The 144179-nt window shown below is 43.7% G+C and overlaps 1 non-coding gene and 1 pseudogene across 1 annotated transcript; one reads left to right on the top strand and one right to left on the bottom strand.

Moving 5' to 3' along the window:
- Positions 1-46479: 46479 nt before the first annotated feature.
- Positions 46480-118862, bottom strand: LOC120053180 (annotated as a pseudogene).
- trnaa-agc lies at positions 69396-69468 on the top strand. The gene has a single exon. It is a non-coding gene; the product is annotated as a tRNA-Ala (tRNA).
- Positions 118863-144179: the final 25317 nt, after the last annotated feature.

The raw sequence follows: 144179 nt of genomic DNA, 5'->3' as shown, positions 1-144179 counted from the left end.
TGGGAAGTGAAAAAGAGCTCTTATAGGACCAGGGCACAAATAATAATATAATAATAATCTATAATGTTGCTCTTTATTTAAACATCTTACATATAAAACCTTATTTGTTCTTCAAAAATTGGGAATAACTCACCAAATCAAATGTATTTATATAGCCCTTCTTACATCAGCTGATATCTCAAAGTGCTGTACAGAAACCCAGCCTAAAACCCCAAACAGCAAGCAATGCAGGTGTAGAAGCACGGTGGCTAGGAAAAACTCCCTAGAAAGGGCGAAACCTAGGAAGAAACCTAGAGAGGAACCAGGCTGAGGGGTGGCCAGTCCTCTTCTGGATGTGCCGGCTGGAGATTATAACAGAACATGGCCAAGATGTTCAAATGTTCATAAGTGACCAGCATGGTCAAATAATAATAATCACAGTAGTTGTCGAGGGTGCAACAAGTCAGCACCTCAGGAGTAAATGTCTGTTGGCTTTTCATAGCCGATCATTAAGAGTATCTCTACCGCTCCTGCTGTCTCTAGAGAGTTGAAAACAGGAGGTCTGGGACAGGTAGCACGTCCGGTGAACAGGTCAGGGTTCCTGTCACGAGAATTATGTTCTCAGTGTTCATAAACCCAATTGAATTGATTACTCAGCCTGAAACACAGAATTTGTAGGAAACTGGTTGGAATGAATCAGACGGAGGCCCAGCTACAAAGTCATGAATGTTTATTTAGAGAGCTCTGCCAATCATTACATGTACATTGGTTTATATACCTCTCATTTCGTCATAAATGTCCCTCCTACTCTTAGACAATGACAATATAGTTTACAAGTCTTCTCCTATGCATACATTGCTTATCACATCCTGCAACATGTTACACAATATACTACAAGCCCAAGGTTTCTCCCCTCCCTGAGTGGGGAGACTTCCTTCCCTGTTATCAGTTTCACAGTGGTCACAAGTTGTCTGCCACAGTTCCTTGCCTACTAACAGTCCCTCTTTCTTATGGACAAACATTATTTATCAGACAGGATATAATTCTGTTAGTTATAGTTCTACGTTAAATGTATACATCATTTAGTCATTATTCATAAAAATCCCATAACAATCCACCCTATGACTAAATATTATACACACAATCCCACATCTATTTTTACTTGAAATATCAATTATACCCAAAAAATCAACCACACAAAAACCAATATATGTATTTACAATGACTGTTCTAGGCCTACATCAGAATCATAACTCTTCTTATCAGGATTTTCGTTATAATCTTCATCAAAAAACAGTCTAAACCACAGCACAAGAGGAAACCTAAACCTTAATAATGGTCTCATGTAACATAGGCTCCTCATAAGTGAAGGAGCCGGGTCCATCTACTAGATCTGGGGTCATGTATTCATCATTCCACTGGTCAGAGCTCGGAATCAGTCCATATCTCACCATCTGTTGCATCATCGATTTCTCCAGAGTCCTGGAAATGAGAACCTTTCACACAACATCCGCACAAAACTAACACAGTCACACAGGTGAAGGTTGCCCACTACACAGTGATCATGACATTTTTCCATTTCCCAAACACACTATCAAACCAATTTGATAGAGCATTATCTACCCCAGAGTTCTCTGCCAGGGCCTTGGTCACTGATCCGTCTGGAGCTGTGTTATCAGGGATGAAAACCTCATACACCCCCCAACCTTTTCAGCCAGCCAAGGCTATTCTATTCTGACATCCCATCAACCTAGTTGCAGCTGTTATCACCAGAAGATGCTTGGTTCCAATCCAGAACTCATCAGGTAACGCCCTTGGAACTCCAATGCTATCAATGTAAACTCTATTGTCCAAAGATCCTGACGGAGCACTCCTTCTTCTACCTGGCTCTAGGTAAGGGTGAAGGGCATGCCTAACTGCACTAGTGCACAACTACCGGTCCAATTGGTGGACAGGTTAGGCCACAGCTTCATACCTCCACGCTCTAGGCCTTTTCATCTGCCAGTCAGGTCCCTCATTGTCTTGTCGGTTGTAACATTCTCTGTCCTATGGCTGTTCTATGTTCTTACTTCCCCTACGTCCCATCCGTGTGTTATGTATCGAGCCATGCAATAATAATGTCCTCCTGTAACTGTGAAAGGGGGAAATCTGGATGTAATGGGCACATGGGAATACAGATCATGCAGATCAATGCAACTGTCATTGTCAGGCTTCCCTGCCCTCATGAACAGCTTTACCATACAGGCCACTCCCCTGGGTGCATCAATTCCATCAAATGTAAAGGGAATGGTTGTCCAATGAGGTTTTGCTGTGGCGCAGGCATAACATTCTTATTTCGCTACTCATCTGGCTGTATACTGAAACCATTCTACCCATAGGTTAGAATCCCCATAACCCGTTTCCACCTCAATCACTTCCTTAAGATCTTTCGTCTGCACTATCCGCACCGGCCCTTGGCTCTGGACGACTCTGCTGTCAGTATCTGTTTTGTCAGGGGCTCTGCTTGTATTCTGGCTGACTATAGAGCTATCACCTGCCCTCACTTCTTCTACCCGAAATGGCACTAGGGTGTCAACCGAAACTTGGTCAAAACCAACATATCATAACCCTAGATCCTCCTTCTTTACGTTTTTAACGGTAATTCGTACCTTTATGCAATACTTCTCTCGCTCCGGATTGCAGTCAAAAACTCCTCACCTTCACTTATACTCCACCTCCTTCCATATGGATTCATATAGCCCTCTCTCTCTATGTGAGCTAGGACCTGTGTCCATGAACTACACGGGGACCTGCACAGATATATTCCATAATGACTCATAGTCCTAGACTGCCAAGGAGTCAGAGACCCCATTTGGTCTACATAGAACTCCACTGAGACATCCTTCCCAATCTCCACTCTCACTTCCTGTTTATCCAGATCAAGTGAACTCTTATGCTTGGTTAATGCAAAATCCTCATCGTCTAAGCTATGGGTCAAGTTACCACCTTCTGCATTCTCGGGATGGGTCATGGTGTATTTAGGAATATTGCTCCCACAATAAGACAGCTCAGACCAATCAGCACTCCTGTAAAGCCCCACCCTTTCCCGGAGAACATATCCTCAGCTAGAGGCCAGCCCACACTTTCACTTCTATGAATGCACACAGGGAGGATAGGGCTGGGTCAGGGAATCTTCGTTAGAGAGGAAACCCCCGAACCCTATTGGTTTCGGTTCTTCTCCTAACTCTGTGATTGTTCGACAGTGTCAGTGTGTCTTACCCTCTTGCAATGTGTGATATGAACCCAGGTAGCTCTTTCAGCTATTCTCACCGCGAAGGCTTTCACCAGGAGTACTTGGTATGGCCCCTCCCAACGGGGCTGCTTCCCGTCTATTCTCCTTAGGGACTGGATTGAGTGAATCACCTTCTCCTGTAATTCACCTGTAAAGCATAAAATCTTGGACATACGGGTTTGGTTAACAAACAGTCTTCTCGTGTGTTCTGTCTGATTAGCTAGAATGTCATCCATTATTTAAAGAACTAGATCCTAGTAAGCCACCTCTAGGGATAATATCTTGACCCAATATTTCATTTACCATAATCGTGTCCGCCAAGTAAGTTGGGAACGCTATAAAAAAAAAATATATATATTATTATTATTATCCAATAGGCCACAAAGTGTCCTATCCCATCCCCCCTGTGATACATGGCTCCGCCCTTGTATCAAATCTAAACAATTCTCTGTCAAGTGTCTTATCTACTTTAAGAGTTATGTGTGCTGCTTTGTAACCAGTAACCTTTCTCTCCTTTCTTATTTCACAGGCACTAGTCAATGCCACTATTTCGGCCTGTTGTGCCGAATAATTTCTGGGCAATGTTTCCATGTTTAACCCCTTATTTCCAGAAACCAACTAAGCTTTCATTCCCTTTTGTCTCCACTCAGTAACCGTGACCCATTCTGTGTCACTCCTATCTTGCTGATTTCCTGGCCCCCCTTCCCCACCTTCTCCTCTCTGCTCCCAAACCTTCAAGGTCTCAGCAGTGCGGGGAGGGCTCCTCCGTCTGCCCTTTCTCCTATCTGTCTGTCGCTCTTTTTCATAATAGTCAGTGTCTCACTGTCTGAACTCATAGATTTTGGAATAATTACCTGTCTATGGTGGCCATCTCTAAAGGAATTACATAGGTTGATTAAGGTTATCTCGATGTTCTCTATAATTCTGAATCACCACAGATGTCATATATCCCTGTCCTGTTGGTCTGGATTAGGTTCTAAATACTTAACCTAAGTTCACCATTAATCCAAGGCTATGCCTTTTCTTTCTTCTCATTGGTTCAAATTACAACTATGTCAAATAACTATAAACTCATTCATAATTATCAATTACTCAATTTACCTTAAAATCAGTATCACAAATGACCTCAAATTCATTATCCAAATGGCCCTCCCATGAGGCTGATCAGACCACAAGGGAAAGCCATGATAGAGGTCAAGAGTCATACCACCCTTTTACAGTCGTGTTACTCAATTTATATTATACAAATTAAAGAAAACCCCTCCAACATTTTCTACATGTTGTATCCCAGATTCCCAGAACATTCCCTTATCAAAATAATTCACGTGTTTAACCTGTCTGGCTCTGGCGTTCCGCTAGCGGAACTCCTCCCACATTCCACTGAAAAGGCAGAGCGCGAAATTCAAAAGATATTTTTTAGAAATATTTAACTTTCACACATTAACAAGTCCAATACAGCAAATGAAAGATACACATCTTGTGAATCCAGTCAACATGTCCGATTTTTAAAATGTTTTACAGCGAAAACACCACATATATTTATGTTAGCTCACCACCAAATACAAAAAAGGAGAGACATTTTTCACAGCACAGATAGCATGCACAAAGCCAACCTAACTAACCAAGAACCAACCAAACTAACCAAGAAACAACTTCATCAGATGACAGTCTTATAACATGTTATACAATAAATCTATGTTTTGTTCGAAAAATGTGCACATTTGAGGTATAAATCAGTTTTACATTGCAGCTACCATCACAGCTACCGTCACAAATAGGACCGAAGCAGCCAGAGTAATTACAGACACCAACGTCAAATACCTAAATACTCATCATAAAACATTTCTGAAAAATCGATGGTGTACAGCAAATTAAAGACAAACATCTTGTGAATCCAGCCAATATTTCAGATTTTTTAAGTGTTTTACAGCGAAAACACAATATAGCATTATATTAGCTTACTACAATAGCCTACCACACTACCGCATTCATTCATCAAGGCACGTTAGCGATAGCAATAGGCACGTTAGCGATAGCGAATAAACCAGCAAGATATATAATTTTTGACTAACCTTGATAAGCTTCATCAGATGACAGTCCTATAACATCAGGTTATACATACACTTATGTTTTGTTCGAAAATGTGCATATTTAGAGCTGAAATCAGTGGTTATACATTGTGCTAACGTAGCATCTTTTTCCCACAACGTCCGGATATTTTTCTGACACTTTTCTGACACACATATTCTGACCAAATAACTATTCATAAACATAACTAAAAAATACATGTTGTATAGGAAATGATAGATACACTAGTTCTTAATGCAATCGCCGTGTTAGAATTCTAAAAAATAACTTCATTACGATATGCAGTTTACGTTATGGTGAGAGCGTGCCCAAAACCTGGCCGCAAACTACTAGTTCACATGTATGACAGATATATGAAATAACATCATAAAATGGGTCCTACTTTTTCTGATCTTCCATCAGAATGTTGTACAAGGGGTCCTTTGTCCAGAACAATCGTTGTTTGGTTTTAGAACGGCACGACAGATATATGAAATAGCATCATAAAATGTTTCTTACTTTTGCTGATCTTTCATCAGAATGTTGGACAAGGGGTCCTTTGTCCAGAACAGTCGTTGTTTGGATTTAGAACGTCCACTTTCCCTCTCGATTTAGCAAGCACACTTGCCAAGTGGCGCGAATCTCTCCATCGTCAACAAACTCAGAGAACGGAACACGGCAAAACTCCCGAAAAAATTTCAATAATCTGATTAAACTATATTGAAAAAACATACTTTACGATGATATTGTCACATGTATCAAATAAAATCAAAGCCGGAGATATTAGTCGTCCATAACGACAGCTTATCAGAAGGCAAATCCAGGTCCCTTCACGCGCTCTCCAGAAAACAGGAAACTGGTGACACGTCATGCCGAGAGCTATTATTCGACACCAGATCAAGTTACACACTCCATTTCTTCTCTCACTGCCTGTCGACATCTAGTGGAAGACGTATGAAGTGCATCTAAACTAATAAATATCAAGGACTTTAATAGGCAGGCCCTAGAACAGTGCATCGATTTCAGATTTTCCACTTCCTGTCAGGAAGTTTGCTGCAAAAGGAGTTCTGTTTTACTCACAGATATAATTCAAACGGTTTTAGAAACTAGAGTGTTTTCTATCCAATAGTAATAATAATATGCATATTGTACGAGCAAGAATTGAGTACGAGGCCGTTTAAATTGGGCACGATTTTCCCCCAAGTGAAAACAGCGCCCTCTGTCCTCAACAGGTTAATTAAGACTCAGAAAATAAAACTTCTGATATTCCACATGTGTGTACCCCTTTAACTTCTTATGGCTGCAGCCCGACGTCGGTACACTTATGACAACAGCCAGCTCAAGTGCAGGGCGCGAAATTCAAAATATATATTTTTAAAATATTTAACTTAAACACATTAACAAGTCCAATACAGCATATGAAAGGTACACATCTTGTGAATCCAGCCAACATGTCCGATTTTTAAAATGTTTTACAGCGAAAACACCACGTATATTTATGTTAGCTCACCACCAAATACAAAAAAGGACAGACATTTTTCACAGCACAGGTAGCATGCACAAAGCCAACCTAACTAACCAAGAACCAACCAAACTAACCAACAAACAACTTCATCAGATGACAGTCTTATAACATGTTATTCAATAAATCTATGTTTTGTTCGAAAAATGTGCATATTTCAGGTATAAATCATAGTTTACATTGCAGCTACAATCAGAAATTGCACCGAAAGCAGACAGAATAATTACAGACACCCAACGCCAAATAACTAAATACTCATCATAAAACATTTCTGAAAAATACATAGTGTACAGCCAATGAAAGACAGGCATCTTGTGATTCCAGACAATATTTCCGATTTATCAAGTGTTTTACAGCGAAAACACAATATAGCGTTATATTAGCTTACCACAATAGCCAAAAACACAAGCAATTTCCCAGTAGCAAAAGTTAGCGATCGTAACAAACAAGCAAAAGATATATAATTTTTGACTAACCTTGATTTTCTTCATCAGATGACAGTCCTATAACATCAGGTTATACATACACTTATGTTTTGTTCGAAAATGTGCATATTTAGAGCTGAAATCAATGGTTATACATTCTGCTAACTTAGCTACGTTTTCCCACAACGCCCGGATTTTTTTCGGACACTTTTTCTGACACACATATTCTGACCAAATAGCTATTCATAAACATAACTAAAGCATACATGTTGTATAGGACATGATAGATCCATTAGTTCTTAATGAAATCGCAGTGTTAGAATTCTAAAAAATAACTTCATTACGACATCCAGCTTCGGTATAGCTGAGTACCCCAAAGTTGGGCGCCGGCGACTAGTTCACATGCACGACAGATATATGAAATAGCATCATAAAATGTTTCTTACTTTTGCTGATCTTTCATCAGAATGTTGGACAAGGGGTCCTTTGTCCAGAACAGTCGTTGTTTGGATTTAGAACGTCCACTTTCCCTCTTGATTTAGCAAGCGCACTAGCCAAGTGGCGCGAATCTCTCCATCGTAAACAAAGTCAGAGAACGGAACACGGCAAAACTCCCGAAAAAATTTCAATAATCTGATTAAACTATATTGAAAAAACATACTTTACGATGATATGGTCACATGTATCAAATAAAATCAAAGCCGGAGATAGTAGTCGCCTATAACGGCAGCTAAACAGAAGGCAAATCCAGGTACCGCCTCGCGCTCTCCAGAAAACCGGAAATGAGGAACACGTCATACAAAGAGCTTGTATTCCACTTCAGACCAAGATAAACACTAAATGTCTTCTCTCACAGCCTCTTGACATCCAGGGGAAGGTCTATGAAGTGCACGTATACTCTTACGTATCATGCCCATTTATAGGCAGGAAGAAGAACAGAGCCTCGATTTCAGACTTTCCACTTCCTGGTCAGGAAGTTTGTGCCAAATGAGTTCTGTTTGACTCACAGATATAATTCAAACGGTTTTAGAAACTAGAGAGTGTTTTCTATCCAATAGTAATAATAATATGCATATTGTACGAGCAAGAATTGAGTACGAGGCCGTTTGAAATGGGCACCTTTTATCTGGCTACTCAATACTCCCCCTGCAGCCCAAACAGGTTAAGATATCGTGTCTCTAGGAAAATGGAAATCTCCTCAAACCCAAAGGCTAAAAACAAACATATCCAGGCCTTTGCAATTTTGGTAGAAACATGCCTCTGTCTCACTCGCTCCCTTCAAGACAACAGCCCCAGAAAACATTTCCAAAGAAAGACAATGAAGCATTCCTTTTCCCAGACCTGAATCGCTTAAGAGCCAAATATAGCCCAGTGCGCCACAACCAACCAGTGATGCCCACCTAGCCATTTTGTTGCTAGATTTAGCATATTTTCCGACTACCCTGACAAATGTAGCTACTTTTTAAAATTGTATTTGGAACTTTTAGCAACTTTTGAAAAGTGACTCAAAGCTATAATGCACGCATTTTCCCCTCTGAATGACACAAACAATTTTCTCTGTCACACCCTCAGTCACAACATCATTGCCTGGCTGCAAAAGTGCATTGTGAGGGACGTCAGCAGCAGGCGCTCAGCCCGTGCCCAGGCAGCAGCAATTTCAGCGAATTGCAAATCATTGTTGGCTGACTGCAGCAGTAGTACGGGTTCGACAACCCAAACCCAATGAATATAGTTGGTCACAAATGTTTGATCTTGAACAGAACTTACAACATCAATCAACCTCTCTCAATCAAAATTGTACTGCCAGAAGTACAGAAAAGAATGGGAATCTGTACCTGAACAACTGTCAAATCAATTTGAGTAATGCTATTGTGTATTCTACGTAATGACGCAGTTTTACGTTATCACGCAATGATATCAATCAATCAATCAATCAATTTTATTTTATATAGCCCTTCGTACATCAGCTAATATCTCGAAGTGCTGTACAGAAACCCAGCCTAAAACCCCAAACAGCTAGTAATGCAGGTGTAGAAGCACGGTGGCTAGGAAAAACTCCCTAGAAAGGCCAAAACCTAGGAAGAAACCTAGAGAGGAACCAGGCTATGAGGGGTGGCCAGTCCTCTTCTGGCTGTGCCGGGTGGAGATTATAACAGAACTATGCCAAGATGTTCAAAAATGTTCATAAGTGACAAGCATGGTCAAATAATAATCATGAATAATTTTCAGTTGGCTTTTCATAGCTGATCATTAAGAGTTGAAAAACAACAGGTCTGGGACAGGTGGCGGTTCCATAACCGCAGGCAGAACAGCTGAAACTGGAATAGCAGCAAGGCCAGGCGGACTGGGGACAGCAAGGAGTCACCACGGGCGGCAGTCCCGACGCATGGTCCTAGGGCCCAGGTCCTCCGAGAGAAAGAAAGAGAGAAGGAGAAAATTAGAGAGAGCCAAGATTTTCAAAATGTTCATAAATGACAAGCATGGTCAAATAATAATCAGGAATAAATCTCAGTTGGCTTTTCATAGCCGATCATTAAGAGTTGAAAACAGCAGGTCTGGGACAGGTAGGGGTTCCATAACCGCAGGCAGAACAGTTGAAACTGGAATAGCAGCAAGGCCAGGCTGACTGGGGACAGCAAGGAGTCACCACGGCCGGTAGTCCCGACGTATGGTCCTAGGGCTCAGGTCCTCCGAGAGAAAGAAAGAGAGAAGGAGAAAATTAGAGAGAGCCAAGATTTTCAAAATGTTCATAAATGACAAGCATGGTCAAATAATAATCAGGAATAAATCTGTTGGCTTTTCATAGCCGATCATTAAGAGTTGAAAACAGCAGGTCTGGGACAGGTAGGGGTTTCGTAACCGCAGGCAGAACAGTTGAAACTGGAATAGCAGCAAGGCCAGGCGGACTGGGGACAGCAAGGTGTCAGCATGCCCGGTAGTCCTGACGTATGGTCCTAGGGCTCAGGTTCTCAGAGAGAAAGAGAGAACGAGAGAATTAGAGAGAGCATACTTAAATTCACACAGGACACTGGATAAGACAGGAGAAGTACTCCAGGTATAACCAACTGACCCTAGCCCCCCGACACATAAACTACTGCAGCATAAATACTGGAGGCTGAGACAGGAGCGGTCAGGAGACACTGTGGCCCCATCCGAAGAAACCCCCGGACAGGGCCAAACAGGAAGGATATAACCCCACATCACAACGTCATTTAGCAATAAATCAACCTGCCTCCAGCAATTTACCCTGAAAATTAGTAGGCAACACTGCAACCAACTCACTTATTCCTGCCACTAGGCAAAAATATACCCCCTACTCAAACTGGTTACTGCTTTAATTCTATCGTAAGAGTAAATCCAAACTTTCACAAAACTTTATTTTCTCCAAAATTTGAAAGTACCATGTACTTCGCTAAATTTATAACGTATGTCAGTCAATCCATAAGAATAAAACCATTTCGATGGGCACAACTCTATCGTAATTGTCTCTCCGTTATTATTTAGAATTCATTAGATTTAGGTAACTGTCTCTTCTATGATTCAGCATTTTAAATACGACTCCATTCCCAATACGTTATTCCAGCAAGACAACGTATTCCATCGAAATCGACTCGCTATTATTTAGAATTAATTAGTCTTTCCATTTAACCTAAAAAGGCTATTAAAACATTCAGTTTATAACCTAAACAAACACTAACTAACCGTATCTCTCCCGGCAAAACTTACCAGTATTTGAATTACAACCAGAATGACTTTTAGTCTATCGGTGCATAGGCTGAGATACGAACCCGAGTCTCTCGCGTTGTAGGCAAGAGTTCCACACCTCGACCACCATCACTATTGGAATGACGGAGCCTCCCCACCAACAACCCTATTATTATAATTGTCTGTAGTCGCAAACTCCGGCACCGAGACAATTCCCAGAAAATAGCCCTAATTTAAAGGTCCAAGCTTTTTCCCCAGCGAGGATTCTCCTTACTCTCTCTCTCTCTCGTTTTCTCTGTATGTCCTCTTACCTTCTTTTCCGGGATTCAGACAGCCCGGTATTTAACCCTCGACCTGCTGTTTCCCTTGACTATCTACCCCTTTCTTTTGACTGTGTCTATCCACTTTTCTCAATAAGTTTGCTAAATCCTGTCCTAGTTCGGTTAAATCTTTCCTGACTTTCCCTAGGGCAGCCAGCCCTATCCTTTCCTCCTCCTGCTTGCTACTTACATATTCCTTATGTATCTGTTTTATAAGCGATTCTAGCTTTTCTACATCTAGACGCCCATCAAATTCATACTTCTTTCTCCATTTTGGACCGAAATCAATGTTTCTTTTACCTTTTAGCTCCATATAGCGCTCATCTCCCGTTAATTCAGGGACCTCCTTTGAGGATTTACTACCCATTGTTTGTAATACTTTATCTCTAGGTGGCTCACAATTAATGTGTATGTCGCTACTCCTTATGTATGTGTGTCTATATTATGCTCACAGTCTATGTATATCTCTTCTTAAAACTCTGGTCTCTTTTCACACACTATGTGTATGTACTGTCCTATATGTGTTTCTTCTTTCTGGAAACTTTATCTATAGAGGTGTCTTTCGATTGGACATTAGATCTCACCCGTTTACAAGTATAAGCTATTTTCCAGGGGTTGTAAGCTCTAGTTAACGGCCTATTTGTTCTATTAACTTTTGACGTTAATATCTCGTATCTCACACCGCTATATTAGGTTTCTATCACAGAACCGCCAATATACCCTGAATCAGGTTTCGAATATTAGCTAGTTTACTCTGGTACTGCAGATACCCTAAGTCGTTTCGGACCTAAGTTGCTGAGGACTTCTTCTCTCCTAGGTGGCTCTACACCCAATTCCTATCTTCCAATTGTATAGATACTTCATTCCCTTTAAAACTTTTCTCTACACAAAATTCTAAAGATAGGTCACCAGGTAAGAATGCCTACAGAATTCCAAAGATCAATATCCAAACCATACAAGAATCATAATAATATTTATCTAAATGCAGTCTGAATGTCAATTCCCCAAAATCCGTAAATAAAGATTACTGACCTTCTCTTGAAGACTGGGAAAAGCAATGTAGGTTGGATCTCGTCACCACCTCTGTCGTGTACCAGTTCGCCACTGGCCTGAAATAAACCCTCAACTCAGAGGTCAGGTCTTTGTCTTACGGATCTTAGATCCGCCCGTGCACGGTTTTCAGCAGTTCCTTGGGACGACAGAGGCAGGTATTGATCCGTCTCGTCTTGTCACGAGAATTATTTTCTCAGTGTTCATAAACCCAATTGAATTGATTACTCAGCCTGAAACACAGAATTTGTAGGAAACTGGTTGGAATGAATCAGACGGAGGCCCAGCTACAAAGTCATGAATGTTTATTTAGAGAGCTCTGCCAATCATTACATGTACATTGGTTTATATACCTCTCATTTCATCATAAATGTCCCTCCTCCTCTCAGACAATGACAATATAGTTTACAAGTCTTCTCCTATGCATACATTGCTTATCACATCCTGCAACATGTTACACAATCTACTGCAAGCCCAAGGTTTCTCCCCTCCCTAGGTGGGGAGACTTCCTTCCCTGTTATCAGTTTCACAGTGGTCACAAGTTGTCTGCCACAGTTCCTTGCCTGCTAACAGTCCCTCTTTCTTATGGACAAACATTCTTCATCAGACAGGATATAATTATGTTAGTTATAGTTCTACGTTACATGTATACATCATTTAGTCATTATTCATAAAAATCCTATAACAGTTCCATAGCCGCAGGCAGAACAGTTGAAACTGGAGCAGCAGCACGGCCAGGTGGACTGAGGACAGCAAGGAGTCATCATGCCAGGTAGTCCTGAGGCAGGACTCAGGTCCTCCGAGAGAGAGAAAGAAAGAGAGAAAGAGAGAATTAGAGAGAGCATGCTTAAATTCACACAGGACACCGGATAAGACAGAAGTACTCCAGATATAACAGACTGACCCTAGCCCCCCGACACATAAACTACTGCAGCATAAATACTGGAGGCTGAGACAGGAGGGGTCAGGAGACACTGTGGCCCCATCCGATGATATCCCCGGACAGGGCCAAACAGGCAGGATATAACCCCACCCACTTTGCCAAAGCACAGCCCCCACACCATTAGAGGGATAGAGGGGGGGCGCCAACCCACCACAGGTTAATGCAACCGCTGTGTCAGATTTCAAAAAAACTTAACGGAAAAAGCAAATCATGCAATAATCTGAGACGGAGCTCAGAACAATAGCCAAACTAGCCGCCATGTTGGGGTCAACAGAAACCAGAAAATACATGATAAATGTTTCCTTACCATTGATGAACTTCATCAGAATGCAGTCCTAGGAATCCCAGGTCCACAATAAATGCTTGATTTGTTCGATAATGTCTGTTATTTATGTCCAATTAGCTACTTTGGTTAGCGCCTTTGGTAAACAATTCCAAAGTCACAAAGCGCCTCCACTATAACGTGACGAAATGTCCAAAAGTTCCGTAACAGTCAGTAGAAAGATGTCAAACGATGTACTGAATCAATCTTTAGAATGTTGTTAACATACAGCTTGAATAACGTTCCAACTGGAGAATTAGATTGACTTCAGAAGAGCGGTGGAACGGACGTCCTCCTCATGTGAAGGCGCATGGTGAATGCGTGATCAGCTCATGGAAGTGATTACTCATTCCTGTCTCCTTCGGCCCCCCTTCACATTAGAGTCATCAGACAAAGTTCTGTTGACTGTTGACATCTAGTGGAAGCCGTAGGAAGTGAAAACTCATCCATATCTCGCTGTAAGTTCATTGAGAGCTTGGTTGAAAATCTGCCACCTCAGAAAAAATTCCAACAGGAAGTGGAACTTCTCAGGTTTTTGCCTGCCATATGAGTTCTGTTATACTCACAGACATAATTCAAACAGTTTTAGAAACTTCAGCGTGTTTTCTATCCAATATGAATAATAATATGCATATATTAGCAACTGGGACTGAGGAGCAGGCCGTTTAATATGGGCACCTCTGTGCACCTTTCATCCAAGCTACTCAGTACTGCCCCTGCAGCCATAAGAAGTTAATGAGAATGGTGTGCTTGAAAGAATGCACATAACTCTGCAATGTTGGGTTGTTTTGGAGAGAGTCTCAGTCTTAAATCCTTTTCCACACATAGTCTGTGCCTGTGTTTAGTTTTCATGCTAGTGAGGGCAGAGAATCCACTCTCACATATGTACGTGGTTGCAAAGGGCATCAGTGTCTTAACAATGCAATTTGCCAAGGCAGGATACTCTGAGCGCAGCCCAATACAGAAATATGGCAGTGGCTTCTGATTAAATACAATTTTCACAGAACCGCTTGTTGCAATTTCGATGAGGCTCTCTTGGTAAGTGGACTGGAGGCAGGGCATGAAAGGGATAACAAATCCAGTTGTTTGTGTCATCCGTTTCGGGAAAGTACCTGCGTAATTGCGCGCCCAACTCACTAAGGTGCTTCGCTATATCACATTTGACATTGTCCGTAAGCTTGAGTTCATTTGCACACAAAAAATCATACAATGATGGAAAGACCTGTGTGTTGTCCTTGTTAATGCAGACAGAGAAGAGCTCCAACTTCTTAATCATAGCCTCAATTTTGTCTCGAACATTGAATATAATTGCGGAGAGTCCCTGTAATCCTAGAATCAGATCATTCAGGCGAATAAAAAACATCACCCAGATACGCCAGTCGTGTAAGAAACTCGTTATCATGCAAGCAGTCAGACACGTGAAAATTATGGTCAGTTAAGAAAACTTTGAGCTCGTTTCTCAATTCAAAAACACGTGTCAATACCTTGCTCCTTGATAACCAGTGCACTTCTGTATGTTGTAAAAGCGTTACATGGTCACTGCCCATATCATTGCATAGTGCAGAAAATACACGAGAGTTCAGGGGCCTTGCTTTAACAAAGATTAACCATTTTCAATGTAGTGTCCAAAACGTCTTTCAAGCTGTCAGGCATTCCCTTGGCAGCAAGAGCCTTTTGGTGGATGCTGCAGTGTACCCAAGTGGTGTCGGGAGCAACTGCTTGCACGCGTGTTACCACTCCACTATGTCTCCTTGTCATGGCTTTTGCGCCATCAGTACAGATACCAACACATCTTGACCACCAAAGTCCATTTGATGTCACTAAGCTGTCCTGTACTTTAAAAATATGCGTGCCAGGCCCGCCACGTCTGTTGACTCATCCAGCTGTAATGCATAGAATTCACAGGCTTGTATGCGAAGCAGTAATTGTTTCACAACATCTCCTGCCATGTCAGTGATGCGTCGTGAAACAGTGTTGTTTGATGAAGACATTGTCTATATAGTTTTTTTGGCCGACTGTAGCTTATTTTTCAAATTGGCATGTTTTGTTTTCTAAATGTCTGCGCAAGGGTGAAGGTTTCATTGAGTTGTGAGAGAGTACTTTTCCACATATAACACACTGTGGCTGAGGAAAGGCACTACTCCCAATATAAGTGAATCCCAAATCAATGTAGTTCTCATCATATTTGCACCTCTTCGATGGTCCAACGTCCATGTTGTTCGGTGCTTTCCCGGGTAAGGGGGCAGTAGCTCTTCGGCTGCATCAGATTCACAACTGTCAGTGTCCATGCTAGCTGGGCTAACAACAAATGTAGAATTACTGATGCTAGCATTGGATCTGCTCGCGGAAGCAGAACAGCTTGTGTCATCGACGGGTGCAGGTGTGGTACTGCTGGCAGTAGCAGTACTACCAGTAGAGCTGGTATGTGTCTCTATGGACGCAGGCCTTACTTATTTTAACCATTTATCAATTTTCGAGCAAACGGAATGAGCAGCAGCTACATTTGGCTACATACGGACCGTTAGTGGAATTCCCCCGAGAGAGTAACGGTTAACACACGGAGATGCATACAAAACTCTCCCTTATCCTCCATTTGTCAAATCTGACCATAATTCTATGCTCCTGATTCCTGCTTACAAGCAAAAAATTAAGCAGGAAGCACCAGTGACTCGGTCTATAAAAAAGTGGTCAGATGAAGCAGATGCTAAACTACAGGACTGTTTTGCTAGCACAGACTGGAATATGTTCCCGGGATTCTTCCGATGGTATTGAGGAGGACACCACATCAGTCACTGGCTTTATCAATAAGTGCATCGAGGACGTCGTCCCCACAGTGACTGTACGTACATACCCCAACCAGAAGCCATGGATTACAGGCAACATTCGCACTGAGCTAAAGTTTAGAGCTGCCGCCTTCAAGGTGCGGGACTCTAACCCGGAAGCTTATAAGAAATCCTGCTATGCACTCCGACGAACATCAAACAGGCAAAGCGCCAATGCAGGACTAAGATTGAATCATACTACACCGGCTCCAACGATCGTCGGATGTGGCAAGGCTTGCAAACTATTACAGACTACAAAGGGAAGCACAGCCTTGCGCTGCCCAGTGACACGAGCCTACCAGATGAGCTAAATCACTTCTATGCTCGCTTAGAGGCCAGCAACACTGAGTCATGCATGAGAGCATCAGCTGTTCCAGACGACTGTGTGATCACGCTCTCCGTAGCCGACGTGAGTAAGACCTTTTAACAGGTCAGCATTCACAAGGCCTCTGGGCCAGACTGATTACCAGGACGTGTGCCCCGGGCATGTGCTGACCAACTGGCAGGTGTCTTCACTGACATTTTCAACATGTCCCTGATTGAGTCCGTAGCCATGAAGTGCTTTGAAAGGCTGGTAATGGCTCACATTAACATCATTATCCCAGAAACCTCATCACCGACAACGACAAGACAGCCTACAAGGAGGAGGTTAGAGACCTGACCTTGTGGTGCCAGAATAACAACCTATCCCTCAACGTGATCAAGACAAAGGAGATGATGGTGGACCACAGGAAAAGGAGGACCAAGCACGTCCCCATTCTCATCGACGGGGCTGTCTTTGGTGTCCACATCAACAACAAACTAGAATGGTCCAAAAGACAGTCGTGAAGAGGGCACAACAAAACCAATTCCCCCTCAGGAAACTAAAAACATTTGGCATGGGTCATCAGATCCTCAAAAGGTTCTACAGCTGCAACATCGAGAGCATCCTGACTGGTTGCATCACTGCCTGGTATGGCAACTGCTCGGCTTCCGACCGCAAGGCACTACAGAGGGTAGTGCGTACTGCCCAGTACATCACTGGGGCTAAGCTGCCTACCATCCAGGACTTCTACACCAGGCAGTGTCAGAGGAAGGGCCTAAAAATTATCTAAGACCCCAGCCACCCCAGTCATAGACTGTTCTCCCTACTACCGCATGGCAAGCGGTACCAGAGCGCCAAGTGTAGGACCAAAAGGCTTCTCAACAGCTTTTACCCCCAAGCTGTAAGACTCCTAAACAGGTAATCAAGTGGACTATTTTCATTGTGTGTCCCCCCCCCCCCCCCCCCAACCCCTCTTTTACGCTGCTGCTACTCTCAGTTTGTCATCTTTGCATAGTCACTTTAACTATACATTCATGTACATATTACCTCAATTAGCCCGACTAACCGGTGACCCCGCACATTGACTCTGTACTGGTGCCACCTGTATATAGCCTCACTACTGTTATTTTCACTGTCATTTTACTGTTTTCTTATTACGTTGTTATTTCCCTGAACACTAGATGGTTTCATTTTATTTTTGGCGAGAAAAAAACCTCACCCAAATGTATAGCCCCATTGGAAAATATAAATGGACTGTTTGAAAATGTGAAGGAAAAAAATGCTAATAATCATATTATTGAAAAAGAAACATTTTATGTGAATCACATTTTTATTTGGCGTACCCGCAGTTTGGGAATACCTGGTGTAGACTAACCCCTCTCTCTCTCTCTCTTTGTCTTTCTCTCTTTCTCAATTCAATTTCAATTAAATTCAAGGGTCTTTATTGGCATGGGAAACATGTTTACATTCTCTCTCTCTATCTCTTTATCTCTCTCTCGCTCTTGCTCTCTCGCTCTTTGTGCAGACACAGAGGGCTGTGAACACATGTGGAAGAAGTTCCATGGCCACTGCTACAGGTACTTCAGCCGCAGACACACCTGGGAGGACGCAGAGAAGGACTGCAGGGAGCACAGCGGACACCTGGCCAGCATACACACACTCCACGAGCAGGACTTCATCAACGGTGGGTGTCTTTCAATCATTACGACCTTACATAATTTATAATGAAGTGTAGTCTCATGTTTTGGCACTGATCCAGAAGCCATCCCAGTTGGAGTTAGAAGAGGAGAGGGAGAGAGGGATGGAGGGAGAGAGGGATGGAGGAAGAGACAGAGGAATAGAGGGATGAGAGAGAGAGTGATGGAGGGAGAAACATAGGAAGGAAGGGATGGAGAGAGAGTGATGAAGGGAGAGACAGAGGAATAGAGGGATGGAGAGAGAGAGTGATGGAGGGAGAGACAGAGGAAGGGAGGGATGGAGAGAGAGAGTGATGAAGGGAGAGACAGAGGAATCGAGGGATGGAGGGAGAGAGTGATGGACGAAGAGACAGAGGAAGAGAGAGATGGAGAGAGAGAGTGATGGAGGGAGAGACAGAGGAAGAGTGGGCTGGAGGGAGAGAGTGATGGAGGGAGAGACAGAGGAATAGAGGGATGGAGGGAGAGACAGAGGAATAGAGAGATGGAGAGAGAGAGTGATGGAGGGAGAGACAGAGGAATAGAGGGATGGAGGGAGAGACAGAGGAATAGAGTGATGGAGGGAGAGACAGAGGAAGGGAGGGATGGAGAGAGAGAGTGATGAAGGGAGAAATAGAGGGATGGAGGGAGAGACAGAGGGATGGAGGGAGAGAGTGATGGAGGGAGAGAGTGATGGAGGGAGAGACAGAGGAATAGAGGGATGGAGGGAGAGAGTGATGGAGGGAGAGACAGAGGGATGGAAGGAGAGAGTGATGGAGGGAGAGACAGAGGGAGAGAGTGAAGGAGGAGGAGACAGAGGAATAGAGGGATGGAGGGGGAGAGGGATGGAGGAGGAGACAGAGGAAGAGAGGAATGGAGTAAGAGACAGAGGAAGAGAGGGATGTAGGGAGAGAGGGATGGAGGAAGAGACAGAGGAAGAGAGGGATGGAGGGAGAGAGGGATGGAGGAAGAGACAGAGGAAGAGAGGGATGGAGGGAGAGAGGGATGGAGGAAGAGACAGAGGAAGAGAGGGATGGAGGGAGAGAGGGATGGAGGAAGAGACAGAGGAAGAGAGGGATGGAGGGAGAGAGAAATGGATGATTGGAGCATGGGAGCCCCTCCCAGTCCCAGAACGGACAGAGCTATCCTTTCCCCACTCGTCCTCCCTCATCCTCTCCTCCACAGCCACATTTACCAAAAAGTGTGTTTAATTGCCTCGAAAATGGACGTCTCTACCTCGGTAATAAAGGGAGCACAGCCATTAGGAAGATTAATGGGCCCCATAATGAACACCATGATTGAAATTCCATTACACCCAGATCTCATCAATGCTGCACCGTCCACAAAGATCTGGCTGCTTCTGCCTGCTGCTATGGAGGGATGAAATTGTGATCAGATCAGAGCTGAACCTCCCTGAGGGAATGGCTGGTGGTGCCTTGGAGACAGAATGCATGTAGAATAGGAGAATATGCATAACTATTCTGCAGTAAATACTGCTGGTTGTCTTTTTAAACGACGGGTGTTGTGTGGGTGTGTTTTTCCCTGTCGCTGTTCAGATCTGAGCCATGACAACACCTGGATCGGCCTGAACGACAGAACAGTAGAGGAGGATTTCCAGTGGACTGACAACATGGACCTGGTGAGAGAGAGAGAGGATTACTCGTTTATCCTCGTGTCGTAGCGAGGAGGTGGATGTCAGCTTAAGGTCAGGGGGGAAATTGATAGAGTGAACGTGTCATTACATGTGTACATGTACACCCTCGCTCGCTGAATCACTTTTCATCCTGCACTACTTACCACTTCTATCTCCCTAGAGGCAGCTCCTATGTGCCTGGTGTTATTTCAGAGCTGTCATTACTCTTTGTCGGTCTATACCTCTGGAGAAAGACCATAAGTGTCGTTCAATAAAAGAATGAAACAGTCTGTTTTATACTGCATGGATAATGATGCTATCTACCACTTTTCTTTTTGTTCTGTCTGTGTTGTGTGACTGTGTCTGTGACTGTATATGTGTCTGTGACTGTATATGTGTCTGTGACTGTATCTGTGTCTGTGACTGGATCTGTGTCTGTGACTGCATCTGTGTTTGTGACTATGTCTGTGACTGGGCCATGTGACTGTATCTATATCTGTGTCTGTGACTGTATCTGTGTCTGTGACTGTACCTGTGTTTCTGACTGTGTCTGTGACTGTGACTGTGTCTGTGACTGTGACTGTATCTGTGTCTGTGACTGTGCCTGTGTTTCTGACTGTGTCTGTGACTGTGACTGTGTCTGTGACTGTATCTGTGTCTGTGACTGTACCTGTGTTTCTGACTGTGACTGTGACTGTGATACAGCAATATGAGAACTGGCGGGAAAAGCAGCCGGATAACTTCTTTGCGGGGGGAGAGGACTGTGTGGTGATGATCGCCCACGAGAACGGCAAGTGGAACGATGTGCCCTGCAATTACAACCTGCCCTACGTCTGCAAGAAGGGAACAGGTGAGACAGAGAAAGAGGAAGGGAGGGAAGGGGAGAGAGACTGAGAATGTGAAAGAGGGAAGAATCAAGAGGGGATGAAGAAAGAGAGGGGGCGAAAGGGACTGAGAGTTGAAGAGGAGGTGTTATCATGTTTCTGCTGTGCTTTAAATACATTAAAGAATACTTTAAAGTGTCCTGGATGTTAGCGAGAAACATCCAAACCCAGTCACCTCACCTCCAAACACAGTCAGCTCACCTCCAAACCCAGTCACCTCACCTCCAAGCCCAGTCACCTCACCTCCAAACCCAGTCAGCTCACCTCCAAGCCCAGTCACCTCACCTCCAAGCCCAGTCACCTCACCTCCAAACCCAGTCACCTCACCTCCAAACCCAGTCAGCTCACCTCCAAACACAGTCACCTCACCTCCAAACCCAGTCAGCTCACCTCCAAGCCCAGTCAGCTCACCTCCAAACCCAGTCAGCTCACCTCCAAACCCAGTCACCTCACCTCCAAACCCAGTCAGCTCACCTCCAAACCCAGTCACCTCACCTCCAAACCCAGTCAGCTCACCTCCAAACCCAGTCAGCTCACCTCCAAACCCAGTCAGCTCACCTCCAAGCCCAGTCAGCTCACCTCCAAACCCAGTCACCTCACCTCCAAACCCAGTCAGCTCACCTCCAAACCCAGTCAGCTCACCTCCAAACCCAGTCACCTCAACTCCAAACCCAGTCAGCTCACCTCCAAGCCCAGTCAGCTCACCTCCAAACCCAGTCACCTCACCTCCAAACCCAGTCACCTCACCTCCAAGCCCAGTCAGCTCACCTCCAAGCCCAGTCAGCTCACCTCCAAGCCCAGTCAGCTCACCTCCAAACCCAGTCAGCTCACCTCCAAACCCAGTCAGCTCACCTCCAAACCCAGTCAGCTCACCTCCAAACCCAGTCAGCTCACCTCCAAACCCAGTCAGCTCACCTCCAAGCCCAGTCAGCTCACCTCCAAGCCCAGTCAGCTCACCTCCAAGCCCAGTCAGCTCACCTCCAAGCCCAGTCAGCTCACCTCCAAGCCCAGTCAGCTCACCTCCAAACCCAGTCAGCGCACCTCCAAACCCAGTCAGCGCACCTCCAAACCCAGTCAGCTCACCTCCAAACCCAGTCAGCTCACCTCCAAGCCCAGTCAGCTCACCTCCAAACCCAGTCACCTCACCTCTAAACCCAGTCAGCTCACCTCCAAACCCAGTCAGCTCACCTCCAAACCCAGTCAGCTCACCTCCAAACCCAGTCAGCTCACCTCCAAACCCAGTCAGCTCACCTCCAAACCCAGTCAGCTCACCTCCAAGCCCAGTCAGCTCACCTCCAAGCCCAGTCAGCTCACCTCCAAACCCAGTCAGCTCACCTCCAAGCCCAGTCAGCTCACCTCCAAGCCCAGTCAGCTCACCTCCAAGCCCAGTCAGCTCACCTCCAAACCCAGTCAGCTCACCTCCAAACCCAGTCAGCTCACCTCCAAACCCAGTCAGCTCACCTCCAAACCCAGTCAGCTCACCTCCAAACCCAGTCAGCTCACCTCCAAACCCAGTCAGCTCACCTCCAAGCCCAGTCAGCTCACCTCCAAGCCCAGTCAGCTCACCTCCAAGCCCAGTCAGCTCACCTCCAAGCCCAGTCAGCTCACCTCCAAGCCCAGTCAGCTCACCTCCAAACCCAGTCAGCTCACCTCCAAACCCAGTCAGCGCACCTCCAAACCCAGTCAGCGCACCTCCAAACCCAGTCAGCTCACCTCCAAGCCCAGTCAGCTCACCTCCAAGCCCAGTCAGCTCACCTCCAAGCCCAGTCAGCTCACCTCCAAGCCCAGTCAGCTCACCTCCAAGCCCAGTCAGCTCAGCTCCAAGCGCAGTCAGCTCACCTCCAAACCCAGTCAGCTCACCTCCAAACCGTCAGCTCACCTCCAAACCCAGTCAGCTCACCTCCAAACCCAGTCAGCTCACCTCCAAGCCCAGTCAGCTCACCTCCAAGCCCAGTCAGCTCACCTCCAAGCCCAGTCAGCTCACCTCCAAGCCCAGTCAGCTCACCTCCAAGCCCAGTCAGCTCACCTCCAAGCCCAGTCAGCTCACCTCCAAGCCCAGTCAGCTCACCTCCAAGCCCAGTCAGCTCACCTCCAAACCCAGTCAGCTCACCTCCAAACCCAGTCAGCTCACCTCCAAACCCAGTCAGCTCACCTCCAAACCCAGTCAGCTCACCTCCAAACCCAGTCAGCTCACCTCCAAACCCAGTCAGCTCACCTCCAAACCCAGTCAGCTCACCTCCAAACACAGTCAGCTCACCTGTAGCTGAGCTTCCCACTTCAGACAGCTCCTTTAAACCACTACTACTGAGGGTTTTACTGTCAACCCAGGGGCTGAGGATTCTCAGAACATTTAATCCACAACAAAATTATCCTCCTTTGTGTGAAGCATTGTTGGAAGACTTTCACACAAAGTTTTGGGGTTGTCTGGTAATGTTCCGGTGTCACATGATCAGGCCTATGTGTATCTGCGCTGTCATGGTGCTGTGAGGAGTGTGAGACGCCAAAGAAGCCAGTGCCTATTAGAGCTGATGGTCCCTGATTTGCATTTGGGGCAGACAGAGAGACAGGGTATTAATAGTCAGCCAGGTAGGGGTTTCTAGGTAGGTTGAGACGGCTGGCCAGAATCCAGAACTGGGTTTAAGGAAATGGAAGATCAGGAGACTCTGGACTCACTCGTCGGTCACTGCTAGATCATTTTGGCTGCTGATTTAAAACTGGCCTCAGACTAGAAACAGTATTTACTTCATCTGAATGGTCACCAATTAGTTAGAAAACTTAAGATAAGTCACTCATGCCACACAAAAGTTTGGGGACCACTGCCCTAGAGTCAGATCAACTTTCCACTGTGGATGTGAAGGTATTTACTCTTTATGTTACATATAGTATTTACAGCATGTTATTTCTCTCATTATACAGAGGTTTAACCCATAGCTGATGACACACTGTCACAGGTCTTACTTAATGGCTCCAACTGGAAAGCTGACTTTCAGTCAATCCGTCAGTGGCAGCATTCAATCTTCAGCCCAACTACACTCCTTCTTTACAGCAGAGCATAATCTGTCTTGATTCCTACTGTTTAGTGGTGTTGTTCTGGGGTCTGCTGCTCATCAGTGGCCGTATGATGTGATTGGCTGATGACTGGCGTGTGGCTGACACTCAGGCCTGTTCCTCTTGAGAGAGAGCCAGGAGGCAGTATCCAATCAGAGATGCACGTCATCTGGGTAATTAGTGTTACCCATAATGCCGTGGGGCAGACCACAGAGCAGGCTGGCATGAGTCACCCTGATCAGGAGGATGGGCTGTGGTGAAGGCATCTGTCTGTCACAGACACACACACATGAATATGCACACAGAGAGTATTATCAAATACTCAAATTCTCATTCATATACAGTTCAAAGTATTCTCTTACACATACACACCTCAAGTCCAAGCCAGAGCACCCTGGTCCTTTGGAGCAGTTGGGCCAGAAGTCCCCTGGAACACCTGGAACACCTGCCACTGCCTCTGCCTCTACATGCCTGTTACCAACTACGCCTGGAACACCTGGAACACCTGGAACACCTGGAACACCTGCCTCTGTCTCTGGCTCCACATGCCTGTTACCAACTACACCTGGAACACCTGGAACACCTGCCTCTACATGCCTGTTACCAACTACACCTGGAACAACTGCCACTGTCTCTGTCTCTACATGCCTTTTACCAACTACACCTTCTCTCCTGCACCTTTCCTCTGGTGACAGAGAAGCAGCTCACCCTGACACCCCCATGGACCTATTCATGAGGATAGTGTGTACGGCCCAGTACATCACCGCGGCCCTCCTTTTGTAGGCCCGCGGACAAAATGGTAACCTGTACAAAAGTGTGGCTGCGGTGATGTACTGGGCCGTACACCACCCCTCTGTAAAGCCTTGTGGTCGGACGAGCAGTTGCCATACCAAGCGGTGATGTACTGGGCCGTACACCACCCCTCTGTAAAGCCTTGTGGTCGGACGAGCAGTTGCCATACCAAGCGGTGATGTACTGGGGCGTACACGCCCCCCTCTCTAACACCTTGCGGTCGGACGCCAAGCAGTTGCCAAGCGATGATGCAGCCAGTCGAGATGCTCTCAATGGTGCCGCTGTATAACGTTTTGAGGCTCTGAGGGCCCATGCCAAATCTTTTAACTCAGTCAGGGTCTCAACTTACTGTTGAGCGTTAGAATAATAGAATAGACAAGATGCAATTTTGACATTACGTAGTGCATCAGCAGTCACTTAATTAGCTCATGTCAGCAAAAAAAATTTGACTGTTAAATTAGTCTAGCGCCAGCTATCTAAACTCGTAGTAAGCATGGTTGAATTACCAACCGGGGTGGGGCCCATTGATTATCAGTTATCTTATAAAAAATTGCTAAATCTTATCTCCACCCCATGGCAAAATGTGTAGAATTGCAACAAACCTGCTTTAAAACAAGCCACCGTGGCCCCTCATGATAATTTTTTGGTGGGTCTAAGTCTTTTGACACATCACATGCACTGCTGCTACTGTTTATTACAGTATCTATCCTGTTGCCTAGTCACTTTATCCCTACAGTACATATCTACCTCAATTACCTCGTACCCCTGCACTTCGACTCAGTACTGGTGCCCCGTGTATATTGCCAAGTTATCTTTACTCATTGTGAATTTATTCCTCGTGTTATTATTTTGATATTATTTCTCTTATTTCTCTCTACATTGTTGGGAGGTCCCCGTAAGTAAACATTTCACTGTTAGTCTACACCTGTTGTTTAAGAAGCATGTGACAAATAACATTTGATTTCATTAAACTTTACTCACAGTTCACCTTAACTCAGCTGCCTGCCGTGACAGCTGCAGGGCACGGCATTGGCTGCGAATGAAGCGTGCGTGTGTGTTTGTGAGTGAGAGAGAGAGTGTGTGTGTGTGCGTGCATGTGTGTGTTGAAAATATGCTTGCGTGTTGTTTGTGTAAACATACCCACCTCACCCCAATCTAATCTGCTGAGACATGATAGCCTCTAGGAGTAGCTTCAGCCCAGAGGGCTCGGAAAGTGCTGGATGAATTCAGGCTCTAACTGTCTTCAGCTTTCAAAAGAACACTACATCAGCCTGACACACACACACTCCTGCTCGCCTGCCAGCCATCCCCAACCTAGACCCAGTCAGTAGGGGCATATCTGGGTTGTGTTGTGGAGTGTCTGGTCCTGTGTCTATTGATCTGTTGACACCGCGCGCTAGTGTTAGTAATGTCCCTCCTAGTCTCTGCTACTGCACACTGAACACAGTGAGTAATAAACTGGGGTTTTCTGGTTGGCTGAATTTAAGGTGTGAGCCACAGCAGCAATCCAGCAATCCCCTCCCACTGGGCCGGCACTGCAGTCACAGACCAGACCTCCCACTGGGCCCATACTGCAGTCACAGACCCGACCTCCCAATGGGCCCATACTGCAGTCACAGACCAGACCTCCCCCTGGGCGTGTACTGCAGACACAGACCAGACCTCCCCTTGGGGGTGTACTGCAGTCACAGACCAGACCTCCCACTGGGGCCTTACTGCAGTCACAGACCAGACCTCCCACTGGGGCCGTACTGTAGTCACATACCAGTCCTCCCACTGGGCGTGTACTGCAGTCACAGACCAGTCCTCCCACTGGGGCAGTACTGCAGTCACAGACCAGACCTCCCACTGGGGCCTTACTGCAGTCACAGACCAGACCTCCCACTGGAGCAGTACTGTAGTCACAGACCAGACCTCCCACTGGGGCCGTACTGCAGTCACAGACCAGACCTCCCGCTGGGGCCGTACTGCAGTCACAGACCAGACCTCCCACTGGGGCCGTACTGCAGTCACAGACCAGACCAGACCTCCCACTGGGGCTGTACTGCAGTCACAGACCAGACCTCCCACTGGGGCAGTACTGGAGTCACAGACCAGACCTCCCACTGGGGCAGTACTGCAGTTACAATGCCGGGATACCTGGAAAATACATGTTTCCTCCCCTTCTTCCCTCGTTTCCTCTACTCCTTGGAGTTATTACTGATCTGATAGTTCCACATTAATGTATTAGGAATGTCATACGGACCTCTCATTTTCACCACGTTCAACCATGTTTCAAATGAGCTATCAGCGATTACTTCAAGGAAGCGAATGAAGGATTTACTGTAGTCTGCAGATGGGTTGTTGAATGGTAACTGTCTGGGGGTTAGTAAATGTACTGAGGGCTTTAGGTTTCAACTGCAGGGCTGCCATCTAGGGAATGACAGAGGAACTGCACCTTCACCCCCAGTCAACCCTCCTCATCATTCGTCTCTCATTCGTCCCCCTTCTAATCCGGCCAATGAGAAGCAAGCGTGGGTGCATTCCTAACACCTGTCACACACTGTGGCCCCTAAGGCCCCTGTCTTCTCTAAGATAGTTTGTGTATGATGAAATTGCCACTACACACTGATCTAAGGTCAATTTTGTGTTTTCCTCCTGGATAGTGAATGCTAGATTTGATGGAGGGTAAACTGATCCTAGATCTGGTCCTATGGGGAACTTCTAGCCAGAGCTGAAAGGTCAGTGAGTCAGTGTGAGGTCTCATGGGGGACAAGGGCATAAAAGGGACATGCACCCAGGCAAAGAATGACTGTGTGGATGTACACCACTGTGAATGCTGGTAATAGACATCATATTATGACCTCATGTCCCACTCATCCATTGCTGTGCTTCTATCTCTCCTTCTCTCTCTCTCTCCATTGGCAGTGCTGTGTGGGAACCCACCCAACGTGGAGAACGCCTTTCTGATTGGCCGTAAGCGGTCCCACTATGACATTCATTCATTGGTGCGTTACCAGTGTGCCAATGGGTTCCTCCAACGTCACGTCCCCACGGCCAAGTGTCGTGCCAACGGCAAGTGGGACCGGCCCAAGATCATCTGCACAAAGTGTGAGTGACCAAGACCATTAAAGGGTTACGTTTTATGTCTATGGGGTTAATGCTCAAACAACAGGAGAGGAATGGACACGACAATTAGATCAGATTCAGTAGGAATACAAGACTCTCCATAGAAGTTGTAGTATGCACTCTATTTTGCAGCTTTTCAGCTTTTCATCAGATAGAGGTTGTGAGATGACGGTAATGTCCTTTTAATGTAGATAAAACTTAAATTATAGCTCTTTTTCTGTGAGATTGACAGCCAGAGGTTTGGAGGACTGCCAGAAACACCAATAAGAAACATTTTATTTTACCATCCTCCCATCGAGTAATAAAAGTCACTCTGCAGAACAACATCCATCTTTCTTTATGACAGCAGGATCTTTCATATTGTAGGATGATAGATTTTATGAAGTCATTAGAAACCTTATTCTCCTTTCACCTTTCAAACGGTGATATTTACTCGGCTCGTACTGATGTAATGGATTGCTGCTCTTTAAAGTGAAAATATGGAGCCTTGTTATTTGTTTTATTCCGTGCATTTTGAGTGCAATGTTGTTTTCCTGCCATCGTCGTTTGTTAGTCATCATTATCCTGGCAAGGTAGACTTTTTGTTGGCAAACCCAAACCAGGACCAACGGATCCAATTTGGCAGCACAACATAGGAAGGAAGTGGCTTACTCAGGCCGTGAGTGGGAGAACAGTCCTATGCTAATACATGTAGAGAGCTCGGCGCCCACACTATTCAATGTAAAGTAGAGTAGACACTCAGAGCTGAGTGGCTGATGTTGAGAGCTGTATATCTGTGGTGTTGACTTTTCGTCCCCCCCTCCCTTCTCTCATATACCTCTCTCACTCTATCTCATCCTTGACTCTCCCCCGTTGCTTCCGCTCTACCTGTCACACACCCCTCTACTCCCTCTCATCCGGTCTCGCCTCTCTCTTAAACCCTCACTCCTCCCCTTTCACCCCCTTTCACACCCTTCTCTCCCTCTCTAGCCCGGCGAGCCCACCGCTACAGACGGCACCATGATCACAGCAGGCGATGGGAGCGTAAAAAGCACAATAAACACAGCCATGGACACAGTGAGGGAGGCCACCACGGAGGAGACCAGGGCCACAGGCACGGCCATGGACACGGAGGCCACCCCGGAGGGGACCAGGGCCACAGGCACGGGCATGTGCACGCTCATGCTCACATCTGAACCAAAAGCCTCCACTGCCCAAACTTCACCTCACTGCCCAGCCTCCCTCCTCTACTGCTCTCTACCCCCTGTCTACCCCCTCTCCTGCCCTTTTCCTGACCCCACAGCCTGGCTCCCCGAGCCAGCATGTATCATACTCAACTCTGAGGCCTGACAGCCGACTGCTAGGCCTCACTGAGACAATAACAATCCCTTTGTACTATTTTCTTTACCTTCAACACTTTCCTTTTCTTTCATTTATCCCTCCCCCTTCACAACCTACTGTCATCGAGTCAGTGAGGACCCAAGATACGGGGCTTTGCTCACCTAATAAAGCTTTTTTTTTTTACATAAACAATTGTGGAGGAGGTTTAGTACAAGCTGTAAATAGTGACAACATCATTGGAATCAGAAGTCGAGGAATAGATAGATACATATATCCATGTTTTCCATTAGTCTTCATTCTAACACCTTTATTTTTAAGAGACTTGTTGTCTGAGTGTATTTCCCAACTTTGCTGTTTTTGGTTAGCTCTTTGTAAGACATTTGACTTAATAACCTACAACAGTTATTCTGAACAGATTGACATGCTTTGCTTTGACACTGGTGCTTGTACCGATTGAGTAGCGTTGTGTTTCATCATTGTAAGACAGACACTTTGGACTGTGTGTACTAGGTGCACAGAGGAAAAGAGAGACAACTCACACTTAGCTTGTATCTGAGTCAACCTCACACCACTGAGGTCAAATCAAATCAAGCATCCACAGCAGTCCTTTTTAAAGCTGAACTGGAAATGTTACTTTAATGGTTTCTTCTAACAATATCATCCTACTGTATGTGTTGCCTTTCTAAGTCATTCTGTGTTCCTGCTTAAGTACTAGAGGAGATTGCTAGTTGGTAGTCGAGAAACCCAACCCAGACAAATTGTTACCTTTGGAACTGGCCAGATTGTGATTGAGTCTGGTTTTCCAGCTAGCTAATAGGCAATGATCCTTCATTAGAATCCTCTCATGCCTATCACCACACTCTCCTATTCCATCTGTGTCTCTAAATTGAAGGTCTGTTCATCGTCTATCTTAGAGCTCTACTTCTCTGGCCAGCTGAGGAGAAATTGTTCTGTCAGACTGTCAGAGAGAAAGAGAGACGGACATGTGGAGAAATAGAGAGAGAAAAAGAGAGAGGAGCAAGGAATCCGGACTCTTAATTACAGTTGGCCCCGTTCTCCAGCACATCAAACAGAGGGATGACAGGGCTCTCTGTGCAGCCGTCGGGTACAGAGCTGGGGCCATAATTAGCTTCAGAAAGTACTGCTAATAGGACATGGGTCCATAAAGTCGGGATGACTACCAGAAGAGACCTGGGCTGGGGGGGCAAAGAACCAGAGCTGTTGGAGAAGGCAGAGGTGGCTGGGTTCAGAGCCCAGTCTCAGTGAGGGTTGTGTGGGGTTAACAGTGGGGCGACAGGACCCACAGAAGATGCTTGAAAAATTATAGATGGTTAGAAGCGATAAAGCACTTTTGTATTTCTGGACATGGAGGCAATTGGCTGTTGTTCACATTGTTTCACAATAGTACTCACTCCAGGTGTGTGTCCTGGTTTTAAGCAGGTCTACTGCAGCCTGCAGCCCGGTCCGGCTGGGATAAGACCCGGGCCACCTCCTCTCTGCTGCCGCTAGAAAATGAGACACGTTTTTTTTTTCACTGCAGGGTCCGACTGATTCTCTAAAGCTCCTTTATCACCTTATGTAATTCCTCTGAGCTTAAATCCCCCTCTTTCTCTTTCTTTCTCTCCTCTCTCTTTTTGCTCTGTTTCTCTCTCTCTCCCTCCCTCGCTCCTCCAGTTCTTCCCTTGTCTTTCATCCTCAGCCCTTTATCCACCTTGTCAATGACACAGATGGGGAAGAGAAAGAAGAGAGAGGCTCCATATCAGTACAATTCATCTCCCTTAAAGCATGCTTAATTAATGAAGAGGTTATCATCTTGACCTTTGTCCCTGGCTGTGATGACAGTGGCTATGCTCTGACGGATAGGGAGCCACAGGCCTTTCACAGCACTCAAGCTCTGACGTCTTTAACATGTCAGTCTAATACCTGCTTTTTTCTATCCGTCTACTATTCCAGATATTTCAGACAATGGATTGACTATGGGTGGGTGGGTGGGTGCTCCTTAGGCATTTAAAACAGCTGAGATTCTCATAGAGAAAGCGTGATGACTATGATTAATATGGACTTAAGCAGGACAATGTGTGTCTGTCTCTCACAGTAATACGAGGGACAGAGTGGAGTGTGTGACAGGAAGAACAAATATGAACAGAGGTGATTGGATCTCTCTCGTGCGTAACAGAACTATAAAACTATAACAAACAGAGACTCTGCTGAGAGAGAGACTGGGCTTGAATGAGGTGTGAGGTTCCAATCAGATGTTGGATATGATTAGGGAGTAGAGATGGAGTCCTGGTTGTTTTATAGGACAGTGGAGGCTGACCAACATGTCTTGCTTGGCTGGTAGTCATCCTCTAGTCTAGGAGGATGTTGTTATCTCCCCACCAGACCAGCTGGTTATTGCAGGTCTCCTGGAGCAATGGGTCAACTCAGCTCAATGTGCTCCGTGGATGGTGTCGGCCTGCTCTGATGCACACAGATATACCCTCAATCTCTGACACTCACAGACACATACTCTCTCTCTCTATCATAGTGACACATTCTCTCTCTCTATCACAGAGACACATTATGCCGACGATGGGATCGCTGCTTCATTGTGATGAACCTTAATTCTGAAGACGAGTCACTAAACAACTGAGGTCGCCCACAGCTGTCTGCTGCCACGGCATGGTCGCCCACAGCTGTCTGCTGCCACGGCATGGTCGCCCACAGCTGTCTGCTGCCACGGCATGGTCGCCCACAGCTGTCTGCTGCCACGGCATGGTCGCCCACAGCTGTCTGCTGCCACGGCATGGTCGCCCACAGCTGTCTGCTGCCACGGCATGGTCGCCCACAGCTGTCTCCTGCCACGGCATGGTCGCCCACAGCTGTCTGCTGCCACGGCATGGTCGCCCACAGCTGTCTGCTGCCACGGCATGGTCGCCCACAGCTGTCTGCTGCCACGGCACGGCATGGTCGCCCACAGCTGTCTGCTGCCACGGCATGGTCGCCCACAGCTGTCTGCTGCCACGGAATGGTCACTCCCACAGGTGTCTGCTGCCACGGCATGGTCGCCCACAGCTGTCTGCTGCCACGGAACGGCATGGTCGCCCACAGCTGACTGCTGGCACGGAACGGCATGGTCGCCCACAGCTGACTGCTGCCACGGCACGGCATGGTCGCCCACAGATGTCTGCTGCCACGGCACGGCATGGTCGCCCACAGCTGTCTGCTGCCACGGCATGGTCGCCCACAGCTGTCTGCTGCCACGGCACGGCATGGTCGCCCACAGCTGTCTGCTGCCACGGCATGGTCGCCCACAGCTGTCTGCTGCCACGGCATGGTCGCCCACAGCTGTCTGCTGCCACGGCATGGTCGCCCACAGCTGTCTGCTGCCACGGCATGGTCGCCCACAGCTGTCTGCTGGCACGGCACGGCACGGCACGGCACGGCACGGCGAGAGAGAGAGAGAGAGAGAGAGAGAGAGAGAGAGAGAGAGAGAGAGAGAGAGAGAGAGAGAGAGAGAGAGAGAGAGAGAGAGAGAGAGAGAGAGAGAGAGAGAGAGAGAGAGAGAGAGAGAGAGAGAGAGAGAGAGAGAGAGAGAGAGAGAGAGAGAGAGAGAGAGAGAGAGAGAGAGAGAGAGAGAGAGAGAGAGAGAGAGAGAGAGAGAGAGAGAGAGATCTATTTCACTTGCTTTGGCAATGTAAACATATGAGCGGGAGTGGGAGAGTAGTGGGATACTGCTTAATTAGAACTGCATCAGTGTGGTGTCTGTCTCTGCACGGTTGGCAAACTGGGAGTGTGTGGATGAGTAGATGCGCAGTCAGGTAGCGTGTGATTGGATCAGAGGGTGGAATAATATGAGCAGAGGAGAAGTTCACTTTCTGTCGTCTGTCTCAGGTAGCAACAGACAAGCAGCCTGAGAGGAAGAAAACTCTGTTAGCATTCTGAAGCACAAGCTGTAATGAGACGTTAACCTTGCCCTTTTGTATTTACGTTGTTCTGGGAGTGAGAGGAGGAGGACAGGAGCGAGGCAGGAGCGGAGAGGAGAAGGGAGAGAGCACTGCCCTCTATTTAATCTGGGCCCTGCGTTAGCTGGAAACATCCATCAATGACTACATACACTGCTTTAGTATGATCAACGTGTGTATCTCATCTCCATCTCCTCTCCTTCTCTCCTGTCCTCATTTCACTCCTCCTGTCCTCTCTCCTCCTCCCCTCCCCTCCCCTCAGTGCTGGTGCCCAGCAGCCCATTGAGGGCAGTTAATCCTGACACTAAACCCCAACACCACACGACTCTCTACTGTAGCTCACCGTCACCGTTCTACCATGCTGATGGTGAATCAGATGACAGCTCTGTAGCAGCAGAGGCATTAAAGCCACCGCTGTGTCAGTTCTGTCTCCAGCTCCTCCAGCAAAAGAAGACTCAGCGTAGCAGCAGTCCCGTGCTGAGGACACCTGCTTTCTGACTGCTAGAGAGTAGCATCACATATTATGGTATTAACCCTAGGAGAGGAGAATGACATTCACTCTATTAGCCTGAGAAGCTGTGGTAGATATGATTGTTTTTATGAGATAATTTTTGCTAGATACCACCCATATCAGATGTTAAACTTCGTGCATCGACAAGCTGATCAGCCTGGGGAATAACTATTGAATCTGTTGGCACTGCAGACAGACAGCTCATTAATTTCATGGTTAGTCTGTCTGAGGTACTGTTAGAGTGTCTGTGAGACTGGCAGCATGAATTGATAGGCATACTGTATATTGCTGACTGGTACCTAACCTACCGATCCTCAGTGTCTTTGCAAGCGGACTTTTTGAACTTGTTCATTTCCATGGTTCATTTGTTTTTGAGTTGCCAGACACTATTCTCTGTCCCTCCCTGTGTGTTTTAATCTACTCCAAAGCATCATTGTGTGTGCTTGTGTGACTCTTTTGACCCCAAGATCAATTCCTTCTGTTTTACATGATATTCCCATAGCAGAGAAATGGTAACCCATAGCTACCAAGCACTGGGTATTCATTAGTTATGTGAACTAACTATGTTGGCATCCTAATTGATGTACAATCCCCTTACTAGACCAGAATTTGTTTTATCTGGAGTGTTGAAATTATTTCTAAGAATTAGCTGTGAAGAGCTTATTTACCCCTTTTTGTATGTGGTTACATGCAGTACAGCGTTACATACTGTTAACTGAGTTAACATTTTGTCACTGTCAAGAAACCAGCACTTGCTCCGAGGAAGGAAGCTACAAACTGAGAGAATGGGAAACGAGGGGTCCAGACGCGTAGCAGCCAAGACCACAAATCACTCCTCTTCTCCTCTCGTCCTTTCCTCCTCTCTGTGATGTAAATACTCTGTGGGATTTTTTTTATCCTTTTGAACTCTGGGTGTGTTTGTTGCTTAGACTCGCTGGACCATATTCATACAGTTTCAGTACCCAACGCTCCATTCACCAGACAGATGGGAGAGACACAACACTGTTTTTATGCCGCTGCTGCCACATCATTAAAATGAGATGATCAACACTTCCTTTGGTGAGCCTAAAGTGACACATTACAGTTCTGACACCACACCGCCTCCCCCAGTATGCAGCAGCACTACAAGGACTACAGTACAAGCACAGATAGGTTGTGTGATGATCTTGATGATGAGACAGACTGTGTGAATCTGGTCCTCAAGTATTCATCCGTATTTATTGATGTTCTTATAAATTCCAGTCCTATCATATTGTATGATATTCTTTACAAGACAAATGATCATTAAAAAACTTTGATTGGATCCGTTATATGGCTGTGTGTGTGGTTATATAGATTTTGGGATGTTGGTCTGATACTGCACACCACAGTCAATGATGCACTTTGTGGCCGTGGTGATCAGATCCATGGTAAGATATGAGTCTTTTCATCAAATGTTGGCATGCAGGTTTTTTGAAAGATACAAAATCAGAAATTCTGTCAGAGAATTGACTTTTCCAAATACTGTATTGTAAAACCAACACTGACAAAAATGTTCATTGAAATATGTCTCCTTCATTCCTTCATAAATATATATATTTTTTGACAATAAACAAAACATGCATAGACAAAAACAATAGACAACTTAACATCTACACACATACGTCTCAACAAATATTAATGACATAACACTTGCTCAGACCCATACAGTTCCCACCGTATCCACACCAATGCTTGTAAGACTCTGCCCCATATGACTTCATATTGTGTTATGTTGTTTCTGTTTGTAGCCAGATTTGATCAATATTTAAATAAAGCATTTGATTCTTCCATTCTCTTAACGTTGGAGTATCATTTGACTTCCAGTATTTAAGTAATAGCTTCCTCAATATAAGTGATGAAAATAATATTGTCCACCTAGCCACCAAGCTAGAATTCGTAACATATCATACATTTTGGTAATGAAACATATAGTATGTTTTTCAAATCATGACATGTACATTTTGCAAATTTGTAACATATAATACGAATTGTAATTTGTAAGATATCATAAGAAATGGGTGATGGAAATCCACAAATTAAAACATAACATACGAAACGTAACGTATCATACTAAATGAAGTCTTGGATTTGCGCACATAATAATACAAAATGCTCTGAGACCAGGTTGAAATTCTATTCATTAGTTTATAATGGATTAAGCATACATTTTCTCTTTAACTGTAATTTAGTTTGTTATGTTGCAACACTTCCTCCATGCCAATTACAGTTATTTTTAAGTCTTGATTCTAATAGTTGATATTTTTTTCGAAGAGATTGTCAGTTGGATAGGCTCTCTGCAAGGTTTTGTCGAGCTTACCTATCATATTATATATTTTTCTGACTCAAATTCCCTCATGTCCAAAAGCTTTCATTATCGAAATTTCGTGATATAACATTTTTAAGTTGCATATATTTGAAAATGTCTACATTGGTCAGCCCAAAGTTGCTTTTTAATTCAGAGCAATATCTGCTTCCTTTGTGGTGCTTGTAAGGGTTTTAGAGAAAGACCAAGGACAGCTTTGCATATGAAGTACAAAGCAAAACTAAACCGGCTTCGGGGCAAATTTATACTATATATACAAAAGTATGTAGACACACCTTGAAAATATATATTATGTGGGCACAATGACTAAGGGGTAAACATGTCTGTGTAAATATTTGTCTCTTTGTGTTTTAGTCTTACTATTAATCCATGAAATTGCCTGAACCTCCCCCAAGGTAAATGTGTGTAATAGTACATGCAAAGTAAGTCATTTGTGTTGTTCAAGCCTAGAGCAACCCATTTTCTCTAATTATGTGAGAATCAAGGTTGGGAATATTTAACATGCTACTACAGTGTTGTTTGCTATTGTTTTTTGGTCCTGCATAGATAACAACCTGTATCTTTGCAAAGAGTAAAGAGTGTTTTTTTCAAAGGAATACATATCTCCAATGCAGAGCTAAAACTGATCAAACTAGTGAAGGTTGTTGTGAAACTCCCTCCAGACTTCTGGTGAAAGTAGAGAAAAGGGGGGAGGGAGAGAGAGCTAGAAAGAGACTGTCCCACTGGGCACACTGGTTGAATCAACGTTGTTTTCCCGTCATTTCAATTAAATTTCATTGAACCGACATGGAATAGACGTTGAATTGACGTCTGTGCCCAGTGTGTGTGGGTGTGTGGGTGTGTGGTGTTGTGGGTATCTGTGTTTGTGTTTCATAAAGCACAATTGTTGTCTTATCTCCTTTGACAGATATCACAAGTTTTCTGAAACATCCGCAAAATGGCAAACAGAAGATACCCACTAACAAGCACATCCAACAATGCATAGGAAAAAGCTGATGTGTTCCAAGAACAATTGCCTCTCCTGTCTTTGTACTGCTTGACACTTCTCTCTCTCCCTATCTAGTTTTGGCCTCCTCTGTGCTGCATCAAGGCTTACCATTGGTGCCTCAACAATGTACCTATCTACAGCCCATACTGCCTCTGTGTTTTGAATGGATAATTATTTAATGTTTTTTTTCAGGGATTTCTGAAAGATTCTAAAGCGTGTGTGATGTTTGGTGGGCTGTTTGAGTTCCAAGGACAAGCAGAACTCATTAGGATGACTACTGAAGAGTTTACATAATGAAGTATCAAACGTGACCTTCAGTTCTCCATCCACACAATAACAGCTCTGGTTTGTGTTCGTATTTTCCTCTGAACAGGAACAGGATCCCCATTAGCTGCTGCCTTCCTGGAGTCCAAACAAATTAAGGCAAAAACGATTTTTTTTAAAAACAGTACATATAGCATTATTATACCACTAAATATCTACAATACAAGTGTTACAATACCACCATACATACAGTACCAGTCCAAAGTTTGGACACACCTACTCATTCAAGGGTTTTTCTTTATTTTTACTATTTCCAAGAATAATAGTGAAGACATCAACACTATGAAATAACAGGTACGGAATCATATAGTAACCAAAAAAGTGTTAAACAAGTCAAAATATATTTTATATTTGAAATTCTTAAAAGTAGTACCCTTTACCTTGATGACAGCTTTGCAAACTCTTGGCATTCTCTCAACCAGCTTCATGAAGTAGTTACCTGGTGTCACGCCCTGACCATAGAGAGCTCTTCAAATAAGCAAAGAGAAATGACAGTCCATCATTACTTTAAGACATGAAGGTAAGTCAATACGGAATATTTCAAGAACTTTGATAGTTTCTCATGATGACCGCCACAGGAAAGGAAGACCCAGAGTTACCTCTGCTGCAGAGGATAAGTTCATTAGAGTAACCAGCATCAGAAATTGCTGCTCAAATATATGCTTCACAGACTTCAAGTAACAGACACATCTCAACATCAACTGTCCAGAGGAGACTGTGTGAATCAGGCCTTCATGGTTGAAATTGCTGCAAGGAAACCACTACTAAAGGACACCAATAAGAAGAGACTTGTTTGGGCCAAGAAACCAGAGCAATAGACAGGGGAAATCTGTCTTTGGTCTGATGAGTCCAAATTTGAGTTTTTTGGTTCCAACTGCCGTGTCTTTGTGAGACGCAGAGTAGGTGAGCTGATGATCTCTGCATGTGTGGTTCCCACCATGACGCATGGAGGAGGAGGTTTGATGGTGTGGGGTTGCTTTGCTGGTGACACTGTCTGTGATATACTAAACATACTAAACCAGCATGGCTACCACGGCATTCTGCAGTGATACGCCATCCCATCGGGTTTGCGCTCAGTGGGACTGTCGTTTGTTTTTCAACAGAACAATGACCCAACCCACCTCCAGGCTGTGTAAGGGCTATTTGACCAAGAAGGAGAGTGATGGAGTGCTGTATCAGATAACCTGGCCTCCACAATCACACGAACTCAACCCAATTGAGATGGTTTTGGATGAGTTAGACTGTGGAGTGAAGGAAAAGCAGCAAACAAGTGCTGAACATGAATCATGTAGTGTAGCTGTTGGGGCCTGTGGAACATACAGTATACCTCTGTGGTCCAGATGGTACAGTTGAAGTTGGAAGTTTACATACACCTTTACCAAATACATTTAAACTCAGTTTTTCACAATTCCTGACATTTAATCCTAGTAAAAATCCCTGTCTTAGGTCAGTTAGGATCACCACTTTATTTTAAGAATGTGAAATGTCAGAATAATTGTAGAGAGAATGATTTATTTCAGCTTTTATTTATTTCATCACATTCCCAGTGGGTCAGAAGTTTACATACACTCAATTAGTATTTGGTAGCATTGCCTTTAAATTGTTTAACTTGGGTCAAACGTTTTGGGTAGCCTTCCACAAGCTTCCAACAATAAGTTGGGAGAATTTTGGCCCATTCCTCCTGACAGAGCTGGTGTAACTGAGTCAGGGTTTTAGGCCTCCTTGCTCGCACACACTTTTTCAGTTCTGCCCACAAATTTTCTATAGGATTGAGGTCAGGGCTTTGTGATGGCCACTCCAATACCTTGACTTTGTTGTCCTTAAGCCATTTTTCCACAACTTTGGAAGTATGCTTGGGGTCATTGTCCATTTGGAAGACCCATTTGCGACCAAGCTTTAACTTCCTGACTGATGACGTGAGATGTTGCTTCAATATATCCACATAATTGTCCTCCGTCATGATGCCACCTATTTTGTGAAGTGCACCAGTCCCTCCTGCAGCAAAGCACCCCCACAACATGATACTGCCACCCCCATGCTTCACGGTTGGGATGGTGTTCTTCAGCTTGCAAGCCTCCCACTTTTTCCTCCAAACATAACGATGGTCATTATGGCCAAACAGTTGTATTTTTGTTTCATCAGACCAGAGGACATTTCTCCAAAAAGTACGATATTTGTCCCCATGTGCAGCTGCAAACCGTAGTCTGGCTTGTTTATGGCGGTTTTGGAGCAGTTTCCATCAGCATCTTCACAAGGTCCTTTGTTGTTGTTCTGGGATTGATTTGCACTTTTCGCACCAAAGTACGTTCATCTCTAGGAGACAGAACGCGTCTCCTTCCTGAGCGGTATGACGGCGGCGTGGTCCCATGGTGTTTATACTTGCGTACTATTGTTTGTACAGATGAACGTGGTACCTTCAGGCGTTTGGATGAACCAGAGAAGGATGAACCAGACTTGTGGAGGTCTACAATTTATTTTCTGAGGTCTTGGCTGATTTCTTTTGATTCTCCCATGATGTCAAGCAAAGAGGCACTGAGTTTGAAGGTAGGCCTTGAAATACATCCACAGGTACACCTCCAATTGCCTCAAATGATGTCAATTAGCCTATCAGAAGCTTCTAAAGCCATTACATTATTTTTTGGAATTTTCCAAGCTGTTTAAAGGCACAGTCAACTTAGTGTATGTTAACTTCTGACCCACTGGAATTGTGATACAGTGAATTATAAGTGAAATATTCTGTCTGTAAACAATTGTTGGAAGAATGACTTGTGTCATGCACACAGTAGATGTCCTAACCGACTTGCCAAAACTATAGTTTGTTAACAAGAAATTTGTGGGTGGTTGAAAAATGAGTTTTAATGACTCCAACCTAAGTGTATGTAAACCTCCGACTTTAACTGTATGTTTGCATACCTGAAGCATTGATACTAAGGCAGCTTATATTGTGGTTTTCCTGTGAATGGTTTCCCTTGTTCCCATTTATGTTTGTTTTACTGAAGGTGGGTTTGAACAGGATGTTCTACATACACCATCCACAACCTAACCCTACAGAAATGGTATGTAGATTCGTGTTTAGTTCTAACTCACTGCTTGTGAACTTTGAAATGACTTGGCACTGAGATCAGTGTATAACAAAGAGCATCCTCTAATCACGCTAATCTTGTTTTAGTGTCTGTACATTGGCCATTTGGCAACCATGGACAATCAACAGGGACCTTTAACATCATCCCCCAGTATCTAACTAATACCCCCAAAGTTTAGCAATACAAACAATATACAAAGACATTTACTCTTCTCTCACTACGATGGAGTCAGCTCCAATAGATTCTCCCAACAACAGGTGAGCCCTACAGCTTAGCCGAATTAAAAGGTTAAATCCATCTTAAGTCCATTTATCTTCCCCACAGCTACTTTGATGAATAGGCCAGTCCTCTAAGCTTCACCAGTGCAACTGCATTTACAACGATAATGATGTCTGTGCAGATGACGAAGCATCAGCCGCTAATAGCTTTTCGAGCCGTGTGAGACGCAAAGCCAGCAAAACGTCATCCTGAGCCGGCCTTCATTGGCCCGGGCTTGCGCTCTCAGGCGGCTGCTCTCTCAGTTGTATTGTTATGTGTCTACAACTGATGATCTGGAAATCGGACTGTATTAAGCAGCTTAACGCAACGCTCTACAAAAGGATTTGGGAAAGATTAATCCAGGCATTGGGCATACACCACTGTTTCTTTTATGGTGTACATTAGATTTATGCATTTATTTTAGCTCATAGGCCCACTTCTTGACTAGTATCCTGCTGTTCCATAGATGCGGGTTAGATGTGCGTTTGTTAATAGCAGACCTCTGGTGCTGGCAGGGCATAACATGATATATAAGATCAAGCAGGAGAACATCAAGCCATCACACTGTGAAACACTAGACAGACAGGCTATATGGTTGTAGGTTATCAGTAGAGCAGTACAATGATATGCCCAGATCAGAGCTAGCGTCATAATCCCAGTTCATTATCATCTCAGTAACTCTATATATTCATGTTTTTATTTATGTAATGTTTTATGCACACTCACAGGACCCTACACACACACACACACACACTGACACCAACACACACACACACAAACACTTACTGCATCACTTGCTCACACACACATAATATGCACATACAGTGCCTTTGGAAAGTGTTCAGACCCCTTGACTTCTTCCACATTTTGTTTCGTTACAGCCTTATTCTAAAATTGATTAAATCGTGTTTTTCCCTCATCAGTCTACACACAATACCCCATAATGACAAAGCAAAAACAGGTTTTTATAAATTGTTGCTAATTTATTCAACATAAAAAAACGGAAATATAACATTTACATAAGTATTCAGACCCTTTACGAAGCACCTTTGCCTTCGATTACAGCATCGAGTCTGCTTATGTATGTCGCTATAGGCGTGGCACACCTGTATTTGGGGAATTTATCCCATTCTTCTCTGCAGATCCTCTCAAGCTCTGTCAGGTTGGATGGGGAGCATTGCTGCCCAGCTATTTTCAGGTCTTTCCAGAGATGTTTAATCTGGATCAAGTCCGGGCTCTGGCTGGGCCACTCAAGGACATTCAGAGACTTGTCCCGAAGCCACTCTTGCGTTGTCTTTGGCTGTGTGCTTAGGGTTGTTGTTCCGTTGGAAGGTGAACCTTCACCCCAGTCTGAAGTCCTGTGCGCTCTGGAGCAGGTCTTCATCAAGGATCTCTCTGTACTTTGCTCCGTTCATCTTTCCCTCGATCCTGACTAGTATCCCAGTCCCTGCCGCTGAAAAATATCCCCACAGCATGATGCTGCCACCACCATGCTTCACCGTAGGGATGGTGTTCGGTTTCCCCCAGACGTGATGCTTGGCATTCAGGCCAAAGAGTTCAATCTTGGTTTCATCAGACTAGAGAATCTTGAGTCTTTAGGTTTCTTTTTGGCAAACTCCAAGTGGGCTGTCATGTGCCTTTTACTGGGGAGTGGCATCCGTCTGGCCACTCTACCATAAAGGCCTGATTGGTGGAGTGCTGTAGATAGAGTTGTCCAGCTGGAAGGTTCTCCCATCTCTAGAGCTCTGTCAGAGTGACCATCAGGTTCTTGGTCACCTCCCTGACCAAGGCCCTTCTCCCCCGATTGCTCAGTTTGGCCGGTTGGCCAGCTCTAGGAAGAGTCAACATCTTCCATTTAAGAACGATGGAGGCAATTGTGATCTTTGGGACTTTCAATTCAGCAAAAATGTTTTGGTACCCTTCCCCAGATCTGTGCCTCAACCACCCAATCCTGTCTCGGAGCTCTACGGACAATTCCTTCGACCTCATGGCTTGGTTTTTGCTCTGACATGTACTGCCAACTGTGGGAGCTCAGACAGGTGTGTGCCTTTCCAAATCATGTCCAGTCAATTGAATTTACCACAGGTGCACTCCAATCAAATGGTAGAAACAAGTCAAGGATGATTAATGGAAACAGGATTCACCTGAGCTCAATTTTGAGTCTCATTGCAAAGGGTCTGAATACTAATGTAAATAAAGTATTTATGTTTTTTATGTTTAATACTTTAATATTTGCAAACATTTCTAAAAACCTGTTTTCGCTTTGTCATTATGGGGTATTATGTGTAGATTGCTGAGGAAAATGTTTTATTTAACCCATTTTAGAATAGGGCTGTAGCGTAACAAAATGTGGAAGAAGTCAAGGGGTCAGATTACTTTCAGAAGGCACAGTACATTTATACTCAACACACACACACAATCATTCTATACGCTGCTGCTACTCTGTTTACCATATATCCTGATGCCTAGTCACCTTACTCCTACATATATATATCTACCTCTATCACTCCAGTATCCCTGCAACATTGTATTGCATGAACCCAGCCTGCCACAAAGATTCTCTAGAGCACGGACAAGGACATCCCGGATGACGCTGGGCCAATTGTTTCCAGCGTTATGCGTCTCCAGGACGCGGCCAGGTGCGACACAGCCTGGGATCGAACCAGGGTCTGTAGTGACACCTCTAGCTCTGCGATGCAGTGCCTTAGACCACTGCGCCACTCGGGAGTCCCCCCTATATAGCATGCTTACTTACCTTCTTGTGTTTTTCTTATTTCTTATTTTTATTTATTGTGTGTTTTTGTTCTACCTTATGTTATTTTTAGTATTACATTGTTACTGATTACTGCATTGTTAGGTTTTGAGTTTGCAAGAAAGGCTTTTATTTCACTGTACTTGTGGATGTGACATTAAAACTTGAAACTTGTTCAACTTCAAGCTGGCACGGCTGTAGGTGTGGTGATTTTGGAGCAGATGAGATGGGGTCAGTGGTATACACCTCTGGGGTTACAGGTACTTAATTCCCTATTTTACAATCGGAACACAATAGCTTTCACAGCAGACAATTTTCCCTCCCTATTCCTGTGGAAGACCTGCTAGCCTCGAGTCAGTCTACGTTCCCCCTCCTTCTACATCACTCCCCCTCTCTCTTTCTCTTTCCCATTCTCTCTCACTGCTCACACACTCTCTTTCTCTCTCTCTCCTATTCTCTCTCACCCATTCTCTCACCCCCTCACTCTCTTTTTCTCACCCTTTCTCTCTGTATTTCTCTTTCCCATTGCCTCTGTTGAGGTTGAGGTTGTCTCTTCCCCCTCTTCTCAACATGTGCCCCCCAAACACACACACACACACACACACACACACACACACACACACACACACACACACACACACACACACACACACACACACACACACACACACACACACACACACACATACAGCACACAACACACACAGCGCCTCATTCTTGCAGAAGAAAAGGTTTGAATTGTTTCATTAACCTCCTGCTACTCTTTGCCGACCCAATCTGGGATTCTCGAAACAGTCCAGCGTGCTCTTGATCTGTGTGTGTGACAGCTTCCAATCACAACAAACAGCAGGACTCACACGGCCGGCTTAGGGGGGAAGCTAAGCAAACAGAATCAGCATTCTTTCATCTGGAGGCCTATAATATGATGAGGCCCATGTGAATTCAAATTCATTATCCACATTATATGGTTAACACTTTCAATTGACTTAGCATAGCTGCATATTTAAATGCCAACGCTCCGGGGGAACTTGTTAGCTTATTTAGCCAATTAGTCATCTCCACTAACCAACTGTTTCTAATGCGTAATGTGTCCCAGAATATTCTTGACAAATTACACAGGGCAGCAGAATATGCGTAAAGCATAAGGGAAGTCGTTGGGGAAAATGGGGTGTAATTTAGATGCCATCTTCATTGAGTCAATATTATCCATGTCTGTCTGTGTTTGTAGAGTCAATCATAACAAGCCATGGGCTTGAAACATAAAAGGACATGCCATACGTCTCCCTCGTTATAATGCACAAGGTGTACACCATTATAGAAAACAGTTCTACTGAAAGCTGGGATTTCATACAAGTGTGCCGATGGGTGAAGTCTGTGTATTACAGTGAAATAGCACAACAACAAGGAAGTGCTTCATGATCACTTCTCACTGAAAGCCATGGTGATGTTCCATACAAGTGTTTCAGTGAATGCACTAGGTGATGCCCTTCAGTCTACATACCCTAACCCTGGGAGAGCTGATCTGATGGTATCTACCTCTCTCCTCTCCCCCTGGCTCGTACCATGTCTGAGTGGAGGGGGGTACCCAGGTCTTCCGCTGTCCTTCACCACGGCTCCTCTCTCAGCTCAGTCTAGTGTTGTGAAGGCCTGACCCTTGTCACAGGCTGATGAATGGAAGCCTGTGCTGTCTGATTCTCCTCTGGGGGGCAGTTCCATTGTTACAGGGTCACCTCATTTCATTTTAAGCCAGGAAAGAAAGGAGGTTGATGAAATGAAGATTGCGCTTTTCATCCGTTCGAGGCCAAAAGTGTCAAAGTTCGCTCTCTCGCTCTCCTCTCTCCGCAGTTCCCATTCGGAGAGTAAATGGGAGCAGAGACTAACCCAGTCCACCCCACAGTGTTCCTGTTCACATTTGGTAGAGGCTGGAATCTCCCTGGTTTAGACTGTATTCTCACTATGGGAGATTTCTAGAGGTTTCGAGAAAATACCCTCGGCTAGACCTTTTACTGTAATGTAAACATGTGAACTGGTCACGTCTGCCACGACACCTCCTTGAAGATATCATCTTCAAACAAGTATTCCTTCCTATTGAGCTCTCATTCCAAACCTACCATCTTGATTCTCCACACAATTGTGTTACCATTTAATTTAGGTAGATACTGAAGTCTTTCTGGTTAATCTCTGCATAATGTTCGCTCCAAACCCCTGAATTATAAATGTCAAGATGACTCTCGGCTTAGCCTTTGTTATAATTCATGGCAGAGATTGATATGACAGAGAAACCCTGCTCTAACAATGTTGGAATAAATATGTCTTCATGGCATTTGAATGTGTCTTTAACAAATGTCTCAACATACTTTAAGTTTGTGCTTCTGAGGACGTAGCTACAGGTAACTCATAATCATTCCAATTTGCTTTGCTCAAATTCATCACTAATAGAATGATTGTTTTATGTTGTTAGTTTGCCTCAAACTTGATATGGGCTTGTTAAGACTGTTGCTATGGAAATTACATGTTCACTTCTGTTGTGTTGGCAGTGCACCAAGTGTTTTCCCACTAAAGCCTGCACTCACAGTGCTACTCAGAAACAAACACTTAAAGACCAGATACAGTAGAGATGACGAAAATGCAAAAACATAATCTCACAGAATCAGTTTTAATGAACAACATTGTCAATATCTAATGTATTACTTTTGTATCACAGCTTCAGCATATATCCCTCACTATAGATACAATTCATACATCAAGATAATGACTGATACAGTTCAATTGTGGTTTTCACAATTGAACAAATAGTGCAATCAATGGCCATGGCTGCATAGAAACATGAGGTAATCAAGCAGCTATTAAAGCAGCTATAACATAGTTCAGTTAGATCAGCCTCAGTTACTAAAATTAGCTCCAGGTAAAACATGCTTGCTATAGACTAACCATTTCGTCATAAAATATATCTAATTAAAAGTGCAACATTCACTATGTTTATTGAGCTCTGGTACGGTTGCCAGTACTTAGTTAGTTACTGAGGAGAAACATTTCAGATGGCTCTACCCAAACATGGCAACCGGATAGAGGCGGACGACTGGGGGCGCAGTAGAACTCAAAGGGCACCTCTAAGCAGTGCTCTGCCATGCCAGGCAAAGCTTGGGCATCATGCTGGCACCTGGCAACATTTGCAGATAGATTAGGCATGATAGTAGTCTGCTTTAAAGCTCATCATCAGTATCTGCTTATCAGGGGCTCGCTTAATGCGCTGCATTCATTACAGTCAGACAGACATAGTATATTATCTGTCTCTGTCTCCACAGCCCGCTAATTAATGTGACTCTCTGCGGCTGGCACTGCTTAAAGTCGAGTGCTTTTAGCAAAGGACCTTTTCCTCCAGAAATGAAGCCACATGGAGAACAGAACACACTGTGAAGTCTGAGCCCCCATCATGCCTGTGGTCTCTCGCCATGTCTCTAATAGACACATAGTAAACAATGGCGTTCATTTTTCTAATCCTGATGTGCCTGAGAAATGATGATCTGCTGCATTTACTAGCTAAGCCTCTCTGAGACAATGGTGGGCGCACAAACCAACCTCAACATGACTGCCACCTCATTTAAAACAAGAGAAATCACGGAGATAAAGATTCCGCCCCTAACTGAACCACGCTGTTACCTTCTCTTTCTGGTGAATCCTGCTGCAAATTAGCATATCTTGTCAGTAATGTTCAGCAACATTGTTTAGTTAAAGCAATGGATGGAGCTATGTTGTAGCAAGAGTGATCCTAATAAACCCTCCTCTCAGTCTCTCTCTAGATGTTTCTGGTGGTAGTGGTGTTCATGGGGATGTCCTTACTGCTCTTCCCTGGGTGCTGTGTCAGCTTAACTACATCAACATTAACATTCTCTTGGTTCTTGCGGAAGCAGTAAACCCCGTAGAGGCGGAACTTCAAGTCGGGGAAGCCCAGGTGGCGGACCCCCGGTTGGGGCCCTCCGCAGCGGGTGCGTGGGTTGACGATGGGGTAGCGGATACTTGCGTCCTCCAGCCAGCCGGCCTCACAGCGATCCAGCAGCTGGATCTTCCAGGCAGCATAGAGCTGACCCACCTTGGCCACCACCGAGCTGTCACGCAGGCACGCCTTCACTGCCTCAGCATAGTTAACCTTCTTAAATCGCTTCAGGAAATACACCTTACCTGGAGGAGAGAGGAGGGGTGGGGGGGAGAGAGAGAGAGAAACAGACAGAGGGAGCCAGAATAAACAAGGAAATAAATTGCCAGGGGTGTGAGACAGAGAAAGAAAGACAGAGAACCACATGAGACAGCAGCAGATTCCCTGAGGGGAGAGATCCTGAGTTCTTATGGCCTAGACCAGTCTGATACCTCGCCTGCAGAATGTGTTCCCAATCTCTAATCAACCAAACATCCGTCTGGGCAGCTGCTCAAAATCGAAAAGCAATACAGCATCGGTGGACAGTAAAATACTTCAATTTCTACTTTCATCTTGCACTGGGAAGACTTCTCGCCTACCAGAATTTACAGAATTGGAATCATGATTGCAGAAAGTATTTGAGCAAAAATGAAGCTGAGTTAAGTTTTTACAGAGAGAAATAAAAAAGCAACCCTAGAAAACACAGGGTAGTTTTCTACCACAGAACGGCTGCCAGCAGCCTTACACTTGGCTATCGATTTTGCGTTTGTTTATGTGGCTGATGCCTGTTAGGGAGGAATATTGTCTCATATTTCCCCAAAGGCTACTGTGTTAATATCTTCCAGCTGGTCAGTGCAACAGTATCCCCTACCATTACTCCTGAAGATAGCCCACATCTCAGGCCAGATGTCTGTTGACTGTAATTAACTCACTGCAATGAAAAGACTGCTAGGTCTCCACTATGAAGTAGCAGGTTAATGTTCGACTATGGCTACTGTGTACTTTATTTTCTCTAGTTCAGATTTGTTTTAATTTTATTTAACTAGGCAGATGCTCAGATATTGTTGACAAAATGACTTTTACTTTAATGTTCACAGGAAGAAAATCATTACTTTTATTCAGTCTCGGGAGAAGAAAAAGATTGAAAATCTATTTTGTTTCCGAATGCATCCAATGTTGTTATTTCTTTGCCGACTGAGTCACAATCTTACCGTAGCACTCAACGGCTGTACCCATAAATCAAGATTCTCAAAATTGAATGTTTCAATTCCCTGGTAGCAGATGGATAATTCTGTCATGACGAGTTCTTGTACAGTAGAGCAGCAGTGTAGCAGCAGTGCTCCCAAATGTGTTTTGAGCCCTAGAACCAGGCTAGGCTTCTCCCCCTGCCACGGCTGTGTGGAAGTGTTGATGGAAATCAAAGGAGAGGAGATAAAAGCACAGCTAGAAAACCCTGTGGCCCTTTTAAGAGGGTGGGGGATCACACACAAGGTTAGGGGATCACAGGCAGAGATCAGAGACAGGCTGCGATCGCTGCTGTGGACTCTGGCTGCATCTCAATACACCTTGCCTCATCTCCTTCCCTTCGTCTGCACAGATCTGAAAACACTGTATAGTCAGAGCAGAGGCAATACGGTGGAAAGATATCTGGGGAATCTACCCGTCACCAATCAATGTTCATATATCTCATCTGCTCAAGAAAAGTAAGCATTGAAAGGACCCCACACACACCACACACTCACCATTGAGGTTGGAGGTGAAACAGAAGGCATCGTAGCGCTCATCCTCTTTGTGTCTGTAGCCGTAGTTGCGTACCCCTGCGGCGGTGTCCTTGCGGCCACACTGGTCCCGGGGGTGGGAGATGGGGTACTGGACGGAGCCGTCCTCCAGCCAGCCTGCGTTGCACCAGTCCAGGCCCTCTAGCCAGGCCTTGTGGAGCTGGGCATGGGAGGCCAGGATGGCATCCTGCTCCTTACACACATCCTCAGCCTGGTGGTAGTTGAGCTTGTAGCGCCCCACCCGTGGGTAGTAGGGGAACACCACACCTGGAGGAAAGAGCGAGAGAGAGATACTGAACTATGAGGACAAGTTACTAATGTTGTGAAAGCTGAGAAACACTAACTCCATTCTGCCTGTTACATTTTCAAATACATTTTGACTGAGGTCTTACACCACACATAACCCTTCTAACCACTACAGAGGGCAGTGAGTACAGCCCAATACATCACTGGGGACGAGCTCCCTGCCATCCAGGACCTCTATATCAGGCGATGTCAGAGGAAGGCCCTACAAAATTGTGAAAGACTCCAGCCACCCAAGGCATAGACTGTTCTCTCTGCTACCGCATGGCAAGCGATATCGATGCACCAAGTCTGGAACCAACAGGACCCTGAACAAATACATTTTTATTTGTCACATGCACTGAATACAACAGGTACAACCTTACAGTGAAATGCTTACATACAAGCCCTTAACCAACAATGCTTTAAGAAGTTATGAAGAAAAAAAAGTTCAGTAAATTTTTTAAAATAAAAATAACAAATAATTAAACAGAAGCAGTAAAATAACAAGAGAGGCTATATACAGGGGGTAACGGTACTGAGTCAATGTGTGGGGGCACCAGTTAGTTGAGTTAATTGAGGTAATATGTACATGTAGGTAGAGTTAAAGTGACTATGCATAGATTATAAACAGAGAGTAGCAGCAGTGTAAAAGGGGGGTCTGGGTAGCCCTTTGATTAGCTGTTCAGGAGTCTTATGGCTTGGGGGTAGAAGCGGTTTAGAAGCATCTTGCACCTAGACTTGGCGCTCCAGTACCGCTTACCGTGCGGTAGTAGGGAGAACAGTCTATGACTAGGGTGGCTGGAGTCTTTGACAATTTCTAGGGCCTTCCTCTGACATCGCCTGATCTAGAGGTCCTGGATGGCAGGAAGCTTGGCCCCAGTGATGTACTGGGCCGTACGCACTACCCTCTGTAGTGCCTTGCGGTCAGAGGCAGAGCAGTTGCCATACCAGGCAGTGATGCAACCAGTCAGAATGCTCTCGATGGTGCAGCTGTTGAACCTTTTGAAGATCTGAGGACAAATGCCAAATCTTTTCAGTCTCCTGAGGGGGAATAGACTTTGTCGTGCCCTCTTCACGACTATCTTGGATTGTTTGGACCATGATAGTTTGTTGGTGATGTGGACACCAAGGAACTTGAAGCTCTCAACCTGTTCCACTACAGCCCTGTCGATGAGAATGGGGGCGTGCTCAGTCCTCCTTCTCCTGTAGTCCACAATCATCTCCTTTGTCTTGATCACGGTGAGGGAGAGGTTGTTGTCCTGGCACCACCACCGGCAAGGTCTCTGACCTCCTCCTTATAGGCTGTCTCATCGTTGTCGGTGATCAGCCCTACCACTGTTGTGTCATCGGCAAACTTGATGATGGTGTTGGAGTCATGCCTGGCAGTGCAATCATGAGTGAACAGGGAGTACAGGAGGGGACTGAGCACGCACCACTAAGGGGCCCCTGTGTTGAGGATCAGCGTGGCGGCTGTGTTGTTCCCTACCCTTACCACCTGGGGGCGGCCCGTCAGGAAGTCCAGGATCCAGTTGCAGAGGGAGGTGTTTAGTCCCAGGGTCCTTAGCTTAGTGATGAGCTTTGAGGGCACTATGGTGTTGAACGCTGAGCTGAAGTCAATGAATGGCATTCTCACATAGGTGTTCCTTTTGTCCAGGTGGGAAAGGGCAGTGTTGAGTGCAATAGAGATTGCATCATCTGTGGATCTGTTTGGGCATTATTCAAATTGGAGTGGGTCTAGGGTTTCCGGGATAATGGTGATGATGTGAGCCATGACCAGCCTTTCAAAGCATTTCATGGCTACAGACGTGAGTGCTACGGGTCGGTAGTCATTTAGGCAGGTTACCTTAGTGTTCTTGGGCACATGGACTATGGTGGTCTGCTTGAAACATGTTGGTATTACAGACTCGGTCAGGGACAGGTTGTCAGTGAAGAGACTTGCCAGTTGGTCAGCGCCTGCTCGGAGTACACATCCTGGTTATGCGTCTGGCCCTGCGGCCTTGCGAATGTTGACCTGTTTAAAGGTCTTACTCACATCGGCTATGGAGAGCGTGATCACACAGTCGTCCGGAGCGGCTGGTGCTCTCATGCATGTTTCAGTGTTACTTGCCTCGAAGCGAGCATTGAAGTAATTTAGCTCGTCTGGTAGGTTCATGTCACTGGGCAGGTTGTGCCTGTGCTTCCCTTTGTAGTCTGTAATAGTTTGCAAGCCCTGCCACATCCGACGAGTGTCAGAGCCGGTGTAGTACGATTCAAACTTAGTCTTGTATTGACACTTTGCCTGTTTGATGGTTCGTCGGAGGGCATAGCGGGATTTCCTATAGGCTTCCGGGTTAGAGTCCCGCTCCTTGAAAGCGGCAGCTCTACCCTTTAGCTCAGTGCGGATGTTGCCTGGTTTGGGTATGTACGTACGGTCACTGTGGGGACGGCGTCATCGATGCACTTATTGATGAAGTCAGTGACTGATGTGGTGTACTCCTCAATGTCATCAGAAGAATCCCGGAACATATTCCAGTCTGTGCTAGCAAAATAGTCCTGTAGCTTAGCATCTGCTTCATCTGACCACTTTCTTATTGACCGAGTCACTGGTGCTTCCTGCTTTAGTTTTTGCTTGTAATCAGGAATCAGGAGGATAGAATTATGGTCAGATTTGCCAAATAGAGGGTGAGGGAGAGCTTTGTATGCGTCTCTGTGTGTGGAGTAAAGGTGGTCTATAGTTTTTTTCCCCTCTGATTGCATATTTAACATGCTGATAGAAATGAGGTAAAACTGATTTGAGTTTCCCTGCATTAAAGTCCCCGGCCACTAGGAGCCCCGCCTCTGGATGAGCATTTTCCTGTTTGCTTATGGCTGTATACAGCTCATTGAGTGCGGTTTTAGTGCCAGCATCGGTCTGCAGTGGTAAACAGACAGCTATGAAAAATATAGATGTAAACTCTCTTGGTAAATTGTGTGGTCTACAGCTTATCATGAGATTCTCTACCTCAGATGAGCAAAACCTCAAGACTTCCTTAGATTTCGTGCACCAGCTGTTGTTTACAAATATGCATAGGCCGCCTCCCATTGTCTTACCAGAGGCTGCTATTCTATCCTGCCGGAAAAGCTTAAAACCCGCCAGCTCTATGTTAATCATGTTTTCGTTCAGCCACGACTCGGTGAAACATAATACATTACAGTTTTTAATGTCCCGTTGGTAGGATATATACATGCTCATAGTTTGTCTATTTTATTATCGATTATGAAGGTAGATTACCCTCTCGGCGACGGATCCTTACAAGGCACCCGGACCGTCGTCCATGATATACCTCCGTCTTTTCCTTCTGCCAATGACGGGGATGAGGGCCTTGTCGGGTGTCTGGAGTAAATCCTTCCCATCCGACTTGTTGAAGAAGAAGAATTCCTCAGGAACAGGGTGAGTAATCGCTGCCCTGATATCAAGAAGCTCTTTTCGATCATAAGACACGGTGGCAGAAACATTATGTACAAAATAACGCAAAAAACATACTCAATAGCACAATTGGTTACGGGATCGTAAAATGGCGGCCATCTCCTTCGGCGCCCTTGTAGGTAACAGCTTCTACCCCCAGGACCCTGAACAACTTCTACCCCCAAGCCATAAGACTGCTAGTTAAATAGTTAACCAACATCTATCCGGACTATCTGCATTGACCCTTTTGCACTAACTCTTTTGACTCATCACATATGCTGCTGCTACCATTTATTATTTATCCTGTTGCCTAGTCCCTTTATCCCTACCTATATGTACATGTCGACCTCAATTACCTCGTACCCCTGCACATCAACTCGGTACTGGTACACCGTGTATATAGCCAAGTTATCATTACTCGTTGTGTAATGAAACAGTCAGAGGTCACCAAGTCCAAGATAGCTTCAGCGTGTAAATCAGCTAGAAAGATGTGTTGGCATCGAGTAATTGTCTCTGGCCTCCACCCAGTTAGGGGGAGTGATGAGCTCTACAGCAGAGTCTCACAACTCAATCGCTGGTTGAAAACTGTTTTCCGCCCCTCCCAAAAGATAGAATTTGTAGATAATTGGCCCTCTTTCTGGGACTCACCCACAAACAGGACCAAGCCTGGCCTGTTGAGGAGTGACGGACTCCATCCTAGCTGGAGGGGTGCTCTCATCTTATCTACGAACATAGACAGGGCTCCAACTCCCCTAGCTCCACAATGAAATAGTGTATAGTGTGGCTGTTATCCAGCCTGCCAGCATAGTGGAGTCTGCCACTAGCACAGTCAGTGTAGTCAGCTCAGCTATCCCCATTGAGACCGTGTCTGTACCTCGACCTAGGTTGGGCAAAACTAAACATGGCGGTGTTCGCCTTAGCAATCTCACTAGAATAAAGACCTCCTCCATTCCTGCCATTATTGAAAGAGATCGTGATACCTCACATCTCAAAATAGGGCTACTTAATGTTAGATCCCTCACTTCCAAGGCAGTTATAGTCAATGAACTAATCCCTGATCATAATCTTGATGTGATTGGCCTGACTGAAACATGGCTTAAGCCTGATGAATGTACTGTGTTAAATGAGGCCTCACCTCCTGGTTACACTAGTGACCATATACCCCGCAAAGGCGGAGGTGTTGCTAACATTTACGATAGCAAATTTCAATTTACAAAAAAAAATGAAGTTTGTCTTTTGAGCTTCTAGTCATGAAATCTATGCAGCCTACTCAATCACTTTTTATAGCTACTGTTTACAGGCCTCCTGGGCCATATACAGCGTTCCTCACTGAGTTCCTATCGGACCTTGTAGTCATAGCAGATAATATTCTAATTTTTGGTGACTTTAATATTCACATGGAAATGTCCACAGACCCACTCCAAAAGGCTTTCGGAGCCATCATCGACTCAGTGGGTTTTGTCCAACATGTCTCCGGACCTACTCACTGCCACAGTCCTACTCTGGACCTAGTTTTGTCCCATGGAATAAATGCTGTGGATCTTAATGTTTTTCCTCATAATCCTGGACTATCGGACCACCATTTTATTACATTTGCAATCACAACAAATAATCTGCTCAGACCCCAACCAAGGAGCATCAAAAGTCGTGCTATAAATTCTCAGACAACCCAAAGATTCCTTGATGCCCTTCCAGACTCCCTCTGCCTACCCAAGGACGTCAGAGGACAAAAATCAGTTAAACACCTAATTGAGGAACTCAATTTAACCTTGCGCAATACCCTAGATGCAGTTGCACCCCTAAAAACTAAAAACATTTGTCATAAGAAACTAGCTGTCTGGTATACAGAAAATAACCGAGCTCTGAAGCAAGCTTCCAGAAAATTGGAAACGGAAATGGCGCCACACCAAACTGGAAGTCTTCTGACTAGCTTGGAAAGACAGTACCGTGCAGTATCGAAGAGCCCTCACTGCTGCTCGATCATCCTATTTCTCCAACTTAATTGACGAAAATAAGAACAATCCAAAATGTATTTTTGATACTGTCGCAAAGCTAACAAAAAAGCAGCATTCCCCAAGAGAGGATGGCTTTCACTTCAGCAGTAATAAATTCATTAACTTCTTTGAGGAAAAGATCATGATCATTAGAGAGCAAATTAAGGACTCAGACTTTAAATCTGCATATTCCTCCAAAGCTCAGTTGTCCTGAGTCTGCACAACTCTGCCAGGACCTAGGATCAAGGGAGACACTCAAGTGTTTTAGTACTATATCTCTTGACACAATGATGAAAATAATCATGGCCTCTAAACCTTCAATCTGCATACTGGACCCTATAACTAAACTACTGAAAGAGCTGGTTCCTGTGCTTGGCCCTCCTATGTTGAACATAATAAACGGCTCTCTATCCACCGGATGTGTACCAAACTCACTAAAAGTGGCAGTAATAAAGCCTCTCTTGAAAAAGCCAAACCTTGACTTAGAAAATATAAAAAACTATTGGCCTATATCGAATCTTCCATTCCTCTCAAAAAAAATTGAAAAAGCTGTTGCGCGGCAACTCACTGCCTTCCTGAAGACAAACAATGTATACGAAATGCTTCAGTCTAGTTTTAGACCCCCTCATAGCACTGAGACTGCACTTGTGAAGGTGGTAAATTACCTTTTAATGGCGTCAGACCGAGGCTCTGCATCTGTCCTCGTGCTCCTAGACCTTAGTGCAGCCTTTGATAGCATCGATCACCACATTCTTTTGGAGAGATTGGAAACCCAAATTGGTCTACACGGACAAGTTCTGGCATGGTTTAGATCTTATCTGTCGGAAAGATATCAGTTTGTCTCTGTGAATGGTTTGTCCTCTGACAAATCAACGGTAAATTTCGGTGTTCCTCAAGGTTCCGTTTTAGGACCACTATTGTTTTCACTATATATTTTACCTCTTGGGGATGTCATTCGAAAACATAATGTTAACTTTCACTGCTATGCGGATGACACATTTCAATGAAACATGGTGAAGCCCCAAAATTGCCCTCGCTAGAAGCCTGTGTTTCAGACATAAGGAAGTGGATGGCTGCAAACTTTCTACTTTTAAACTCGGACAAAACAAAGATGCTTGTTCTAGGTCCCAAGGAACAAAGAGATCTTCTGTTGAATCTGACAATTAATCTTGATGGTTGTACAGTCGTCGCAAATAAAACCTGTGAAGGACCTCGGCGTTATTCTGGACACTGATCTCTCTTTTGATGAACATATCAAGACTGTTTCAAGGACAGCTTTTTTCCATCTACGTAACATTGCAAAAATCAGAAACTTTCTGTCCAAAAATGATGCAGACAAATTAATCCATGCTTTTGTTACTTCTAGGTTAGACTACTGCAATGCTCTACTTTCCGGCTACCCGGATAAAGCACAAAATAAACTTCAGTTAGTGCTAAATACGGCTGCTAGAATCCTGACTAGAACCAAAACATTTTATCATATTACTCCAGTGCTAGCCTCCCTACACTGGCTTCCTGTTAAGACAAGGGCTGATTTCAAGGTTTTACTGCTAACCTACAAAGCATTACATGGGCTTGCTCCTACCTATCTTTCCGATTTGGTCCTGCCGTACATACCTACACGTACGCTATGGTCACAAGACGCAGGCCTCCTAATTGTTCCTAGAATTTCTAGGCAAACAGCTGAAGGCAGGGCTTTCTCCTACCGAGCTCCATTTTTATGGAATGGTCTGCCTGCCCATGTGAGAGATGCAGACTCGGTCTCAACCTTTACGTCTTTACTGAAGACTCATCTCTTCAGTAGGTCATATGATTGAGTGTAGTCTGGCCCAGGAGTGTGAAGGTGAACGGAAAGGCTCTGGAGCAACGAACCGCCCTTGCTGTCTCTGCCTGGCCGGTTCCCCTCTCTCCACTGGAATTCTCTGCCTCTAACCCTATTACAGGGGCTGAGTCACTGGCTTACTGGTGCTCTTCCATGCCGTCCCTAGGAGGGGTGCTTCACTTGAGTGGGTTGAGTCACCTACGTGATCTTCCTGTCTGGGTTGGCGCTCCCCCTTGGGTTGTGCCGTGGCGGAGATATTTGTGGGCTATACTCGGCCTTGTCTCAGGATGGTAAGTTGGTGGTTGAAGATATCCCTCTAGTGGTGTGGGGGCTGTGCTTTGGCAAAGTGGGTGGGGTTATATCCTCCCTGTTTGGCCCTGTCCGGGGGTATCATCGGATTGGGCCACAGTGTGTCCTGACCCCTCCTGTCTCAGCCTCCAGTATTTATGCTGCAGTAGTTTATGTGTCGGGGGGCTAGGGTCAGTCTGTTATATCTGGAGTACTTCTCCTGTCTTATCCGGTGTCCTGTGTGAATTTAAGTATGCTCTCTCTAATTCTCTCTTTCTCTCTTTCTTTCTTTCTCTCTCTCAGAGGACCTGAGCCCTAGGACCATGCCTCAGGACTACCTGGAATGATGACTCCTCGTTGTCCCCAGTCCACCTGGCCGTGCTGCTGCTCCAGTTTCAACTGTTCTGCCTGCGGCTATGGAACCCTGATGTAACGCTCGTCGGAAGAAGTGGACCAAGGTGCAGCGTGGTACGTGTTCATGATTCTTTATTTAACTTCTCTGCACTACGGATCCCTTTTACGGGATCATTTTCCTAAACAACCCCTGAATTGCAGAGCGCAAAATATTACTAAAAATATTTATAATCATGCAATCACAAGTGAAATATACCAAAACACAGCTTAGCTTGTTGTTAATCCACCTATCGTGTCAGATTTTGAAAATATGCTTTACAGAGAAAGAAATCCAAGCTTTTGTGAGTGTATCAATCAATGCTAGAACAGCTAGTCCCAAATTAGCATGGTCACGAAAGTCAGAAAAGCAATACAATTTATCGCTTACCTTTGATAATCTTCGGATGTTTGCACTCACGAGACTCCCAGTTACACAATAAATGTTATTTTTGTTCGATAAATATTACTTTTATAAATATACAAATATTTATAATATTTGCTGCCTAAGTATGATTCCCAATCAGAGACAACGATAGACAGCTGTCCCTGATTGAGAACCATACCCGGCCAAAACATAGAAACACAACACATAGAATGCCCACCCCACATCACACCCTGACCTAACCAAATAGAGAAATAAAACGTCTCTCTAAGGTCAGGGCGTGACACCTGACCTGTTCACTGTGATTACTATTATTTGACCATGCTGGTCAGTTATGAACATTTGAACATCTTGACCATGTTCTGTTATAATCTCCACCCGGCACAGCCAGAAGAGGACTGGCCACCCCTCATAGCCTGGTTCCTCTCTAGGTTTCTTCCTAGGTTTTGGCCTTTCTAGGGAGTTTTTCCCTAGCCACCGTGCTTTTACAACTGCATTGCTTGCTGTTTGGGGTTTTAGGCTGGGTTTCTGTACAGCACTTTGATATATCAGCTGATGTAAGAAGGGCTATATAAATACATTTGATTTGATTTGATTTGTGTAATTATTCCTTATGTTATAATTATTTTTCTCTGCATTGTTGGGAAGGGCCCATATGTAAGCATTTCACTGTTAGTCTACATCTGTTGTTTACGAAGCATATGACAAATAAAATGTGATTTGATTTGAACCCTTCAACCTTAACCCCTGACCTTCAAGATCCAGGTTGACAAATCCCGTATCGTCCTCCATGTCGTTGGTGACCTCGCACTCGTAGCGTCCGTAGTCCTCCAAAGTGACGTTGTGGATGATGACAGATGCGTCCCCCGGTCCGTTCTGCTCTAGGGACACACGACCCCGGTATGACCCGAACACCCTCTGCTGGAGGCCCAACGCCACAAACACGTCCTCAAACACCAGTGCATCCGTCACCTTGGTCCACTTGATGCGGATGCGGTTGGGGTCAGAGCTCTCGGGTTCGTGGTGGTAGCGGCAGGGCAGGGTGATGGAGCCTCCCCGGTGGGTGATCACTTTACCAGGGGCGGTTTGAACGATCACTGCCCCAGTGTCATCCTCTGGACACAAAGAGGGAGAGTAAAGGAAGAAGAATGGTCAGGAGAGGTAAGGTTGGGAGGACTTATGTTTTTCAATGATCTGGTCCCGCAAGGGGGTCCAGTCCGGCCTGCAGGTGGTTTGAGTAAAACATTATCATAATAATTATTTAATTTTTTGTATTCTTTGGCAGGGAAAAAAACTCAATATACTTTAAAATGACTAAAACCAAATTGAAACTCTGTAGAAATTATAATGGACCTACATTCACATCGTTTTTTGACTGTGTCCAGCTCGCTAATAATCACATAAATGAAAGCTAGTCAGGGAGCATTGACAATTCCATTAAAGATGGATAGAGGACAATTTTTTGCACATTTTAATGGCAAGGGGGGAAAAAATTCGGTGCGCCCCTCCAGACCTTATTGAAGACCGAATTTGACACCCTTGAGCTGACCTGTACCTGTACTTTACCTACAGTGCATTCGGAAAATATTCAGACCCCTTGACTTTTTCCAGATTTTGTTATGTTACAGCCTTATTCTAAAATGGATTAAATACCTTTTCCCCCTCATCAATCTACACACAATACTCCATAACGACAAAACCAAAACAGATTTTTTCAAAATGAAAAAATTTATAAAAATGAAAAAATTAAATACCTTATTTACAAAAGTATTCCGACCCTTTGCTATGAGACTCGAAATTGAGCTCAGCTGCATCCTGTTTCCATTGATCATCCTTGAGATGTTACTACAACTTGATTGGAGTCCACCTGTGAAAAATTCAATTGATTGGACATGATTTAGAAAGGCACACATCTGTCTATATAAGTGCATGTCAGAGCAAAAACCAAGCCATGAGGTCGAAGAAATTGTCCGCAGAGCTCCGAGACAGGATTGTGTTGAGGCACAGATCTGGGGTAGGGAACCAAAAAATGTCTGCAGCATTGAAGGTCCCCAAGAACAAAGTGGCCTCCATCATTCTTAAATGGAAGAAGTTTGGAACCACCAAGACTCTTCCTAGAGCTGGCCGCCCGGCCAAAATTAGCAATCGGAGAAGAAGGGCCTTGGTCAGGGAGGTGACCAAGAATCCAATGGTCACTCTGTCAGAGCTCCAGAGTTCCTCTGCAGCACTCCACCAATCAGGCCTATATGGTAGAGAGGCCAGACGGAAGCTACACCTCAGTAAATGACACATGACAGCCCGCTTGGAGTTTGCCAAAAGGCACCTAAAGAACTCTCAGACTATGAGAAACAAGATTCTCTGGTCTGATGAAACCAAAATTGAACTCTTTGGCCTGAATGCCAAGCGTCACATCTGGAGTAAACCTGGCACCATCCCTACGGTGAATGATGCTGTGGGGATGTTTTTCAGTGGCAGGGACTGGGAGACTAGTCAGGATCGAGGGAAAGATGAACGGAGCAAAGTACAGAGAGATCCTTGATGAAGACCTGCTCCAGAGCGCTCAGGACCTCAGACTGGGGCAAAGGTTCACCTTCCAACAAGACAAAGATCCTAAGCACACAGCCAAAGACAACACAGGAGTGGCTTCGGGACAAGTCTCTGAATGTCCTTGAGTGTCCCAGCCAGAGCCCAGACTTGAACCCGATCATACATCTCTGGAGAGACCTGAAAATAGCTGTGCAGTGACGCTCCCCATCCAACCTGACAGAGCTTGAGAGGATCTGCAGAGAAGAATGGGAGAAGATCCCCAAATACACGTGTGCCAAGCTTGTAGCATCATACCCAAGAAGACTCAATGCTGTAATCGCTGCCAAAGGTACTTCAACAAAGTACTGAGTAAAGGGTCTGAATACTTCCATTTTTTTTATTTGTAATACATTTGCAAACATTTCTAAAAACCTGTTTTTGCTTTGTCATTATGGGGTATTGTGTGTGGAGTGATAAAGGGGGGAAAATGATTTAATCCATTTTAGAATAAGGCTGTAACGTAACAAAATCTGGAAAAAGTCAAATGGTCGGAATACTTTCCAAATACACTGTATATAGGGACTACTGCTACAGTTATTGGAACCACCCAAACTTTAGTTAAAATATCAGGATAGTGAAAGTGTATAATTAGATAGTATGTGAGCAAGGAAGATCCACAAAGCCTATCTTCTTCTCTCTACAAAGCCTATTGTTTCCCCTGTGAATCCAAAGGGGTGAGGAGACGTGTCACCTGAGAGATGTGTGTTTCATCATCAAGACCAGACCCCAGCAAGCCTTGTTCTGTGTCCCTGGCACTGCATCATTGAAGAAAGAACTTCTGAGCTGTGTTCGAATACCCGTACTAACATACTGTATACTACATACTTAATGAGTATATACTACATACTATATACTATTAGTTCATTTTATTATACTGTAACCGAACGGTATCCTTTCAGTTGAATGTACTAGCTCTTTGCCTGTCTACCAGAAGTTGATGCTGTTGCTATGCAACCTCTTGCTAGCTAGTTAGCCTAAAAAATTACTAGTTAGACATTTTACGACTTTGGGTGTGTTCTTAAATTCAATCTGGAGTGCACTCATAAATTCAGAGCATTGTCAGATTGTCCGTTTGTAAACTCCTCGGGCCGAGGAGTAGGGTTGATTTGAACGTTCTGGCTGGGCAGTCATGTACCAAAGCTGACGTTGGCTACCTTGCTATCTACTACCAGAAACAAATGAAACCACACTGACCATTTTACTCGCCTTAGCAGAGTTGGTTAGGCAGTTTTCATGTTATCCAGAGCGTTGGTGACTGTAACTGTGCTGCTGGAAACAATTTAATTATGCTTTTTTGCAGATGTTTACTGACACCGGCCATATTCAACCGGTGTTGAGCGCTCGTAAATTCATTCTGCGCTCTGGTACACTCAGACGAGAGTGCTCTGAAATCAGAGTAGATAGCCAGAGCAAATTTACAAAAGCACCCGAATGTCCATTGAGAACGCACAATGACTATACCATTTAGCTAAGCTAAGAATGACGGGAATAATCAAGTAAATAAAAGTTGGGTAGTTAGTTAGATATCCTATTGTTAATATACTGGCAAGTTTGATTTATAAATAGCCAACTAATGTTAGGTAGCTAGCTAACATACCAGTACATACTGGTGTAATGATATGCTATGTGGTTTGTAAGGACAGCATATCTAACAAATCGCCAGCCAACCAGAATGCGGTGATGGACAGAGTCGAAAGCCTTGGCCAGGTCGATGAAGACGGTTGCACTGTACTGTCTTTTATCGATGGCGGTTATGAAGTCATTTAGGACCTTGAGCGTGGCTGAGGTGCACCCATGACCAGCTCGGAAACAAGACTGCATAGTGGAGAAGGTACGGTGGGATTCGAAATGGTCGGTGATCTGTTTATTAACTTGGCTTTTCGAAGATTTTAGAAAGGCAGGGCAGGATGGATATAGGTCTATAACAGTTTGGGTCTAGAGTGTCTCCCCTTTAGAGAGAGGGATGAACGCAGCAGCTTTCCAATCTTTGGGGATCTCAGACGATACGAAAGAGGTTGAATAGGCAGGTAATGCTGTTGCAACAATTTTGGCGATTTATTTTAGAAAGAGAGGGTCCAGATTGTCTCGCCCAGCTGATTTGTAGGGATCCAGATTTTGCAGCTCTGTCAGGATTTGAGTGAAGGAGAAGCGGGGGGGGGGGGGGCTTGGGCAAGTTGCTGCAGGGGGTGCTGAGATGTTGGCCGGGGTAGGGGTAGGCAGGTGGAAAGCATGTAAAACAAAAGTCGTGGAAAAATGCTTATTCTCCATGGACTTTAGTGTCCCAAAACTTTTTGGGAATTAGTGATACAGGATGCAAATTTCTGTTTGAAAAAGCTAGCCTTAGCTTTCCTAACTGACTGAGTATATTGGTTCCTGACATCCCTGAAAAGTTGCATATCGCGGGGGCTATTCGATGCTAATGCAGAACGCCACAGGATGTTTTTGTGCTGGTCAAGAGCAGTCAAGTCTGGAGTGAACAAAGCAACCTATATCTGTTCTTAGTTCTACATTTTTTGAATGGGGCATGCTTATTTAAGATGGAGAGGAAAGCACCTTTGAAGAGCAACCAGGCATCCTCTACTGACGGGATGAGGTCAATATCCTTCCAGGATAACCAGGCCAGGTCGATTAGAAAGGCCTGCTCGCTGAAGTGTTTTAGAGAGCGTTTGACAGTGATGAGGGGTGGTCGTTTGACCGCGGACCCATTACGCATGCAGGCAATGATGCAGTGATCGCTGAGATCCTGTTTGAAGACAGCAGAGGTGTATTTAGAGAGCAAGTTGGTCAGGATGGTGCCCATGGTTATGGATTTAGGGTTGTACGTGTTAGGTTCCTTGATAATTTTTGTGAGATTGAGAGCATCTATCTTAGATTGAAAGACTGCTAGGGTGTTAGGCATGTCCCAGTTTAGGTCACCTAACAGTACGAACTCTGAATATAGATGGGGTGCGATCAATTCACATATGGTGTCCAGGGTATAGCTGGGGGCTGAAGGGGGTCTGTAACAAGCGGCAACGGTGAGAGACTTGTTTCTGGAAAGATGGATTGTTATAGCCTATGTACCTCGGAATGTAGTGAAGCAATATGTGTAGGATGGGGATAGAGACAAAGTCAGATCTTACCGAGTACATGAACAACTTTCCTCCTTCCCTTCTCAGCATCAGCAGGGAGGGAGGTCACAGAGAGGACAAAGTTTAGAACCAAGCAGGTCACTGTCCCCAGGAACAGGGGCTGTGAGGAGAGCTGCAAGGGAGGCAGGGAGAGAGGGACACGTTTGAGTTATGGTGGTGCCCAATGGTGCTGCTTGGCATTCCTAAGGCCTGAAATGGCTAGCCTATATAACATGGAGGATGGACCAACTCCTATCTTGTTTAGGACATGACTAATGAGCAATTCTGCAACTGAACATCATGTGCTATATTATGCAGTGGTAAGAGAGTGCATTGCACCATGTGATATAGCAAGGTACAATGCAGAATAGGGCTTATAATGTCACCGGACTTGGCACTAAGTTATAACCCCAGGAGAAAGAGCGAGGTGATGAAGCTGCTCAATTAAGTAATTCAGAAATGGTATTACACAATTAGTTCGACCAATTGGTTTGACCAAGGGGGCATTTAAGTCTGTGTATGTAGGTTAAGGTTGGAATATGGTGAAGTATTAGTTCAACTTCATTGTACAGTAGAACGCATACAGTACCAGTCAAAAGTTTGGACACCTACTCATTCAAGGGTTTTTCTTTATTTTTACTATTTTCTACATTGTAGAATAATAGTAAAGACATCAAAACTATGAAATATTGGAATTATGTAGAAACCAAAAAAGTGTTAAACAACTCAAAATATGTTTTATATTTAGATTCTTCAAAGTAGTCACCCTTTGCCTTGATGACAGTTTTGCACACTCTTGGCATTCTCTCAACCAGTTTCACCTGGAATGCTTTCCCAACTGTCTTGAGATCCCACATATACTGAGCACTTGTTGGCTGCTTTTCCTTCACTCTGCCGGTCCAACTCAGCCCAAACCATCTCAATTGGGTTGAGGTCAGGTGATTGTGGAGGCCAGGTCATCTGATGCAGCACTCCATCACTCTCCTTCTTGGTCAAATTGCCCTTACACAGCCTGGAGGTGTGTTGGGTCATTGTTCTGTTGAAAAACAAATTATTATCCCACTAAGTGCATACCAGATGGGATGGCGTATCGCTGCAGAATGCTGTGGTAGCCATGCTGGTTAAGTGTGCCTTGAATTCTAAATAAATCACTGACAGTGTCACCAGCAAAGCACCCCCACACCATCACACCTCTTCCTCCATGCTTCACGGTGGGAACCACACATGCGGAGATCATCCATTCACCTACTCTGCGTCTCACAAATTTGAACTCATCATACCAAAGGACAGATTTCCACCAGTCTAATGTCCATTGCTTATGTTTCTTGACCCAGGCAAGTCTCTTCTTATTATTGGTGTTCTTTAGTAGTGGTTCTTTGCAGCAATTCAACCACGAAGGCCTGATTCATGCAGTCTCCTCTGAACAGCAGAAATGCCTTCTGGAATGTGAACTTTCATGTGCCTTAATAACAGACTTGTATGTCATCTGTAAATACAAATAAAATTGTTAAATTACGAGCCTAGTTGGTTTAGCCACATAAAAAAAGAGCAACCTCCCCACTAGCCATGATTGGCTGCGACAATGAGTAGGCTGGACATGCCGAGAGATGAGTTCGGATTGGAATTCCATATAGCACACTTCTGTCTATTTGAGCTGGTCTGTATGTGTAGCTAATCCTGTCTAACACTGATTTTTTTTAAATGCATTGTGTAGTAGAACTGCATAAGTGTTGCTCTCCACTTTCTGGAGGACCAAATTTTGAAATCAGAGGAATAGAGTATGATAGCTAATGAGATGGAGAAACACATGTCTGCCGGTTTACATCTTCAAACTAAGGGCAACAATGGCATCTGTGACAGGGAGACGCATCCATCTATGAGATATACGGGTAAGATAGTCTAGCTAGCTACATTTTCATATATTACATGTTTATAATTTTGACAGGAAGTTGTTTACCTTTCAAGTTAAAGTGCACTGTTACCTAGCTAGCTAACATTAGCTGGCTGGCTCACTAGCTTACATTATATGTATCGTCTAATTATTTGTATCTGAGCCATTTGCTTTGCTAGTTATAGCCTAATGTTAGCTAGCCAACATTGAACCTGGTTGGTTAGCTACCTGCAGATTCATGCAGGGTACTAACGTCATGAGTTGGGGATTATGGTTCATTGTTTAGCGAGCTAGTTAGCTACATGTCTTAACAAAAGACTCCACTATGGAAGTGTCCATTTCAATAGAATATCACTGCGACAACTGTTGATAGACGTAGCTGGTAAATTCGCTTTGGCTATCTACTCCGATTTCAGAGCACTCTTGTCTGAGTGTGCCAGAGCGCAGAATAACTGATGAATTTACTAACTGTAAACACCCATTGAATATGGCCGGTGTTAGTAAACGTTGGCAAAAAAGCCGAAATTGTTGCCAGCAGCACAGTTGCAGTCACCAATGCTCTGGATAACATAAAAACAGCCGAACCAGCCGTTCTAGGTGAGTAAAATGGTCAGTGAGCTGTTCTCTCATTTGCGTCTGGAAGTAGATAGCAAGCTAGCCAACGTTAGCCAATTAGCTTGGGTGCTTGACTGTTGTTGTTAGGACAGAACTCTCGGATAAACCCTTAGAGATGGGTGGGGCTAATATTTAAGAGGGTGTGAACGATGTTGAAAGGGTGGAAACAAAGAAGAGCTCTCCAGTAGGTACCAAAACATTCAAAGGCCATATTCTCAAAAGTGAAGTTACAAGTTTATCAACTTTCAAAGCAGAATTACTTTCCCATTGTCCCTCAAATGCAGTGTATGCAATTCCATTTTGTAGCTCTGTCTCTGCTTTTATCCAATAAACACAAGTTCAAATTTTGCTACATAAGACCGAATCAAGGTGGTTGGTCACATTTGGGCAGCCATTTCTGAGGCTGGTAACTCTAATGAACTTATCCTCTGCAGCAGAAGTAACTCCTTTCCTGTGGCGGTCCTCATGAGAGCCAGTTTCATCATAGCGTTTGATGGTTTTTGCGACTGCACTTGAAGAAACGTTCAAAGAAATGTTCATTATTGACTGACCTTCATGTCTTAAAGTAATGATGGACTGTCATTTCTCTTTAATTATTTGAGCTGTTCTTGCCATAATATGGACTTGGTCTTTTACCGAATAGGGCTATCTTCTGTATACCAACGCTATCTTGTCACAACACTACTGATTGGCTCAAACGCATTAAGAAGGAAAGAAATTCCACAAATTAACTTTCAATAACTTTTAACCTGTTCCTTGAAATTCATTCCAGGTGACTACACCATGAAGCTGGTTAAGATAATGCCAAGTGTGCATATTTGTCATCAAGGCAAAGGGTGGCTACTTTGAAGAATTTCAAATATAAAATATATTTTGATTTGTTTAACACGTTTTTGGTTACTACATAATTCCATGTGTGTTATACGGTGACTGAGTTCATCAGGAAGTGCATAGGAGATGTTGTACCCACTGTGACTATTAAAACCTCCCAAACCAGAAACCGTGGATGGATGGCAGCATTCGGGCAAAACTGAATGCGCGAACCACCGCATTTAACCATGGCAAGGGGACTGGGAATATGGTCGAATTCAAAGTGTAGTTGTTCCCTACGTAAGGCAATCAAACAGGCAAAACGTCAGTACAGAGAAAGTAGAGTCGCAATTCAACAGCTCAGGCACACTACCTTTTTTGGCAGGGTCTACAGACAATCACGGATTACAAAGGGAAAACCAGCCACGTCGCGGACACCGACGTCTTGCTCCCAGACAAGCTAAACACATTCTTCACCCGCTTTGAGGATAACACAGTGCCACCGACGCGGCCTGCTACCAAGGACTGTGGGTTCTCCTTCTCCGTGGCTGACGCGAGTAAGACATTTAAGCGTGTTGACCCTCACAAGGCTGCCGGCCCAGGCGACATCCCTAGCCGCGTCCTCCGAGCATGTGCAGACCAGCTGGCTGGAGTGTTTATGGACATATTCAATCTCTCCCTGTCCCAGTCTGCTGTCCTCACTTGCTTCTAGATGTCCACCATTGTTCCTGTACCCAAGAAAGCAAAGGTTACTGAACTAAATGACTATTGCCCCATTGCACTCACTTCTGTCATCATGAAGTGCTTTGTGAGGCTAGTTAAGGATCATATAACCTCTACCTTACCTGACACCCTAGACCCACTTCAATTTGCTTACCGCCCCAATATATCCACAGACGATGCAATCGCCATCGCACTGCATAGTGCCCTATCCCATCTGGATAAGAGGAATACAAATGTAAGAATGCTGTTCATTGACTTTAGCTCAGCATTCAACACCATAGTACCCTCCAAGCTCATCATTAAGCTCGAAGCCCTGGGTCTGAACACCGCCCTGTGCAACTAGGTCCTGGACTCCCTGACGGCCACCCCCAGGTGGTGAAGACAGGAAACAACAACTCCACCTCAGGAGACTGAAGAAATTTGGCTTGGCCCTTAAAACCCTCACAAACGTTTACAGATGCACAATTGAGAGCATCCTGTCGGGCTGTATCACCGCCTGGTACAGCAACTGCACCGCCCGCAACCGCAGAGCACCCGATGTCACAGGAAGGCCAAAAAGATAATCAAGGACATCAACCACCCGAACCACGGCCTGTTCTCCCCGCTATCAACCAGAAGGAGAGGTCTGTACAGGTGCATCAAATCTGGGACCGAGAGACTGAAAAATAGCTTCTATCTCAAGGTCATCAGACTTGTTAAATAGCCATCACTAGCTGCCTTCCACCCGGTTACGCAACCCTGCACCTTAGGCTGCTGCCCTAAATACATAGACTGGCCACTTTAATAATGGAAGACTACTCACTTGCGCTAGGAAGCATTTCGCTGAACCCGCAATAACATCTGCTAAACATGTGTATGTGACCAATAAAATGTAATTGTATTCATAGTTTTGATGTCTTCACTATTATTATACAATGTAGAAAATAGTCTAAATAAATAAAAACCCTGGAATGAGTAGGTGTGTCAACTTTTGACTGGTACTGTATATGGATACAATGTCATACAGAGCCTCCACATGTTTAGATGTTTAAAAAAGTAAACAATAATATAATTCATGTAATAAAGGGTTATTGCAGCAGAATACATTCCTTTTTAGGCACCTCTGCAATATTATACATTTTAATTATCTATATAGACTATAACAGGAACATGCAAATATGCTGCTGACCACATTTTGAACAAATAACCCTACATGCGACACTCTCCTCCTCATCATGCACTGTACTGCAATAGTAGGCTACAGTACTGTAGAAACTCTTCAAGGTTACTGCAGGCTACAGTAATATCCCATGCAGTTATAAAAAAGACCGCATGATGCGCAGACACAGAGGCAACCCATCCCCCCACTTACCATTATTATCTCTTCAAGAATACTGTGTCTGTCTGAAGTTATATATGCCGTATGTCGTCTGCTCCAGCTGGGCTTTTAATGATATGGTGCAGTACTTGACTCATCCTCTCTCTCTATCCTGCAGTTAGCTTGCCGTCTCCTGCCCTATGGCTGTTTCATTTTGTCAATGCAGGGGAACTGCTGACGCTGGGCAGGACTGGGCTAGTTAGACTGTCCCACTCATTTTAAGTATAATGATGATAATCACTATCAGAGAGCGGCAGAGCAATTCACTGTCCTATCTTACTACAATGTAGGCTGTCATTCGGGGTACAGTCAGGGAACAACAGTGCTACAATGTTGCATTTGCTGTCACATTGGCATGGTAAATTGTGCCAGCAGGTACACAATGTTTCAGAAATGCAGTGATAGTTCCACTCAATAGCATAAAACTCATTAAACTTAGCCTAGCAATGTTGTCCAAAAGCAAACATTGTAATTGTAGCTAATGTAATGTTATTAGCTAATTCAACCAGTGTGGATTTGTGTGCATGTTGTTATTATAGACTATAATTTAGCAGGATACGAAATAATAACCACTGGTGGGGCCAATATAACTGCGTAGTATATGAGCCTAATCTGAGCCAATGTTGCCAACTGGGGAATTAGCTCAAATGGTAGAGCGCTCGCTTAGCATGCGAGAGGTAGCGGGATCGATGCCCGCATTCTCCAAATCATTTTTCTTCGCCCAAACATTTCAAGAGTGTTCTAGAAAGAGGGGCATAGACTACTGCATAGGCTACTGTCCTGAAGTCAGGATCACGCCAATTTACATTATAGTAGGAATTGCTTTTGATTGTGCAAAATTGTATTTCTGTCAGGTCTCAGTAGGAGGCCATAAAGAATCCAGTTTACCAGTCAGTGGTGTGCTATTTTTTAAGGTGTCTGAACGCAGAAAAATGCTAATTATGTCATCAATCAAAGTTTGTACTGTCAGATGTAGCCAATTGAATAGCCAGCCCACCATTATATAATATGCATAAAATGCATACTCCAATTGCAACGTCTGCCTATACCCACACATATTGTCTAAATCAAATGTAATATTTTTAATAACGTCAAACACCATATTGGGCATAGGCTACCTCATGTCAAAATAGGCCATCACTGTCAATAGTGAATGATAATTATTCAAGTTTTACCAGTGAAACGTCCAAACTGCATCTCCATGCCAATCATTTGATTGATCTCAATCAGTTTCATGGTAATTTAGATTTTCTTGAATTACTGTTTCCTGAGTTAAGTAGTACTAGAGCAGATGGTGTTAACAAACTATTAGCCTTGTATTTTGTTTCGATCAAAGCATATCCTACCATTGGCACGCTCTGAGTTTTGGTGCATCCCACTTTTGTTTTTTTACTATTCAGTTTCAGCTAACCATCCTAAAATCTCATGAGAAATTAGGTGTTTTTTTGTGTAACAGTAACATTATAGGCCTACTATGCTATGATATTCGGTTCTCCATTCGTTTGTATTTTTCGTTTGTATTTTATTTTGTATTGCTCTTGTGTTACTATTTTATTTGTATTATTCTTTTTAAACTCTGTATCGTTGGGAAGGGCTTGTAAGCAAGCATTTCACGGTAAAGTCTACACCAGTTGTATTCGGCGCATGTGACAAACAGTTATTTTATTTAAAATGCAAATTAATCATGATGTGATCTTGCGAAACATTGATTCAGATTTGATCCAACTTTACTAAACAAGCAACATTCTGAGAGGTGATAATATTGTGTTTGTAAAAATCAATAAAAATCAAGCTTTTGATGTGGTGTATTCACACATATCAATATCAATATCAATATCAAAACTATAACCTAAATGCATTATTACCTTTAACATGACCCAATTCACATTTTCAATTGCCCACCCTGAAATACCAAGCTAGAGGGCCCTGTGTCTCAACCAATAGCCAATGTAGGATAAACATCCCAAGCAGGGCTTCAGCAACTTCCAGAGAGGGTCAGGCTTTTTGGGTTTTGCGGTGGCCACTCTGGTTTGGGTTTCCTCGGCAGAACTGTGTCGCTGTAACCAAGTGGTCACATATCCTTCTGGGTTCCACTGCGCAAAAGGGGTCCATGAAGATTTATGAACATCCAGGCAGACACAGTGAATTTAGATTTTTTTTCAGCATTCTGATTGGCTATAGTGATGAAGCCTTTGACGTGCTTCAACAGTGCACACACACAGCCATTAGTTCTTCATCATTGTCGCCACTGCCAGAGAATAGACAGGGAAGAAACCACCATTTAACTACCTCTAGACTGCTATACATATTTATTTGGATTTTCATTCTATTGTTTTTCATGGAATACATGTATTCTCAAATTGAAAAGAATTGAGGGAGTGTTGCTCCTCCGCGCTCCAGCAGCACTACACCCCTGCAGCTTACATCATCTGACCATCATGCCCTCTGTCCTCTTCACACCCACTAATATTGATACCGCCTCAGTCTGCCAGCAGTGTGAATTGCTATAGGCTGTGTTGATACAGGCAGCCCAATTCTGATCTTTTCTCCACTAATTGGTCTTTTGACCAATCAGATCAGATCTGAAAAATATGTAATGTAAGAAGATCTGATGTGATTGATCAAAAGACCAATTAGTGGAAAAAACATCAGAATTGGGCTGCTTGTGTCGTATGTAGCTGCAGTGTTCAGCAATCGAGCTAAAGGCAGATCGCAACTCTCCTGGGGTCTCAGGCTGCACAACTGAGCAGACATCTGCACATATTCCCAGTGGCTCCTCCACTTCCATCATATGGATGGAGCTGTTGTGAAAGGGGCCGGATTTCATATAGAAGGTCTGTCACACAGACTGCATGTGCAAGCAGGGCGTTTCCTTCTTCATTACGATACATCAGCATGTAAAGCTGCTGAGGGAGAAGGAATTAGATTAGCCTGTGTATGTTTATGGCGTGTGTGTGTATATGTGCGTGTGTATGTCTAAGGATGACACACTGGAGTGAGTTTAGGTGGTATTTCTTCGTACCGTACCAGGCTGCTGCATTTGTTTCTAATGAAAAGGGGAGAAAATGGTTTGTTTGCCAACAGCTCTGTGTTTGTATGAACTAACGGCTGCGGGGAAAGTGGAGCCTGTTTCTGTCTCACTCTCTGCCTCTGCAGTATAGTGCAATGGAGGTGTCCCCGGCCTAAGAAAAACATGGTGTCCTGTATGATACACATACTCCTCTTTGTCAGTGTTGGGGAAGCTACTCTGAGCTACCAATTATGTCACGGACCGGCTCGAAGTCCGTAACAAGGGAGACAACGTGGAGATTAGGAATAACAAAAATAGATTTATTAACTGAAGTAACGTAAATACAATGAACTATGGTGTGTGTAGTCAGTAATCAGTAGTGTGAGTGGTCGCGTGCATAAATGTGATAATGAGGGGTGTTGAAAGGTGCCAAAGCAAACAAACAAAACGGCCACAAAAATGCCACAACCAAAATCTAACAGTGTGTCTGCATGGGGAGAGTATCCTCAATGAATGGGGAAGAGGTGTATTTATCCCGGGACACACCCGGGCCCAGGTATGTTGCTGACGACTCTACCAGCTCCGCCCGCCGACATCCTAATAAGGAAAACAAGAGCAAAGAGAGAATACGGCAGACAGAGTGGGAGCGTCGTCACAATTACTTCTCACAATAAATTAAGCTACACTAAAGCCACCCTTAAGAAAAAATTGTTCACTACCTCAAAACGACTTAGTGAAAAATGATATCTAAATCTGAAATGTCATAAACTCCAAATTGCAGAACAGATCACTGGAGTCAGATGTGAACAGAATGTGTAATTTAGCCTATTAAACACAAAAACTATGTTTCAAGTGAGAATTAAGCAGGTCTGATGTCCGAAAAATGACATTTTTGCCTACTTCACCCATATTTAGGGGTTCACATCGAAGCTGTCAAACTTATTATTATAATTTTTTTATCTAAGAATTGTACCAACTGACCTATAGGTGACGCTGTGATAAGCAGTCTCACTTAAAGAGCCAGTGGACATGCCGATTGGGCGATTCTGCTCATTAGAAAAACAAGATTTCAGTCTTGGACATATGCTGCCTAATCGATTCTGCGTTTGGTGAATGATGTTTGTTCCCCATGAGACACTGTAGACACGGAAGCTTATTTCACTTCCACAAAATCCCCAGAATCTCTGTTAACTCAAGAAATCTGTGATTTATTTAGACATTTTTGTAGAGGATTTTTAAGTTGCACAGTTTTACATATAACTAAGTTGTTTGGTGCAGTTTTTCTCAAGTAAAAAATATGGAACGTGCTGTCTTATGTAAACAAAGTCGGGCTGTTGGGCAGTTTTGTCTTGCTATTGGATAGAGAGCAATCAATCCCATGTTAGTGGGCAAATGTACATTGTCAAATCAACCTCCATTTACCCGTTGTGACGCACGGATGTTCCAAAGACTGATTTTATGAGCAAAATTATCCTATTTACACTTTGTAGTATATCTTGACACTAGAATAACTGTTTGAAATGAATCAAATTTTTAGCAGATGTTATTGCTGGTGTAGCGAAATGCTTGTGTTCCTAGCTCCAACAGTGCAGTAGTATCTAACAATTCACAACAATACACACAAATCTAAAAGTAAAGGAATGGAATTAAGAAATATATAAATATTAGATAGAGCAATGTCGGAATGGCATTGACTAAAATACAGTACATACATATGAGATGAGTAAAGCAGTATGTAAAAATTATTTAAACGTTATTAAAGTGACAAGTGTTCCATTATTAATGTCGCTGTCACGATCGTTGTAGTGAGGAGACCAAAGCGCAGCGTGATGTGAATACATACTTTTAATGAACGACGAATAAACACGAAGAACACTAAACAAACTAACAAAACGAACGTGACTGCTATAAACAAAGAGTGCATACATGCAACTTCACAAAGACAATAACCCACAAACTAAACTGGAAAATGGCAACCTAAATAGGGTCCCCAATCAGAGACAACGATAAACAGCTGCCTCTGATTGGGAACCAATCTAGGCCACCATAGACCAACATATGCCTAGACTAACTACACACACCTAGACATACATAAACCCTATACAATACCAAAACCCCATAGATATATAAAACCCCTAGACAAGAAAAAACACACATGCCACCCTCGTCACACCCTGACCTAACCAAAATAATAAAGAAAACAAAGATAACTAAGGTCAGGGCGTGACAGTCGCCAGTGATTCCAAGTCTATGTGTATATAGGGCAGCAGCCGCTCTGGTGCAGGTTTGCGTAACCGGGTGGTAGTCGGCTAGTGATGACTATTTACAGTCTGATGGCCTTGAGATAGAAGCTGTTTTTCAGTGTCTCGGTCCCAGCTTTGATGCACCTGTACTGACCTCGCCTTCTGGATGATAGCGGGTTGAACAGGCTGTGGCTCGGGTGGATGATATCCTTGATGATCTTTTGGGCCTTCCTGTGACATCGGGTGCTGTATGTGTCCTGGAGGGCAGGTAGTTTGCCCCCGGTGATGCGTTGGGCAGAATGCACCACCCTCTGGAGAGCCCTGAGGTTGCAGGCGGTGAAACAGCCTGACAGGATCCTCTCATTTGTGCATCTGTAAAAGTTTCTGAATTTTAGGGGCCAAGCCAAATTTCTTCAGCCTCCTGAGGTTGAAGAGGTGCTATTGTGCCTTCTTCCCAACACTGTCTGTGTGGGTGGACCATTTCAGATCGTCAGGAACTTGAAGCTTTCCACCTTTTCCCTCTGCTGTTTTCTGAAGTCCACAATCCTTTGTTTTGCTGACATTGAGTGAGAGGTTATTTTCCTGACACCACACTCCGAGGGCCCTCACCTCCTCCCTGTAGGCTGTCACGTCGTTGTTGGTAATCAAGCCTTCCACTGTAGTGTTGTCTGTAAACTTGATTGAGTTGGAGGCGTGCACGGCCACGCAGTCGTGGGTGAACAGGGAGTACAGGAGGGGGCTGAGAACGTACCCTTGAGGGGCCCCAGTGTTGAGGATCAGCGGAGTGGAGATGTTGTTTCCTACCTTCCCCACCTGGGGGCGGCCCATCAGGAAGTCCAGGACCCAGTTGCACAGGGTGGGGTTGAGACCCAGGGTCTCAAGCTTAATGATGAGTTTGGCGGGTACTATGGTGTTGAATGCTGGGCTAAAGTCAATGAACAGCATTATTACATAGGTATTCCTCTTGTCCTGATAGTATAGGGCAGTGTGCAGTATGATGGCGATTGCATCGTCTGTGGACCTATTGGGGTGGTAAGCAAATTGGAGTGGGTCTAGGGTGACAGTTAGGGTGTAGGTGATATGATCCTTGACTAGTCTCTCAAAGCACCTCATGATGACAGAAGTGAGCACTACGGGGCGATAGTAATTTAGTTCAGTTACCTTAGCTTTCTTGGGAACAGGACAATGGAGGCTATCTTGAAGCATGTGGGTACAGCAGACTGGGATAGGGATTGATTGAATATGTCCGTAAACACACCAGCCAGCTGGTCTGCGCATGCTCTGTGCAGACCGCACCACACACTGGAGAGCCCTGCGGTTTTGGGCGGTGCAGTTGCCGTACCAGGCGGTGATACGATGCAATCGCCTGCACACTGCCCTATCCCATCAGGACAAGAGGAATACCTATGTAAGAATGCTGTTCATTGACTACAGCTTAGCATTCAACACCATTGGGATGCAGTCTGGGACGGCAGCCTTTCGAGGGTTAACACGTTTAAATGTTTTACTCACGTCGGCCACGGAGAAGGAAAGCCCGCGTCGGTGGCACTGTATTGTCCTCAAAGCGTGCAAAGAAGTTTAATTTGTCTGGAAGCAATTCGTCGATGTCCACGACGGGGCTGGTTTTCTTTTTGTAATCCGTGATTGTCTGTAGACCCTGCCACATACGTCTCGTGTTTGCGCCGTTGAATTACGACTCCACTTTTTCTCTATACTGACGCTTTGCTTGTTTGATTGCCTTTTGGAGGGAATAACTACACTGTTTGTATTCAGCCATATTTCCGATTAGTCAGACCAGCGTTGGATAGACCTAAGCACGGGCGTTTCCTGTTTTAGTTTCTGCCTATAGGAGGGGAGCAACAAGATGGAGTCATGGTCGGATTTGCCAAAAGGATGGCGGGGGAGGGCCTTGCATGCATCGTGGAAGTTAGAGTAGCAATTGTCGAGCATCTTACTCGATCGTGTACTGCAATCGATATGCTGATAGCCTTGTTCTCAAATTAGCTTTGTTAAAGTCCCCAGCTACAGTAAATGCAGCCTCAGGATATATGGTTTCCAGTTTGCATAAAGTCCAGTGAAGTTCCTCGATGGCCGTCTTGGTATCCGATATACATGGCTGTGACGATAACCGAGGAGAGTTCTCTTGGGAAATAATACGGTCTGAATTTGATTGTGAGGAATTCTAGGTCAGGTGAACAAAAGAACTTGAGTTATTGTATGTTATTACAATTACACCATGAGTCGTTAATCATGAAACATACACCGTACAGTAGGTTGGCTGCCAGGACAGCCAGGAAGGACTTGCCTAGGATCTGGAATGGGACCACAGTACGTGGGTGGAGGGATGCCCCGATGTGGGCCCACTGGCACTGTGAGGGAGAGAGGAACGTTTGTGGTTATTCCAAACAAAGGTGTTGGGTTATTCAGTCATGTCACTCAGCAAATATTTTTAGGAAGATCCATTGTCAGACAAATACTACTACTCACTTCCCAATAGAACACATATTGGTGTTGAATCCCTAGATGTAACTAACATACACTACATGGCCAAAAATATGTGGACACCTGCTCATCAAACATCTCATTCCAAAAAAAAACTTTGCTGCTATAACAGCCTCCACTCTTCTGGGAAGGCTTTTCACTAGATGTTGGAGCATTGCTGCCGGGACTTGCTTCCATTTTAGCCACAAGAGCATTGGTGAAATCGGGCACTGATGTTGGGCGATTAGGCATGGCTCGCAGTTGGCATTCCAATTCATCTCAAAGGTGTTCGATGAGATTGAGCAGGCCAGTCAAGTTCTTCCACAATGATCTCAACAAACCATTTCTGTATGGACCTCGCTTTGTGCACGGGGGCAATGTCATGCTGAAATAGGAAAGGGCCTTCCCCAAACTGTTGCCACAAAGTTGGAAGCAACAGAATTGTCTAGAATGTCATTGTATGCTGTAGCGTTAAGATTTCCCTTCACTGGAACAAAGGAGCCTGAACTGGAACTCGGTAGTGAGTGTTACAAGCGAGGACAGACAATTTTTTTTAAAAAAATTTTTTTTTAGCTTGTGTGGCCTACCACTTTGCGGCTGAGCCGTTGTTGCTCCTAGATGTTTCCACTTCACAATAACAGCACTTACAGTTGACCAGGGCAGACATGTGAGGAACTGACTTGTTGTAAATGTGGCATCCTATGATGGTGCCATGTTGAAAGTCACTGAGCTCTTCAGTACGTGCCATTCTACTGACAATGTTTGTCTATGGAGATTGCATGGCTGTGTGCCTGATTTTACACACCTGTCAGCAACGAAGTGTGGCTGAAATAGCCAATACACTAATTTGAAGGGGTGTCCACATACTAGTGTAATTCTTGTTCACTCGCATAACTAGCCAATACATTTATTTACAGCTGACCGCTAATTTTCAAGTGTTGATATTCAAGTGTTCTCACACAAAAGGTTTGATTTAATAGCTTTAAATCCCATACTTTACTCTACTTTGAGCCAGTGCAACAGCCATTAGTATCTGCAGCTAGCGATGTACAGTACAGCACGACCCCAGAGAGAAGACTCTGGTGCCCTGCTCCGTTCACAGGAGTCTTTTGATTAGAAATGCTGAATCCCCGAGGCAGGCCTTCCCCCGGGTTGAGAGGGATAGTAGGGGCTGCAGACGAGTCTATACAGTACTGGCCTTTGATCACTGCTTCTTGTTTGATGACTGCCTCTATGAGTCCAGCATGGAGAGGAAATTCAACCTCCTGATGACAGGAAATAGGTCTCCGTAGGATGGGGCTGACTGGTTATTATTATGAACACGTACGCCATGAAGAGGCCTTATTAAAGCTGGATATAATAAAATATTTATATGAGAACTTGCGATAGTGGTAGCACTGGGAGCTATACTTTCACTATTCTAATCTACTGAGCCATTAACTTTATGTTCATATCCTTATCTTTTATAATTTATTATTGTTGTTGCATTGTCAAGAAGGAACCTACAAGTAAGAATTTAATTGAACAGTGTATACCAACTGTATCCCTTACATACGACTAATAAAACTTGAAACTAATGCTGAGCATAATATACACAGTTTGAACTTTCAGGGGCTCTAGTCACTCTAAAGTGATTCATCCTATTCTATTATGGCTAATAATAGCAATATGTAGAATCAAATAAAATAAAATGTTATTTGTCACATGCGCCGAATACAACAAGTGTAGTAGACCTTACCGTGAAATGCTTACTTACAAGCCCTTAACCAACAATGCAGTTAAGAAAATAAGAGTTAAGAAGTGATTGACTAAATAAACTAAAGTAAAGAAAGTAACGCAATGAAATGACAATGAGGCTATATACAGGGGGTACCGGTACAGAATAGAGGTTACTATTTTTCAACGCCGATACAGACACCGATTATTGGAGGACCAAAAAAAGCCGATACTGATTAATCGGACACATTTTTTTTTTAAACATTTTTTATTTGTAATAATGACAATTACAACAATACTGAATGAACACTTATTTTAACTTAATATAATACATCAATCAAATCAATTTAGCCTCAAATAAATAATGAAACATGTTCAATTTGGTTTAAATAATGCAAAAACAAAGTGTTGGAGAAGAAAGTAAGTGCAATATGTGCCATGTAAAAAAGCTAACGTTTAAGTTCCTTGCTCAGAACATGAGAACATGTGAAAGCTGGTGGTTCCTTTTAACATGAGTCTTCAATATTTACAGGTAAGAAGTTTTAGGTTGTCGTTATTATAGGACTATTTCTCTCTCTACCATTTGTATTTCATATACCTTTGACTATTGGATGTTCTTATAGGCACTTTAGTATTGCCAGTGTAACAGTATAGCTTCCGTCCCTCTCCTCGGTCCTACCTGGGCTCGAACCAGGAACACATCGACAACAGCCACCCTCGAAGCATCGTTACCCATCGCTCCACAAAAGTCACGGCCCTCTGCAAGGGGAACAAGGTCTCAGAGCGAGTGACGTCACCGATTGAAACGCTAATAGCGCGCACCCCGCTAACTAGCTAGCCATTTCACATCGGTTACACCAGCCTAATCTCGGGCGGTTGATAGGCTTGAAGTCATAAACAGCGCAATGCTTGAAGCATTGCGAAGAGCTGCTGGCAAACACACGAAAGTGCTGTTTGAATGAATGCTTACAAGCCTGCTGCTGCCTACCACCGCTCAGTCAGACTGCTCTATCAAATATCAATTCATAGACTTAATTATAACATAATAACACACAGAAATACGAGCCTTAGGTAATTAATATGGTCAAATCCGGAAACTATCATTTCGAAAATAAAACGTTTATTCTTTCAGTGAAATACGGAACCGTTCCGTATTTTATCTAACGGGTGACATCCATAAGTCTAAATATTGCACAACCTTCAATGTTATGTCATAATTACGTAAAATTCTGGCAAATTAGTTCACAACGAGCCAGGCGGCCCAAACTGTTGCATATACCCTGACTCTGCGTACAATGAACGCAAGAGAAGTGACAGAATTTCCCTAGTTTAATATTGCCTGCTAACATGAATTTATTTTAACTAAATATGCAGGTTTAAAAATATATACTTTTGTGTATTGATTTTAAGAAAGGCATTGATGTTTATGGTTAGGTACATTCGTGCAACGATTATGCTTTTTTCACAAATGCGCTTTGTTAAATCATCCCCCGTTTGGCGAAGTTTGGCGAAGTTGGCTGTCTTTGTAAGGAAGAAATAGTCCTCACAGTTCGCAACGTGTCACGGCTGTCGTCCTCCTCTTCTGACGAGGAGAAGCGATAAGGATCGGAGGACAAATACGCAGCGTGGTAAGTGTTCATGATAATGTTTTTATTTAAACTCAGAACACTAAACAAAACAATAAACGATGTGAACAAACGAAACAGTACCGTGTGGCGACAAACACTGACACGGAAGACAGAATCACCCACCAAAAAAAAAACAAGCAGCGTGGTAACAGACAGCAGCAGCAGCAGCAGCAGCAGCAGCAGCGATCGGAGGACTCCTGGACCTGGGAGGAGATTCTGGACGGCAAGGGACCTTGGACTCAGGTTGGTGAATATCGCCGCCCCAAAGCTGAGCTGGAGGCAGCGAAAGCGGAGAGGCGGTGGTATGAGGAGGCTGCACGTAAGCGCGGCTGGAAGCCAGAGAGGCAGCCCCAAAAATTTCTTGGGGGGGCACACGGGGAGTGTGGCTAAGCCAGGTAGGAGACCTGAGCCAACTCCCCGTGCTTACCTTGGAGAGAGAGGGACCGGGCAGGCACCGTGTTATGCCGTGAGGTGCACGGTGTCCCCGGTGAGCAGGCATAGCCCAGTGCGGTACATAGCAGCACCTCGTATCGGCCGGGCTAGAGTGGGCATCGAGCCAGGTGCCATGAAGCCGGCTCAACGCATTTGGTCTCCAGTGCGTCTCCTCGGGCCGGGGTACATGGCACCAGCCCTACGTATGGTGTCCCCGGTTCGCCAGCACAGCCCAGTGCGGCCTATTCCACCTCGCCGCACTGGCTTGGCTATGGGGAGCATTCAGCCTGGTAGGGTTAGACAGGTTCGGTGCTCAAGACCTGCAGTGCGCCTCCATGGTCCGGTCTGTCCGGTGCCACCTCCACACACCAGCCCTCCGGTGGCAGCCCCCCGCACCAGGCTGTCTCTCTGTCTCCTCACTACAGGTGCTCCCGTCTGTCCAGCGCCACCTGAGTCTTCCATCTGTCCAGCGCCGCCAGGGTCTCCCGTCTGTCCAGCACCGCCTGAGCCGCCCGTCTGTCCTGAGCCGTCAGAGCCGCCTGCCAGTCAGGTGCTGCCAGAGCCGCCCGCCAGTCAGGAGCTGCCAGAGCCGCCCGCCAGTCAGGAGCTGCCAGAGCCGCCCGCCAGTCAGGAGCTGCCAGAGCCGCCCGCCAGTCAGGAGCTGCCAGAGCCGCCCGCCAGTCAGGAGCTGCCCCTCAGTCCGGAGCTGCCAGAGCCGCCCGCCAGTCAGGAGCTGCCAGAGCCGCCCGCCAGTCAGGAGCTGCCAGAGCCGCCCGCCAGTCAGGAGCTACCAGAGCCGCCCGCCAGTCAGGAGCTGCCAGAGCCGCCCGCCAGTCAGGAGCTGCCAGAGCCGCCCGCCAGTCCTGAGCTGCCCCTCAGTCCGGAGCTGCCAGAGCCGCCCGCCAGTCCTGAGCTGCCCGCCAGTCCGGAGCTGCCCCTCAGTCCGGAGCTGCCTCAGGGTCGCGGCTCAAAGGACGCCAATAAAGTGGACTAAGACTATGGTGGAGTGGGGTCCACATCCAGCGCCAGAGCCGCCACCGCGGACAGATGCCCACCCAGACCCTCCCCTATAGGTTCAGGTTTTGCGGCCGGAGTGGCCGGAGGGGGGGGGGGTACTGTTACGCCCTGACCATAGTTTGCTTTGTATGTTTATATGTTTTGTTTGGTCAGGGTGTGATCTGAGTGGGCATTCTATGTTGTATGTCTAGTTTGTCTGTTTCTGTGTTTGGCCTGATATGGTTCTCAATCAGAGGCAGGTGTTAGTCGTTGTCTCTGATTGGGAACCATATTTATGTAGCCTGTTTTGTCATTGTGGGTGTGGGTGATTGTCTATGTGTTAGTTGCCTGTGTCTGCACTGTTATATATAGCGTTACGTTCGTTTTGTTGTTTTGTATTAGTTTGGTTAGTGTTCTTAAATAAATAGAAGAATGTATTCACTTCACGCTGCGCCTCGGACCTCCTCTCTTTCTCCCGAAGACGATCGTGACACAACAAGCCAGGCATCCCAAACTGCTACATATACCCTGACTCTGTTGCACAGGACGCAAGAGAAGTGACACAATTTCCCTAGTTATATGAAATTCATGTCAGCGGACAATATTAACTAAATATGCAGGTTTAAAAATATATACTTGTGTTTTGATTTTAAGAAAGGCGTTGATGTTTATGGTTAGGTACTCATTGGTGCAACGACAGTGCTTTTTTCGCGAATGCGCTTGTTAAATCACCCGCTTGGCGAAGTAGGCTGTGATTCAATGATAAATTAACAGGCACCGATTATATGCAACGCAGGACAAGCTAGATAAACTAGTAATATCATCAACCATGTGTAGTTAACTAGTGATTATGTTAAGATTGATTGTTTTTTATAAGATGCGTTTAATGCTAGCTAGCACCTTACCTTGGCTCCTTGCTGCACTCGCATAACAGGTAGTCAGCCTGCCACGCAGTCTCCTCGTGGAGTGCAATGTAATGATCGGTGTCCAAAAATGCAGATTACCGATTGTTATGAAAACTTGAAATCGGCCCTAATTAATCGGCCATTCCGATTAATCGGTCGACCTCTAGTACAGAATCAATGTGCAGGGGCACAGGTTAGTCGAGGTAATTGAAGTAATATGTACATGTAGGTAGGGGTAAAATGACTATGCATAGATAATAAACAGCGAGTAGCAGCAGTGGAGCCTTTTGAACCTAGACTTGGAGGTACGGTACTGCTTGCCGTGTGGCAGCAGAGAGAACAGTCTATGACTTGGGTGGCTGGAGTCTTTGACAATTTTTTGGGCCTTCCTCTGACACCGCGTAGTATAGAGGTCCTGGATGTAGAAGAAGAAATGTAAGTAGAGCACGTTGCATTCTGGGAACTGTAGTTTGTTATTAACCCATAATAACACAAATGTCCCCCTTATCTTACCTGGGCAGTGCCTCGAACACAGTCCAATCAGGCATCCAGGTGCAGCCAGGCACTGAGTCCATAGACAAAGGCCCCCAGCATTGGCAGCATGTAGAACAGGAAGTGCAGAATCTACAACAGGGATTACATCATAGGATTACATCACAAGTGTCTCAGAGACCTCCGTGTGATTCCAGCCGGTCCGCTCCACCGTGCAGCTCTGACACTCCAATGGAGAATTAATATAGATATTAATGCAGTACATCTTCATCCTTGCTAGGGCACTAACAGCGTTACAGCAGTACAAGCACTCACACAGAATACAGATAATACTGCTTCTGGCTGCATAAACACACAAACACTCACTCACTCACACACACTTGAAGTGCTTTCACAATGCACACTGAGGACCAAATTGTAGTGTTCAAATAGAGGTCATTACATTGACTCTCACTTGCACTTCAACAGAAAATATTTGGAGCTTGAAAGTCAGGTAGCTGCTGAAGTAATGGCATCAAATTATACCTTTGAACAGTGGCTTTTGTTCTAGGGATGTGGTCCTGATGAATCCTAATGAATTGAGCACAGAGGCTGAGAGCCAATCACACGTTGCCCTTCAGTCCTTGGAGCAGTGTCTGTGTGCTGCGCCCGGTCATCTGTCTGCCGTGGTTGATCACCATCAATGATTAAAAAGGTTGATCAATGCAAAAGCAGGGTAACACTATGCACACCGCCCCTACACACACCTGCATTGCACACACATGCTTTGACACACACATGCTAGCTAGAGCATACACACATGCACGCATACACACACACCTCCCACCCAGTGTGTTGCTGATGGGGGGTTCAGGGGAAGGAGGATTAGCTTATCAAGTTCTCAGCATGCCGTTCCCTGCCTGATCAATGCTTTGCCATTGTTCCTGGACTGTAGCCACAACAAGGTCTTTAGATAACATATTGACTCCGTTAAGAACCCTAATAAAACAAAACACCCAGCTTTTGAAGTAAACCCAGGCGGCCGTTGAGACCGGCCCAGTCACAACCACATTCTCTTACCTAACAAATAAGAGACGATGAGCCAACCTGGCCTCTCAGCCCTCTCATTGTGGCGTAATGATGAGATACACATAAGGATGTCATAAGGATGTCATAAGGTGAATGCACCAATTTGTAAGTCGCTCTGGATAAGAGCGTCTGCTAAATGACTTAAATGTAAATGTAAATGATACACAGAGAGGAGAGAGAGTGCAGGCTTCAAGGCAACTCCAAGTGATCTCTGGATGGAGTGGCTATTACATTGTTATTTAAAACAAAGTGGGTTAGCGACTATTAAGGGATGCCACTGAAACTGCAAAGAGGCATGCTCTGTGTCTGAATACCCAAAATAACCTTGGGGTAGCCCACCGGGTCCTTCAGATATGGCTCATACTGGCCAAGGTAGACAGAACAGGCCTCTAGAGGGGAGTCAAGAGCTACCCCCCCACCCCCACACACACACACACGAGGAAGGTTACAACATGATCCTCTAGGCAAGAGTACTTTATAAACTACTCATCTGTAGGATCAGTTATTGTAATACAAACCCTGTCTGGTCACAGGAGAACGTGATAGAGAACAAGTATTGAATGAAAATCACATTAAAACATAATAAGTAGGTACATTTTCCCACAAATCAGACAAATCATCTTCAAGCGGCTTTTTGCGAGGGAAGTGTCATATGAGACCACCCATATGACATGACTGAATCAGCACAGAAGATGTTGCACATAATCTATGTATCATAAACAAATCATTATCTACTACAAAGACAGGTGGCACATGAGGGAATCACTTATATATGCATTGACTCTTTAGGCTGTACTAAAATTGGTGCGCTGAACCAATCCTAATAACATTTTATTTCTGATGTTTTATTTTTGAGTGTTTATTGAGTGTGTATTCAGGCCCTGCTGGCTCACCAAGCTCCTGAAGAGAGTGAAGGACATGGTTCCCAGTATCAGCAGCACCAGGAAAAGGTCTGTTGGGCGCCAGATGAGACTAAAACTTTGATCATAGTGGGCCTAGAATACACAAACACCTGGGGAGAAGAAGCTTCTTTAGACAGATGATATGCACTCAAACACAGCCATTAATACACACTTCTGAGAAGATATTGTGAAACAGCATTACTAGGACCAGGAGTTTTTCCTGATCAAGTCTAACTCTGAGCCATAGAAATAGAATGATGAAAACGGGCTTGGAACCTTTAACCCTCGCATTTGACTGGTAAACTCATGGGCACAGTCACAATGGCTGCCTGGTACTGTGACGCAATACTTTTTATGGTAACATAGAATATTCATAAAAATTATGTTTACTGATGTGGCTCATGCAATGGAATGTATTTTTTGTTATATCAGTTTAGTTGAATCAACAAATCACAGCACATATTGAAGGGTACACCTGCTTTGTGCCTATTGGTACACTCGCAATGGCCGCCAGTACACCCATTATGCCATCCTTGACTTGAACAGATGCCGCGCTCTAAACAACTGGGAACTCTGAAAAATACGAGGTCAAATCATGATCTCAGTGATCTTTCTAGAGCTCCGACTTGAAGAGGCCCGAGTTCACGAGTTGCATGACCGTTCAAATCTATTTTTCCCGGTAGCAGCTAATTATTTTCTCAGTTTTGAACACATTGAAGTCAGAAGTCAGAATTTTTGGAGTTCACAGTTGTTTGGAACTCGGCAGTATGAGTCATAACCGTGTAAATCTCTCTGGGACAAGGTGACTTTTATCAACATATTCGCCTGTATTTACCCCCAACAAATGAAACGCTAATAAGCTGATAATGTGGCTATTATAAAGAACTACAAATGCAATGATGATGATCTGGACGAGACTGACACATTGAGGCAAAGGTAAGAATCTCTGGATTAACTATCTAATGTTAGCTAAATGTAGTTATGAATAAATTGGCAAAATGTCTTTAAATATACCTGTTAGCAAAGGTGCCAGCTAGAGATGAAGTGCAGGAGCTTGCAGGGATTTGTAGTCTTGCATGATGTTTACTTTGATGCTAATTAGCATTTTCAAATCTGAGAGTATATACACTACCGCTGACCTTCTAGGCAGAGTTGCAAAGAAAAAGTCATATCTCAGACTGGCCAATAAAAATAAAAGATTAAGATGGGCAAAAGAACACAGACACTGGACAGAGGAACTGTGCCTAGAAGGCCAGCATCCCGGAGTCACCTCTTCACTGTTGACTTTGAGACTGGTGTTTTGCGGGTATTATTTATTGAAGCTGCCAGTTGAGGACTTGTGAGGCATCTGTTTCTCAAACTAGACACTCTAATGTACTTGTCCTCTTGCTCAGTTGTGCACCGGGGCCTCCCACTCCTCTTTCTATTCTGGTTAGAGACAGTTTGCGCTGTTCTGTGAAGGGAGTAGTACACAGCGTTGCACGAGATCTTCAGTTTCTTGACAATTTCTCGCATAGAATAGCCATCATTTCTCAGAACAAGAATAGACTGATGAGTTTCAGAAGAAAGTTCTTTGTTTCTGGCCATTTTGAGCCTGTAATCGAACCCACAAATGCTGATGCACCAGATACTCAACTAGTCTAAAGGCCAGTTTTATTTCTTCTTTAATCAGAACAACAGTTTTCAGCTGTGCTAACATAATTGCAAAAGGGTTTTCTAATGATCAATTAGCCTTTTAAAATGATAAACTTGGATTAGCTAACACAACGTGCCATTGGAACACAGGAGTGACAATTTCTGATATTGGGCCTCCGTACGCCTATGTAGATATTCCATAAAAATCATCAGTTTCCAGCTGCAATAGTAATTTACAACATTAACCATGTCTATACTATTTCTGGTCAATTGGATGTTATTTTAATGGACAAAAAAATTTGCTTTTCTTTTAAAAACAAGGATATTTCTAAGTTACCCCAAACTTTTTTTAAATTGTTTTATTTTTATACTTTGTTTTTATTGTAGGAACACAAAGAAAGTACAAATAAAGTTTTTTTTTTTAAAAGAACAACAAAAAAGATCTGGCAGTTATAGTGCATGTCATACCTTCATCATATTAGTTATATTGACATCTTTGAATTAGACCTTTTCCAAGTACGAAACCCATTTTTCCCAGTATTCCTGACCTCTCTCCTCTTGTGTTCTTAAAGCAAAGGTCATACGCTCCATGTGGTGTATTTCTTTTACAATGTCGATCCATTGTGTCACTGTGGGAGGGTCTTTTTGTAGCCATTTCCTAGTGATAGCCTTTTACTGGCTGCCAGTAGGACCTTCAAGATGTACTTTTCTCTATTGTGTACGTTCAGGTATTTCCCCCAAGTACAAAGAAATGAATGTTTGTTCTGTCAAATCCCATTATTTTTCCAATGTTAGATCTTATTTCTCCAAAGTAGGTTTCGATTGCGGGGCAAGTCCAAAAGATATGAGAGTGATCCACCCTCGATAGGCCGCATTCTCTCCAACAAGGATGTAGGGAGCCAGTCTGTTTTGATTTCAGTTTAGGTGTTATGAAGAAACGTACAACCTTCTTCCAACAGAATTCTCTCCATGACCTTGAGTTGGTGGCGCTTTGAGTCTCTAATATGTTCAACCATGTTTCATCAGTTATTTCAATGTTAAGTTCCTCCTCCCATTTCTTTTTAATATAGTTTGTAGAATGTTTCTTTGAGGATTGAATACCCAAGTAGAGATTTGAGTTTTTTTGTTACTCCCCAAATTGTATGAGTTAGTGAATACTTGGATTAATTTTGTAGGTGCTCAAGGGTCAGTCACTTTTATCTCCCTTACGAAATAGTGTCGAATTTGTAGGTATCTGTAAAAATCTTGTTTATCCAAGCCATGTTTTTTACTTAGGTCCTGGAAGTTATCTAGGTCCCCATTCCTTATAATTGTACTGAATGATGTGATGCCTTTCTGCGTCCATTGTTTAAATCTGCTGTCCTGAGTTGCAGGGATGAAGCTGTCTCTAATTTATTTTGCTTAACTACCCTAAACCATGTCTTCAGAGGGAAATGAATCCACTGATTTTGTCTACTGTATATTTCTATTAGCATGTCCTTATTTCCCAAAACTGACTGTATGGGTGTCTCTGTCAAAGTAGTCTCAATGTCTTTCCATTTGGATTCGTATTCTGAATTGCACCAACACACCAGAGGTCTCAATTGGGCCGACACATAATAATCTTTTAGGTTTGGTAAGGCCATACCCCCGCAGTTTTTTGGTAATTGTAATGTTGTATATCTAATTCTTGGTCTCTTACTGTTCCAGATAAACCTTGATATCCGTTTATCCCATTCTGTAAACTGTTTAGGCGTTACCCCAAACTTTTGAACGGTAGTGTATATACACTGCAGGGAACACTAAAAATAACACATCCTAGATCTGAATGAATGAAATATTCGTATTAAATACTTTTTTCTTTACATAGTTGAATGTGCTGACAACAAAATCACACAAAAATTATCAATGGAAATCAAATTTATCAACCCATGGAGGTCTGGATTTGGAGTCACACTCAAAATTAAAGTGGAAAACCACACTACAGGCTGATCCAACTTTGATGTAATGTCCTTAAAACAAGTCAAAATGAGGCTCAGTAGTGTGTGTGGCCTCCACGTGCCTGTATGACCTCCCTACAACGCCTGGGCATGCTCCTGATGAGGTGGCGGATGGTCTCCTGAGGGATCTCCTCCCAGACCTGGACTAAAGCATCCGACAACTCCTGGACAGTCTGTGGTGCAACGTGGCGTTGGTGGATGGAGCAAGACAGGATGTCCCAGATGTGCTCAATTGGATTCAGGTCTGGGGAACGGGCAAGCCAGTCCATAGCATCAATGCCTTCCTCTTGCAGGAACTGCTGACACACTCCAGCCACATGAGGTCTAGCATTGTCTTGCATTAGGAGGAACCCAGGGCCAACCGCACCAGCATATGGTCTCACAAGGGGTCTGAGGATCTCATCTCGGTACCTAATGGCAGTCAGGCTACCTCTGGCGAGCACATGGAGGGCTGTGCGGCCCCCCAAAGAAATGCCACCCCACACCATGACTGACCCACCGCCAAACCGGTCATGCTGGAGGATGTTGCAGGCAGCAGAACGTTCTCCACGGCGTCTCCAGACTCTGTCACGTCTGTCACATGTGCTCAGTGTGAACCTGCTTTCATCTGTGAAGAGCACAGGGCGCCAGTGGCGAATTTGCCAATCTTGGTGTTCTCTGGCAAATGCCAAACGTCCTGCACGGTGTTGGGCTGTAAGCACAACCCCCACCTGTGGACGTCGGGCCCTCATACCACCCTCATGGAGTCTGTTTCTGACCGTTTGAGCAGACACATGCACATTTTTGGCCTGCTGGAGGTCATTTTGCAGGGCTCTGGCAGTGCTCCTCCTGCTCCTCCTTGCACAAAGGCGGAGGTAGCGGTCCTGCTGCTGGGTTGTTGCCCTCCTACGGTCTCCTCCACGTCTCCTGATGTACTGGCCTGTCTCCTGGTAGCGCCTCCATGCTCTGGACACTACGCTGACAGACACAGCAAAGCTTCTTGCCACAGCTCGCATTGATGTGCCATCCTGGATGAGCTGCACTACCTGAGCCACTTGTGTGGGTTGTAGACTCCGTCTCATGCTACCACTAGAGTGAAAGCACCGCCAAAACATCAGCCAGGAAGCATAGGAACTGAGAAGTGGTCTGTGGTCACCACCTGCAGAACCACTCCTTTATTGGGGGTGTCTTGCTAATTGCCTATAATTTCCACCTGTTGTCTATTCCATTTGCACAACAGCATGTGAAATTTATTGTCAATCAGTGTTGCTTCCTAAGTGGACAGTTTGATTTCACAGAAGTGTGATTGACTTGGAGTTACATTGTGTTGTTTAAGTGTTCCCTTTATTTTTTTGAGCAGTGTATATTGATAAATGTCACTTTGTTCACGAGAGATTTACATGGTTATCAAAATGTCACGCAAGGGTAATACTAAACGAAACACAGCCCTTATTTTAAGTGTTTCTAAAATCCCCTATAGGATAAATTTATGGTGGAAAAACGATTGGAGCCATTTCCCTGTTTGACCGCTAGGTTTTATGGGTATTATGACACCTCCTCTATGGGGACGCCCATTCTATTTCTATGATCTGAGCCCTAGTTTTCCTGGTGAGGTCACATGGTTAGGTAAAACTCCTGGCCCTAAGCAATCCACCAGGTTAATCAGCTGCGCCCTTCTCCATCTCACCCTGTATCCGCTGAGGGTGGGCCCGGTCTTGGGCATGTTGAAACAGCTTGATCGCTCCCCATATAGGAAGCAATAGGAAGGGCATGTTGAGCCAGAAAGCGGGGCGGTTATCTGACCCAAATTTACCTGCCAGGGAGGGAAACATAGAGCATTTCATCCCCTAAAAGTATGAGGAGGAACTGGGTACATCTGAAGTAGAGTAGAGCAGTCTAATTTTAACCGTGTTATAGTTGACACATTTCCATGAGAAACAGAGTAGACCTTTGCCAAAAGTGGAGACCACATTATCATAACTTGGAGGCTATATTATACACGGCTTGTAATTAACTTAAATGGTGTTCTAAATAAGTCCGCAGTAGGGCATCATTGAACAAATATGCAACTTAAATACAAAATGATGGTAACACATTGTTGTGGGTTAGTTTGATCCTCCGATACTTCTTCGTTTGAAACCCAGAGAACAGATGCTTTGAGACTAGTTTTGCTTTGTTCTGTCAATTCTAAAGGCAAGTGCATTGTTGTACTGGCAGCCTACACTATGACACTGATGCTACAACGCTGTACAGTTGATTAACTCGGTCATTGTGGGATACAGGAGGGGCGAAGGAAAGACTCACCTACAACAATTCCTGTCACAAAGACACTTATGTTGGCAAACAACGATCCAGCCCAGAAGAGACCGAGGGTATGGTAAGACATACTGAGAGAGGGAAAGAAATGGCCCAAAGTGGTTACTCCAATCATTGTAAACTAGTGGCAGCATACAGCTTCAAATTAATGGCCCAGCAGTGAGATGTGTGGTCGTAAATGTGGTCACACAAAGATGTCCGATTCTGTGGTACGAATCCTTAGCCCTCTTGGTGAAGGGGACTATAAGGTACAATACAGTATAATACAATACTTGCTTAATTGGTCCAGGCATGAATGTAGTGTATTAGAATCGTAGTGCATGTGTGATTTGTAGATCAACATTACAAGAAGACCAAGGTGACACAGTGTTCCATAAGCGTTGTATCATCATGAGGTACATGATAAAGTGCACTATTCCGTCCCAGTAGCAGATCATGATGGCTGTCCCTGCCACACACAATGCAACCATGAATCTCATGGCACTGGAACAACAGACAGATTCAACATCTGTATTTATATTAGCAAGATGGAGAATCGAGAGACTAACCATTTTCTGGTAGAATTCCATCATTCCGGAGAGAAAACAGTCATGTTCCAAAGAACTCACAAGGTCAATGACACAAGTGAAGGACAACTCTGCTAACACTAACACTGTAAAGACAATGCGAACATTCAGTACTGTGGAAGATTGATATTGTGAAAGTGGGCAATAATGAGCATGAAGCAATACAGCATTATAGAAAGTTTATGTTGAAAGCCTCAATTACACAACAGAAAATAACTTGGATTAATGCATGGCTGTTGGTCTGTTCAACTTTCTTTGTGGCGATTAGCATACACGGATTGCATTTGTGAGCATACTCAGCTTTAAGAAAGGCCCTCATTCAATTTGTTGCGAAATTCAGCAGATTTCAGCAGAATTATGTAGCAGCTAGATGTTAAGTTGTATGAACAATTATGATTATCCTCATTGTAGTTATGGTGAAGAGAAAGCTCCTTCCCCCATGTAATTATTACCCAATCTGCTTTGTCTGCCTCTTGAAACGTTTAATAAAACTGTCAGAACAATATTACTGCTTATAAAGACGCTTTGAACAGAAGTGGATTTGTGAGAAGCTCAACCTCTTTTTCTCTCATGAACAGTTAGCTAACCACCACAACTCCTTTTCTTTCACACCATCCTTGTGTTTAAAATATTTCCCTCCAACCAACCAGCTATTGATTTTCTGGGCTGTGGAGAGAGATAATGATGTCTGCTGGCTGTAGGCTGGGTGAAGGGAGATTTATATTGGGAGATGTGGGTTGAGTTCTCCTCGGGTTAAGAGCACAGTGGTGCTGAGAGGGCACCTATCTCAGAGTCATAGCCTGAAACCCCATGTGGGTCTGGGAGACACATAATGAGTGGCGGGGGATATAGAGGACTGGAGATAGCAAAGGAGCTCAGTTAAAGTGGCTGGTAATGTGCTGCCAACAGATGTGGTGGTTCTCCACATTATTCTCCAGAATCTTTAACATCTAAAACACTAAGCATTTTGGGAGGGGGGGGGGGGGGGGGGGGGGGGGGTCATATAGATATTTAATTTAGAATTTTAGGACCCCTGTAGCTAGGTATCAAAAATGTCATAAAATATTGTATTTGGCCTTTACTACTATAGCCCATATAAACGCATTTAAAAACACATTAATAAATGGCAAAACCAACAGTCCAAAAATAGGAATAAGGTGTACATTTGACCTCCATTATCTAGGATATGACAATGGTAAATAAATCTCTCAATTTTTGCTAATTTTTTGTGCGGTCTTGCAGGCCTTCTCATGCAGCTGCAACTGCAAGTGCATTTGTAAATCATGACCCATCTTGAGTTGGGCTCTGGGATGGTGCAATTGTTGAGAAAGTGAGCTTATGGTTGTGTGGGGGTAAGGGCTGAGTGTGTGTGGGTGTATGTGTGTATCCCACAACTGTTGCGAAGGAAGAAGTAAAAGATGTTAGGGACAATAGAGGATGATCCACAGATATATATAATACAAATCGAGGTGAGGGCAATGGAAATGCATATGGTAATTGATCTTCTTCAATTCGGTAAATGGCACTGTATGCTCTTTTCAAAGAATGGATCCCAGTCGGTTCAGGGCTATGGGATACAGGGGGTCGAGGGTGGTCTACCGGGCATTGGGATGACAAGCCATCTCGAGATGAGGCCTTTTAGCGGGTGGAATAGTAGGGACCAATTGGAGGTTTACTTAGTAGAAATGCAAATATCATGGTACAACTATATAGACACTCAATCATTATGTTACTTTTTAATAGTACGTTTACAAAAATATATTCTGATTAAAAGAATGAAAGGTGTGTCTCATTATGGTAAGTGGTGAAATAAGTATAGCCAGTTACAATTGTAATGGCTTAGCAGATAATAAGAAAAGACGATCAGTATTTACCTGGCTAAAAGAGAAGGATTATAATATCTATTGTTTACAGGAAACCCATTCAACAGTTTTAGATGAAGTTTTGTGGAAAAAGAACTGGGGGGGCAAAATATATTTCTCCCATGGGCAAAGAAATTCAAAAGGGGTGATGGTTTTAATTAACAATAATTTTGATCCAAATGTGCAAATTGTCCAAACAGATCCTCAAGGTAGATGGATTATTTTAAATATGTTATTGGACAATAAACAAATATGGCTTGTTAACCTATACGGTCCGAATAATGATGATCCAAGCTTCTTTGAAAATATATATAAGAATTTATCAACTCTACAAGCAACACTAGACTCTATTATTATAGTGGGAGATTTTAATACGGTCTTAAATACCTCTATAGACCGGAAAGGAAATCACACTACAAACTATCACCCTCAGGCACTTAAGGAAATCATGAATGTCATGGATATATTGGAATTAGTGGATATATGGAGACTTAAATACCCTGATTTAGTGAGATATACATGGCGGAGGCTGAATCAAGCTAGTCGTATTGACTACTTTCTTATACCATTCTCTCTGGCACCAAAAGTTAAAAAAGTGTTGATAGGGGACAGAATGCGGTCGGATCATCACATAATTGGCATATATATTTCTCTTACAGAATTTCCACGTGGGCGAGGATATTGGAAATTTAATCAAAGTCTACTAGATGATAAATTGTTTAGAACTAGGACAGAAGATTTTATAACTGACTTTTTCAGACATAACATAGGTACAGCAGATCCCCTTATTGTATGGGACACTTTTAAGTGTGCCTTTAGAGGCCATGCAATTCAGTACTCATCTATAAAACAAAGGGAATTTAGATCAAAAGAGTCCATATTAACAAAGGAAATTGAAGGACTAACAGTACAGTTAGATAGCAATAAAAACAGTACCATAGAGGCACAGAAAAAGGAAGAAAAACAAAAAGAAATGGAGGAACTTATTCAAGAAAGATCCAGTGTAATATATTATAAAAATAAAGCGAACTGGATGGAATATGGGGAAAAATGCACCAAATTCTTTTTCAATCTTCAATATAGAAATGCTACCAAAAAAAATGTATTAAAACTTGTTACAAATGATGGAGTCACGCATGATTCACCAAATGATATTTTGAAAGAGGAAGTAAAGTACTTTAAGAATATGTTTTCGTTTCAGGCTCCTCCATCTCCACTAACTGAAACTAATTGTATGGATTTTTTTCCTATTAATAATGTAAAATTAACATCTGTACAGAAAGACTCATGTGAAGGCCAAATTACAGAGGAGGAACTGCTTGATGCAATTGGGGCCTTTAAGGATGGGAAAACTCCAGGGCTGGATGGCATACCAGTGGAAGTATACAAAACTTTTTTTGATATACTCAAAGGACCATTATTAGCTTGTTTTAACCACTCCTATATAAATGGTAGATTATCAGACACGCAACAAGAAGGTCTGATATCGTTATTACTGAAACAGGACCCAAGTGGTATATATAAAGATCCAGTCCAATTAAAAAATTGGAGACCTCTTACACTTCAGTGTTGTGATGCAAAAATCCTAGCAAAATGCTTGGCGCATAGAATAAAAAAAGTTTTGTCAGATATTATTCATCCTAATCAGACAGGTTTTTTACATGGACGATACATTGGAGATAATATAAGGCAAGTACTGGAAACAATAGAACACTATGAAATATCGGGGACACCAGGTCTGGTTTTCATAGCTGATTTTGAAAAGGCTTTTGATAAAGTACGACTGGAGTTTATATATAAATGCCTAGAATATTTCAATTTTGGGGAATCTCTTATAAAATGGGTTAAATTATGTATAGTAACCCTAGGTGTAAAATAGTAAATAATGGCTACATCTCAGAAAGTTTTAAACTATCTAGAGGAGTAAAACAAGGTTGTCCACTATCGGCATATCTATTTATTATTGCCATCGAAATGTTAGCTGTTAAAATTAGATCAAACATTAATATTAATGGATTAGAAATCCGTGGCTTAAAAACTAAGGTGTCATTGTACGCTGATGATTCATGTTTTCTTTTAAAACCACAACTAGAGTCTCTCCACGGCCTCATAGAGGATCTAGATACCTTTGCTATCCTCTCTGGATTAAAACCAAATTATGATAAATGTACCATATTACGTATTGGATCACTAAAAAATACACATTTTATATTGCCATGTAGTTTACCAATTAAATGGTCTGACGGAGATGTGGACATACTCGGTATAAAAATCCCAAAAGAAAGAAATGATCTCACTCCAATAAATTTTTATAGAAAGTTAGCAAAAATAGATAAGATCTTGCTACCATGGAAAGGAAAATACTTGTCTATTTGTGGAAAAATCACCCTGATTAACTCTTTAGTCATATCACAGTTTACCTATTTGCTTATGGTTTTGCCTACACCTAGTGACCTGCTTTTTAAATTATATGAACAAAAAATATTCCATTTTATTTGGAACGGCAAGCCAGATAAAATTAAAAGGGCCTATTTATATAACGAATATGAATTCGGAGGGCAGAAATTATTAAATATTAAAGCATTAGACCTCTCACTAAAGGCATCAGTCATACAAAAGTTATACTTAAATCCAAACTGGTTCTCTAGTAAATTGGTACGAATGTCTCATCCTATGTTCAAGAAGGGCCTTTTTCCCTTTATTCAGATTACACCTGCTCACTTTCGGTTGTTTGAAAAGGAAATAATCTCCAAAATATCCTTATTTTTTAAACAAGCCTTAGAAAGTTGGTTGCAATTTCAGTTTAATCCACCTGAAAGGACGGAACAAATAGTACAACAAATATTGTGGTTAAATTCAAATATAGTAATTGATAAAAAAACTGTATTTATCGAAGAAATGTTTAAAAAAGGTATAATTTTTGTGAATGATATCATAAATAGGACTGGTGGAGTTATGTCACACATGCAGCTAACACAGACATATGGAAATGTCTGCTCTACCCAAAATTACAACCAATTAATTGCAGCATTACCACAAAAATGGAAGAGGCAAGTAGAAGGGGAAAAAAGTAAGGAACTTGTATGTCGGCCCTGTATTAAAGAACATAAATGGTTAAAGAAAAGTGTGATAAATAAAAACATATACCAATTTCATTTAAGGACCAAAAAACTGACAGCTGTGCCATATAAATTGCAAAATAGTTGGGAAGAGATTTTCGATGTACCCATTCCATGGCACATGGTTTATGAATTGATACGCAAAACAACGCCGGATTCAAAACTTCGAATTTTTCAATTTAAATTACTGTACAAAATTCTTGCAACTAATAGAATGTTATATATATGGGGTATACAATCTTCCCAGCTCTGCAGATTCTGTTGTGAGGAGGCAGACTCATTAGATCATTTATTTTGGTATTGTCCATATGTAGCTCGTTTTTGGTCACAGGTCCAGGAATGGCTGAAGAATTGCAACATTTGCCTAGAACTAACGCTACAGATAGCAATACTGGGGGATTTGAAAAGCCATAGTCAATCAATCAATAATATAATAATTATTTTAGCAAAAATGTTTATTTTTAATTTACAATCTGTAGAAGCTATGAGAATAGGAAGGTTCAAATCTTTTGTGAAGCATCACAGCACAGTTGAAAAATATATGGCAAATAAAAATCCGAAATGGATGATGTTGGAAGATAGATGGGAAGGGTTGAGTGGAACTGAAGGGTGGGACTAATAACAAGATAAACAATGTAGGGCATACGGGATCTGTGAAATGTGTATAGGTGCGGAGCTTTTGTGAAATAGCACAGTTACAAGTGGAAATAAAATTGGATGGACAACAGAAATAGAGGAAGGACTAAGAACAAACAAGAGAGAACTATTATAAAGTAGTCTGTGTCTGTAAAATAGGTATAAGATGTATAAATTGAAGGTAAAAGCAGAAGTGTTTATTAGTTTACTCCAATTGGGGGAGCGGTGGTAGGGTTGCGGGGAATAATAATAAAGGTATATTCTTTAAAAAAGTATGTATGTCTATATAGGTATGTGTATGTATATATGTATATATGTATGCATGCGTGTATGGATATATATATTTACCCAAAAAAATATGGGGGATTGGAAATGATGCAGACAATTACATTGGAAGCAACATTCTTTCCGCAATATTAAGCTGATCCACCCCAAAAAAAAAAAAAAAAAAAAAAAACAGTCCAAAAATAAATCATAAGGAATAATGTTTTGAAGTGGCTTTCCTGTATCTAGAAGACATAAGAAAGCTAAGGAAAATATGAACGTTTTTTGGACACATATTTAACCCCCTTTTTTTGGGGCACAAAATTACCTCAATACTACCATTAATGTTTTTTAACCAGTTCCGGTTACCTTCAGACCCGTGATAATTGTCTCATCTTTCCATAGAGTGGTCATATTAGTTTGTAGGCCAAACCGTCTGTTGGTACAGACATTTTCGTGAGAAGACTATTGTCGGGATGTCTCATGGTCTGACAAACATCACTGTAGCTTGGCCACCTTTCACCGCAGATGCGGAAGGCTGACATAGGCGGATGCGGTGGATGTTACTTATACTGAACAAAATATGAAACGCAACATACCACAATTTCAACGATTTTACTGAGTTACAGTTTATATAAGGAAATAAGTCATGTGAAATTAATTCATTAAGTCCTAATCTATGGATTTCACTTGACTGGGCAAAGGCGCAGCCATGGGTGGGCCTGGGAAGGCACAGGCCCACCCACTTGGGAGCCAGGCCCACCCACTGGGGAGCCAGGGCCAGCCAATCAGTTTTTCCCCACAAAAGGGCTTCATTACAGACAGAAATACTCCTCAGTTTCATCAGCTGTACGGGTGGCTGGTCTCAGACGATCCCGTAGATGAAGAAGCCGGATGTGGAGGTCCTGGGCTGGCATGGTCGCACGTGGTCTGTGGTTGTGAGGCCGGTTGGACGTACTGCCAAATTCTCTAAAACGACGTTGGAGGCGGCTTATGGTAGAGAAATTAACATTCAATCATCTGGCAATAGCTCTGGTGGTTATTCTTGCAGTCAGCATGCCAATTGCACGCTCCCTCAAACTTGAGACATCTGTGGCATTGTGTTGTGTGACAAAACTTCACATTTTAGAGTGGCCTTTTATTGTCCCCAAAACAAGGTGCACCTGTGTAATGATTACGCTGTTTAATCAGTTTATTGATACACACCTGTCAGGTGATAGATTATATTGGCAAAGGAGAAATGCTCACTAACAGGGATGTAAACAAATTTCGGTACAAAAGTTGAGAGAAATAAGCTTTTTGTGTGTAAGGAACATTTCTGGGATCTTTTATTTCAGCTCATGAATCATGGGACCAACACTTTACATGTTCCGTTTATATTTTTGTTCAGTATAGATTGACGCACGGGTTATATTAAGGATTAAAGGAAATGCCTGCATGGTCAGTCAGTAGCCATTACTACCATTGATTTACAGTACCAGTCAAAAGTTAGGACACACTTACTCATTCAAGGAATTTCCTTTATTTTACTATTTTCTACATTGTAGAATAATAGTGAAGACATCAAAACTACGAAATAACACATATGGAATCATGTAGTAACCAAAAAAGTGTTAAACAAATCAAGATATATTTGATATTTGAGAATCCTCAAAGTAGCCACCCTTTTCCTTAATGACAGCTTTGCACACTCTAGGCATTCTCTCAACCAGCTTCATGAGGTACTCACCTGGAATGCATTTCAATTAACAGGTGTGCCTTGTTAAAAGGGAATTTGCGTTTGAGCCAATCAGTTGTGTTGTGACAAGGTAGGGGTGGTATACAGAAGACGGCCCTATTTGGTAAAAGACCAAGTCCATATTATGGCAAGAACAGCTCAAATAAGCAAAGAGAAACGACAGTCCATCACTACTGTAAGACACAAAGGTCAGTCAATCTGGAAAATTTCAAGAGCTTTGAACGTTTCTTCAAGTGCAGTCGCAAAAACCATCATGGGCTATGATGAAACTGGCTCTCATGAGGACCGTCACAGGAAAGAAAGACCCAGAGTTACCTCTGCTGCAGAGGATAGATTCATTAGAGTTACCAGCCTCAGAAATTGCAACCCAAATAAATTATTCACAGAGTTCAAGTAACAGACACATCTCAACATCAACTGTTCAGAGGAGAATGCGTGAATCAGGCCTTCATGGTCGAATTGCTGCAAAGAAACCACTACTAAAGGACATCTGGTTTGTGCTTAGTGTGACTATCATTTGTTTTTCAACAGGACAATGACCCAACACACTTTCAAGCTGTATAAGGGATATTTGACCAAGAAGTAGAATGATGGAGTGGTGCATCAGATGACCTGGCCTCCACAATCAAATCAAATCATATTTTATTTGTCACATACACATGGTTAGCAGATGTTAATGCGAGTGTAGCGAAATGCTTGTGCTTCTAGTTCCGACAGTCACCTACTGTATATCCTGCCATCAGCTCTTCCATAAACACCTGTGTGCAGACCTATCTGCTAGATGCCCCGTGGCTAAGCCATGCGAGTGCTCCTCAGTAGATGATTCTGAAGAAGAATCATCTAGTTTGAATCCCTCCTTTTTTACCTGTTAGATGGCTCAGATAAACCAGACCCTCTAGAGGATTAGAATGCCACAGGTACTTTGAGAGAGACAGAGTGCGTGTGTCTCTGTGTGTTTATCAGGGGACAGCAGCATCGTCAGTTACACACAGGTGCCATTACAAGGACGTTTGATGTTATAAGGGACAGCCAATCCTTGTAATACAGCTAATATATGGATTGTGCACCCTATTCCATTTCATGAAAACATGAGTTCAAAGAAGTCTTTATAAGCCTGTAAAATGTCCTGTAAAGGTACATTGCCTGGCTGTAAACTGATCATAATGAGTTAACACTCATAAGATATCCACAAGCCCAGTATACAGTAAATGTACAAATACACTTTGTCTGGCTCTATAAGTCTATATATACAGTACCAGTCAAACGTTTGGACACACTGGGTCAGAAGTTTATATACACTCAATTAGTATTTGGTAGCATTGCCTTTAAATTGTTTAACATGGGTCAAACGTTTCAGGTAGCCTTCCACAAGCTTCCCACAATAAGTTAGGAGAATTTTGGCCCATTCCTCCTGACAGAGCTGGTCTAACTGGGTCAGGTTTGTAGGCCTCCTTGCTCGCACACGCTTTTTCAGTTCTGCCCACACATTTTCTATAGGATTGAGGTCAGGGCTTTGTGATGACCACTCCAATATCCTGACTTTGTTGTCCTTAAGCCATTTTGCCACAACTTTGGAAGTATGCTTGGGGTCATTGTCCATTTGGAAGAACCATTTGCGACCAAGCTTTAACTTCCCGACTGATGTCTTGAGATGTTGCTTCAATATATCCACATAATTTTCCATCCTCATGATGCCATCTATGTTGTGAAGTGCACCAGTCCCTTCTGCAGCAAAGCACCCCCACAACATGATGCTGCCACCCCCGTGCTTCACGGTTGGGATGGTGTTCTTCGGCTTGCAAGCCTCCCTTTTTCTTCCAAACATAACGATGGTCATTATTGCCCAACAGTTCTATTTTAGTTTCATCAGACCAGAGGACATTTCTCCAAAAAGTACAATCTTTGTCCCCATGTGCAGTTGCAAACCGTAGTCTGGCTTTTTTATGACGGTTTTGGAGCAGTGGCTTCTTCCTTGCTGAGCGGCCTTTCAGGCTATGTCGATATAGGACTCGTTTAACTGTGGATATAGATACTTTTGTACCTGTTTCCTCCAGCATCTTCACATGGTCCTTTGCTGTTGTTCTGGGATTGATTTGCACTTTTCGCACCAAAGTACGTTCAACTCTAGGAGAGAGAACGCATCTCCTTCCTGAGCGGTATGATGGCTGCGTGGTCCCATGGTGTTTATACTTGCGTACTATTGTTTGTACAGATGAACGTGGTACCTTCAGGCGTTTGGATGAACCAGAGAAGGATGAACCAGACTTGTGGAGGTCTACAATTTGTTTTCTGAGGTCTTGGCTGATTTCTTTTGATTTTCCCATGATGTCAAGCAAAGAAGCAATGAGTTTGAAGGTAGGCCTTGAAATACATCCACAGGTACACCTCCAATTGACTCAAATGATGTCAATTAGCCTATCAGAAGCTTATAAAGCCATGACATCATTTTCTGGAATTTTCCAAGCTGTTTAAAGGGACAGTCAACTTAGTGTATGTAAACTTCTGACCCACTGGAATTGTGATACAGTGAATTATAAGTGAAATCATCTCTCTGTAAACAATTGTTGTAAAAATTACTTGTGTCATGCACAAAGTAGATGTTCTAACCGACTTGCCAAAACTATAGTTTGTTAACAAGAAATTTGTGGAGTGATTGATAAACAAGTTTTAATGACTCCAACCTAAGTGTATGTAAACTTCCGACTTCAACTGTACATATTCATTCCTTTACACTTGTGTGTATAAGGTAGTTGTTGTGAAATTGTTAGATTACTTGTTAGATATTACTGCACGGTCGGAACTAGAAGCACAAGCATTTCGCTACACTCGCATTAACATCTGCTAACCATGTGTATGTGATCAATAAAATTTGATTTGATTTGATAAGCATACACATGCTTGCACCGGCACTCTACACACACGCACATTGTAATATTGCTGTATGGTGGTATTGCACATGTTGTATTGTAGATATGTAGTGGTGTAATAATCTTATATGATGTACAGTTTCATCTTTGGTTTTGTGTGATGTAAGTGCCTTAATGTGTTTGGACCCCAGGAAGAGTAGCTGCTGCCTTGGCAACAGCTAATGGGGATCCCTAATAAATACACATACAAATTATATTATTCAAATTCATAGTACAACTCTATACTTCCCCGCACTGTACTTTTTAAAGAGCAACCTCCCTCCAATTTTCTGCCTCATTCTCTTTTCTAATTAGTTTCCATCGAAGTTTGTAAGTCTCCTCTGCAGTGCTAAATTAGTGAGCAGTGATGAATGGGGAGACCAAGGAAGCGATAATTATGCCAACACCCAGAGCACCAGGATAAATTATGCAGAGATGGGACACCACGTGACAGAAAGCACATACTGACAGATACTGACGCATGGGGCCCAGAGATGGAAGGTGTGCTGACAGACGACCTGCTGCTGCTGTAGCGAGGGCCTGGAAACTCTGGGGAGGGGGATTGCTGCAGGGTCTGTTTGGGTTCTTATGATGCTAAAGCCTTGGAGATTGGCGGCTAGCATCCTGCTGTTCTCTGAGAGTTAGAGGATCTGTGCTGATGTCAATGCAATGGCTACATGGGGTACAAGATGGTCAAGTGACTGCTCTAACAATGGAAATACATATCCTCAAAGATGGAAGGCAGGCGAGAGGAGGCGAGATCAGGTGGGACCATTCTAGCCAATGAGAGGACAGATACCCATGTGAACAACAGGCCACAGAGATAGAGAATTCATCTTTGTATCTATGCCATTGTAACGTCTGTGACAGCATGGACAGCGCTACTGAGGGTCTCTCCATTTTAAAGTAGTACATTTTCTTCTTCTTCATTGGCTGATTGCTCTCAACTCATAGGAATCCCCACCCAGTTGACTACTTTAAAATGGTGGCAGCCCTCAACGGCAATGTCCATGCTAAAACAGATTATATCCATGATGAGTCTTCTATCTATAACAACAGGCACAACTCTGATATAGCTGCTTTTTTCAAAGTTGCCGAAATGCCACGTGCATCCACTTATATCAGTGCATTCGTAACAACCTAACCATTACAAAACGTATATTTGATCAAATAAGCCTCACGTATAACTTTTTTTTAGGACAGATTTTGGGAGGAGTAAAGCATCTTGCTTCGCCTCTTCCTCTCTGATTGGACCAAGGGTCACAGTATTCAGTGAGGACAAACGGCTGGCTTGCTGGTTTGATCTGCAGTCTTTAGTAGCCACGTGACCAGGTCTAGTTCATACTACTTCAACTGTTGTGTTGACCCAAGCTGTGAGGTCAACTACTAAAGTCTGCTTTGATGCTAAGGGGCCTCTGGTCTTCTTGTTTCAACAGAGCTACTTTGACTTGCTGATCATCCCTAACGCCATGGGGATGTCAGATCACCAGTATAGGATGTAGGATTCATAGAGTTCTCCCATTGTTTCCCAGAAACATCAGAGATCATCACCACAACAACTCAATCAATCATGGTCTTAGGTGTAGGAGGCAACTGGCTGGGGCATGTAAGTTCACCACTCACCACCATGTTTGGCAGTCAGAGTTAACAATTACTGTGTTCCGAAAAGATTAATGTGCTTTGGGCCATCGCCATCTAAACAAAATTACTTCTCTACCAAACGTACAATGTGTTCACGGAAACCAAACAAATGCTGTGAGGCCAAAGGGAAGCTCCCTGGCTGCATGTCAATGCACCAGCGCTGGAAGATTTATGCACACAATACTGTTGGTTTGCAAAGTGGCAGAACACATGGCATGGCAGAACACATGGTATATTGTATGCCAGCAGCAATTTATCAAACTCCTCTCATGGCCTGTATTGATTGTCAGAGTCCACACTTAAAAAGAGTTCCAGAGATATCCGCTATGGAGGAGTACGGCAGTTTGCTTGAAATTAGAAATGTCCGCTGAGGAATGGAAGAATTACTAGGGAGGAGTGGTGCAGACAGTCACCACTATCCTTTTAAAACTTTAATGGACTTAGGCCTGCTGTGGCAGCTTGCTTATCTAAACAGAGATTAACAGTAACTGTCATCACTGGAGACAGCATAGTTTAACCCAAGTGTCTACTGACAACACAGGTAGGCTGTGGATTGACTAAATATGGAAATAGGAAAATAAATAAAAATATAGTTTTATTATATATTTTTTTATTTCACCTTTATTTAACCAGGTAGGCTAGTTGAGAACAAGTTCTCATTTACAACTGCGACCTGGCCAAGATAAAGCAAAGCAGTGCGACAGAAACAACAACACAGAGTTACACATGGAATAAACAAGCGTACAGTCAATAACACAATAGAAAAAAAAGAAAGTCTATATACAGTGTGTGCAAATGGCATGAGGAGGTAAGGCAATAAATAGGCCATAGTAGCAAAGTAATTACAATTTAGCAGATTAACACTGGAGTGATAGATGAGCAGATGATGATGAGCAGATGATGTTGTGTAAGTAGTGATACTGGTGTGCAAAAGAGCAGCAAAGTAAATAAAAACAATATGGGGATGAGGTAGGTAGATTGGGTGGGCTATTTACAGATGGACTATGTACAGCTGCAGCGATCGGTTAGCTGCTCAGATAGCTGATGTTTAAAGTTAGTGAGGGAAATGTAAGTCTCCAGCTTCAGCGATTTTTGCAATTCGTTCCAGTCACTGGCAGCAGAGAACTGGAAGGAAAGGCGGCCAAAGGAGATGTTGGCATTGGGGATGACCAGTGAGATATACCTGCTGGAGCGCGTGCTACGGGTGGGTGTTGTTATCGTGACCAGTGAGCTGAGATAAGGCGGAGCTTTACCTAGCATAGACTTATAGATGACCTGGAGCCAGTGTGTCTGTGTCTCCACGAATATGTAGCGAGCGCCAGCCGACTAGAGCATACAGGTCGCAATGGTGGGTGGTATAAGGGGCTTTGGTAACAAAACGGATGGCACTGTGATAGACTACATCCAATTTGCTGAGTAGAGTATTGGAAGATATTTTGTAGATGACATCGCCGAAGTCGAGGATCGGTAGGATAGTTAGTTTTACTAGGGTAAGTTTGGCGGCGTGAGTGAAGAAGGCTTTGTTGCGAAATAGAAAGCCGATTCTAGATTTTATTTTGGATTGGAGATGTTTGATATGAGTCTGTAAGGAGAGTTTACAGTCTAGCCAGACACCTAGGTATTTGTAGTTGTCCACGTATTCTAGGTCAGAACCGTCCAGAGTAGTGATGCTAGTCGGGTGGGCGGGTGCGTGCTGCGAACGGTTGAAGAGCATGCACTTAGTTTTACTAGCATTTAAGAGCAGTTGGAGGCAACGGAAGGAGTGTTGTATGGCATTGAAGCTCATTTGGAGGTTTGTTAACACAGTGTCCAAAGAAGGGCCAGATGTATACAGAATGGTGTCGTCTGCGTAGAGGTGGATCAGGGAATCATCAGCAGCAAGAGCGACATCATTGATATATACAGAGAAAAGAGTCGGCCCGAGAATTGAACCCTGTGGTACCCCCCTAGAGACTGCGCCAGAGGTCCGGACAACAGGCCCTCCGATTTGACACACTGAACTCTGTCTGCGAAGTAGTTGGTGAACCAGGCGAGGCAGTCATTAGGAAAACCAAGGCTATTGAGTCTGCCGATAAGAATACGGTGATTGACAGAGTTGAAAGCCTTGGCCAGGTCGATGAAGACGGCTGTACTGGGCCGTATGCGCTACCCTCTGTAGTGCCTTGCGGTCGGAGGCTGAGCAGTTGCCATACCAGGCAGTGATGCAACCAGTTAGGATGCTCTCGATGGTGCAGTTGTAGAACTTTTTGATGATCTTAGGACCCATGACAAATCTTTTCAGTCACCTGAGGGGGAATAGGTTTTGTCGTGCCCTCTTCACGACTGTCTTGGTGTGTTTAGACCATGATAGGTTTGTTGGTGATGTGGACACCAAGGAACTTGAAGCTCTCAACCTGCTCCACTACAGCCCTGTCGATGAGAATGGGGGCGTGCTCGGTCCTACTTTCCTGTAGTCCACAATCATCTCCTTTGTCTTGATCATGTTGAGAGAGAGGTTGTTGTCCTGGCACCACACGGCCAGGTCTCTGACCTCCTCCCTATTGGCTGTCTCATCATTGTCGGTGATCAGGTCTACCTACCACTGTTGTGTCATCAGCAAACTTAATGATGGTGTTGGAGTCATGCCTGGCCATGCAGTCGTAAGTGAACAGGGAGTACTCCTCTGAACAGTTGATGTTGAGATGTGTCTGTTACTTGAACTCTGTGAAGCATTTATTTGGGCTGCAATCTGAGGTGCAGTTCACTCTAATGTACGTATTCTCTGCAGCAGAGGTAACTCTGGGTCTTCCTTTCCTGTGGCGGTCCTCATGAGAGACATTTTCATCATAGCGCTTGATGGTTTTTGTGACTGCACTTAAAGAAACTTTCCGGATTGACACCTTCATATCTTACAGTAATGATGGACTGTTGTTTCTCTTTGCTTATTTTAGCTGCTCTTGCCATAATATGGACTTGGTCTTTTACCAAATAGGGCCGTCTTCTGTATACCACCCCTACCTTGTCACAACACAACTGATTGGCTCAAATGCATTAAGAAGGAAAGAATTTCCACAAATTAACTTTCAACAAGGCACACCTGTTAATTGAAATGCATTCCAGGTTACTACCTCATGAAGCTGGTTGAGATAACACCAAGAGTGTGCAAAGCTGTCATCAAGGCAAAGGGTGGATGATTTTAAGAATCTCAAATATAAAATATATTTTGATTCGTTTAACAATTTTTTGGTTACTACATGATTCCATACGTGTTATTTCATAGTTTTGATTTCTTCACTATTATTCTACAATGTAGAAAATAGTAAAAAGAAAAACCCTTGAATGAGTAGGTGTCCAAACTTTTGACTGGTACTGTATATATTCCAGAGAGGTGAGAGAAAGTCTGCAAATGCATTTGATGTCAAAGACATGTTCTTATATGGTCTCTCTGAATTCACAAGCCTCTTTTGACCTCCCGTTTATTAACAAAGTATTTTTTACCTATCACCATATAATCTGAATTTCATAATTTACATACGTGGGTTTCAGGCGTGGAAAGTCAGAGTTGGCCAATCTTCAGACAATTGGAATTCACACAAGCCAGGGTATTACTTGTTCCACAAGAGGTCAAGGATTTATGTGTCAGAAATCCATGTGTATGAATTCATAGGTCTAAGTCACATGAGCTGATAGTGCCCTCAAGCTGTAGCAAAGAGTATTAACACTGTTCAACTGGGTCGTTGAGTATGGAGCCTACATTAGAATGAATGACTGCCATAAATCAGTCTAGAGGGTTTAGTCTGCAAAATATTTGGTCATAGTTCCACATAAACTACAACTTGTGAATATTACTATTTATTAATAAAAAAAATATGAAGTTCAAAAACATGTAAAAAGAGCACATTTGGGAAGAATGACCTTTGATTCAAATCTCATACGGGATTTTATTATGCTGCATAAGGAACAAAAACAATGCTTTAAAGCTATTGATTGATTGATTGAAGTCTACTACCCTAAAAAAAATGTTTTTTATAACTTTATAAGACATTTAAATGACCCGATAGGTTGACAATAAGACATGAAATCATTGACTTACTCTTGGAACTTTGGAGTGGTGTTCATGCAGTGAAGGACAGCAAGGGCAGTCAGAGAAAACAAGAAAATCTCTCCATCTGCAGATGAAACATACGAAGGGTCCCTGGAGAATCAATAGCACTGACCACTGTAAAGAAAAACAAAAGTGGAATACAACTGCCATTTGAATCAATGATCTACTATATGATCTAATAACTACCTGTCTTAAGAAAAAAAACATTCATAATTTAACTATTTGCCAAAAACATATCCAGGCAATACCTTTAAAAGTCCTCACAAAATAGACAGAATCTCAATACAAAATTTGAAAGAATATGTACCCCACTGAAAAAGACAGCAAATCTTACTGTCTGGCCACTCATTTGGGCCATGGATTAATGAAATTATGGCTACATCGGGCAAACACAGTATATTTACAAGGACATAATGAACTAGAGACAAATGAGACTTTGGGGTAAATTACGCAATCCGGGTTCATCAGGGATTTACATAGGTCGCATAAGATGGGGTCATTTACGAAGTGCTTCTCAAGTCACATTCGTGTGTTAAGCAATGTGTAGGCCAATATGGTTTATACAACGTAGGCTACATTATTGCACATACAGGATAGGCCTACTCTCTATTTAGTTTGACCTAATTTCAGATTGAACACATTATATACCTAGGCTATAAATTATGTGTGGTTTGTATGTTGTATGTCTTAAAGAAATGATTAACTGTGCCAATCATCAAACAGGCCTAATGGGCATTACATGTACTTGCACATTTCTTCCAGCAGAGAGTGCCAAATTCAAATTTACAGTATGCAAACACCAAACTGTAATTTTCAGCGTAGTTTATAGGCTGTGCTACAATAATGCAAAATAGGTCATGTGTGGGGACAACACATGATCTATTTTATTACAAACTATTCAAATATGGCAGGAAAAGTAGTTACCTTGCTTATATTTGGTTTGTCTCATTGCACTCAATAGGTGGCTTTAATATTTAATGAATGGGAAGTCACTCAATGCGCACAGAGAAAGGGTATTGGTGTAATAAGGAAATCACAGCAGAAATTGAACTTTGGCAGCTGTGAACAAGAACAGGCAAATAATCGCATACCGTAATATTATAAACCATTGGGATTGAGGTCTCTGTATACATACAGTTGAAGTTGGAAGTTTACATACACTTAGGTTGGAGTCATTAAAACTCGTTTTTCAACCACTCCACAAATTTCTTGTTAACAAACTGTAGATTTGGCAAGTCGGTTAGGACATCTACTTTGTGCATGACACAAGTAATTTATCCAACAATTGTTTACAGACAGATTATTTCACTTATAATTCACTGTATCACAATTCCAGTGGGTCAGAAGTTTACATACACTAAGTTGACTGTGCCTTTAAACAGCTTGAAAAATTCCAGAAAATGATGTCATGGCATTTGAAGTTTCTGATGGGCTAATTGACATAATTTGAGTCAATTGGAGGTGTACCTGTGGATGTATTTCAAGGCCTACCTTCAAACTCAGTGCCTCTTTGCTTGACATCATGGGAAAATCAAAAGAAATTAGCTAAGTCCTCAGAAGAAAAATTGTAAATCCCCACAAGTCTGGTTCATCCTTGGGAGCAATTTCCAAACGCCTGAAGGTACCACGTTCATCTGTACAAAAAATAGTATGCAAGTTTAAACACCATGGGACCACGCAGCCGTCATACCGCTCAGGAAGGAGACGCGTTCTGTCTCCTAGAGATGAACGTACTTTGGTGCGAAAAGTGCAAATCAATCCCAGAACAACAGCAAAGGACCTTGTGAAGATGCTGGAGGAAACAGGTACAAAAGTATCTATATCCACAGTAAAACGAGTCCTATATCGACATAACCTGAAAGGAAGGAAGAAGCCACTGCTCCAAAACCGCCATAAAAAAGCCAGAGTACGGTTTGCAACTGCACATGGGGACAAAGATCGTACTTTTTGGAGAAATGTCCTCTGGTCTGATGAAACAAAAGTAGAACTGTTTGGCTATAATGGCCATCGTTATGTTTGGAGGAAAAAGGGGGAGGCTTGCAAGCCGAAGAACACCATCCCAACCGTGAAGCACGGGGGTGGCAACATCATGTTGTGGGGGTGCTTTGCTGCAGGAGGGACTGGTGCACTTCACAACATAGATGGCATCATGAGGAAGGACAATTATGTGAATATATTGAAGCAACATCTCAAGACATCAGTCAGGAAGTTAAAGCCTGGTCGCAAATGAGTCTTCCAAATGAACAATGACCCCAAGCATACTTCCAAAGTTGTGGCAAAATGGCTTAAGGACAACAAGGTCAAGGTATTGGAGTGGCCATCACAAAGCCCTGACCTCAATCCTATAGAAAAATGTGTGAGCAGAACTGAAAAAGTGTGTGCGAGCAAGGAGGCCTACAAACCTGACCCAGTTACACCAGCTCTGTCAGGAGGAACGGGACAAAATTCACCCAACTTATTGTGGGAACCTTGTGGAAGGCTACCCGAAACGTTTGACCCAAGTTAAACAATTTAAAGGCAATGCTACCAAATACTAATTGAGTGTATGTAAACTTCTGACCCACTGGGAATGTGATGAAAGAAATAAAAGCTGAAAGAAATAATTCTCTCTACTATTATTCTGACATTTCACATTCTTAAAATAAAGTGGTGATCCTAACTGACCTAAAAAAGGCAATTTTTGCTTGGATTAAATGTCAGGAATTGTGAAAAACTGAGTTTAAATGTATTTGGCTAAGGTGTATGTAAACTTCCGACTTCAAGTGTACATGAGGGAAATGAGGAGAGATCATAACCATCAAATTTGGATTGTGATCTTTAGGAAATGTCATTGGATCTTGAAAATGGAGATATGCATTGTTGATCTCTAAAAACACTATTACACAACACAATACCCAGAAGTGAGCCAGAAATAATTTGAGCTACAAAATGTCCATCCCTGTTCCATCCTGTTTGTTATCAGTGTTGGATAATATTTCATTTGGTTTGTAAAGGACTTACTGGCATCTGTTTTTATGTGCAACCATAACTTTATACTCCAATCCAGGCCCACAAAAGTAAGAGGTGATACACCTCTGTCTAGACAAAGCAATGTGCCACCTTGTCTGTCCCTTGTCAATTTGTCTCAATTAACCTCACCCTGTAATTCATTCTACCCCTTTGTTGGGAAAATGGGTACTTTTGTACAAGGAAGGCTGTGTTTACTGGAAACAATTGGACCTCTTCCAGTTGCATCATTCAATAACTCAGCAGCCAAAATGACAGAAACCAGGAAATGATACACACACAGCTCCTCTGTTCATCGAAATATGCTTCTTAGTTTACCTTAATGGGAATATAAATGTATTAATATTATGGGCTAATTATGGTTTCCATGTCTGTATCGATGCTGAATTAACATTTCATTTTGTTCAATGTACAGTATAGGCCTATGAGGCTACTTTGTACAAGATTATTATTATGTGGTACAGAGATTACTTTTTTGTGTGGCTCTCTGTTATTGCTTTAAGGAAGCTGAATCAGGTGTAATGGTTTAACACTTTTTTTTTGTTTATAGTAAATATTTTCTTAAAGCTGCATTGTTGGTTAATTAAGAACTTGTAAGTAAGCATTTCACGGTAAGGCGCATGCGACACATACAATTTGATTTGATGTGTCTGTAGCCTATTTTGAAACCAAAGGAGAGGATGTGAGAGCCATGTCTGACAACACCCAAGCCTTGGTCCCAGCCTAGTCAAACAAGTGACCACTGGCCATGTACCAAAGGACAAGCTGATCTGGCCATACTGGGGTCCAGCCATTATGAAAACTTCTGAGACGAATACTTTCCCATTTACTATAAATCATTTGAAAATCAAATCCAATGATGTAGGCCAAGCTATAGCAAAAGTGAACTTAGTAAAAAATTATTGAAGTTTAAAAACAGCCGGCATTGAAAGTACTATTGTTGATGATGGTATTTGTTTTACTCATGTAGCTATAGTCCTATTCAAAATAGCTGAGAATGTTACGAAGGTGGGCGATAGACTGTGGTTTCAGTTGGCTAAATTGTATTAAATGCAATTGTTGGCAATGCTTATTGCTGTACATTCTGTACTCACGTATCTATTTGTTTTGTTTTCAATCGTCAGTTACTTCCGCAGGCAAGGAATACTGTTTGCGATCCACGAGCTTCAAGCCACTATTGCCGCGTTCAAAACAACTGGGAACTCGGAACTCAGAAATCTCTAACTTCCGACTTCAGTGCGTTCAAGAAGACTGGGAACTCAGGGGGAAAAAATGCTCCAACTGGAGAACGTTCTATTCAATTCAATTCAATGGCTTTATTGGCATGGGAAACATATGTTAACATTGCCAAAGCAAGTGAAGTAGATAATATACAAAAGTGAAATTAACAATAAAAATGAACAGTTAACATTACACTCACAGAAGTTCCAAAAGAATAAAGACATTACAAATGTCATATTATGTATATATACAGTGTTGTAACAATGTGCAAATTGTTAAAGTACAAAAGGGAAAATAAATAAACATAAATATGGGTTGTATTTACAATGGTGTTTGTTCTTCGCTGGTTGCCCTTTTCTTGTGGCAACAGGTCACAAATCTTGCTGCTGTGATGGCACACTGTGGTATTTCACCCAGTAGATATGGGAGTTTATCAAAATCGGGTTTGTTTTCGAATTCTTTGTGGATCTGTGTAATCTGGGGGAAATATGTGTCTCTAATATGGTCATACATTTGGCAGGAGGTTAGGAAGTCCACCTCATTTTGTGGGCAGTGTGCACATAGCCTGTCTTCTCTTGAGATCCATGTCTGCCTACTGCAGCCTTGCTCAATAGCAAGGCTATGCTCACAGAGTCTGTACATAGTCAAAGCTTTCCTTAAGTTTGTGTCAGTCACAGTGGTCAGGTATTCTGCCAATATGTAGTCTCTGTTTAGGGCCAAATATAATTCTAGTTTGCTCAGTTGTTTTGTTAATTAAGCATGCCTCTCCTTAATGTCAATATGCCTTGTCCATTGCTGTTCTGGTTAGTGTTCATTGGCTTATTTCACTGTAGAGCCTCTAGCCCTGCTCATTATACCTTATCCAACCTTTCAGTTCCACCACCCACACATGCGATGACATCACCTGGTTTCAATGATGTTTCTAGAGACAATATCTCTCTCATCACTCAATGCCTAGGTTTACCTCTGTCACGTTCCTGACCTGTTTTCTGTTGTTTTGTATGTGTTTAGTTGGTCAGGGCGTGAGTTGGGGTGGGTATTCTATGTTGTGTGTCTAGTTCGTCTGTTTCTATGTTCAGCCTGATATGGTTCTCAATCAGAGACAGCTGTCAATCGTTGTCCCTGATTGAGAATCATATATAGGTGGCTTGTTTTGTGTTGGGGATTGTGGGTGGTTGTTTCCTGTCTCTGTGTTTGTGTTCTGCACCAGCTAGGACTGTGACGGTATGTGTTTTTGTTATTTTGTATAGTGTATTGTTTTGTGGTGATTAAATTCATTATGGAAAATTACCACGCTGCGTATTGGTCCTCTGATCCTTCTCGCCTCTCCTCGTCTGAGGAGGAGGACGACTTAGACTGCCGTTACAGAACCACCCACCAAACAAGGATCAAGCAGCGTGGCAACGGGCAGCAGCGACAGCAGCAGCGGTACCAGGAGGAATGGTCATGGGAGCAAATATTTAACGGAGAAGGACCCTGGGCTAAGGTTGGAGAATATCGCCGCTCTCAGGAAGAGATGGAGGCAGCTAAAGCCCAGGAGCGGTGGTCTGAGGAGGCAGCACGGAAGCGGGGCTGGAAGCCCGTGAAGAAACCCCAAACATTTCTTGGGGGGGGGGCTAAAGGGTAGTGTGGCGAGGGCAGGTAGGAAACCTGCGCCCACTTCCCATGCTTACCGTGGAGAGCAGGAGTACGGGCAGACACCGTGTTATGCGGAAGAGCGCACGGTGTCTCCTGTACGGGTGCATAGCCCGGTGCGGGTTATTCCACCTCCCCGCACTGGGCGGGCTAGAGTGAGCATTGAGCCAAGTGCCATGAAGCCGGCTCTACATATCTGGCCTCCAGTACGTCTCCTCGGGCCGGTGTACATGGCACCAGCCTTACGCATGGTGTCCCCGGTTCGCCAACACAGCCCAGTGCGGGTTATTCCACCTCCCCGCACTGGACGGGCTACGGGGAGCATGCAACCAGGTAAGGTTGGGCAGGCTCAGTGCTCAAGGGAGCCAGTACGCCTGCACGGTCCGGTATATCCGGCGCTACCTTCCCGCCCCAGCCCAGTACCACCAGTGCCTACACCACGCACCAGGCTTCCAGTGCGTCTCCAGAGCCCTGTTCCTCCTCCACGCACTCTCCCTGTGGTGCGTGTCTCCAGCCCAGTACCACCAGTTCCGGCACCACGCACCAAGCCTCCTGTGCGTCTCCAGAGCCCTGTACGCACTGTTCCTTCTCCCCGCACTCGCCCTGAGGTGCGTGCCTTCAGCCCGGTACCTCCAGTTCCGGTACCACGCACCAGGCCTATAGTGCGCATCGAGAGTCCAGTGTGCCCTGTTCCTGCTCCCTGCACTAGCCTTGAGGTGCGTGTCTCCAGTCCGGTACCACCAGTTCCGGCACCACGCACCAGGCCTACTGTGCGCCTCAGCAGGTCAGAGTCGGCCGTCTGCCCAACGCCGCCTGTACTGCTCGTCTGCTCAGCGCCGTCTGAGCTGCCTGCACTGCTCATCTGTCCAGCGCCGTCTGAGCTGCCTGCACTGCTCGTCTGCCCAGCACCGTCTGAGCTGCCTGTCTGCCCAGCGCCGTCTGAGCCATCCGTCTGCCCAGCGCCGTCTGAGCCGTCCGTCTGCCCAGCGCCGTCTGAGCCGTCCGTCTGCCCAGCGCCGTCTGAGCCGTCCGTCTGCCCAGCGCCGTCTGAGCCGTCCGTCTGCCCAGCGCCGTCTGAGCCGTCCGTCTGCCCAGCGCCGTCTGAGCCGTCCGTTTGCCCAGCGCCGTCTGAGCCGTCCGTCTGCCCAGCGCCGTCTGAGCCGTCCGTCTGCCACGAGCCTTCAGAGCCGCCCGTCTGTCCCGAGTCATTAGAGCCGTCCGTCAGTCAGGAGCCGCTAGAGCCGTCCGTCAGTCAGGAGCCGCCAGAGCCGCCAGCCAGTCAGGAGACGCCAGAGCCGCCAGCCAGTCAGGAGACGCCAGAGCCGCCAGCCAGTCAGGAGACGCCAGAGCCGCCAGCCAGTCAGGAGCCGCCAGAGCCGCCAGCCAGTCAGGAGCCGCCAGAGCCGCCAGCCAGTCAGGAGCCGCCAGAGCCGCCAGCCAGTCAGGAGCCGCCAGAGCCGCCAGCCAGTCAGGAGCCGCCAGAGCCGCCAGCCAGTCAGGAGCCGCCAGAGCCGCCAGCCAGTCAGGAGCCGCCAGAGCCGCCAGCCAGTCAGGAGCCGCCAGAGCCGCCAGCCAGTCAGGAGCCGCCAGAGCCGCCAGCCAGTCAGGAGCTGCCCTCCAGTCAGGAGCTGCCCTCCAGTCAGGAGCTGCCCTCCAGTCATGAGCTGCCCTCCAGTCATGAGCTGCCCTCCAGTCATGAGCTGCCACCCAGTCATGAGCTGCCACCCAGTCATGAGCTGCCACCCAGTCATGAGCTGCCACCCAGTCATGAGCTGCCACCCAGTCATGAGCTGCCACCCAGTCATGAGCTGCCACCCAGTCATGAGCGGCCACCCAGTCCGGAGCGATTTCTCTGTCCTGAGCTACCTCTCTGTCCTGAGCTACCTCTCTGTCCTGAGCTACCTCTCTGTCCTGAGCTACCTCTCTGTCCTGAGCTACCTCTCTGTCCTGAGCTACCTCTCTGCCCTGAGCTACCTCTCGGTCCTGAGTTGTCTCCTCTATTTAGGAGGGGCCTTGGTGAAGGTTCCTGGACCATGGTCGGGGGCGAGGGTCGCCACTCAAAGGACGCTAAGGAGGGGGACAAAGACAGTGGTGGAGTGGTGTCCTCGTCCACCGCCGGAGCCGCCACCGCGGACAGATGCCCACCCAGACCCTCCCCTTGAGTTTTAGGGGTGCGCCCGGAGTTCGCACCTTGAGGGGGGAGTTCTGTCACGTTCCTGACCTGTTTTCTGTTGTTTTGTATGTGTTTAGTTGGTCAGGGCGTGAGTTGGGGTGGGTATTCTATGTTGTGTGTCTAGTTCGTCTGTTTCTATGTTCAGCCTGATATGGTTCTCAATCAGAGACAGCTGTCAATCGTTGTCCCTGATTGAGAATCATATATAGGTGGCTTGTTTTGTGTTGGGGATTGTGGGTGGTTGTTTCCTGTCTCTGTGTTTGTGTTCTGCACCAGCTAGGACTGTGACGGTATGTGTTTTTGTTATTTTGTATAGTGTATTGTTTTGTGGTGATTAAATTCATTATGGAAAATTACCACGCTGCGTATTGGTCCTCTGATCCTTCTCGCCTCTCCTCGTCTGAGGAGGAGGACGACTTAGACTGCCGTTACAACCTCCACTGTATTCACATCCTACCATACCTTTGTCTGTACATTATACCTTGAAGCTGTTTTATGTTCCCAGAAACCTGCTCCTTTTACTCTTTACGCACCTGCCCGCCCGTCCAGCATCACTACTCTGGACGGTTCTGACTTAGAATATGTGGACAACTACAAATACCTAGGTGTCTGGTTAGACTGTAAACTCTCCTTCCAGACTCACATCAAACATCTCCAATCCAAAATTAAATCTATAATTGGCTTCCTATTTCGCAACAAAGCCTCCTTCACTCATGCTGCCAAACATACCCTCGTAAACTGACCATCCTACCGATCCTCGACTTCGGCGATGTCATTTACAAAATAGCCTCCAATACCCTACTCAATAAATTGGATGCAGTCTATCACAGTGCCATCCGTTTTGTCACCAAAGCCCCATATACTACCCACCACTGCGACCTGTACGCTCTCGTTGGCTGGCCCTCGCTTCATACTCGTCGCCAAACCCACTGGCTCCAGGTCATCTACAAGACCCTGCTAGGTAAAGTCCCTCCTTATCTCAGCTCGCTGGTCACCATAGCAGCACCCACCTGTAGCACGTACTCCAGCAGGTATATCTCTCTGGTCACCCCCAAAGCCAATTCCTCCTTTGGCCGCCTCTCCTTCCAGTTCTCTGCTGCTAATGACTGGAACGAACTACAAAAATCTCTGAAACTGGAAACACTTATCTCCCTCACTAGCTTTAAGCACCAGCTGTCAGAGCAGCTCACAGATTACTGCACCTGTACATAGCCCATCTACAATTTAGCCCAAACAACTACCCCTTCCCCTACTGTATTTATTTATTTTGCTCCTTTGCACCCCATTATTTCTATTTCTACTTTGCACATTCTTCCACTGCAAATCTACCATTCCAGTGTTTTACTTGCTATATTGTATTTACCTCGCCACCATGGCCTATTTTTACCTTTACCTCCCTTATCTCACCTCAGTTGCTCACATTGTATATAGATTTATTTTTCTACTGTATTATTGACTGTATGTTTGTTTTACTCCATGTGTAACTCTGTGTCGTTGTATGTGTGGAACTGCTTTGCTTTATCTTGGCCAGGTCGCAATTGTAAATGAGAACTTGTTCTCAACTTGCCTACCTGGTTAAATAAAGGTGGGGAAAAAAAATCTTTCCAATGTGTCAAGTAAATATATTTTTGTTTTCTCGTGATTTAGTTGGGTCTAATTGTGTTCATCCAAATCGGGAGCTCGGACCTCTGTCTTAGAGCTCCGACTTTCCGATCTGAAGATCGCTGACGTCATTATTTGACCTCGTATTTTCCCAGTTCCCAGTTGTCTTGAATGCACCATTAAATAGCGACATCACTGATGCTGCGTTCCTATACTAGTCGGAACTAGGAATCTCGGAAATATACGACTTGCTAACTGGTTTTAGTTATACACGTGCCGCAGTCAACCAATTAGCAATCGGAAAGTTTCCGAGTTTCCTAGTTCCGACTAGCAATTGAACGCTGCAGGATTATCCCACTGTGTGACATACCGAGTGACGACAGCAGAGGAAATATCTGCTTGCAAGATGGCGGCGTCTATCAGGAAGTGAAGAAAACAACTGAAAATAATAAGTTGGAGCAAATTCCTTGTTTTGGGCCATTTAAAGCAATAATTCGATTGAAAACATAACTGCGAACGGATCTTGTATTCAGAATAAGAAACACATTCGTGGTAAGTTTAATTTCAGCTTTTCATAAAGCTAAAACACGGCGCGAACGACACTTCGTCAGCTAACCTTAGCTATCAATCCCCTGCTCGATCGACTCAAGACTTCTCAAGCAGCTTGAGCAACATAGTTAGCTTGGTAGCCAGGCAAGCTAATAGTCGTCGCACTTCGATAGCACCTATTTGTTTAGCTAGCTAACGTTGGTGAATGTGTAGCTAAGTGGTATTTATCGTTATTTTGAAGTTAATGCTACTGAAAGATTGTTGTCAAATGTCTGTTTTTGTTTTGTAGTTTTCTATCTTCGTTTAGCTATCGTTATGTCTAGCCAGCCGCTAATGCTAGTTAGCTATGCTCAGAGAGCACCTTGGCTTGGCTAGTGGTAGCTAGCTAGCTATCTCTGCCTTTGTATCAAAGATTTCCCCAAAATATTTTTGTACTTCTTAGTTAGCTAGCCTAGCTAGTTCCCGGCATGTAAGTACATGATTTGTCATCAAAGCAATTTTATTTATCGGACTTGCATTTAAAGTTAACCTTAACTATGTTTGCTAGATATCTGGAAAGTATTTGAAATAACCATAGTAGCTAACGTTAGATAGCGAACGTTAAGGCTTGTGTTTACACGAAGTCTATGGTATTGTTGGCTATTACGCTAACCATAAATGTAAAGCCTTTACTTTACTAAAGAACCGCGTTAGGTTTTTTTATTAACAGTGGATAGCTAGGTATTACGTATTTGAGTGATCATCGGTTGAACCTTTAGTTATGTAGTTAACAGAATACACAACAGGTTTTCCACATTGAAAGTATACCTTTTTTTCATAGTGATATTGATAGCCCTCACATCCCCGCATTCTTTCCTAATCCTTTCTGAATCAGTGGACAGTGTGACCAGCTTTTCTTTTAATGTAAACTTTGGAACTCTAATTCACATTACATGTCTCTTTTCATAGCTAGTACTTTTTTTAGGATGGATACAAAGTAGACAACCATATCCCAATAGAATATAGATGGATAAGGCTCAGATGGAAAAAATACATTTTAGAATTTAATTAAATTTGTTACATGCAAACCGACACAGAATTAGAGAGTTGTGAGGTGCATGATAAGTCACTGACAGTCAAAGGCAAGGCAGCACATCTCTTGTTTGGCTGAAAGACCTTTCTATGTGAATGTCGCATGTTTAGGGCCATAGGCACTGGCAGGCTACGGACTCTAGTCACAATGCAGTTCCAGACCTGTCTGCAGGGGTTTTTCTGGCTCAAAAGGGGGCTTAGGTAATGGGTGTGGTCGGAGCAGCTGAATTTTAGAGGCCCCCATCTTGGCAACATATTGAACATTTGTGGAGCTGAAAGAAAATGTTGCCGTTTTACAGCATATTTCCTGCAATTCTATGCATTTTGCTTTGGCTAATGCTGGGGTTCTTTTGCTGTAACATAGTAACAAAATCTGCTAAATTCATTGTTTTGGGGATTTTCAATTCTCCCTGACTAGCTTTTATTTGTGATTGTTAGTTCTCAACGATCATATTATTAAAAAATATATAGATCTCATTATCATCTACATACTCTCTATCTGGTTTTAGTCGTTTAAGTTTATACTGAAAGCATTTTTCCATCCCTAATTTTGATTTAAAAAATGTACACTGTTTGGACTTCACAAGTACAGACCAGGGAAAAATCCCTGGTCTGTACTTGTGAAGAAGGGAAATGTTGACGCACGCATTGTGCTGAAGCTTTATGTGTGTTATGAGAGGGGAGTGGCGAAGAGCAGGAGGCGATGCATGTGTCATTGTAGCTTGCCTGGATTGTAGATCACTGACAGCTGTGAGGAGGCATTGACCCCTTAAGCTTTAGTCCTGCTTGTCTGAGTATGTGTGCAACTGCAGTGTAACTTTATAGGCCTAGCTGTAGAAATGTTAGCTCTTGTCTGCCTGGCATGATACCACAAGTGTTTTTTATGGCTGGCAGTTGAGATTCTCTTGATTCCTTGTAGGCACAAGTAAGGATAATTGCTCATGAAGAAATCAAATGACCGTTCTCTTACAAATCTGTAGTCACTTCACAATTTCTTCCCAGCAGAGTACAATTGCCAGAGTCCCTTCGATGCCTGCAGGCTAGTCAGGGAAAATGCTACAGTTGGCACAGTTTGCCATGGTAGTTTTTCCATGGTCATTTCCCCTAGTGAGGGATGCTATTTGCTGATTGCAAGTTGAAAATGCTGTGTTACCGAGCTTCCTGTTTATCCACCATGGCTGAGGGGAGCGAGATAGAAAAGGGTTAGAAATTCATGACATCAAGGACAATGACCACCTCTCTCGCTCCCCACGGCTACTGGAGCTTAATGGCAACACACAGGCTCTTTAACTATCATGCAGGAATATGCCTACTGAATGAAAACCACAAGCTTCCCCCCCTCTCCTTGCTGGCGGCAGTGCACCCCAGAGCTCGATCAATAGACACCTGTTCACTTCGTGACATGAGTTGACATAAAGTCAGGAGTGTAATGAAAATAAAAAAACACTACTCCACTGTTATTATTTTGTCACGTCCTGTGAAAAATAGGTGTTGACAAAAGCAAATGGATCTTACATAAATAATAAATGCTAAATGTTGACTTCTTTGTATTGAACATACAAACTAACATTTAGGCTAAGTCTTCCATAGGATGTAGTCCTAGATAATCTTATGTTTATAAGTGTATTACAACCAAAATACCAATGCTCATTAATGTCTTGCTACTAGGCTGAGTGAGTTGATCCACAGCCGTGCTTCCAGTCACTGTGCCTCAGTGTGGGGGTGCCTCTCTACTGCTCCCCCTCCCCTGCGTCAGCAAGTGCACTCCAGCGCTACCCTTTCTGCCAGAGCTCTGAAGGGCACAAGGCTCTGTTGTTGAGCGCAGCAGGGACAGGGAGCAGGGCGTGTGATTTAATGCACCCAAACAGCGCTCTCTTTTTCACAGTCAGCTCACTGCTTCCCCTGACATGGACTTTTTGTGCTGTGCTACCACCACTCTCTCCCCTCAATCCAGAGCTAGTGATAAATCTAATTTATGGCTTCTGGGCTGATTGGAGCAAGAGTGAAACATGTAGAGTGGAGGAGGAGCAGAGAGAGGTGGGGGGAGTCAGGAATGGGTAATGGGTTTGACTGTTCCCGTCTTTCCTGGAATCTGGCCTTCATTAGCTAGGCTAATGGTTCATGTATTAAACATGAGCCGGTAGAGCCATGGTTCTTGCAGGAAAAAAGGGCATACTGTTCCTACTACACAGTCAGAGGCGACACATATAGCCTTTTATGGTTGGCTATGTCCTATGTGTGTCTCGGCCACATAAGAGCCATTCTGAAGATGATTAAAATGCAGGAGAGAGTGCTCAATGCTGTGCCTTTCAGTAGGCTGAGGAATGTCAACATCCTTCTCTGGAAAGGCAAACATTGTAATTTCAACATGGGACTAATCCAGCAAGGAAGTATTAGGGTAATATTAACAACCACATTTAATGGATGAAGATGATTCTGTCATTGTCCAAACTAGCCTAGATTGTGGGTAGTGAAATGTAAGATTTCTATTTGAACACATACCAAGCTGCAAATCTGGTACTTATGAAGTAGGCTACCTGGAAATGTATTCATAGCATAAGTAATACGTGTATTCATAAATAACAAAAAGTGCGTTTTGCATGTACTCAGAGCATTCCCATAAGTAACTACAGAAATAGATGATTAGCTGCCATTTCTGATTTTCTTATCAATTATGTGTGTAAAAACTGCAGAGCTGGGCTGTTTCATTAGTAGTTCATTAATGGAGAAAGATTAGACACTGAGGTATTGAGTGTAGTGTTGCTGGTTGAGAGGATGGTATTTATTGTGTGGATGGTTTCAGTCAACTCGTTTGGAAGTATAACCTGGTCCCGGATCTCTATGTGCTTCATCTTTATCCTCTGCGTGACAACGATAGACACTCGGAGTTGTCTTGAGGAGAACTCACCAGACCGATTTGTTTATTTTCTTTTGTTTTGCTTGCCTTGCATGGATAGATTTTGCAATCAACACCTCAGTCTATTCCTCACATCCTCTTCCTAAATCCAAACACATACCTATCACAAAGTTAAGCTCAGCACGTCCGGTGCCAGCCTCCGTTGTTGACAAAACGTGTTTTACTAGCCCGAGTTACAAAACTATGCACCACCATTCATTTTTTTACTTCGTGAATTTTGCAAACATTCAAATCAATTGTGTGTTTGGTGTAGACTTACCTTGGCCTGACGGTTTTTGATAGCCGTGTAATTCTCTCTCGGACAAGTTGAGAATTCCCTGTCAATTAGAGAGACACTGAAGCCCAGCTAGCCTTGCTAGCCTCGAATGGAGGATGCTAACAAATGTTTTCAACGCTGCAGGAGCTGTGTTTATTTTGCTTTATTCTGGGACAAAACCTGCGGGCTCTCCTTCACCGCAGCCAACGTGAGTAAAACATTTAAACGTGTTAACCCTCGCAGGCTGCTGCCCCCAGATGGCATCCCTAGCCGTGTCCTCAGAGCATGCGCAGACCAGCTGGCTGGTGTGTTTACGGACATATTCAATCAATCCCTATCCCAGTCTGCTGTTCCCACATGCTTCAAGAGGGCCACCATTGTTCCTGTTCCCAAGATAGCTAAGGTAACTGAGCTAAACGACTATCGCCCCGTAGCACTCACTTCCGTCATCATGAAGTGCTTTGAGAGCACTTCCTGACACCTGGCACCCTACCTGACACCCTAGACCCACTCCAATTTGCTTACCGCCCAAATAGGTCCACAGACGACGCAATCACACTGCACACTGCCCTAACCCATCTGGACAAGAGGAATACCTATGTAAGAATGCTGTTCATCGATTACAGCTCAGCATTCAACACCATAGTACCCTCCAAACTCGTCATTAAGCTCGAGACCCTGGGTCTCGACCCCGCCCTGTGCAACTGGGTCTTGGACTTTCTGACGGGCCGCCCTCAGGTGGTGAGGGTAGGAAACATCTCCACCCCTCTGATCCTCAACACTGGGGCCCCACACAGGTGCGTTCTTAGCCCTCTCCTGTACTCCCTGTTCACCCAGTACTGCGTGGCCATGCATGCCTCCAACTCAATCATCAAGTTTGCAGACGACACTACAGTGGTAGGCTTGATTACCAACAACAACGAGACGGCCTACAGGGAGGAGGTGAGGGCCCTCGGAGTGTGGTGTCAGGAAAATAACCTCACACTCAATGTCAACAAAACAAAGGAGATGATCGTGGACTTCAGCAAACAGCAGAGGGAGCACCCCCTATCCACATCGACGGGACAGTAGCGGAGAAGGTGGAAAGTTTTAAGTTCCTCGGTGTACACATCACTGACAAACTGAAATGGTCCACCCACACAGACAGCATGGTGAAAAAGGCGCAATAGCGCCTCTTTAACCTCAGGAGGCTGAAGAAATTTGGCTTGTCACCAAAAAAACTCACAAACTTTTACAGATGCATAATCGAGAGAATCCTGTCGGGCTGTATCACTGCCTGGTACGGCAACTGCTCCGTCCACAACCGTAAGGCTCTCCAGAGGGTAGTGAGGTCTGCACAACGCATCACCGGGGGCAAACTACCTGCCCTCCAGGACACCTACACCACCCGATGTCACAGGAAGGCCAAAAAGATCCTCAAGGACAACAACCACCCGAGCCACTGCCTGTTCACCCCGCTATCATCCAGAAGGCGAGGTCAGGTGTATCAAAGCTGGGACCGAGAGACTGAAAAACAGCTTCTATCTCAAGGCCATCAGACTGTTAAACAGCCATCACCAACACTGAGTGGCTGCTGCCAACATACTTACTCATCTCTAGCCACTTTAATAATTAAAAATTGGATGTAATAAATGTATCATTAGTCACTTAAACAATGCCACTTTATATAATGTTTACATACCCTACATTACTCATCTCATATGTATATACTGTACTCTATACCATCTACTGCATCTTGCCTATGCCATTCGGCTATCGCTCATCCATATATTTATATGTACATATTCTTATTCATTCCTTTACACTTGTGTGTATAAGGTAGTTGTTGTGAAATTGTTAGATTACTTGTTAGATATTACTGCACGGTCAGAACTAGAAGCACAAGCATTTCGCTACACTCACATTAACATCTGCTAACCATGTGTATGTGACCAATAAGATTTGATTTGACCTGGAATTATTTTCCAACTGTGTTGTAGGAGGTCCCACATACGCTGAGCACTTGTTGGCTGCTTTTCCTTCACTCTGCTGTCCAACTCATCCCAAACCATCTCATTTGGGTTGAGGTCGGGTGATTGTGGAGGCCAGGTCATCTGATGCAGCACTCCATCACTGTCCTTGGTCAAATAGCCCTTACACAGCCTGGAGGGGTGTTGGGGTCATTGTCCTGTTGAAAAACAAATGATAGTCCCACTGAGCGCAAACCAGATGGGATGGCGTATTGCTGCTGAATGCTGTGGTAGCCATGCTGGTTAAGTGGGCCTTGAATTCGAAATATATCACTGACAGTGTCACCAGCAAAGCACCATCACACCTCCTCCATGCTTCACAGTGGGAACCACACATGCGGAGATCATCCGTTCACCTACTCAAATTTGTACTCATCAGACCGAAGGACAGATTTCCACCGGTCTAATGTTCAATTGCTCATGTTTCTTGGCCCAAGCAAGTCTCTTCTTATTATTGGTGTCCTTTAGTAGTGGTTTCTTTGCAGCAATTTGACCATGAAGGCCTGATTCACACATTTTCCCATGAACAGCTGATGTTGAGATGCTTCAGAGAGTTCAAGTAACAGACACGTTTATTTGGGCTGCAATTTCTGAGGCTGGTAACTCTAATGAACTTATCCTCTGCAGCAGAGGTAATTCTGGGTCTTCCATTCCTGTGGCGTTCTTCATGAGCGCCAGTTTCATCATAGCGCTTGATGGTTTTTGCAACTGCACTTGAAGAAACTTTCAAAGTTCTTGACATTTTCCGGATTGACTGACCTTCATGTCTTAAAGTAATGATGGACTGTTGTTTCTCTTTGCCAATTTGAGCTGTTCTTGCCATAATATGGACTTGGTCTTTTACCAAAGGGGGCCATCTTCTGTATATCACCCCTACCTTGTCACAATACAGCTGATTGGCTCAAACGCGTTAAGAAAGAAAGAAAATCCACAAATGTACTTTTAACAAGGCACACCAGTTAATTGAAATGCATTCCAGGTGACTATCCTGAGGCTGGATGAGAGAATGCTAAGAGTGTGCAAAGCTGTCATCAAGGCAAAGGGTGGCTACTGTGAAGAATCTTAAATATAAAATATATTTTGATTTGTTTATCACTTCTTTGGTTTCTACATGATTCCGTGTTATTTTATAGTTTTGATGTCTTCACTATTTTTCTACAATGTATAAAATAGTATAAAAAAATAAAACCCTTGAATGAGTAGGTTTTTCCAAATGTTTGACTGGTACTGTATATTTACAGAAGTAAGACAGATCTTGCATCTGTTGCCTGTTTGAGTGTTTGTTTAATAGCCTACTGATTCTGTGAGCACCTAGCCTAATGCAATGGCAAAATGTCAGAAAGCAATTTCGCAGATTATGCTTTTAAAATAATATTTTGCTATGCTGTAATAAAGGCGTACAGATATTTTTGCGTTAGAACAGGCTGGTATTACTTAATGTATTTAGTGTTTACACTGTTCCAAACAGGCAGAAAAATAATATTGTAATCTAACCACCTGTTTGTGTCAAACACATGCACGCAGCTCTCGCTCCTATACCCTCCTTTTTCTTGATCTCCTTATTGTTATTATTATTATCATCATTATAATAATAAGTAGTGATTAGTAGGCTTTGCCACAGGAGACACTAGAGTGCGATGGAACAAGGATATCCCAGATGGCCAAACCCTCCCCTAACCCAGTAGCTAAGATGGGGAGAAGCCTGCTCATAATAAAACGCTGCTCTGCTTTCTTAACAAGGCAGGTCCTACAAGCCCTAGTTTCGTCACACCTGGACTACTGTCCAGTCGTGTGGTCAAGTGCCAACCAGAGGGACCTAGAAAAATTATATTTGGAAGCACGGCTGGCCCTTAAATGTACACAGAGAGCTAACGTTGGCTCAAAGTAGAGGAGAGATTGACTTCATCACTACTTATTTTTGTATTAAGTTTTGACATGCTGAATGCACCGAGCTGTCTGTTTTTAAACTATACTGAAGAAAAATATAAACTCAACATGTAAAAGGGTTGGTTTCATGAGCTGAAATAGAAGATCCCAGAAATGTTCCATGCTCACAAAAAGCTTATTTCTATAACATTTTGTGCACAAATTTTACATCCCTGTTAGAGTATTTCACCGTTGCCATGATAATCCATCCACCTAACAGGTGTGGCATATTAACCTGTCTAGGACGGAACCCCGTTCCGCTAGCGGAACCCCTCACCAATGAAATTGCAGGGCGCCAAATTCAATCAACAGAAATCTCATAATTCAATTTTCTCAAACATACAAGTATTAGGCACCATTTTAAAGATAAAATTCGCGTTAATCCAACCACAGTGTCCGATTTCAAAAAAAGCTTTTAGGCGAAAGCAGAGCATATCATTATGTTAGGTCAGCAACTAGTCACAAAAAGCAGAAATATTGATAAAATGAATCACTAACCTTTGATATTCTTCGTCAGATGACACTCCCGGGACAACATGTTACACAATACATGTATGTTCTGTTCGATAAAGTTCATATTTATATCCAAAAACCTCAGTTTACATTTGGCTTTGCCTCCAAAACATCCCGTGAATTTGCACAGAGCCACATCAAATCACAGAAATACTCATAATAAACATGAATAAAAGATACAAGTGTTATTCACAGATTTAAAGATATACTTCTCCTTAATGCAACCGCTGTGTCAGATTTCAAAATTCTTTTGCGGAAAAAGCAAACCATGCAATAATTTGAGTACAGCGCTCAGAGACATACACAACCCAAGAAGATATCCGCCATGTTGGAGTCAACATAAGTCAGAAATGGCATTATAAATATTCACTTACCTTTGCTGATCTTCGTCAGAATGCACTCCCAGGAATCCCAGTTCCACAATAAATGTTTGATTTGTTCCATAAAGTCCATCATTTATGTCCAAATTCCTCCTTTTGTTAGGGCATTTAGTAAACAAATCGAAACTCACGAGGCGCGGGCAAGTCCAGCGGAAATGTCGGACGAGAATTCCAAAAAGTTATATTACTGGTTGTAGAAACATATCAAACGATGTATAGAATCAAATTTAGGATGTTTTTATAATAAATGTTCAATAATGTCCCAACCGGTGAATTAATTTGTCTGTAGAAAAGCAATGGAACGAGAGTTAACTTTCTCATGACCGCACATCACGAGCCCGTGGCTGCTGGCAGACCTCTGACTCATTCCCCTCTCATTCAGCCCCCCTTCACAGTAGAAGCCTGAAACAATGTTCTAAAGACTGTTGACGTCTAGTGGAAGCCTTAGGAAGTGCAAGATGACCCATATCCCACTGTATATTCAATAGGGGCTGAGTTGAAAAACTACAAACCTCAGATTTCCCACTTCCTGGTTGGATTTTTTCTCAGGTTTTTGCCTGCCATATGAGTTCTGTTATACTCACAGACATCATTCAAACAGTTTTAGAAACGACAGAGTGTTTTCTATCCAATACTACTAATAATATGCATATATTAGCATTTGGGACTGAGTAGGGGGCAGTTTACTCTGGGCACACTTTTCATCCAAACATGAACATGCTGCCCCCTATCCATAAGAAGTTAAGAAGCTGATTAAACAGCATGATCATTACACAGGTGCACCTTGTGCTGCAGACAATAAACGGCCACTCTAAAATGTGCCGTTTTGTCACCCGACACAATGCCACAGTTGGCATGCGGACAGCAGAAATGTCCACCCAAGCTGTTACCAGAGAATTTAATTCATATTTCTCTACTATAAGCCGTTGTTTTAGAAAATTTTGCCGAACATCCAACCAGCCTCAGAAAAGCAGAACATGTGTAACCACGCCAGCACAGGACCTCCACATCCAGCTTCTTCACCTGCGGGATCGTCTGCGACCAGCTACCCGGACGGCTGATGAAACAGAGTATTTTTGTCTGTAATAATGCCCTTTTTGTGGGGAGAAACTATTTCTGATTAGCTGGGCATGGCTCCCCAATGGCTGCGCCCCTGCCCTCCCAGGTTCACCCATGGCTGCGCCCCTGCCCAATCATGTGAAATCCATCGATTCGGGGGCTAATTCATTTATTTCAATTGACTAATTTCCTTATTTGAACTGTAACTCAGTAAAATCGTTGAAATTGTTGCGTTTATATTTTTGTTCAGTATACTAGTACACAGCTCGGACACCCATGCATACCCCACAAGACATTCCACCAGAGGTCTCTTCACAGTCCCCAAGTCCAGAACAGACTATGGGAGTCGCACAGTACTACATAGAGCCATGACTACATGGAACTCTATTTCACATCAGGTTACTGATGCAAGCAGTAGAATCAGATATAAAAATACACCTTATGGAACAGCGGGGACTGTGACGAGACATGCACAGACACACTTACATATACAAGTGATAAGACACGTACTCTACACACACCTACACATGAATTGAGTAGATATGCGGTAGTGGCCTGAGGGCACACAATGTGTTATGAAATATAATGTTATGTAATATTTTATATTGTATTTAACTGCCTTAATGTTGCTGGACCCCAGGAGGAGTAGCAGCTGTGTTGGCAACGGTTAATGGGGATCCTTAATGAATACAAAATACAAATACGTTTGTCTTTTCACTTTGTAGATAGCTAGAGTGGACAGGTGCTAAGGGGACTGATCTGGTTTCTGTTCTGCCCTCTGGAGCCCGACCTGTGACATTCTCTCTACTTCTCACCCCAGGGCAATCCCTTCTCAAACACACACTGACAGGCACGGAGCTATACGACACCACAGACGAGACAGTACGTCAAGATTTCTTGGGTAATATTATCTTCAAGGTTTGAAACATTTTTTTTTTTTTTTTTCTGTGACTAATTCATCCTCTAAAATATAGGATTGTTGAAGCTGTCACCACAAGGCTAAATATTTGCTCTTATCATACATGGGTGAGCTCAACCCGAGGTGGTGTTAAAATGGAGTTGGATGTAATCCTCCTAAGTCAAACACATGAGATCATCTCCTGCGTGTTCATTCCAATTGACCCTGAGAGATCCAGCATTAAGGAGAGGACTCCTAAAGCGATCAGGTCCTCTTTCACCAGGTCAGAGAGACAGGAACCCTTATCACAGACAATAGCAGCGGGAAAACAATGTTTTGTTCAATTGCTGATGGTTTCTTGTTTTAAGGTCACGTGCACAAGTACAGTGAAATGCCTTTTTTGTTTAATTGGGACCTCCTGCCGGTGGGCAACGGACAAACTAAATTTTCGCCCATTTCTACATGTAAAATCAGTTTGTAAATTACGTCCGGCACTTTTTTATAGATTAACAACATTGTATTTTCTAAGGCCACAACAATGCTTAAACCACATCAGGAAACCACTTTTGAGGGCTGAGAAAAATCTAAGAAATTTAGAATTTTGGGTGTAGTTACCCTTTAATGCACCAGCTAGAGACCATTGTTTGGTTAGGTAGGCATCGTCTACTTTGTACTTAACATTTTAATTGAGAAGATTTTGGGAAAGCCTTTCCATCTCTACCAGAAGAATGTTATCATTAGCATCATTGCTAGACATAGTGTGGACATATACACACAGACAGACGGGGTCGTTCATGTTGCTGTTTCAGGAAGTTGCAGGAAAGTATGAATCAGTGATGCATTTTGTTCATGTCTTATGATTAACTTGGGCAAATGTAATGAATTTTCAAATAAGTTCAATACATTTAGTTGATTTCCTACAAAGTTAATAAAAAAAATATATATTTATTGTTGAATTCCGTCTTATGTCTGGATTCCGTGATTCCGTCCGCTTTCTCTGCAATGCAGATTTTATAGGGCCCTAGTCACCCTTCCGCAGCCTCTGTCTACAGCCAAGCCATGTCCCCAGAGCACTCCAAATATCATAGGTGGTGGCTGGCAGTGTTGTAGTACTCGAATCCAGGACTCGGAAACGAGTCCGACTCATCCCAATTTTCATGACTTGTGACTCAACTTGGACTCGAATTTTGGTGACTCGGACTCTCCTTCCCTTGACTTGTATTTGCACTTGGACTGGATAGGCTGCTATGATAAGCAAAATATTAACAGCACTGGTTGCACAGAGAAGCCAGTGTTCTGTTCTATAGCAGTGTGAAGGACGCGCCACAACGGCGCACAGTCGACATCAGCTGTTGAGCTGCGGCAAAGCAAGCGATGTGTAGCAGGCTCCGCTCTGACTTCGCATCGATCATAGGCTGCACATCGCACAAGCGGCTCTTGCTTCCCGGTTACCACCAATCACCAGTCTACTATTTAGCTTTGCCTGGATAAACACAAACTGCTCTTGGAAATGTAAAACAATAGTATTGAACCACCAATCACCAGTCTACTATTTAGCTTTGCCTGGATAAACACAAACTGCTCTTGGAAATGTAAAACAATAGTATTGAATAGTATACTCTCTCCCCTTGAGTATAGAAAAGTAGACTGTCATTGAATTTGTCTCGTTCAGGAAAGTCTCCCTTTACTTTTCACTCTGCAATAAAAAACCTACACATATCAGTGGGCAATTACAAAAAAGTAGCTGAGAGCCTGTTACAATTATTGCAAATAATAATCTGGTCAATCTGACAGGAGCAATTCCTTCTAGACACCATCCCTTCAAAACATCATTACGGATTTGACATAATTATTGAACAATATTTTTAAACATGTGTATGAATGACTTAATTGTTTCATAGGCTATTGCATATTGCAGGCAATTATGACTATTGGACAATAGGAAGAAAATCTTTGCGTTACTTCAATGCTCAAATCAAAATCTTCCCGCCAGCCTGCCACTAGTTGTTGCGGGGCAGATTTCTTCAACCAAATCTGAGCCAAATCAATAGAGGTGCGAATCTAGCTACAGAAGAGCATCAAGCCGGCAGTATTAGTAATGACTTTAGCCATAGAGACTTGTGGCTTGACCATTGGTGACTCTGAGTCGGACTTGAATCGAACTCTAGGTTTAGTGACTACAACAACACTGGCGACTGGTAACCGAGTCCTCTTAACTCTTGCCTCGGACTCTTTGTCAATCTTCAATGCAAAGTAGTAGCGTTCTTTCTGCTAATTTCTTTCCCCAAGGTTTTATTGAGTTCAGGTTGTTAGGTTCAATAGATTGTGTAATTGTTAGCTTTTCACTTGCTGTGTGTTATAATCACCACCTGCCGGTGGGCGACTGACGGCCGCCATTTTTCGCCCATTTCTACATGTAAAATTGGTTTGTAAATTACGTCCGGAACTTTGTTCAGGGGTGCTAAGTACTCTCGGCCGGCAGACACTCGGCAATCCTACTGGTCTGTCCGTGCTATTAATCACATACAGATCTGGGACCAGGCTATTGTTCTCTCTTCTCTCTGACCTGGTGAAAGAGGAGCTGATCTCTCTAGGACTCCTCCCCCTAATGCTGGATCGCTCAGGGTCAGGCTAGTGTTCTCTCTTCTCTCTGACCTGGTGAAAGAGGAGCTGATCTCTCTAGGACTCCTCCCCCTAATGCTGGATCGCTCAGGGTCAGGCTAGTGTTCTCTCTTCTCTCTGACCTGGTGAAAGAGGAGCTGATCTCTCTAGGACTCCTCCCCCTAATGCTGGATCTCTCAGGGTCAATTGGAATGATCATTCTCAGTAGATCTCATGTTTGATTTAGGAGGATTACCTCCAACTCTTTTTCAACCCCACCTTAGGTTGAGCTCACCTACAGTGCCTCACCTGTTGTCTTACAGCCAAATACCCCATAACGTCAAAGTGGAATTATGTTTTTGGGAATGTTTACAAATGAATGAAAAATGTAAAAGCTGAAATGTGTTGTCTAAGTGTTCAACCCATTTGTTATGACAAGCGTAAATAAGTTCAGATGTAAAATGTGTTTAACAAGTCACACAAGTTGCATAGACGCACTCTGTGCAATAATAGCGTTTAATATGATTGTTTAATGACTTCCTCATCTCTGTACCCCACACATACAATTATCTATAAGGTCCCTCAGTCGAGCAGTGAATTTCAAACACAGATCCAACCACAAAGACCAGGAAGGTTTTCCAATGCCTCGTGAACAAGGGCACCTATTGGTAGATGGGTAAAAAAAATACTTAGAATATATCCCTTTGAACATGGTGAAGTTATTCATTACACTTTGGATAGTGTATCAATACACCCAGTCACTACAAAGATACAGGCGCCCTTCCTAACTCAGTTGCCGGAGTTGAAGGAACCCGTTCAGGGATTTCACCATGAGGCCAATGGTGACTTTAAAACAGTTAGAGTTTAATGGCTGTGATAAGAGAACTGAGGATGGATAAACATTGTAGTTACTCCACAATACTAACCTAATTGACAGAGGGAAAAGGAAGCCTGAACAGAATAAAAATATTCCAAAACATACATCCTGTTTACAACAAGACACTAAAGTAATACTGCAAAAAATGTGGCAAAGCAATTCATTTTTTGTCCTGAATACAAAGCGTTATGTTTGGGGCAAATCCAACACATTACGGAGTACCATTCTCTATATGTTGAAGAATAGTGGAGGCTTCATCGTTATGGGTATGCTTGTTATCATTAAGGACTGGGGAGTTTTTTACAATAAAAATAAATGGAGTGGAGCTAAGCACAGGCAAAATGCTAGAGGAAACCTGGTTGTCTGATTTCCACTAGACACAGATGATTTCACCTTTCATCAGGAAATTAACCTAAAACATAAGGCCAAAAATACACAAGTTGCTTACCAAGAAGACACCGAATGTTCCTGACTGAGTTACAGTTTTGACTTAAATCTGCTTGAAAACCTGTGGCACGACTTATATGGCTGTCTAGCATTGTTCAGCAACCAATTTGGCAGAGCTTGAAGCATTTTGAAAAGAATAATGGGCAAATATTTTTCAATCCAGTTGTGCAAAGCTCTTAGACTTACCCAGAAAGACTCATGTATTGACTCAGTGGTGTGCATACTTATGTACATTAGATATTTCTGTATTTCATTTTCAATAAATTTGCCAACATTTCAAAAACATGTTTTCACTTTGCCATTATGGGGTATGCATGTAGATAGGTGAGGAAAAAAATATTTTTAATCCATTTTTAATTTAGGCTGTAACACAACAAAATGTTCATTAAGTCAAGGGGTATGAATACTTTCTGAAAGCACTATGTAAGATACAAGATCATATTTGGCCTTGTGGTGAAAGCTTCAACAATCCCTCCTTTTTAGAGGATGAATTAGTCGCAGAGAAAAACATTTTTAGAGCTGAAGTCTTGAAGATAATATTACACCAAGAAATCTTAAGATACTGTCCTGTCTGTGGTGACATGTAGCTGCGTGTCTGTGTTTGAGAAGGAAAGCGATCGCCCTGTGGGCCCCAGTAGTGAGAAACAGGTCAGTCTCCACCTGAGTCTCCAGAGAGAATGGAACAGAAACCAGATCAGTCCCTTTAGCGCCTGTCCACTATAGGAAGCAGCTATCTAGAAAGCAAAAAGCTACTGTTAGGCTGGCACTGGACCTGCAAGGTAGGCCAAAACAAAACTGAATATAAAATGGCATACAGAATGCACCGAGTGGTCTGGGGGATGGCGCTTGACTTTGCAGCCACTGTGCAGCATTTAGTCCACCCACAGCTTTCCCATCTCTTTCAGTAGTTTGTCATTCCAGCCACTCAGACTCTGTCTACAGCCAAGCCAGGTCCTCAGAGCACTTAAAATATCATACACTGCTCAAAAAAATAAAGGGAACACTAAAATAACACATCCTAGATCTGAATGAATGAAATATTCTTATTAAATACTTTTTTCTTTACATAGTTGAATGTGCTGACAACAAAATCACACAAAAATTATCAATGGAAATCAAATTTATCAACCCATGGAGGTCTGGATTTGGAGTCACACTCAAAATTAAAGTGGAAAACCACACTACAGGCTGATCCAACTTTGATGTAATGTCCTTAAAACAAGTCAAAATGAGGCTCAGTAGTGTGTGTGTGTGGCCTCCACGTGCCTGTATGACCTCCCTACAACGCATGGGCATGCTCCTGATGAGGTGGCAGATGGTCTCCTGAGGGATCTCCTCCCAGACCTGGACTAAAGCATCCGCCAACTCCTGGACAGTCTGTGGTGCAACGTGGCGTTGGTGGATGGAGCGAGACATGATGTCCCAGATGTGCTCAATTGGATTCAGGTCTGGGGAACGGGCGGGCCAGTCCATAGCATCAATGCCTTCCTCTTGCAGGAACTGCTGACACACTCCAGCCACATGAGGTCAAGCATTGTCTTGCATTAGGAGGAACCCAGGGCCAACCGCACCAGCATATGGTCTCACAAGGGGTCTGAGGATCTCATCTCGGTACCTAATGGCAGTCAGGCTACCTCTGGCGAGGGGCTGTGCGGCCCCCCAAAGAAATGCCACCCCACACCATGACTGACCCACCACCAAACCAGTCATGCTGGAGGATGTTGCAGGCAGCAGAACGTTCTCCACGGCGTCTCCAGACTCTGTTACGTCTGTCACATGTGCTCAGTGTGAACCTGCTTTCATCTGTGAAGAGCACAGGGCGCCAGTGGCGAATTTGCCAATCTTGGTGTTCTCTGGCAAATGCCAAACGTCCTGCACGGTGTTGGGCTGTAAGCACAACCCCCACCTGTGGACGTCAGGCCCTCATACCACCCTCATGGAGTCTGTTTCTGACCGTTTGAGCAGACACATGCACATTTGTTGCCTGCTGGAGGTCATTTTGCAGGGCTCTGGCAGTGCTCCACCTGCTCCTCCTTGCACAAAGGCGGAGGTAGCGGTCCTGCTGCTAGGTTGTTGCCCTCCTACGGTCTCCTCCACGTCTCCTGATGTACTGGCCTGTCTCCTGGTAGCGCCTCCATGCTCTGGACACTACGCTGACAGACACAGCAAACCTTTTTGCCACAGCTCGCATTGATGTGCCATCCTGGATGAACTGCACTACCTGAGCCACTTGTGTGGGTTGTAGACTCCGTCTCATGCTACCACTAGAGTGAAAGCACCGCCAGCATTCAAAAGTGACCAAAACATCAGCCAGGAAGCATAGGAACTGAGAAGTGGTCTGTGGTCACCACCTGCAGAACCACTCCTTTATTGGGGGTGTCTTGCTAATTGCCTCTAATTTCCACCTGTTGTCTATTCCATTTGCACAACAGCATGCAAAATTTATTGTCAATCAGTGTTGCTTCCTAAGTGGACAGTTTGATTTCACAGAAGTGTGATTGACTTGGAGTTACATTGTGTTGTTTAAGTGTTCCCTTTTATTTTTTTGAGCAGTGTAGGTGGTGACTGATTCCTCAACTCGTGCCTCACCTTGTCAAGCTTCAATGCAAAGCAGTAGCTTTATTGCTGATAATTTAATTGTTGAATGTTTTATATAGGTTAGGTGCATACTTGTATTGTATTATTTAGGCTGCTTTCTGTTTCACTTGGAGTATTGCGTTGTCATTTAGGCTGCTTTCTGTTTCACTTGGAGTATTGCGTTGTCATTTAGGCTGCTTTCTGTTTCACTTGGAGCTGAGCTTGTTGAAGGGAGCGGATAGTACCTTATGCAAAGACAGTTTAAAAGCTTTCAACAGCTTCGCTGTTCTAATATAAGCTAATGCAATCTCTCCTTTCCCCCTGCTTCGGTTTGATGGAAAATGCTATTCTGCTATCTGCTAGTGTGTCCACACAGTAGGCTACTCTGTATCCTGCCCTGACCAATAGTCCAGTCCCCTATGGCTTGGATCAGAATCACCCACTCATTATTAACACCAGCCTATTCAGATTCAGAGTACACTCCAGGGGTTCCTTAGCCGGTAATACAATTGTAGCTGGACAAATTCTCCAGGGCTGCCTTGCTACTGAGGAGAGGGAGAACGCAATTGAGGAGCCTTGGCCTAAGTTACTGTTGATTGCGAAGATGGAGTTCTTTTTCAAGTAAAACAAAAGTTAGTGCCTCTGGTGAAAAGACTTCAGACTGCGACCATTAATCACTTTTTGCGACCCTTTGATTTGGCCTACTTCTGTGTCTAGCAAGTCTCTCTCTCTGTCTTTATCTCTGTCTGTGTCTCTCTGTGTGTCTCTGTGTCTCTGGGGAGAAAAACAAATGCTCTGGGCGAAAGAAAATTGTTCTGATTGTGTAACATTGTCAATTGCTGGGATAACACAGCTATCGTGTTGTCACAGATGGAGAGAGGATGTTCTAAGCTTTCTGTAGGTATACTATACTTCTCAATTATGAGTTAAATAGCAACTATTTTACAAAGATATTTAATATGGCTTTGAGATGTGTGAAATGTGCTTTGGCCATTGTGAGTGCGTTGGCCTCATTGGACGTAGGCTACAACTGCAATGTTTTTTTGAACATTAAATGTACTGTGAGTGGGTATTATTTTTAAAGTTGGTCTTTCTTTTTTATTTTCTACATTGTAGAATAATAGTGAAGACATCAAAACGATGAACTAACATATGGAATCATGTAGTAACCAAAAAAGTGTTAAACAAATCAACATTTTTTAAATATTTGAGATTCTTCAAATAGCCACACTTTGCCTTGATGACAGCTTTGCACACTTGGGATTTTCTCAAACAGCTTCACCTGGATTGCTTTTCCAACAGTCTTGAAGGAGTTCCCACATATGCTGAGCACTTATTGGCTGCTTTTCCTTCACTCTGCTGTCCACCTCATACCAAACCATCTCAATTGGTCGGGTGATTGTGGAGGCCAGGTCATCTGATGCAGCACTCCATCACTCTCCTTCTTCGTCAAATATCCCTTAAACAGCCTGGAGGTGTCCCACTAAGCGCAAACTAGGTGGGATGGCGTACCGCTGCGGAATGCTGTGGTAGCCATGCTGGTTAAGTGTGCCTTGAATTCTAAATAAACCACAGACTGTAACCAGCAAAGCACCATCACACCACCACCTCCATGCTTCACGGTGGGAACCACACATGCAGAGATCATCCTTTCACCTACTCTGCATCTCACAAAGCGGTTGTAAACAAAAATCTCAAATTGACAGATTTCCACCAGTCTAATGTCCATTGCTCGTGTTTCTTGGCCCAAGCAAGTCTTCTTCTTATTGGTGTCCTTTAGTAGTGGTTTCTTTGCAGCAATTCGACCATGAAGGCCTGATTCACGCAGTCTCCTCTGAACAGTTGATGCTGAGATGTGTCTGTTACTTGAACTCTGAAGCGTTTATTTGGGCTGCAATTTCTGAGGCTGGTAACTCTAATGAACTTGTCCTCTGTAGCAGAGTTAACTCTGGGTCTTTCCTTTCCTGTGGCGGTCTTCATGAGAGCCAGTTTCATCATAGCGCTTGGTGGTTTTTGCGACTGCATTTGAAGAAACTTTCAAAGTTGTCTGACCTTCATGTCTTAAAGTAATGATGGACTGTTGTTTCTCTTTGCTTATTTGAGCTGTTCTTGCCATAATATGGACTTAGCCCTATTTGGTAAAACATAATCTTCTGTATACCACCTCTACCTTGTCACAACACAACTGATTGTCTCAAACGCGTTAAGAAGGAAAGCAATTCCACAAATTAACTTTTAACAAGGCACACCTGTTAATTGAAATGCATTCCAGATGACTACCTCATGAAGCTGGTCGAGAGAATGCCAAGAGTGTGCAAAGCTGTCATCAAGGCAATGGTTGGCTACTTTGAAGAATCTCAAATTTAAAATATATTTTGATTTGTTTAACTCTTATTTGGTTTCTACATGATTCCATATGTGTGTTCATAGTTTTGATGTCTTCACTCTTAGTCTACAATGTAGAAAATAGTAAAAATATAGAAAAACCCTTGAATGAGTCGGTGTCAACTTTTGACTGGTGCGGTATATCATTAGCCTATTGCTGTCATTTGTTGGGTACGGTAGGCAGTAGCCTTTCTTGGTAATTGCTGCAATTTAGCCTGTTCAAAAATTTTGGGAAAGTTTAAACCAGTTCGCAAGTGTTTTGTTTCATTCTGTTAAGCAATTTTTTGCGGCCAAATTAAGTTCCAACTGTAATGTTTGCCACAATATAATATCCTTCTCGTATTTTCCCTATTATCAATGGCTTGACTTACTTTTGAATTTACTGTAATAAAGTTTAAAGACTTTTGTTAAGGTGTAGGTATTAGCCTATTATACCGCAGGCCTATGATACAGATGTAGGATCTTTAATTTGCGTCAGTTTGCTATACCAGGAATATAATCCTGCAGCAACTGGAAATGTGAAATATTATGTGGATAATAATTAATAGACAATCTGTTTCCCTTACATTTTGTACTTATTTTATTGTACTGATCAACAACATTTGCATAGAAGTAGCTTATTTTGTAAAAGTGTGCACTGTCTCTTTAACCAGTAATGACATCATTCATGACGCAGGAGGGGAGTGGCCTGTCAGGAGCCCTACTCACACCTTCAGTTTGCTGAGCAATAGGTAATCTTTGGGAAAGATGTGAGAGAGACAGATTTAAGTGAATGAATAAAGTTTTGGTGACAATCAGATTTGATATCAGCCTATTTTGTGTCATGGTTTGCATATTATCACAAACAAAGTACTAGGGTAGTCAATTGATGTTAGCTTTCACTGTCAGCTAGCATAACAAGGAAAGTTGAAAAAGCTGGAAGTTACCGGTATCTTTTTGCATTGTAAAGTGTTCGAGCCTGTATGGACATTGTTTTGCAAACAGTTTGAAAGTTTCTACATGCCATGTTTTATTATTCAAGTGTGTCAACTAATGTGCAGCTTGAATGGGGAGCTAACGTGATGCAGCCCAGACTCCTAGCGCAGGCTAAGTGGAGTAGGCACGGTGCGCTCGCACATCGGCTGTGATGATAGACTTGATCCATAAGACACATTTGACAGAAGTACCGAAAGTAGTAACAATACTAGTACCAAACCGTTTCTTCTTGTTCTATAATTGAAAAAGTACATACGTTTTGGCATACCGTGCAACATTATGCATGAAAGAGAAGCACCAGTTTATAATCTGAGAGAGGCAGTGGGGGTGTAGAGGGGGAGGTGTTGAAGCCTGGAAGGGGTTCTGTGCTGGTTGAAACGTTTTTTTTTCTGGATTAAAACGGGCTGTAGGTGGTGAGTGTGGCAGGGGGCGTGGTAGGACCGTCTGCACGGCTGGATTTGGTTCAGGCCCCGGGTAAGAGAATTTGAGGCCCCCATCATGGAGCTGAGAGAAAATGTTGCAGTTTTAAAGCAAATTTCCTTCTAAACATAACAAAATCGATGCTCTTGAATTCGTTACTCAGAATTGTTAATAACATACAGTTGAAGTCGTAAGTTTGCATACACTTTAGGTTGCTGTCATTAAAACTTGTTTTTTGACCACTCCACACATTTCTTGTTAACAAACTATAGTTTTGGCAAGTCGGTTAGGACATCTACTGTGTGCATGACACAAATAATTTTTCCAACAATTGTTTACAGACAGATTATTTAATTTATAATTCACTGTATCACAATTCCAGTGGGTCAGAAGTTTACATACACTAAGTTGACTGTGCCTTTAAACAGCTTGGAAAATTCCAGAAAATAATGTCATGGCTTTAGAAGCTTCTGATAGGCTAATTGACATCATTTGAGTCAATTGGAGGTGTACCTGTGGATGTATTTCAAGGCCTACCTTCAAACTCAGTGCCTCTTTGCATGACATCACGGGAAAATAAAAAAATCAGCCAAGACCTCAGACAAATAATTGTAGACCTACACAAGGAGCAATTTCCAAATGCCTGAAGGTACCGTGTTCATCTGTCCAAACAATAGTACGCAAGTATAAACACCATGGGACCACTCAGCTGTCATACCGCTGAGGAAGGAGACGCGTTCTGTCTCCTAGAGATGAACGTACTTTGGTGCGAAAAACACAAATCAATTCCAGAACAACAGCAAAGGACCTTGTGAAGATGCTGGAGGAAACAGGTACAAAAGTATCTATATCCACAGTAAAACGAGTCCTATATCGACATAACCTGAAAGGAAGGAAGAAGCCACTGCTCCAAAACCGCCATAAAAAAGCCAGACTATGGTTTGCAACTGCACATGGGGACAAAGATCGTACTTTTTGGAGAAATGTTCTCTGGTCTGATGAAACAAAAATAGAGCTGTTGGTCATAATGACCATTGTTATGTTTGGGGGGAGGCTTGCAAGCTGAAGAACACCATCCCAACCGTGAAGCACGGAGGTGGCAGCATCCTGTTGTGGGGGTGCTTTTCTGCAGGAGGGACTGGTGCGTTTCACAACATAGATGGCATCATGAGGAGGGAAATTATGTGCATATATTGAAGCAACATCTCAAGACATCAGTCAGGAAGTTAAAGCTTGGTCGCAAATGGGTCTTTCAAATGGACAATGACCCCAAGCATACTTCCAAAGTTGTGGCAAAAGGGCTTAAGGACAACAAAGTCAAGGTATTGGAGTGGCCATCACAAAGCCCTGACCTCAATCCTATAGAAAATTTGTGGGCAGAACTGAAAAAGTGTGTGCGAGCAAGGATGCCTATAAACCTGACTCAGTTACACCAGCTCTGTCAGGAGGAACGGGCCAAAATTCTCCCAACTTATTGTGGGAACCTTGTGGAAGGCTAACCGTAACGTTTGACCCATGTTAAACAATTTAAAGGCAATGCTACCAAATACTAATTGAGTGTATGTAAACTTCTGACCCACTGGGAATGTGATGAAAGAAGTAAAAGCTGAAATAAATCATTCTCTCTACTATTATTCTGACATTTCACATTCTTAAAATAAAGTGGTGATCCTAACTGACCTGAGACAGGGAATTTTTACTATGATTAAATGTTAGGAATTGTGAAAACGGAGTTTAAATGTATTTGGCTAAGGTGTATGTAAACTTCCGACTTCAACTGTATCGGCCCATTATCTTTAATACATATTTTGTCTGATTTTAGTCGTTTAAGTTTACACTAAGCGTTTTTCAATCCAGAAAATGTATTTTGTCTTAGGCGGTCGAAAAAAAGCAGAAAATAAACAGTTCTATGCAGAAAAAAACCCTGACATTGCTTTCCTTTCCTAATGGTTAGGTGTTCTAGCCCTGGGGGTTAGACTCGGTTTCCCACACAGGAGTCCACAACCCTGTTCCCTGGTTACCCAACCATTATACACTCTCCCTCCAGTTTAAACCACACACAATGGAGCCAGCCTCATTCACCGGCTTGATGCGGTAGTCTGGTCCTGTTGATGATCAGGTGTGTAATAGGAGTCTCTGCTGACGAAGTCCACAGCTGAGCTGGCACAGGCCCACTGTACACATACACTTAGAACTGGGTCAGTTTGTATGAATCGTCTCCGCCAGCCTGCAGGTCCGTTGAGTACATGGTCTAATGCCTCCAGCCGATCCCATTTTGTTCTGCTCTGCCCCATGCTCACTTATTCACACAACGAGAAGGGATTGGTTGGCGTTTGTTTGGGTTTGGGGAGCCAGTCTTCAGCATTAAATCCACAGCATCAGGCAGGGTCAGGCTGGGTGAGAGGCGAGCAGCACTTGACACTACAGCCTGAACACACTCACCCGGCCAGGCTGACTCTTGATCAGACCGAGAGGCAGGGAGAGCCAGGATGCATCTCTGGAATGATGCTGCTTGTGCTTGAATTATAAAACAGACGCATTGAAGCGGAATAAACCACCTGACACACAGTTGGCTACAATCATGTTTATGATTAATTTATGTCAGTTTTATGTTGTATTGCAGGACAGAGGGCATGGGTGTTAGCTTACATTTTATTATGAAGGTTTATTGAATGCAGTGTGAGTGAATCATTTTAGAGACTAATCAGAGTGAATCGGGTGTAATCTCAAATGACACCCTAGTTCCAATTTCCCACTACATATATAGGCCGTGAATAGGGTACCAAGAAGAGACCAGATAAGTGGATCCATTTCCTCTTTGATCTAGATCTGGTGGATATTGGGGCTCTGGTGTCAGTAAGCCCCACTGTTGGTGGTTCTCATTCTCCCCCTCTCCTTTTCAACACAACAAAAGACTCATTCTGAGTCACTTCCCTGTAATATTCACCCTCATGTTGATAAATCACATGTCTCATATAGCTGGAGACTGTCATTAGGCTAATAATATTCATCATGAGCTCATATGGCGAATTGGCCTTTCTGGGTTTCATTTTAATGTGACTTATGTGACTCACTCAATCCCTTGTGATATTTTGCTTACAAAAGTGCTTGATTTTGCTGCAGCAATTCTGACATTGTGCATGGCAATATGTGATGATTCTGTCCAATTTGGAACAAAGTGTGAAAATGCTTCTTTATGGAGATAGATGTCCCTTGAATGTAAATTGGTTACAAAAGCATTGCCACTTCCTCGCTTGGTTTTTGGTGAGTCAGGCTAATTCTATTGTTGCTTCTAATCATGTGCAGCATGATTAATATATGAATGGCTGCAGAAACTCTAACAATACAGCAGGCTCTTAACACACTTTGTTTCTATCTCCCTCCTGTTTGATAGCGCTGCAGATTTGGTTACTCAGTCATTTGATCATTTTTCTTTGTAATTTCCTCCCTTGTCACCAAGCTGTCCACACATCCTCTCTGTGTGTCAGTGCCATTCAATGGATAATGGCGTGTTGAAAAATACCTGATTAATAATTCACTGTTTTGAATGACAACTGTGTTTCCGAGGGAAGTAACTTGTTCCTTTTTAGGCATTTTTTTAATCAAACTGTCATAACCACCAACCCACTCGTTTAATGTAATGTAGCATGGCTTTATAATCTTATTGAAATCAGACATTTAATAAGTGAGGACATAAGTGAGTGACTTTGTAGGTTTAGTTTATTAGGATCCCCATTAGCTACTGCGCATGCAGCAGCTACTCTTCCTGGGATCCACATAAAGGTTGGAAGAAGTGTTGTCACGTGAGGTCTGAGATGGCATGTCTGCTCAACGGGAACAGATGTAAAAGGTTTGGTCTGTCGTTCGTTCATATGAAACCTCTTGCAACCCTGTGTGTGTGTCACCCTTGCTGCCAGGATGCCCTGAACTTGAGAGTGTAGTTAGTGAAGATGAAGTGGGGCCGCCCATTAAGGGATTTACTCTCTCCCTTAAGCAGGATTAATGCCAGGCTTGAGGAGCAAGGGAAGACAAGACAAGTGTTTTTAAAGAGTGATGGATCACACATCAGGGGTGAAGAGGTGGAGGCCTGCGAACAGGGTGGTAGAGATGACACCACTACACTGGGGCATGTTCCCATACCACTCCGGGCAGTAGTTGCCCTTGGGCACAGGCCAGATCAACTATCAGTTTACCCTCTACAAATCCTAACCTTAACACATGAATGCAAAACTGAATGACCTTAGATTGGCATTTAATTAGGCAACTTTATCATGATAGATGGTAGGAAAAGACCCTGACATAGCGCTCCATAGTCAGCCTTGCCTGGCTCTCTCCCCTCCCTGCTGGCTGTGTGGACTCAGCTCCGCCCGGCCCCTGACCCAGGCTGAGCTAGAACTGCCACAGAGAAAGAGGCTGTTCCCCTCCTGTGTGGAAGGATGGTGGTCCTCGTGAGCGCTTAGCTGTGATTTAGCAGATTAAGGGAGTCACACTTCCCTGGATGACTTCCATGTGCTTCAGCTGGCAGACTGAGTGCCTAGTCAGAATGAGAGACAGGAAGACTGGTGGCTTGGCTAGCTGGCACTCAGCAAAATGGGGAAACGGCTGTGGAAAATACAGTGTTACAACAAAATGTGATGTTTGTTCATAATCAATACTTAATATGTTGTAATGTAGGTCATAACTTGTACTTCAGCCCTCTTAAAGGTCTTGAGTTCTTTCATTTCAGGCTAGATTTATAAAATGCAGGGACATGAAATAATCTGCACCTCACACCCTCGGTTTATAATATGTCAGGTCACCCAGTAGGGAGGCTAAGAGAGGGTGGCACTGGACCAACCAGCACCAGTCTCTGAAGTAGGGATGGGCATTTTGGTCAATTTGTTGCCAACTAACCAACCCTCATCAACAGGTCAACAAACTGTAAAAAAAAAAATATATATATATACATTTATTAGCGATTGTGAAACTTACAAGGAACATACTGTTTTCATTAAGAGCTTAATGGAAACATGCAACATTAGCAAGCCTATCGTCTTCCAGTCAAAAGGCTATATTATTGAACACTCCTGTAATGAAGCCGCAAATAAAACACATTTTTCAAACATTTTCCAAAATGCAATTAGCGGGAAAACAGTTCTAAACAGCACACTTAATGTGAGCGGTTCCATGTGATTGAGATAAAATATAAATTTAGGAGAGGGAATCTAATAGCGACAACTAGGATTGGTTTCTAATATGACTATGATTGTGCCTTTTGGCTTCTGGACAATGAAAGAAAGTTCATATGAAAACCAATAAAATAATACAATGATTACCTCCAC

Source organism: Salvelinus namaycush, chromosome 9 (genome assembly GCF_016432855.1).
Source record: "Salvelinus namaycush isolate Seneca chromosome 9, SaNama_1.0, whole genome shotgun sequence".
Lineage (NCBI taxonomy): Eukaryota > Metazoa > Chordata > Actinopteri > Salmoniformes > Salmonidae > Salvelinus > Salvelinus namaycush.
Note: the sequence above shows the minus strand (reverse complement) of the source record. Positions and strands in the feature narration are given on the sequence as shown.